The 144,179-nt window shown below is 36.1% G+C and overlaps 2 protein-coding genes across 4 annotated transcripts; one reads left to right on the top strand and one right to left on the bottom strand.

Moving 5' to 3' along the window:
* Positions 1 to 1,635: 1,635 nt before the first annotated feature.
* LOC135714681 (homeotic protein spalt-major-like) lies at positions 1,636 to 22,971 on the top strand. Of its 3 annotated transcripts, XM_065238063.1 has the most exons (5): positions 1,638 to 2,545; positions 16,196 to 17,120; positions 17,194 to 19,376; positions 19,459 to 19,598; positions 21,054 to 22,971. In XM_065238063.1, exons 1-5 carry the CDS (start codon positions 2,485 to 2,487, stop codon positions 21,537 to 21,539), a joined length of 3,795 nt encoding a protein of 1,264 aa, XP_065094135.1. In that variant the 5' UTR covers positions 1,638 to 2,484; the 3' UTR covers positions 21,540 to 22,971. The 3 variants fall into 3 exon arrangements, with proteins under 3 accessions (XP_065094137.1, XP_065094136.1, XP_065094135.1); XM_065238065.1 differs by lacking the exon at positions 19,459 to 19,598 and having other exon boundaries at positions 1,636 to 2,545; positions 21,054 to 21,175; XM_065238064.1 differs by lacking the exon at positions 21,054 to 22,971 and having other exon boundaries at positions 1,636 to 2,545; positions 19,440 to 19,570.
* Positions 22,972 to 67,649: 44,678 nt separating this feature from the next.
* LOC135714680 (uncharacterized) lies at positions 67,650 to 112,505 on the bottom strand. Its single transcript, XM_065238061.1, has 4 exons — positions 112,055 to 112,505; positions 81,336 to 81,373; positions 70,903 to 72,402; positions 67,650 to 70,814 (listed from the first exon to the last, which is right to left on the bottom strand). The coding sequence occupies exons 1-4, from the start codon at positions 112,503 to 112,505 to the stop codon at positions 67,650 to 67,652; spliced, it is 5,154 nt and encodes a 1,717-aa protein (XP_065094133.1).
* Between the last annotated feature and the right edge of the window lie 31,674 nt (positions 112,506 to 144,179).

Genomic DNA, 144,179 nt, shown 5'->3' with positions numbered 1-144,179 from the left:
AAATACTCCTTTTGAATTAAAAAAAAAAGTTTTTCGCACCCTTTTCCCTTTAATTTCCCTTATTGCATGCAAAATCAGTCAAATAATGAGGCTTTTTTAAACAATTTAATATACTACGAAGAAAAAGTTCAAACTATAAACTGATGTGAGATGAGTAACATTTAATACGTTTGAAAGTATGATATTCATCATGCATTTCAATTGTTTACCATGCGTTGAATGTCAGAGAAATAGCACAGAGAAGTAGTAACACATATTTAATTGAATTCGTCTATTTCATAAGGTATTTTATTGTCCACATGTATTGTTTTTCAAGCATTATTTCTAATCGTGAACAACTAATTAATGTTGGAAAACATCGTTGTCCAGTTTATATGCCAATAAATGAAGGTGTTTTTTTTTCTAACTATAGGAAAAAAAAAAACATATGAGATGAAACTTACAATGCAATGGTATTTATTGGACATCAATCCTATTTATTGTGCATCAAAGCGAAGGAGGAATAGTTCATATTATACAATCTTCAAATAAATCACTATTATTATCTCCTCCTAGCTGACGTACTACTGGTGTGTCATCTTTAAGCCATTTGTATTGTTTATCATATATTATTCATCATTATAAATTTTGTTGAATTAGAGCTCCATAAAAGTGAACTTTATTGATAGTATAAACAATAACATGTACGTTTATTCATACAAAACACAGTCAACCACACTTATTGCAACGGAACATATCAAAATAACACCACCAACCACCCCTTGAAAAGCCACTTCGATATCAGTCACCCCAATAACGCACACATTTTATACAGTTCACAAATACATAGTCAGACCTTGAAGGTCCTCCTTTTCCGATCTGTTTATTAATAATATAACGAAATTATCAAAATGACTCCACCTTTCTGTCATAATAATAAATTGTTTATGATATTTTTCCTTCTATCCCTCTTTCACGACGTTTCATACAATCGCACACACGGCCGCGTCAAGTATATGAAATTGGAATCCAAAACATAGTATTGGTGCACCTTCTCCGTCTTTGGATCTTCCTTACAAACCATCGCGGGCAATGTGTTGTCTTTTTCTGCCCAATGCCACCACATATCTATCCTTTCCAACATCAGGAGGCCACGGTATGTCCAATTCCTTGATTATATTTATGTTTATGCTTTATGAAAGATAGGCGAGCAAAAGAAGAACTACGAGGTTTCAATAAATATTATGATTCGTGTATGTTCTATCGCCGTGCACACCGTTGCAGAAGCACCACACTGAGTTCCAAGCCATGCAAACAGACAGACAGACAGATAGCTCGAGAGTTTTCCGAGCTCTGATGGTGTGTTGCGGAAAATACTTAGTTTCTGTTGCTGGTCGCATTCCGTTTGAGAGGGATTTCCTCGCTCTTCGTTGTGCATTCAGCATAGGTCCCACTACCATAGATGGGTGGTTGGTTATGTGTGGGAAAGTAAAATAGTATTGGTACATGTTCTTGTGTGTTACGATGGCTCGAGTGTGTCGAATCTGGTGGTGGGGATGATGCTAGAATAGGGTGGGGATGAAGCATATTCCGACACGAGATTCACGTTCAGGCTGGTGTTGGTTCAGTGGTCAGACCAGTCTCAGCGCTGTCGTCGTACAAGTAATTGGTTCCTTTGTCAATATTATGTGGAAGTTTGTTTAGTAATGTTTTGTAGTTTACGGAAACGCGATCTCTGCTACGAGGAGCCCAGTTAGCGTATTTTGTAGCGGGAGAGCGGTTTATGATACACGAGAGATTTTTCGCCCTCTTGTATCATAGAAGAAAAACAATACCAAGAGCGAGCAGAAAAAAAAAGCAAAGAGAATTGCTTTCTCGACCGAGATTTGATCCTCGAACGCAGTGTCAGAGTGAAGTGTAAAATTATTTGTGTTTTTATCGGCTCGTCCATCATACACACCCGGGTGTATGCTCGCGCGCTCTCTCTGTCTATCTAGCTCTATGTATCTCTCCGTCTCGAATTCAATCGATTTTGACTTATCGACCGAATGGCTCGCTTAGCATATAGTTTTAATCAGTAGTACCGCGTTGATTGTTGAATGATGCGGTCGAAAACCGCAAACGTAAGCGAGTGATTTTTTTACCAGCGTACAAAAAAAAAAACAATTATTCACCGAGCACACGGATGGCATTGGTAGTTTGCACTGGAACGTCAGCCAGAGTGACACGCTGAGAGTGATCCGAAGAGTTTCCAATGATAAATCATGAAAATATGTTGACAACAAATATTTGGATCCTCGTGTAGTGTTTGTAATGAAGAACCCCTTTAACCGATTACACGACGCATGCAATAGTGATAACCGTGGTAATCATAAACGAAACAAATTTGTGCAATATATCGTTTTAAACACACTACAAGTGATATACAAGTTCGTTGATAATGCTGACAAAGGTGATATATCGCTAAAATATCAACGTTTGTGTCAAACTGGACAGTGCTGAGAAATGATTCAGGTCGACTCTGTTGGATACTCAAGAGTGAAGGATGAATCAAATAATGATGAAGGTGAATACATTATAGTTCATAATTAATCATAAAATAATATCAACCAAGGAAGATAATTCAGCAAAATAATTGTTAATAAACATTACATAACAAATCTACAAGTTTGTGGCTTTGAGTCATACGTTCACAAGGATTCTAAAATGCCGTCGGCATTCGCCTCATGTGCACTGTGTCACAGGTTCATAAATTAATCGAACAGTTTTCAGTTTGTATCCGTTGCACGTGATTACGTTTAGTTCTGTTAAAATCTCAGTTTATGGAAATTGGAAATAGACAACATATTTGATATCGGTCTCGTTAGGTTCAACACCCTGACATGAGATTGCAATTAATTATCCGCCGCGGTTGGGTTCATTTTTCGCATGGCGGAATACCATCAATAAATCGATTTATATCATTTTCCAGTGGCTAATTTATTTTACAACACACAAATCAACTCGACAGAGACCAAATAGCTTTACTGTAACTGTGCACACTGACGCAGAAGAGTGATCAAACTGGCCTGGGGCCACGTGAAAACAAGTAAAAAGCAAGTTCGATTAAACAGCAGCGCATCTTGCTGCCGCACTTTTGCCGTTGTGTACACGCCTGTTTTTAATATAGATCAGCAACAATCAATTATATTTATAATACACAGAAAGTAAATAAATTTTTCCATTCGGATCAGTTTCCATACTACCGATCGAAAACGCAGAGCATTTGCCGGGTGGGGTTATATGGTTTCAATCACGACGATTCATTAGATTCGGTTAGTTGTTAATAGCCAGTTGTCGATGCAGTAGTTCAGCGTTATTTGGTTTAAATGGTAGCTTTTGGGTGAAATGCGTTTCTTTGAGCACTATATACATTCCTAAACATTTGTCTTTGATTTATTATTTATTCTCATGTGTTAAGCGGAAAAATGTATCACTACAGTCAAGATAATATTTATATGTATGTATGAAAGATAAGAAATGAGCGATCAGTACAACACAGCAAAACAAAAATCAAATTGAATTTTACAGCGAAGTCGATGCGCATCATAAACATCGTATAATTTAATATCCATTAGAAAAAGTTTATTTCGATCGAAAAATGTTTATATCAGACCAGATTTGCTAAAATTAGATAAAATTGAAAGCTGTGATGAATGAGATTTTACAAAACAATTAACATTTTTGTTTTTTTTTGTCATTTTTTGCAAAACTTGATTTTAGTGTAAACAAGTGTTTTCTGACAAAGAATTGTTAGATTGAGTAATAAAGTTAGCTAGATTTGGCAGAAAACTCATATTTTACAATTTTATATGTCATGATTGTTTACGTTGTATTATTTACGTTAAGGTTAAATAGTTTTTTTATCTGAGTATCTGTCTATTTTTGATGATTCTGATATTAAGATACACACTTAGAAAAAAAAAACTAATTGTACACGTGACGGTATTCATCCTTGACCTTAATAATACAACATAAACAAACATGTCATGTAAATATAGAGCTCTGCTTTTCGATCCGACAAATATATCATTCGAAGAAACGTACTCTTGATTTAAATGAATTTCAGGTCTTTTGTGCTTGAATTTTTTGTCTTATAGATCGTCTCATATGCAGAGCTGGTAAATATCACGGCCGTCATGTGACGATGAGAAAACAGGTCCTCTCACTATCACGAGACGAAACTACCTATCATTAGCTTTCTTGTCATTTTTCAATGATCAAGCACTCATGAAAATAATTCTTATGCGGTTTTGACATCAGCATTTCTAACTGATTTGGATGAACTTAAGCAAGCAACCGTATGTAATCGGTAGAGTGAATATATTATTAAGATTTCCTCGGTACATGTAACTTTAATAGCATTAAATGAGCTAGTAATTACGATGATCACAGCACTGTCACGTTCTGTCATGACAAAAAATTCGATGAGATTTTGAAGAAAATCTCTATCGTCGTTTCCTCATCCAATGATAGTAACAGAAGTATCTCTGTAAATATTGCGTGAGATCTTTCATAGAAAATGACATTTGCCAGCCCTGCTCATATGTGAGTACTGAAATGTTAACCTAAGTTTCTTTTTCCGAAATAAAGGTTGCACTTAAATGGGGCTTCAGAGGTTATACGTTCATAGTAGAATAATAGAAGTTTACCACATCTAGGGTGAAGGACATCTTCAGCAATAAGAAGACTATATTAAATAACGAATGTTGGCAGTGTTATCGATTAAAGTTCTTGAGAGACAAACAAAAAGTGCTTGTAATAGAGTCTCCTGAGATGTGTATGACCATATGGATGATTACAATTTATTGAATCACTATACGGTAAAATGCAAGTTTACTGCATGACGCTAAAATACAAGTTTACTGCAGCTTTTCAATAAATGATTTATTTTTCGCTTATTGAGAATGGTGCCACTTCGAATGGCAATGGCACATGTGTCTGTGACTTTTAAACCTTTAATAACACCAAACCTGTTGTTACAGGGGTACATTTTAACAATTTAATTTTTCTGGGGTGAAATTAGAAAACTTCTGTTTTTCTTTGATTTTTAACACCAGCTGCGTTATTTGAACATCGGAAAAAGGAAAATAAAACCACGTAAAAAAGGGTTGGATTTATATTAATTACAACTAACTTTGAATTTCAAGCATAATTACGCTAAAAACGTTATGATAACTATCTGTATACTTTGAAGGATCAATAATCAGAAGGTATGAATCCATCGACGGTGTTTCGTAGATTTTTTTTTTTTTTTTTTTTTTTTTTTTTTTTTTTTTTTTTTTTTTATTACAGTCACTTTAACACTCTTGGGTCATTCGTGACTTGTCCGGGGGTGAGATTTGAACTCGTGACTTTGGCGTGAGAGGTTTGGATGTTAACCACTACGCCGGGGTCGCCCCTGTTTCGTAGATGTAGAGATTTAAAATTGATTCATTAAGGAGCATGCATTAAGTACGCCACTCGAAATTTAGCGGAAATCATCCGCGGGGGGGGGGGGGCGAGGGGGGATCTCTTTCATTACGTTTTTCCTATAAATAATGCATTGCTTGTCACACATTTGTAAATCACCCCTATCCATTTAAAGCGTGTCATACGTAATGGATGCTACGTCAAAGCTTAGCTTAGCTTAATTTAAAATTGATTTTAGTTTTTTTTTTATTAAAGAGGCTATGACAAAAAATGCATGTTACAACAACTATTGAAATGAAAATAGTCATCAAGGTAGCGTTGAAAGTGTTGCAATAACGATTGACAAAAAAAAAATGCGCACATAAACAGCTTTTAATATTTATAACCATTTAAAATTTTGAGAGAAGATTTATTAGAAAGTACTGATTAAGTTAAAAAGTCTAGATTCAGGAAATAAAAAAGTTATCAACAATGATCCAATTTTGTCAGCTCCTCCACACAACAGAATTTTATCCTTCAATAATTTCACCTGAACGTAATTCCAACTTTTTCGCATTGATCTTCAAGGTTAATGTTGAAGGTATACTTTGGTGCAATGAGACCACCGAAAAAGCATATGGATTTCTTAGAACATTAGAAAATATTTTCAAAAAGGAGGCTAACAAAATCGGGTCATTACTGTAGTTGTGGAAAAAAATGCAACATTGTTGTAAATTATTTTAATCTTGTTAAATTTTTTCATGGATTATGGAACTTTAAAGTATGTATTATCTCTGTTTTTGCTGTTCTTGAAAGAGTTGAATTTTCATGCAGGGTTTAGAGTTTTTATTAAAAAAAGTCGAAATGTTGAAGTGTCATTTCTGACTAACTGCATAATATTCTTTAATGTAATATACGTCTAGAAAATTTGGGTAGGCCCCGTAAATAAATAGCAATAATGACTGACGAATTTCCATGACAAACCGATGATATTTTTAAAGAGGCTATTTGGTTCGGTTGAATGCAACTCGGGATACAACATCGCTCATTTCATTATAAAAATTACACGATTCTTCACTGAAAATTTCCAGTTATTTGGTATCAGTTACAGTTATTTATGGGTGTGCACTTTTTCGGGGACAATCTTTAGCATAGTTTCTAATTATCTTATCTTCCGTCATTCCTCATATATGTTTGCGTTGTAACTCATATTATTCCTCATTATCGCTCACTTAATTTCTCAGTTGAACTCTTTTACTGTCATGAATTGAGAACCTTTCATTAATTTACCATTGAATTTAGATTGAGACAATTTCCTATTTGAAAAGAACCTTAAAACATTTGGAAACTGTGTCCGCCTTTTTCAACCAACTGCCTTTATACACACTTAGAAAAATCATGTAAATTTAGGTGCTCTAAGAGTGACATATACGAGCGTCATTTTTGACATACATTTGAGTCATAACAGACGCAAATTATAGCTCAATCAAACGTACTTTTCGTCGAGCAACGAATTTTTCAGTCTCGGAGCACTTAATATTACATGACATGTTTGTTTACGTCTCATCCTTTATGTCAAAGACGGATTCCGTCACGTGTAAAATTAGTTATTTCTAAGTGTGTAGCGACTACGCTGTAGCATGACAGCTCCAGAGGAAGCAGAAGATGAACATGGTGTGCTTCATGATCACCTATCGAAGGTCTATTTGACAAACTTGGCTAAAATATATTATAGCAGGGAATTGATCACTTTGTCAAGCAGTTTTGGCGTGATTTCACAAAACTGGACCAACTAATTTCAATTTTTTTTATGAAACGCACAAATGTTGGCTACTTTTCTCGAGGCTCTAAAAGAAAAATCTCAAAATAATGTTTTATTTCAAAGTTCGAGTGGTAGTAAACGTCATTTTAGCTGCTCGAATGAAGTGGTTAATTGGATAAATCAGATTATCCAATGAAATGCATTTTTTTCATCCAACTAATGATACCTACCTCATATGCAGAACAAATTTCACGTATTTTTTAGCGTTCAAAATGAATCATCTTCAGAACCGTTTATGAAGACCACAGTGAAGTATTTTTCATATTGCAATATAATAAATAAATCTAAAATATAAAGTAATTTGAGCAGACAATAATACTGACAAACCATCGTTCAGGCATGAAGCATGTACGAAAGTAGACAGGAGACCCCACGGCTGAAAGGGGAGGATTTATTTTGGAGAAAAATGTCCAATTTAGGAACAATGAACATTTTATCGCTAACATAAATGAGCTAGATAGGAGCAATAATGTAAGGCTATGTATTTAACTTCTTCAAAATCTTCCATTTATAAAAATATTTGATATCTTTCGGAAAATTTATCAGTTTTAAGTGTTGTGAGCTTCATGAAGTCGGATTTTTGGTTTATACTATTTTTTTATAAATGTATTAAATAGCTCAAAATTTGATGAGGTCAATTTCTGAAAAAAAATCCAAAGAGAACATTACAAAAAAGTCATGTAAAATTCGGTGCCCTGAGACCGATACATGCACGCGGTCATTTTGACATAAGAATAAGTTGCAATAATCAAGAAATTAAATTCAATGAATCGCACTTTATATCGAGTTGCGTTTGTTTCGGTTTAGGAACACTTAATTTTACATGACATGTTTCATTTGCGTCAAAGCTGGATTACGTCTCATGTAAAAAATAGCTACACATTAAGACTAACATGTACGAGCGTTAATTTTGACATAACATTGAGTCATAATAGACACGAAATTCAGCTCAATCAAACGTACTTTTTGTCAAGTAACGAACTTTTCAGTCTCGGAGCACTTAATTTACATTACATGTTTGTTTACGTCTCATCCTTTATGCCAAAGATGGAATCCGTCACGTGTAACATTAGGTATTCCTAAGTGTGTATTAATAAGTGTGAGGGTTAGATTAGTATTTGTGAAAAATTTACAAAACTGATTCAATAAAATGTGTTATTGGTCGTCCGGTTAGAAGCGTCGCCCGTTGTTCAGGCGAATTGTATGTACAACGGAGTAAGGGTTCGATTCCCGTTCTAGCCAGTGGAACTTATCGTAAAAAGGAATTTCTTTACTAATGTGCTATCTGTTGTGTAGAGATGAACTAGCCTAAAAATTTCTTAAAAAAAGAATAAAAAAAAACAATGCTATCTGTTGTCTAGTGAGGTCAGTGGTCGTCAGTCTGTATGATCTTTGGTTGAAGACGACGTGAATTGTCTTTTTTTTTATTTTAGAGATGAATTTAAAAAAAATCTTTTTTATTTATTGTTATTTAAACGTAAGATTTTCGATCGACCCATCATTTCATGAGCCGGGTACCAACGGCTTTACTTCCTGCGGATAGAAATCTGGCCTGCTGGGTGAATACATTTTAATTGCTTTATACAGTGAGATCTTGATTTAGACAACACGACACTAAGGTCTATAATCGAAAAATACACAACTCTGTCTAATCCAATTCAAGGTGGAGGCGAACCAGCCCAAGGCTGAAAGCCTCCCTAATAAAGATAAATAATAAATAATAATAATCCAATTCAATGTTTCCTATTTGTGTAAGCATTCGGAATGTCAAAGGAAGGATTTAAAAGATACTGAGTTAACTATTTGCAGTACTCCAGCATCACTTGGCACTATAGATAAATTAATTACTCAAATCACTCCAGAGGTTCGTCATAAATAATTTCATTAAGAGAGCTTTGAGTGGGTTGGTTTATTTCCTTTAAATTAAACCGTACGTAATTTTTTACACGCAGCACGTAATTTTTTACAGTATTTTATGTTACGTTTGCTTTAAAATGCCATTAACAACATTTTTCGTACACACATCGATACAGCTGAAACACCTGGGTGGATGTAATATTCGTGTTAATTCAAACGATTCATATTTTTTTACTTCTCAATGATGATACACTCCAACTAAAAAATATATTAATTTTGTAGAATCAAGTATTCAAACGATTTTTCAACTTTTTTATGTCTTTTTTTTTCGACTCATGTTTGCAACTTCAGAAAACTAGCAATTAAGTTTTAATAATTTTGATTCTTCCTTATCTTATAACTTTATGCATTTCTCTAGCAGTTTTCATTCAATTCTAATTGAATATACACATTTATAATACGAAAGACAAAGTTCGGTATGAGTGGTCGACAAACAACTTAAGATATTTTGCTCTTATTTAGTTATATGACAAGTGTAAAGGATAAGGGCTTCCACATATATCTGAAGTGGTCATCGATTTCTTGCGAATAAAAGCTCAATCTCATTCCTCTACCTGATAGTGTTATTAGTTTTCGATGTTGAGCTTTTATTCGCGAGAAATCAATTAGTGACTTGTTTGTTTTCAAATGAAATTATGCCCAAAACTCAAATCACTGGAAATGTGTGTTCAGGGTTCCATGGAAATAATGAAAAATAATCTCACTTGTTTACAGTAAAAAAACGCATACTTGATATATAGATTATATATATTGTTTGTGCTTTGATAATGCTTACGAACTTTCTATCAAGTGTACATTCGTTTTACTACCACTGACAAATTGTTACTCTAACTATGTAATTAGGGGAGCCGCCTTCTGTGCCTCTCGGAGATGAACCAGCCTCCGGTTGAAAATAAAATAGATAAATAAATAAAGGATATCAATCAATCATGTTGGTAATGTTTGCACTACCTACATGGTTAAGTATCCTGAATTAATTCCATCCTGGTGGCTGCTGGCCTCATGTCAAATTCCTATCAACTTACTTGATTTCCTTGTTGGGTCTGCTTCTGTTGTCGTTGACCGAAACGAAGCGTTTTTCGTATGAAATCGTCATCCCAGGTAATTTGAAAAAAAAGAGCACGGAAATGTACAATATTTATGTCTACAATTCCACCATGACAATGTTTAATAACAGTTCTACCACAGACAAACTGACATAACGCATTGAATATTTCTCACTGTAAAACATCGTCGCTAAAACATTACCACCATCTGTTGAGTACAATGTGGTGGGTAGTACGCTGAACAGATGGCGGTAGTGTGTAAACGTAACGTCAAACTCAAGGGAAATGACTATGCGCGCCACAGGTGGTGGAACTAGCAACTACGATACGTTTAAATTGACCGTTAAATGCTTGTTCGATGAACAACTTGCGACAGTTATGTCTGTTTGTCTGTGGTTCTACCATTAAGGATTGATGAATAACGGAAAGCAAACTAATTATTTCTGAAGATTGGCATAATGTGGTGGATAGTGTACGTACTCACGATTTACATCTACTGGTCGTTTGAAATGCAAAAAAGATAAAAAAAATTGTCCATGTGTTAACAAATAGTCCTCACTCATATTTAATAATTTTTTACACGGATTTCTCACCAAATCCTAGCTATTTAAGATTCTTAAATTATTGCATGGCGTAAATTAATGTATCTCTAAAAATTATCGCCTCAAATCCTAATGTTTGTACACCATTCGAAAGGAAAACGTCAGCACTTTCAGTCGACATATTTAAAATCTTTGGCGACCATATTGAAATAAGCAGACATATTAGATTTTTTCGAATCCGATTTAAAAAATTAGCACGCCATTTGAAAGCTGATACTTTTTACTATAATATACATATACAATGATGATAAAAAAAAATTCATCGTAAGGAACCAAAAGAAAAAAGAATGAAGAGGTAATATGATCCCATAAAATTAGTGATGATAATTTTTTCTTTTCTTCTGTTTCCTTATGAAAAATGAAGTGCTCTATCCTAATTTGATATGATGCTTAAGAAAAAAACTCTCGTTTTTGAAAGCGTGCTTTGTTTAAATTGGTATGCAAACGTTTACTAAAAGAAGGCAATGAGAATTTCCATTTATAAGATTCAATTAAAAAAAATCAAAATGAGCTTTAAAAAATGTCAATAAAAAATCAAAAAGTGACTAATAAATAGTTGAAAAAGTGCAAATAAAACCATTGCCATTTTTTTAGGTTTTATTGGCAGTTTAAATTTTTAATTGATCTCTTTTAAATATTTTAGTGCTCATTTTGATTCTTAGTGGCACTTTTTTTAGTGCTTATTTTGATGTGTCTATTGCAAGTTTTAGATTTTTTATTGGAAATTCTTAAATTATTTATGGAATATCCAAAAAAATTTATTACTCAACCATATGATTTCTATTGTTACTTTTGAATTTTCTGTTGCATCTTTTAATTTTTAGCGCCGAAACATGTATTTTCCATGGCAACTTTTTTCTTTTGCTACTTTCCACTAGTTTTTTTTTGCTCATTTTCAATAATTTATTGCTCATGAGCATGCAGGTTTATTGACAATTATGACAATTTTATGTTCAAGGTGTGAATTATTTTAGTATGGTTCATATTTTTGGAGTATGCAAACATTAGGATTTTAAGGAAGAATTTTTAGACATATATTGATCCAAACCATACAAAAAACGATATTTTCCTTAAACGATTCGAGCCTATAGTTATCATAGTCAGCATACCGTAGAATGATTTTTCTATGTTCATAACTAGACCTATCCAATATGTATGAAAGAAATGGCTTTTATGAACCTAGAACACAAAGAGGCCGATTTCAGTGAGAATTACTCAGGAGATAAAGATTTTTTCTAGATATATATTGTAACTGCCGATTTTTTTATTTATTTAAATTGGAACCAGTTCCATCCCAATGTGAAACTGAACTTTTTGTCAGTGCGAATCTCATCCTGAGGTAGCTTTTAAAAACAAGCGTCAGTAAATAGGCAGACCCGATATTGATTACCGATGCAGGTTGGAGCTGAATCGAAAACCAATTCGGCACTAGTCTACATTGAGTATCATTGTGATGTAGAAGAAAATTTTCAATAAAAAAATTATGATTCGAGACTAGGCAATAAGTTTTAGTCGGGAAGCATATAGTCTAGAATAAATTAAAAATAAATAGTATGCCTGCTTATGACAAATTAAAAATTTATATATTAATTAAGGCAAAGATTATTTTATTCTGTTCGGATTTTTTTTAAAGTAATAACACTACCTTTTGTTCTGACGTATATAGGGTGACAACATGGCAAATTAATGATTATATGATTAAATACCTCTAGCACTCCTAATTAGTAGTGAGACTTCTTATTATTTGCTTATCCAGCTAAGCACAACCCGCACATTACCTTTTTTTCTTCAAACAAAATGGAATGTTTTTACAATGAATGTTCTCTTATTCACTTTCCTTTCTATGTGTTCACTTTGATTAGATAAAGAGGAACACATTCTTTTTATTTTATTTAAAAAAAAAAATAAATTTGATATGTAATTGTATAATAAAAATAGGTTCAAATATTCATACCATGCTTTCTTGTAGAGTAAGTATTGAAGAAGTGAAGCAAAGAATTGTATATTTGACTATGGTTTTCCAATTACAATTTTTATAATCATAACGGAAATTTTAACTGGATTAACATTTCTTGGTGCATTTGTTGCTGCCTTCAACAACACTTTATTTTTGAACATAATAGGAAAATTTGATCACTAAATTGTAGAAATTCAAATAGAAAATTGATAAAGTGAATCAATCATCGTAGTTGGGACCTTACAATTCTGAACGCTAGAATTCACATTAATTGAATTCGAAACCCACTAAAAACCATTGTAGGACAATCTAGTTAACTAATATCTAGAGTTCAGAATCATGAGGACCTACCCAGCTATATAAACAGCTCACGTTGACAGTTTGTGTTTGGATTTAGACCTTAATAATCATCAAAAGATCGATCATTTCCATTCATTTGTATTTTCTTTTTTTTTGGAGATGAACTAGCCAAAAGGCTAAAAAATTTCCTTAATAAAGGTTAAAAAAAATTGTATTTTCTCAATGTTGATGAATGAATCTTACATTTTCAGATTGCAAATTATGACTTCCGGTTCACATATGGTTGCGATTTATTATAAAATACGCCACTTTTATAAATTATCGAAACTTTCGAATATGTGTATATAAGGCTCCCAATGAAAACGGTCATCTTGAATTCTCCGTAGTGGTCCATATACCGTAATCATTATTTGTGCTCAATTGTTATCTAGTGTTATCTCGAAAAAAAAAATGTTTTTTTAAACAAAATGTACTTTTTTTAATAGTGGTTTGCTATATCGAGCATTTATGAATTAGTTTGGTCTATGCTAACCAAATACAATACATTGGAAACGTGTGGCAAGCACAATGATGATACTCTAGACCCTAGAGAAATAGTTTCGCAGATACACTGTGTTGAGCACTTTAAAATATGCCATGGATGAAAGCAGCCAAATCAAACTCAATAAAATGCAATTTTGCAGTCTGTGACTCTTTGAAAAGAATAAGTTTTAAATATAACATATAAAATAAGTGAGCACTGGAAAAAATGTGGTAAAATAAAAGCTTTTCTGGGCATTGTCAATATAAACTTCTATAGATCGAATAAAAGTCTTGATGTTCCTAAGCGAAAATATGACATGAAACATCTAAATGAAGGATATTCACACCATGGCCAATTGTGACACTCTATACTCGATGAATTTACTCAGACATTGTTGGTATGACATTTGTTTGTTTGTCTGGGGCCACCAAATTAATAAATCAGGCAATTTCCAACAGTAATGAGTACGTTTATTATTCTGCTAAAAATTAACCCGTTTCATGCGGTGGATCTTGTGAATAAATTTGGAAACTTTTTTGTGTGCTTTTCGTGGAGGTACCCCATAGCACATCACTCACCGTCATCGCAAATGGTAGTTAAAGTCAACAGGAGTCAACAATTGAATGCATAATTTTGTCATTTTTATCGAGGTTAATTCTCCGACACATAGCAATAAAATTCATGCCTAGTAGTTATCAGCTTCTTTTACATTGCCCATTCTTAAATATGGATTTGCTTATCTCGATTTAAAAAATGCATTTCAATTCATACTAATGAAAAATATGATTACCCCGAAAACTGGAGTCCATTTTGATTTTTTTTTTCACCTAACACTACTGATGCCGAAAACCAGAAAGGCAACCATCGATCGATGTTCGACATTCCATTTTAGTTGAGTTCCTCTTTTCTCGGTTCATATTCGTTATCATCTTCTTGCCAGACGAGTTGCTCCTTTTTCTGAACGAAATCACTGACTGCAATTACCAGTTCACTCGTAAGTTTCTTCGGAAATTTGTGCCGAACGTGGAGCTTGTTGTCCAACTAAAGGTCGCATCTTCGCAGCATCGCCCAATCAAGTTCCTGTCTCATCTTCCGTCGCTTTGCTTTCATCTCCTTATGCTTCTTCGGGTCGTCCTATGTAAGAATCACACGCATTTCTTAGCATGCGAATTTATTCAAGCGGCTCTTAAATTAAGCTTATAAGTTTCACACAAACACAAGCCAAAATGGATTCAGCTGTGGTGATGCTTAGGCTGCGTTGGTTGCGCGTCTGCCAAAGTCTTTGAGAGTTGCTGTTAATTTATACACGTCATCACTTGCAGAAAACCAGTTTTTCCTGCACACGTTCGCATCTCCTGCCAACTGCCGCTACCTATCTTTATATGCATAATATCAATGCGGAATGCTCTTCGAGAGCACGGGTCACCCATTTCGAAAGATATTTGAGTCATATATTTAGACGATGGTACGATTATGATGCCACAATAATAAAATCATATGCATATCATACAAACACAGTAATAAAAGTCTTTATCTCTATTTTGTGTTGGTTTATTGTAAGATTACAATTTTATTGATGGAGTTGTCCATTTCAGAGGATGCTATCAAGAACAGATAATTAATAGTGTGGCTACACCAGTCTTATATGCTATAAGAGAGGCACACAATAGGAACAAATAACTATGATTGGTACACCCACTCGAATTGAGATAGTTTTTATTACTATGTTTTGAAACTCCATTATTTTTAACAATTGTCAATCCCAAATTATTTTAGTTTTAAGATCAAATGTGCGTTAACAAATGCACCCAGCTCATGCTTCTAAAAAAACAAATGCAAAACTTTATGATAGTGTTGAATTACTATCGTACATACATTTGCACAATTACATGAAATGTGTGGATAGATCTGATTCATGATAGGAAGAGCCGAGTAGGAGGAAGGGGTTCTTATTTAAGCTCCAAGCTGCTGGGACCGGCTATACGTTTCGATCATATAATGGTAGACTTAACCGAACGCTGATTTGAAACCGAGTACACGTCGAAACTGAAGAGATAAAGGTTTAAAGGAGATTTAACACGACTTCACCTTGCCCTGCAGGAAATCTGAGCAGGGGTTGTGTGAGGCGAGAAAAATGCAATATAAATGCAGAATAAGGCATTGCACAAAATCTTAAAGCATAGCATTCAAGTATAACGTGTATGCTCCTCAACACTCATGTCGATTGGGCACAGTCTAGATGAAAGGAGAACATAAATCCAAAATGATTTTATAATAAATATTTCCATACACTCTCGATGGTGGACATGTTGCCGATCGAAGACCGAGTTTTTAATGCTTTCATAAACAATCTTGGGGCTTCAGTGACCGTTATTGTGATAATCAGTTGATGTGCTTGAACAGTTACTTCTTTTTGAATTTATCCTTGCTGAAAATATTAAAAGGCATAGGGTATGCATTCCTATTTTCAGTTAATGTTTGTTTTCTTCATTATGTCTGTTTATTTTCTTCATTGAAGACCATTTGGAAGTTTTGGAATCAACATCATTACCTTTTGCACTTTACATATTCCAGATTAGCTCAAATCGTATCTCTTTTGTCTCTTTCTATCCCATGCAGATATGAAGGAGAATGGTTGTAACGATAAAGAAAACAAAATCCATAGGCCGTCGGTAAAATCATTATCTAAAATGTCGGACGAGTTTACCGAGCAGGACAGTATCAAGCGGGACAGGTTGAATGATCATCATCTTTCTACGAGACATCAACAACGTGATCGCGATGAGATTGCGCATAACGAGGATCATTTAAGTGACGAAGAGAACAATGACGACGACAACAACAGTCGCACTGAAGACAGTGATAGAAATAAAAGAAACGATTTTCAAGACCGCAGCACATCACCGCATGGTTCTTTGGACGAATCTCCGGCGGCTAATGTTGCTGGATCTACGGCGGCTGCTGTTGCTCTTGCGGCCGCCACAGCAGCAGCGCATGCTGCAGCTGCGAAAAGTCCTATGGCCAACGCAAGTTCAGCTTCACCAAACGAATTTAATCCTTCGACATTTTTTCCACCACCTGGACAAATGTCGATACAAGCCTTTCAAAATGCAATTGCTCAATTCACTGCCAATGCGTTGGCCAACAATATGGACAATGATACGGTAGTGAAAAATCTTGCTATTCTTCAGTCTGCACTTTTCACACTACAACAGCAACAGTTTTTACAATTTCAACTGATACAACACCTTCAGTCTCAGTTAGTGAAAAAACAAGCAGTGAAAGATGATGCGTCGAATGATTCTGGAAGTTCTTCGATTATGTATCATAGCCATAACAACAACAACATCAACCATAGTAAAAGAAATGAACCCCAGGATCTTCGCAAGCAAGATCGACTTGAAGAAGATGATGAAGTTGAAGAGGAAGGTGTTGAAGATGCATACAGTAAAAGCTTCCAGATGGCTAATATAATGGCTGCTGCAGCAGCCGCGAGCGTTGAGAATCGCCCAATAATACATCCTGTTCCTGAAGAAGAACTAAGGTAAGTTACAAATGATTCGCTTTAGGACAGAACATAATATGACCTAAATTGTCTTCCTCATTTGTCGCGTCAGGAAACCGAAAGCTTCTGAACCATTCGTGGAGAAGCGACCACCTTTAGAACCACCTATAATGTTACCTTCATCAACGGCAGCATCTAGCATTGGTTCCACCTCCACCACTACACTTTCGACTACTGCTCGAGGTGTCGCAACATCTGAGAGGGATGAGATTTTACCATATCAAGATTCAAATTTCTCTTCTCTGGCAGCGAGCATAATAACTGATCATGCACCATCGACTATGTTTGAACCAAATTCTCTAGCTATGCTAGAGAAGAAAGCCCAAGAAGTCCTTAATTCTGCCTCGCAAGGCATCCTGTCCAATAATTTGCTGGATGAGCTAGCTTTCGCTAATGATAAATCATCTCCAAATGGTCGAAACGATGCTGCATTGTTTAAACATCGCTGTAGGTATTGTGGTAAAATATTTGGGTCTGATTCGTCACTGCAAATCCATATTCGATCACATACCGGAGAACGACCGTACAAATGTAATGTATGTGGAAGCCGTTTCACTACAAAAGGAAACCTCAAAGTCCACTTTCAGCGACATTCTGACAAGTACCCGCACATACCAATGAATCCAAATCCGGTGCCGGAACATTTGGATAAGTATTTCCCCCCATTAATTCCACAAGAGGCATTAAAAGAGCAGCAGCAGCAGCAGCAACAACAGCAATCGCAACCCCCTCCTGCATCTATTCCTCCACCAGGACCTCCTACACAGTTTTCAAGTTCATTTCAACCAAGAGGATTTTTTCCGGACTTCTACTTACCTCGGCCGCCATTGGATATATTTTCTAATCCTTTGAATGAACCTGCGCGAAACCCGGTTGATCTTTCGCAAGTCAAGAAACCAGTAGAGCCACCGAGAGAACCTACTCCTGAGATGAGACTTTCGCCAGAGGTGGTTATTCATGAGTCTCCTCATATCAAACAAGAACCTATGGAAGAATCATTGGACCTCTCAGACAAATCATCAAAAGTTGCCCAAAGAGAGGAAGAAAAGGAGGAAATAGAGCAGGAGAAGGAAGATAATACCAACACGAACAATAGCACCAGTGAAAAAGAGTTTCCACTGAAGTTGAAGAACAATTCAGTTGAAAACTTAGCTACCGTTCCCTCAGTATCTCCTCCATCAAGCTCATCATCCGGATCACTTTACCAAGATACGGTGCTTGATCCATCATTCTATTCAGCTCATATGCCTCGCCCAGACAGCAATGACAGCTCGTGGGAAAACTTTATTGAAATTTCCTCAGAAACATCGAAGTTACAAGAGCTGGTTGATAATATAGATAGCAAAACCACCGAACCAAATCAATGTTTGGTATGTAAAAAAGTACTCTCCTGCCGAAGTGCACTTCAAATGCATTATCGAGTTCACACTGGTGAACGACCATTCCGGTGTAAAATTTGTGGTCGATCGTTCACGACAAAGGGCAATTTAAAGACACATATGAGTGTTCATAGGATAAAACCTCCCATGAGAACCTTACACCAATGTCCCGTGTGTCATCAAAAATTCTCCAACATATTTGTCCTTCAGCAACATATCCGCTTACATACAGGGGAAATGACAGATCTTACACCTGATCAAATCAAAGCGGCAGAAATCAAAGAATACGAGGGGCCCGATATTCGAATGAATCCATTCGGAGTTAGGTTGAATGATTTTCCCCCGAGTAATCATAATAAACGAAGTTTGGAACATTCGGATGAGGAAAATGAACACGATGTGAATGAAGAAAAGACTCATAAAGTACCAATAAGCGAAAAATTAAAAATAAGGCCAGGCCTTACTTCGCCAGCCATGGAGAATCAGGTCGAAGATTTACGTGCAATGAATCTTCAACGATTATCGGTACGATCGCTGCCAAATGAAGAATTCTCTCGTGATTCTGCATCTGCCAGTCCCAATTCAACGGAGGCTAAGCGTTTAAGATCATCCAGTCCTATCGGTTCCGTCTCGTCAGTCATGTCCACAAGATCACCGATGTCTACGCCACCAACCTCCGGAGGAGAACAAATAGGAGCCGGTGCTGCTGGAAGAGCGGCAGCTGCAGTCGCTTTTCCGTATGGTCCACCGTTCCTAGGAATGCCTCAGTTTCCACCGTTCATTAGTAGACCACCGTTCCTTGGGAATGTACCGATAGTGCCACCTGGTTCGAATATGCCTCCATTCGGATTGTTCGGTGAGTGCCTTGTTTAAGAGTAGACTTTGCATATATTCTCAGAACATTAGATTTCTATTACAGAAAATTTGATTAATTGTAGGCGTACGTGGAAACACAACAACTTGTAATATTTGCTTTAAAACTTTCGCATGTAATTCCGCGCTTGAAATTCATTATCGAAGCCATACGAAGGAGCGCCCATTCAAATGCACAATCTGCGATCGAGGATTCTCTACAAAGGTAAAAATCTAATTGACTATTTCTCTCCCCCCCCCCCCCATTTCTTAATTTCTTCCCGTTTATGTTCACCTTCTGTTTCTAAAATAAATTGACCTTTCGTTCCAAATTTCAAACTTGATAAGTTCAGTTTTCAATCCGGAATATTTCTCTGTTTTTGTAGTGGCACAAAATCCTACAAAACATTTATGAATCCCATGTTGTGTGAAAAGCAGTAGAGAGACGTCTTTGACTGAGTGTGTTTTTTGTATGGCTCCTTAAAACTGATCAATTCTCATACCGGAAACGGTATTATAATTTCCTAATTTACTTGTTCCGACGAAACAAAAAATTAACTAATAGGGTTGATTTTTGATCAATGCAGTGTCTCTTTAACCTCCGGAAAGTGCTTTAAAGACAATCGCTGAATCGATATCATAAAAAAAAAATCATTCTTATGTCTTCAATAAAAAAAACTCCTCGTTGTATGTTCTCTTCATGAAGGCTTAAAGGATTTTTGTATTGCACTTGAAATGCATGGTGACATTTGGTAATACTAATTTTTACCTGGATGCGGATGCGGTTAACAATTTTAGTAAAGGAAAGAAAATATTGAATTTCTTGTGACAATAATAATGCGTTATGTGAGGATAAAAAGATGAGACACAAAATACAAATAAATCTACAAAACAGAACGCAACCAAAGCGAGTACAATACCAAATTTTCTGTTAAAAATAGATTCAAATCTACTCTCACCAATTGATATCGATATCATCCGCTTGCAGCTTAAATACATTATGCTTAGCCTTTATTTTCTTAGTTTTGATGCCGTTTTTTTTTGCTTAGTTTCTTTCTTACTTTCTTGCCCTTCGTTGAATCAACGTTATTCAAAATATGTACGCATCAATCGAACACAAAATAAATTAACAAAACTTTTTGGAGCTAACATGCATTTCATTACATCACATGTTTTCGTTTGTTATTTTGATTTTTTTAAACTGTAGCATGAGAATTGAGTTTTGTGAATCGATTGTTTTTGACACTGTAAACTGATTCGCCCGATCAACTAACGGTGAGAACAAATTAGAATTTGAAGAATGTGACGAAGCAAGGCAGTGAAAAAAAATATCGATTCGATGCACTAGAATAGATGAATAGAATGTGCCAAAAATCGTCACATTTTGAGTATCTATTTTCATAGCCGTGTGCTTTAATACTCTCTTATACTCTCACTAACTCAGTTTGACACTCGGGTGCGATTCGGTTGATGATATTATAGTGTTCTAATTTTAAAACTAACTTAAATGTCTTTTATTACATAATTGTGTCTCTGCTTCTTCATGCACAGCAACTAAATCTTTATATCTCACGTATCTCTCATGTTAACCAGAAACTATAGCACACTCGTATACTCAAACAGCAACGGAGGGGACAACTAATCGTTGAATGTTTCTTTTATTGTATTCTCTCGATTACAGGGAAATATGAAGCAGCACATGCTCACTCACAAGATCCGTGATATGTTTGGCAGCTCGGGAGGCAATTCCGGAGATGAGTCACGCACACAATCTCCACCGCAAGATCCTAATTCTAATTCTGGCGGTGGTACGACAGGGGGAGGATCGAACAACGCCGTCAATAATGGCAATAACCGATTTTCTCAGTCCTATTCTTCTGCTCCTATGGATATGACCGATGACTACACTTCATCAGGCGGGCGGAAAAGAGAACGTTCCAATTCTAGTAACTATGACAGTACTACGACACAATTCGTTAAACAGGAAAAAGATAATGCCATCGACGAGAATGGTTCCAATAGCGTACACTCGAATGCATCGGAGAATACATCCAACAATAACTACCAGGAATTTATCAACAAAGATGTGGACATCAAAAATTGGTGCCAAAAGCTGAAGGAAATGCCAGAAAATATTGCCGTGCCGCAAGTTGATAATCCTACATAGGAAAAAAGTGCAGAGCCCGATCCGGAAGTTCTTGTATAGCGGAAATAACTTGAATTTGCAATTGTGATATAAACATTGCATGGTGAATAGTTGGAATGTTCCATCTCACAAACTTTCATAGAAATTGAATTCTGGTTGTAACGCTATTGCCGCAAGATATTTCAAATCATAATTAAAATTGTGAAAGGCAGTACAGGAAAAGGAACTAGTAATCAAATGTGCGATCTCAGATACAATCCCTAACTTCGTTTTATTGATGAAGGAAACCGAATTTGTATTTTAGAAATGAAAGTGTCTATTTTTGTAAAAATTGTAACATATCATCTAAACTTTATATTCGCTGGTTGAACAACTGAAAGCATGATGTTGCATGTTTGAAAGTGAAAAGAAATCAATGCATACAAAATGCTACACTTCTATGGCATAAGGTTTGAAGAGTATTCGTGGATAGAAAAGAAAAAAACGCATAACGAGACAGAATTGCTAGTATCCTTGTACATATACTTCATAAAAAAACGAAGGTGAAACGAATCGTAAAAGAATGCTATGAACCAATGATATGGATCGATCGAATCCTAAAAAGAATAATCCACAGAGACTGTACAATCCGTGTTAAGTTGTCGTGATCTTAGATTCAAGAGAAGAACAAGTAAAAGACCGATAGGTAAGAAACAACTGAAAGTTTGTTTTTTGTTTAACTAATGCCTATTTTAATACCGAGAAAAAATAGGAAAATTGTTTTGTATAGAAATTATATCGTAGCTATCACCTGGGCTTAGCAGCTCTTTTAAAAGTACTGTATGTGAGTGTGTCACTGTATGTATGTACCTATAAACATAACATTGAAGTAATATATTATGCTTTATGAAAGTCTAAATCAAATATCTATTTAAAGTAAGTTATACAACAAACCTGAAAAGATATTTGTAAATGTATAGTTATCGAGAAAAGAATACAAATTGTAGTAAATTAGCGGTGACAAAGAAAAGAGAAGAAATAACATTCGGGCAGAATTTAGAACTTCGTGTTGACGAATGTATTAACACAACAAATCAAAGCCAGGCATACCATGTTTCATTTTAAGAAATCCGAAACAGTAATATTCTTCAATGACGATAGTACAGAGAAAAAAAGATTGTAAATAGCGTTAAGGTTAAACATACTTGAAAATGTCTTCATTTTCCCTCAATCCTAACCCCAACATCCTTGCTTAAGTTGATCCATTTTTGACTTTCTTTTATCACTACATTTGTGAATGTATATGTATACCAGGATCATAAAATTTAATTGAACAACTTTTTTGTGATAATTTATGTTATGAGGATTTATACTTTAGGTATTTATATTCTATTTTTACGATACTGTTTTTATTGAGAATTATGTACAGCAGCGGAAAACAAAATGACAAAATAATACACAACCAAGAAAAATATATTAGTGCAAAATCATTTCATCACACAAATTAATCCGAAATTATCCTATATAACTCTGAGCAATTGCCACAAATACTTAATCTATTTGAAGGTTGCCTCCAACCTCCAACCAGATAGTTTCGATTATTAAAGAGAGAGAAAAAAATGACCAGTCAATTGTAAACTCCTAAATCGGGTTAAGTGCATAGCTATATAATATACAATTAGTTATGATGTTCATACAATAGTACCGATAGTTCCAAAACGTGTCAATGATGAAAATTCAATTTAAAAGTTTACATTTTGTGAAGATGTATGTTGATATTTTAATGAATCAATTATGTACTCATTCTAAAAATCTGGAAGCATTAAAACAACTCATTTATATATAGCTGCAATTTTATTTGATTCAGACATTAGCAAATATCTCGTATTCTTCCTTGGCATTTGATGCTTCCAATGTTAGCGTTTTACCGGCTCTAAACTTTGTGATCTTTGAATCCCTTCCGCAGTTATTAATTATGAGCATTTCTTTTAACAACTACATGAAATTGTATATTGTTTGGCAAGCATAATGGTACGCTATGCCCAGGGAACATTCAGCTCGAAAGATTTCCTCGACCGGATAGGGAATCGAAACAATCAGATCATTCTTTAGGAAACATTTAGTCCATTCATACAAAACCTGAATTTATCCACTTGAGGAGAGATCAAACCCTTCATAATAATTTAAATTCTGTACAAAAGGCTCAAGTCCACATTCAAATAAACATCACACATCAGAAGACAATGTTTGAAAGATATACCACATTTTAGTACAATAATATTGCTTGATGTCTGATTGTTCTCCTTATATGCCAATGCGCCTTTGGCCATCAATGATAATCCATTTTCACGTTCGGAAGGGACCACTTCATCGGAAGCTCCCGAAACATGTAACGATGTGGCCAATCGAATTGTATTTGAATTTTGATGTGATTTGAGGTTTCGCATGAAGAGTTTTGACCTAAGTTAGAAACTGGCAACCTTCCCTGGGGCACCCAAAACACTTCTAAATGTGGCCAATGTGGTTCTAGAAACTCAGTATAATCATAATCGATCTTGTTTACATGCCCGGATGTCTCCGAAGGGTTGCAAGGCACTCATTATGAGTGCTATTGTTCTTGTCTATGAACTGTCATGTAAATTGGGGTTTATTAGTCTCATGGCTCATACACAATGGGCAATGATACGGCCCCGAACCTGTTGAGTGATTCCAAAAATATTCAATAGCGAAAAAATGGGATCATAGCACCTTTCATGTGGCGGTTGTTGCTTTCAATTGAATGCAGTGGTTACCCAGAAAAATATCCTACACTATTTCTTAAAAACTGAATTTATTCTCCTATGCTGAGATTACCCTTCTTACTAATTTGAAATCCAAGAATGGAGGATAAATCGCACAATATTTGAATGATAGGTCGGTTTTCACTGAATATTGAATAATAAGATTTAATGTGTTAATGTTGGGTTTTAGATTCATGGCAGATTCAGTCTAACCCGAGGGCATGCAGAACATGTTCAGGTGTTGCCCTTGGAATTCAATGTATCATCAATTATATTTTTTAAACGATAGGTGTAGATTCAACTCATTTTCTGGTTATTTGATCGGAAATACCCAGACCACTTCCAGTTTTGGTCAAAGAGGTGTTGGCCTTTCAATATGGCCAGAAGTGGCTTTCTTGGTTTATAGCTGCGCGTAAATTTAATAATTCCGAAATTTTGACGAAACTTTAAACAAATTCTGCTCAACTTTTATTTATTTTTTCGGTAGTAACCAATTGCAAACAAGCAAATAGTCTTTCTTAGAAAGAGATATATATATATATATATATATATATATATATATATATATATATGTATAGTTGATAGTTGATAGTTGATATATTGAGTAATATTTTACACAGGCTTCGATAACATCAAATTAATTTGCGACACGGAATCCATGATGTATGCCACGCACTTGATACACCAATGCACAGTGGGCGACTCCTAGCAAAAGCAAAACCTGGACAAATTTCTTAAATACAGTACTTGTTCGCTAACTGGGTTAAAAGCACAACCCAGTTAGTGACCTCCACTCGTTAATTGGGCTGGCTTGAGAAACGTCAAAAAACATTGAGAGGAACTTAAATGGATTGTTTGATCGACGTTAAAAACATTTCACATGTATTGAATTGAAATAGTGGAAAGTTTATTATTGTTGTTTTCACAGCATCTATACTAGCGAATTTAGAAAGGCTTAATGCATTCAAGTCTTGATTTCAGTGTGAAATGAAAATATTTTCAAATTTATTTATATTAACACTTAACATTTCATGTGTGAATCTTATGCTACACTCAAAAAATTCCACACTTCATCATCATGTGTCTCACACTTAATTTTGCGATTATTGTGAAACACATCCATTTCATATATGAGGCGGGTTGATAGGATAAAGTCACAACTCTTGTTTTCGATGTTTACCTTTCAGAGCAAGCAATTCACATTGCATTGAAATGCAAAACACTTTAAATCCATCTGTTTTGAACAGCAGTGTGATTCAATGTGCAATACACTTGAATAGATAGTGAAAGATTTTCAACATTTCAAAGTTTGAAACATTAGAAATTAACGTCTATGACACATTGAACCAAGGTGAAATACACTTAAAGTAAATGTGATTGTGCATTTAAAAAATCAAGTGTTTAAACACTTCGATCAAACGTGTGGAATTTTTTGAGTGCAGTTAAAAAGAAACCCAGTTAAAGAACGCCCAGTTAGCGAACAAAACAATTACCCTGAAAAAGACCAACAAGGGTTTCCGTCGGAAATGATGCCGGAAAATGTACCAAGAAAGAAGAAATCAAATCTATTTCGAGTGAAAAAATCATCCTTCTACATTTGTATTGTGATAATTTGTTTAAAAACCTACACGGCAAGAAAAAATACTCAAAATTAAGTTAAAAAAAACTCAACGTTGGGTTCTATCACTTGAGGTCCGCCGTTGAGTGAATCAAAAAAGCGGCGTTGGTTAAAATTTACTCAACTATGGAGTATTAATAAATGAACTCAATTATAAGTTTACTTTCATTGAGAATCGTCTTTACACGTGTTAAACAAATGAAAGAATCGCAAGGGCAGCAGGCAGGAGATGTATGTATCCGTAGGACGAATTTGGAATCAAGAAGTAGTTTTATATTTCTATCAAAACATAAACAATTTTTGATTCTATATCATATGCACCGATTATATGCAAAGACAAATTGATTTATAATTCTAATTATAAATTTTTTAAATCAAAAACCTAAATTCTCATCGAGTTTGCTGAAATACACAGAAGTTTATTAGGATATAAGAAACAACAATATGGCTTGACCAGCTAAATAAAAAAAAAAATGATAGTAAGAATAGGCTTCATAAGTGAGTCAATCAGTAACATGTAATTTTATTTATTAAAACAATAACAGGACCACCACCCAAATATAGTTGCAAAAGAGTTTAAGTATTACGGACAAAAATATTTCCGTTATCTTATGGGATTATTTGAAGGTCAAAATATAAAATTTAACCTTGAATTTGTCAAACTACTTATTTTACGAGAGTTAACTGCATTTCTACCGTTATTCCCCATACCTCAACTACCTAAACTGCCGTGTGATAACGAAGAGTCGCATTCGGCACTATGGCCAAATATTTTTGCATTTTCAAATTCAATTCATCAAATTAAGCACTTATTGACACCTCAGATAACCTATTCAGTAAAGGCACAGTATTACCATTCCGGGCATTCTTCTCTGCGCATTGAGTATCATAGTGTTTGCCACACAGTAAACAATACAATATTCATACATTGGTTGGCATTGAAATGCTCTCAATTAATAACTGTGGAAGAGCTTCAAGAACTCCGACAACTAACTTGAGAGCCGGCGAAAGCTCGTTTAAGAGCGACAAATACAGGCAGAAGAATATGACGCCAATAATATTGAATTTGAACCATTATTCGTCATAAGTAAGTTAGTCCTACGAACGCCATTTTGTTGAAAAATATTGATTTGAAATCTCGTTTTTGGCTGAAAAATGAAAACCAAAATGGTCGCGATTGAATTACCTACCCTACCCTTCGAGGGATTGTTGTATATTAGGGTACCATTGAAATTGGTCACCCTGAATTTCCAACACCGAACATTTTCAAAATGTTTATTGTCTCCAAAAAAACGCTGTGCAAAGTTTGGACTCAATCGGACATGATACAAACATGGTACAAAATCGTGAAAGAAAATTCAACTTCATGCCAACTCAGACCGTCTGTTTTTCCTGCATAGTCATTGTAAGTTAACCAAATTTTTAGTCACTGTATTATTTAATTGCCACATATTGTTCGAGCTACTTCAACCAAAAATAAATTTAAGTATCCTTTAAAAATTAAAGCACCGTTATTTCTAATTAATTTATATGTTATAATAACCATGACTCCTCGACTCCAACTCCTGCATTTAATAAATAAAACAAATATATTTTTACAATTTTTTGCTTTTTGGATGAAATTATTAAAAGTAATTATAACATTAAACATAAATTAACAACCCTATGGCAGCACGTATTCTAGTAATGGATGCACATAATATATCAGTATTGCTCTTGCGGAGAGTGAATATTTCTATTGTGAAATTTTTTTTAATGTGCATTCAGTGGGAACTTATGATTTTTGCGGGTGTTTTGAAGTTTTAAATATTAAAAAGACCACCTTATTGAAAAATAAATGAACCACCCTAGTGAACCATCATGTATTAGATGCTAGCTATGATATGTAAGTAGTTTGGAGATAGTTGTGAACAGTTTGAGAAGCCAGTTCATACTCCGGTCTATACTGCGCTCTGGCACGATCGATTTTGGAATCCAAATCTGTAGTATGGTGCCCATACGCGTTAATTTAGTCAGTGACATGTTCCGTTGAACCTATCACAATACTAAGATCCATGCAGAATGTTGGGACGCTGGAACAGAACAGCTATGTTCGTTGCAAAAATTATGACTGGAGAAGCTGACTTACCGGAACTACTGAGCTAATTAAAACTTTACGCTCCTGAACGTTCGCATCACCAACGAGATTTTTTTCTTTGTTGAATCATATCGGATAGGTTAACGAAGTCTACACCTTCTTTGATTTTAACACTGCTGTGAAAACATTTCAGGGAAGACTGAACTAAAGGTATTGATCACCCAACATGACACAATGGACGTTGTATCCTTAGTAAATACATGATAAATATTCCATTGATTTTAAGTTATAATGAAGATGCTACGTGTTTTTTGTTGTTTTTCTTTTTACTACTAACAATGCAGACTGCATCGCATGACTTTTTAATTTTGTTTATTATTTATTGGATGTACCGCTCACCGAGTGTGAAGCCTTTGAAATGTATTGTATTTTATTGTATTTTGGAAAGGTATGGGGTTTTTACGCCAATCCAAACGACTTTTCCCCATAATTTAATTATTTTCATTCAGACATAGAGTCAGACGAATAATAACAAATAAATAAATACAATACATGAATAAATAAATAAATCAAATCGTTAAAGTTAATTATTAAAAAAAAAAAAATCAATGATCTTTACCTTGCCTCCCCCACTCACGAACAAATTGTTAGTCCCAGAAAGTCTCATGCATTTTCAAGAAATTCTCATTCACGTTTCATGCATTTTCAAGCAATTTTCCATCAAACAAAATTTATTAAACCGAAATTTAATTCAAATCCTCCCTTTTTGAGTTATTTTTCGGTTTTCAAACAACTCAAACTTCAACAATTTTGTGCCATTGTTCGATTGAGCCCAAATTTTGCACAGGGTGTTTTTTCGAGGCAATAAACATTTTGTATATGGTCGATTTAAAAAAAATCAAAGGTCACTTTTTTCCATACATTAATTGGCACCCTACTGTATACATGTATTTCCAACATCCATCAACCCTGATGGATCCACCGGTCGTGATGAGTCTTTTTGTCTAAATCAACCGTATCATTAACTTTTCTACCTAAACGCTAACCACTAGAGAGGAAAAAGGATATCCGTTTTACCAAAGTCATCTCAGCCGAGCAGTGGAAATTAGAATTTTTGATTAAATTTTCCCTTTGCATGCATAATTTACGGTACCCCCGGCCGGCGTGCTCAGCAGAGCAGTATCAGCACCAAGGATTTTCTCAAAACTCATTCAACAAATTGCCGAGAAATTGAACTGCTGGTGTAGAAAGAGGCATCCACACATCCAGCCGATTTTGTATTTTCATAACAGCGGAAAAAGGGCACAATTTTCTGGGATCGTTTTTATACAATGGCAATCAACCGATAAAAGGTTCAGCAGGTAGCTGATTCAGTAATGACCATTGAAACATCTTGGAATGATAGAAGTGCTACTGTTTCACTACGATATGTCTTGAAATATGCGTTTGTTAACGGAGACAAGATTCGTCTAAAGCAATGAGGCTGTGGCGGAACGGTGCTTTTGATTGTTTCTAAGAATTATCAAAATTAATCTAACAAAGTGGTACTATTTCCTGGTTTTATACTGAACAACGATCGAAATTGATTTATATGTGGTATAGTAGTACAAATATTTGCTTATTGGACAGAACGTAAATAAGCTGAAAATTAAAAAAAAAATATGTTAAACGGAGAATTCATGTCTTATTGTTCCTCATAGGTTTGGAAGAATGAGAAACTGTTCATGAAATCGATATTTATATTCAAAATGACGTCTGATTAAAAGTCTCCAGAAATAACGCGCATAGTTATTTTATCATAGAAATTTTGAAACAAAAATCAAGATTCTTGATTTTACAATTTGTAATTTTTACATTTTTTTTATCAAACAGCTTATTGAAAAATTAAGGGAAATTTCCAAACTTGAAACTTAGAAATGGTCAAAAATCATAGAACAAAAACTTTCGGTATAATTTTTGAACTGATATTTATGGCACCAAATATTTATAATTTTTATGCGGAAAACAATTTCAAAAGCCTTTTAAATAAAATAAAAACCGAATCAATCCACCTATGGTGAAATCTGACCCATCATACTATTTTTTATCCCTTAATTTGTTTCAAATTCAAAATAAATTACATGTTGTTTTAACCTAGGTGCTCCAGTTACAACAGCATCTTACTAGCCTTAATTTTTTTTCCCTGGATTTGTTTTCCGTCGATCTTGTTTTCCGTGCTGAGCACCAATGCTACCGACGCCAGAGAGGCAGCTCCCACACCTGGACCCTACCTATCGACCCATCAACTCATGAACCGGGGACAATTCAGTATTTTAAACAGGTTGTCTATACCTGCAGAAACTAAAACTAAATCTTATCTAAGTATAAAGGGAATTATTCGTTGCAATTGAGGATTGCAACGATTTTTGCCTGAAATTTTTAATGATTTGTTTGGACATTTGTTCTTAAGTCTCAACATTCGAAATTTTATGTACCTCGGTAGTATCAACAATCACTATGAAACTAACGATTTTAAATTGACTCACTACTTGACTAGCCTATCGGTCCCAAGCAAACGTTTGTTTTGATTCGCTATGAAAGTTTAACAGATAAAATGAGGGGTTAATGGATTTTCCTATGTTTCGAGGGGTGAATCGATGAGCTTAGGACCGAAGAAAGTACCAGATCTGAGCCAAAAAAATGAGCACGTTTCTAAGGGGCCTTCTAGTCTTAGAGTTACCTCTATGGTAGTACTGTACCAGGGAGGCAACTTCAAAATCATCTTCAGAACTTTATTCTGAATCCTTTGAAGTGCTTTTTTCCCTGGGAGTGCAACAACTAGACCATATTGGCACAGCGTAAAGCATGGCCGGTCTAAAAACTTGTTTAAATATTAGAAGTTTATTCGTCAGGCAAAGTTTGGATTGCCTGATTGTGATCTTTAAAAGTTAATTTTTGGTCAAGTACTAATCCAAGATATTTCACTTGGGTTGACCAGGAAATTGGAACTCCGTTCATAGTGACTATGTGACTACTACTAGGTTTCAAAAAGGATGCTCTAGGCTTATGTGGAAATATTATAAGTTGAGTTTTGGAAGCGTTGGGAGTAATCTTCCATTTTTGTAAATAAGAAGAGAAAATATCTAAACTGCTGCAAATAACACGACTTTATAGAACACGACTTCTTCATTTAGCGGAAATGCCTGTGTCATCAGCGAACAAATATTTGTGGCAACCCTGAGGCAAATCCGAAAATTTTAGACAATATAGGCCCAAAAATGCTGCCCTCAGGAACTCCTGCTCTATCAATTAGTCGTTCAGATTAGGAATTTTGATAATTTACCTGCACCCATCATACTAATAAAAAATCCACCAAAAGTGCTTATATGATGTATTTTTTTAAATGCTTTATTAAGAAGATTTTTAGCCTATGGCTAGTTCATCTCCGGGGTTTTTTTTTCCTTAATTTGTTTTCCGTCGATCTAGTTTTCCGTGCTGAGCACCAATGCTACCGACGCCAGGAAGGCAGCTCCCACACCTGGACTCTACCTATCGACCCATCAACTCATGAACCGGGGACCAACGGCTTTACTTCCCTTTCGAAGGAAAGTGTGATCAGAGATGTTATGCCTTAGAACATCCCGGCGGCGCCGTCTGGGATTGAACCCAGGCCTGCTGGGGTGAGAGGCAATCACGCTTACCACTGTACCACCGGCGCCGCTATCTTCGGGGTTATATGATATGATTTAATAGATTAATTCTGATGTTACTTAAGGTATCACAGGATGGCTTTTGACTGGTCACTTTCCGGGGGTTCCTAAAAGATGGCCAGATGTGGACAGTAGGATCCAGGGTACTTCAAATGACCACCATTAAACTGGATTTTGAATTCTCATTTATTTTGAGGTGTCACATGATGGGTTTATTCATTCTGGACCGGCTTTGGTCTCATGGTTCTTATAAACCGGATCATGTTCCGGTCCAATTCGGAACGAGTTGACCGATTCATTATTCTTATGGGACTATGAAACCTTTCATTTGGTGGTTGTTACGTCCAATTCCGTTCAAGGGTTGCTAAGAAACACAAAATGTTTCGATACATGCACACACATAGCCACAAACAGACATTTTCCGATTTCGTCGATCTGCTTTGTATACACTAGGGCCTCCGAGCCACATAGAAAACCGACTTTAAGAAGGGTAAAAACTTCACTAACAAATATTGAATAGGAGCATTGTTTGTTATTTAACTGTTTAATATTTTCGTAAATTGTTTTTCCTAAATAACTTTTTTACGGTGTATGTTTTTCCAGGCTTATATTTTTATCTACAAATTTGTCTCAGGCGTCATTTCGATTAGAACCCGATTAAAAATTCCATGAAAGTTCAATGAATTTTACTGTCATTGTAACCATTTTTACTGTAAAAACATTTGCATTTTTGTCCACTAAATACAACAAAAACACACATAAATTCATGGTTAATAATAATACAAAACATATAAATACCGAAATGAAATATAAACTATAAAAGAGGGGTATCTTAACAGTAGACATTATTGTTTATGTTTAAGCATTGATTTGTTGAAAATTAAAATTCATGTTTTCTCCGGTACAACAGTTTTACAATAAATTTGAATGTACTTGAAAATAGAAAGTAAAATTTATTGTTATTTCGTTGATTTACAATTGTTATTTTTTTAATTGTTATTTGAAATTTTGAAGAAAAAACGAGATTCAAAATGGAAATGTTTTAGCACATATATGCCCATAACAAACAATTATGTAAAGTTTCGTGCATATCGGAGAAGGCCGTTCATGGAACTTTAAGATATGCAGTGTGCAGAACGAATATAAGAAATGTTGCAAAGCTCACGAAAAAACAGTTTGATAAGTACTTACACTTGTTTCGATCATTGTAGCTTAAACAAGACTTATCAAATCTTTATATAACAGTTTTTAATCATTCAATATCATTCAAATGTCATACAAAATATCTAGCAGCCAAAATTGTCTCCAACAATATTCAGGTTTATTCGATTATCATTTGCCGAACTGACGGAGTTGTGAATTTGCTCTTACTCAGTTTAGCAGCTGCCTTCAAGATATTTTTTTTTCAGTTAAACACATGTAATGATTTATTACAAGGTATGTAAAACAAAAAAAAAAAAAAACATAAATTTAAATTCAGATATCAAAACTTCTTTAGAATTATGTTTTTTTATCTAAACAATTGAAACTTTACCAAGTTTCTTTATATTTATGTGACAGTATATCACCAACAACTGTAAACATTACCCTACTCACACTCACAAGCGCAAAGGATAGAAGTTCCGTTTATCAATGAGATTCGAGAAGGCGATGGCTGTTTCATTTTTAGTTTTGATGGACAGTATTTTGGGTGGAAGCGAGACCATTTCCGAGCGCATGGCAGACGGTCGAAAAACATTTTCCTTCAGTTGTGAAAATGTAAGTGTAGGACAAATGTATATGTGTGCGATGGTAAATAGTGCGAAGGATAAAGAAAAAGGAAAAGGACCAAGAAAAACATTTTGTGGTTTTTATTTAATTTCAATTTCCAGCAGTCAGAATGATAAATATTACGGATGCTTATTCGTATATATAAATGGGTGCCTGGGAGTAGGATGATGTTACTTAGAGTGATTTTTTTCTGAGCTGTATTGGCGTTGCGGAGAAAATAAGATGGAGGGTAGAGTACTTTAGAAGTCCACTCGAAAGGATCAGTAAAGACCATACGATAAAAACCTACATCAATTCATTCCGTAAGTTGCAGTCATTTAATGTAAAAAATCGTAATATATTTCAAACTTTCTCGCTTTCATAAGAACATTGTTCAATTTATTGTTTTACACAAATTTACAAGTGGCTTTATGTTGCTTCCAATCATTGCCTGTTGTCCCGATGGGCAATTTCCCTACATCAAGTCCCCTCGTAGCATTCCATGATTTATGTTTCGTAATGGAAAATTAGCATCTTCGCAAAAGTTTCCCCTAGCGAGACGCCACCGAGACCATTCTCCGACACTCCCCAATTTTCCACACGAAGGAACGAGGATTGAACATTTTTCATCTTTACCGTACTTTGCCTCAATCATCGTCAGAAGCTCCAATTTGGGGCGGATGCGGATGAGAACAAATTCTACAGATATAAGATTTCTAAGGACGGTAAAGAAAAAAAAAAAACACTTCAAAAAGAAAAGGAAACTTCCTGCGGTTTGGACATGGCTCAGCGCCAGCAGTAATTTTGCGTTTCATAATTTTATTTGGATTAGCTTGATGAACTTCTTCTGGGTGAGAAATCAGAATGCTGTGGATTAATATTTAATTTACTTAACATAGCGTATCACGTTACAGCAATTCGTTCAAACTAGCAGTACATCGATCAGGGTATGAAAAAGCGTGCTATGAATATGCAAAGTGTAAATAATTGTAATTTTCCATTGCACCCTTCTTGGGATTCAATTTTTCATCAGATAGCTTAAATATGCTTTTCCGTTTGCGTACGGAGATAAAAATCTGATTCAAAACAAATATATGCAAAATGAAATTTTTCCATTAATAACTGTGGAGATTATTCTAATCCCTTTGTACGACTGAATGGAAGCGTCGGAAGCGCATAATAGGTCTATTGACTGTGAAATTGTACACCCGTTCTAATGCTTCCTCCGGCAGTTGTAAGACTTTTTGTGATGCACTTGTTTCGGCACGGGTGTTGTGAATTTTCTGCTGCATAGCTGGGAAGGGAGTATTAACCCTCCTGCCAAAGCAAGTGAGAATTATCAATAATCTAATTGGGGGAAGGGTGTCATCATCCCTTTATAATACCACCGTCTACCATTCATTGCTTCTACACGTTGAACACTAGTCCCTGTATGATAACTGGTGGCATGAGTAGTTACTTTTGACATTCTCCAGATTTTGATTGAGAGACCATTTGGATGAGCACATGATTGATGCCTGACAAGTGAAAAATATTAGTAACAATTATCAAACAAATTTCATCAAACAAAAATATCACCAGACTTTAAAATTTCACGACAGAATTGTATGAAAAATATATAGATTTTTTAATGTTTCACCACATGAACAGATTCCCTTAGCTCGGTCGGTGAAGGCGCAGCTACAAAGTAAGGCCATGCTGAGGTGACTGGGTTCGATTTCCGGTCCGGTCTAGGAATTTTTCGGGTTGGAAAATTTAAAAAAAATACGTATACCTATCCCAAGTAATATTGCAAGTTTTATCATGGTTTTATAGCATGCTACAAGTCTAATTCATAGGCTTCAGAACCCTCATAAAACCCTAATTGTTACTTGGGTATTGTAAACCTGGGCATAGAGTATGATTGTATTTGCCACACAATAATACTAATGCAAAAATGGTACTGGCTTTGAATGCCCTCAATTAACAACTTTAGAGGTTCTCAATAAAATTAAGTTGAGGGCCAGCGTAAGGTCACAGTAGGGACTATGTAAAACCAAGAAGATGATCCAATCATAATTCGGAGATGAATTTAATAAAGATTATAAAAAATCCATTTAATACGATTGGCAGCATCCAGTATAAGGACTAAGTATAAGTATAAGAATAGACTAAGTTACATCTTCCAAATTTTAGCTAACCATTATCTGTTATCATCAACAAAAAGATACCGCAAAATCACCCAAATAAACATCCATAGGATTAGAAGCATTAAAAATAGTCTGTTGACCTTTGTGATACAAATAGCACTTACATTATTGTAAAATTATTAAACATTCTTCGCTATAAAACCGCGGGTGATATAATCGGAGTGTGATAACATAGAAATCTCACTGTATGGAAACTCCATATGCATTCTTCTTTAGTATCACTGTGCTTCAGTGTTGCCTTATTTTTTTGATGTCAATCTGTATTTTCACCGTAAAAAAATCTTTTTAATCTGTATCTGGCTTACAAAATCTGTTAAAAAAATATGAATAATTTCGTAATGATGGTCTTAATGCGAATCTAAATCTTCCCTGATTCAAAGTTCATAGTTTCGTTCTTTTTCCTCTCATTTAAAGCTTATTGCTCATCGCATATTAGCTTATTGCGTGCTCTCAACTTAGTGTTCTATATGCACTTCCACAGTTATTAATTGAGAGCTTTTGATGTCTGTACCAATTTTGCATTAGTTTAATTGTGTGGCAAGAACAATCATACTCTATGCCCAGGGAAGCCGAGAAATTTTCCATCCCGAAAAATTCCTAGACCGGATCGTGAATCGATCCCAGCTACCATTATCATGGTCTTGTTTGTAGCTGCTCTTTTACCGACTGAGCTGAGGGAGTATGTCCAAAATAGAGAATCTTGAAAAATGAAGTCTGCTGTCTAAACAATTCTAGATAGTGCTGGAATTAGGGCCTAACAGCTTTTGTAAACAATGACTTCTATCGATGATTTCTAGAAATTCAAGGCTCGCCCACGCAAACCAACATCCTCATCAGGTAGGGAAAGACTTCCCCTATCCGATGGTTATATTGGTCTGCGTGGGCGTGCCTTGAGTTCCTAGAAGTAATAGATAGAAGTCATTGTTTACAAAAGCTGTTACGCCCTAATTCCAGCTATATCTAGAATTTATCTATTAAAAAAAAATCTCTAAATCCTAGAATTTTCTTGTATCTTATCTACAAGTCTTAAAAAAACAAGTCCCTGTAGCGAGAGACAACTCTGCTTCTGGATGATTTTTTTTAACACGTCAAATACGGTGCCTCAGGTAAAATGTGTAACGGCATACTTGCAATGTTTGAAAAATCATAGCTCAGCCATTTATTGACGAATTAAAAAAATTGAAATGAAACTACATACTTTCAAGAATTATTCGTTATCAATAGATTAAAAATCGATCGCCTAATTCTAGAGCAATGATTTTTACACATTTTACGGGAGGAATTATGTTCAGAATGATAATGAAGTAACAATCACATTTCCCTAGAATTTGATTTGTTTTATGTTCGAGGTAACGAAAATCTATATCTGGTAATTTGATTTTTTTATCCCATAGATTCTTCAGTTAATTTTAACGTTTGATCTTTCATTTTCTTAAATTCTTCCAATCAACCCAGATTTCAACTTTATTTAAACATTTGGAAGACTAAAGGGGTATTGAATCCGCTTGTTTTTGATCGAACCCATAAGGGTCCTCAGTATTTGTTGTCACTGTATTCGGATAGTTCGGATAGTTCGGATATCTGGATATCCATCTGTATTTCTCAATGTGCACTCTCTGTTTTATCAACTGTCGTGCATTTTGTCATAATATAAAACTTTTATTTGGAAGTTTAGTCAGATTGCCGACTGTCAAAATATTCAGCTAACTTTTTGAGACACCAACTATAAGCAATCAGTTTGTGGGTTGCTAAAATGGTTTGTTCACCGATTCATCAAAACCAAAAATTGAATGAACCATGGTTAATTAAACAAAATGAAAAAGAAACTAATATTCTCTCGATCGAGAGATCAGAAATCTGACCATCAGAAGCCCTTTCAAAATCATCGAAGATCCCAATAAAATAATATTTACGTAGTGAAAAATGCGATTTGGGTTTGGCGTTCTAAGAGTGAATTCAAGCTGCTCAAAAAGAAGAAACAATAGTTGGAATCAATAAAAAACAAAGAATGAATATAATTTTGCACTTATAAGAAAAATCTGCAAAATCCGTATTTTTTTTCGGAAAATCTGTAATCAGTATATACAGATATCTGTATCAAAATATTGAAAAAAACTTGTATGATTACAGATAAATTTGTATATGCGGCATCACTGATGCGTTTGCTACTCAATATACAAATGCATTTAATGATAGCTCCCAACTAATAACATTGAAAATGTTCCAAAGAACACTAAGTTGAGAGTAAGCGTATGCTCGTGTAAGAACGTCAAATCCAGGAAGAAGAACACGCAAACCAAACGACAAATGCATCAAATGGTATAGATTTCTGGTTTCTGTAGTTTGACTGTAGGTATTTTGATATGTATTAACGAAAAATGATACTACTTTTACAACACACTAAGGTTGCACCCACTCCCTTTGCTATAAAATATGTTTTTTTTTAGGAATTGTGGAATCACCGGATGTTGTTATGATATGTATACTTGTATATTACAAGAATAAGTTGAAACAGTGGCGTTCCCTGGTGGAGCCGTGGGGGTAGTCCACACGGGTGTCACCCTTAAGGTGGAGACATCCAATGTGGTTAAAATTTTAAATTCATTTTAAACTTTATTTTGCAAAAATAGCGCTGTTTCTTTTGACTTTCTGGATTATTTTCCAAATCCTTTTTTGAAAAAAACGTTTGATATAAGAAAATTAGCCTCTAATACTTTGAAGTAAGGGAAGATTTTCGGTGACCTTGAAATTGTGTGAATTTTGAAAAATTTAGTACTGTCCATGGGACGTTATATCATTGTATATTAATAAATAATTCTATGAATTTATACATAGCTCAATTTCACTGCTGTTCACTTGTTTCCATTTAGGATTTTGAGTTTAGTGGTCTAAACGATAAACGATTTGAGAAAATGTTCTACGCTTCCCCTTTTGAATATCATTCTGTGACGAGCATGCAAAGCCGTGAAGCTTTGTCCTTCATAACCATCTAGTTGAGAATAATTGCTATTAATTTCGATATGGATTCATGCAGCAGGAAGAAAATGTGTCCAGATGTTAAAGTGGTTTACGAGTTAATCTTCATTTGCCCATGACCGTTCTCTTCATTCAGTTCACGGTATCACGACCGGTTCAGAAAATATTGACTCCCTCCTGTGCAGTTGTGGCCACACGGAAACATTGAGAAACGCACATCATCCGATTGACCCAGCACTGAAGTTTTCCATCTTTGCTCACACCATATGCTTGGAAAACTGGCCATATTAGTCAATTTCATAAATGGTGCCAAAGGTTAACAAAAAGGGTGTGGTATGTGAGATTCAATGTGATTTCATAAGTTATTTAGCAAGATGGGGGATTGTTGGGAATCAAAAAGCTTTGGAACACGTGACATTGAACCGGTACATTATTGAAGTCGCTTTTTTAACGAAAGTAGCAATAAGATTTGATAAAGTATACAGGAAACGGAATGTTATTTTGAAGAAGACGAAGAAAAAAAGTGTGTATGTTATTGCACACTAGGGTGCTTCATTCTGAAAAAAGTGATGAATTTCTGATGGGCCACCCTCCAGTTCGATTCATAGCCCCAAAATATGAACCTGTGCAAAAATTGGTAAAGATTGATGAAGGTTTAGAGGTCGCGCCAATGATTTGAAATTTGTATGGGAATTACTATGGAAGAATTTAAAAAATCGCTTATATCGCTATAACTTTGCTTCTACTTGTCCAAATGTCGAAAAAATTTAGTATGTTATTGCTATGGCAATAAACAAAAAGCCTACAGTTGCTACGCTCAGTTTTGCAGCGTATCAAGAATTATAAAAATGTGAAAAATGGCAAAATAGGGTAAATTGACAGATGAATATGTACAAGGCAACAACGCCAATTTCATCGCAACAACAACAGGCTTGTTGATCATTGTCATGACAACCACATATTTTTTTTTTTCAACGTTTGGACAACTACAACCAAAGTTAGAGCAATGTAAACGAAAATCAATAATTTCCCATACTAATTCACCAAAATCTCCATACAAAATCCAAATCATTGGCGCGACCTCTAAACCTTCATCAATCTTTACCATTTTTTGCACAGGTTCATATTTTGGGGCTATGAATCGAACTGGAGGGTGGCCTATCAAAAATTCATCACTTTTTTCAAAATGAAACACCCTATTGCACACCCTCGAAATGGAAACTTCGGTGCTAAATCCTGTTATCAAAACAATAAATTTTTCACATAAATAAAAATCCTCAGCAAGAATAAAAACCAATCCTAGAAAGAAAAATTGCCATAAAAATCTCATCTGTATGGATAAAGTGTAATATCTTGAGCAGTAGATGGGCCGAAACGGCAACGAGGGAAAAGCGAATAAAAACAATAAAATTTAGAAAAAAAGTTTACTGGTTTGCTCCGATTGTTTTCTCCGTTTTTACCCTCTGCACACGAGTAGGTCCTTTTCGGGATTGGGTGGTTTGCGTTTTCATTGCGCTCTAAGGATAACCGGTGGCTCAACGTGTGTTTTTGTCTCTGCCCAGAATTCATGACTAAGATATAAATATAGCAGTAGCAAAATGAAAACGTGGACCTGCAGAAAAGGAAAAAATGGAAAACATAACCCAATAGAAAGAGAGCTGAACGGAGAAGTCATTTTTTGTATTTACGTCCCATTTCCGCCCACCCAGAATTTCTCATAAAATAAGACTAAGATAACCCCAGCAGCATGAGAAGTTATGCGATGCTACTTGGTTCTCATTGGGTTGGCTGCTGGAGGGTTCGGGACAGGACCAGCTAACAGAAAAATAGGAATGGGTAGCATTTTTATTTCTGCGCTTTTCGGATTCACGGTAGAAAGTGAAAGAGAAAGAATAAATGTTCTTTGTTACTCTCGTGATACCTCTCCTCCCTCTCCTCCAAAGAAAAGAAGCTGGGGAGATCCACTCCAACAACCCGCAATATTTTCTTTTCCGAGTTTTTCACTTTTTTTTGTCAAGGCATTTTTTTTTATCAAATTGAGATATATTTTTTATTCTATAAAATAGGGTGAATGTTTTATTTTATTCTTTACTTATGCAAATTTCCAGATATATTTCAGGACTATCGTTTTCGGTTCTTATCTTAAAGTTCGTTCTGCTTTCATCAAGTTCGTATCGCTTTAACAGCGAACTCTCTGCAACCGTATCTAACTAGCAAAATACTCAGCATTTCAGCAGTCCAATGTATCAGTTCCCACTGATGAATGAATAATAATTATTGATTCGAAACAGATCAAAGGAAACAGAAGCTCATTGAATTATCAATATCTGTGAAATGAATCAGACATGCGGTGGCATCTTTCAAAATCTGTCTCACGAACAAAGACCGACTACCAGATTGTGCGGCCATGCACGGTTTGGCAGCTCGCCTGCCACTCTGTCTGGGCCTGTCGACATCTTTCGTGCAAACAATCTGGAACACCACATAGCGTGGTTTCCCGTCAAGGTCCCAAAACGAAGATCATACTGAAGCAAAATAAAAATAATAATATGAAAAAAAAAATCATCACGTCCAATCCAAATCTGGCAATACACATATATTCATTCGTCTTTAAAGCTTTCAAAATTCTTCGAACACCTGAGAATTTTTTAAATTATAAATTTATAAATACAGTGTAAATAAATTGAAACAAAAACAAAAACTATACATCCGAAAGGGCGGCAAAAAGGTGAGAGATTGAAGAGAAAATCGGCAGATTTCTCACCTTGCCTGCAGGCAAACGCGCGCATAAAAAGCCGAAAAAGACAAACACAAGCCGCCGTCAACAGACGAAATTCTCTTTATAACGAGAGACACGGAAATATGATCAAAAATATAAATAAATAAAATATTGAAAGTACACATTTCAACGTATAGCTGGTTGGCGTGCTTTGGAAGAATGGGACAATATATTTCTTCTTTGCGGTTGCTCTTCCAAATGCTGCAACTGAGCTTATTTGGACATTTGGCCAGTTCTGGGCCGTTCGTGATAGGATTGCTTGGTAGTGAAAGAAGGCAATTTTTATGAATTTACATGTTTCATGAGAGAACCACTCAAATCATTATTAGTAAATAATTTTTCGTTTATTTGTTTCCATTAACGACGGATTCTTCAGCAGTCTGGCAAATTCATACCCGGATACTTTTTTTTTTTTTTAATTCTTTATTAAAGAGATTTTTAGCCTTAGGCTAGTTCATCTCTATACCCGGAAACAATCATACCTGAAATGATTGACAAATAAAAAATGTTTACGGTTGGTTTTGGCAGGTTAAGCTTTGAACCGTAGTGAGCATGGTGCTTACCCAGCTCCCATTGAATAACACGGTGTATTGATTTTTTTTATTATAGTTACTAGCAAGGATGAGATTCGAACTCGTGACTGCCCAAGTAACGATTTTACTTCAATGAATGCAATAGGCTTGTAGAATGCTATAAACCTCTACAAAGCTAGCAATGCTAGTTTGGTTTGACGGTACTTTGGAAGGGTATGAATTTAACCACTACATCGGGGCCTTACCACAGAACAGATAGGTAACATGGGAATCAGAAACGGAGGCATTTAAATTTCAATTGGTAGTGACACCATCCCTCTCCAACTGGGGAGTTTAGTAAAGAGAGATGATCAACCCTATTTGTACCTTCCTTAAAGTTGTCCTTCCTCGGTTTCTACCCTCTATATACAATTTTCACACTGCCGTACTCTAATGGATCTATCAACTCTATACTTTCATCTCTCATCTATCATTTAAAATGATCACGTTAAGTCTCTTAGCATCTTTAACTATGTAAAATCTTTTCAATTCTCCAGATCAGGGGGTCACAATATCAGTTTTAATCGACAAAATCGATGCGATGAAGAGACGCACTTAAGCTACTTTACTTTTTTGTGTTGAAATCGAGCAGTTTTGCATCATTCTAGCACCTAAATCAGCGTCTAAAAACAAATTGTCAATCATTTCTTTCTTTTTCTCTTTCATTGATTAGTTAGTTTTTCATGAAACACATCACCAACCTGTCAAGATGTATATGAAAGAAAATGAAAATATATATTTAAATCATTTTGCAAATGTAAACACTTGAAGCTTACATATATTTTGTTTAATTTATTTTCCTTATCTAAAAAAAGTTAACGAGCACGGGACATAAGACTTCTTAAATAAATTGAAAGAGTAGATGACAGAGTGTCGGTGAATGAAATTGAAAAGCAAATTGAGTCTTCGTTTCAACTCGAAAATCGACGTTACTTCCATTGAAAGGAAGTGAGCAAAACAAGACGAGCGCCTGTTCTTTGCTTCTTTTCATTTTCGTTTGGCGTTGCTAGACTAGACAGGCGTCATTTAAATGGTGCGTTTAACACGTTGACTGGAAGAAGAAAAACCTCGACCTCATTTTAGAGCATCGAATGTGAAGATTCCTGTGTTTTTTTTTTAATTCCAGAGTTCATTAGGTAAAAATCAGTCACATTAGTTTTAGTTAGTCCATAAGACCTCTATTTCAATTCCCGGAACATGTACGGAGTTCCCAGAACAGGTACAGATGTGGAGAATGTAGGCACTTAATATGGCTCCCACTGAACATGTTTCTGAATTCTCATTTGATTTAAGGTGTCCTAGGTTTTGGTTCAAGTCAGAAAATGACCACTTCCTCAAGGCACCAGAACCATGACGGGATGTAGCCGTAATCCTGCCTATCATTGAACTTGTTTTCGAATTCTCATGTGATTTAAGGCGTCGCATTATGGGTTTTGGCCGAAACTGATCACTGCCCCGTGGGAACCCGGTCATATCCGGGTGTGGGTCCTGGGTGCTCACTGGACGTCTGCTGTAATCGTTTCAATGAGGTTTCGAATATGTTAAATTTTGGCGTGACTAAAAATTAAGAGATATTATATAAGTTATTTTGTCTGTATAAAGGGGATTTATACATTAATTTCTTGCAAACGATTTTTCCAATAGAAAGAGATAACAAATTAGTTACTCCAGCAAAAACATGTGCCATCAAAATTTCCAAAAGTGTCAAAGGCAAATCATTTGCGAGAAATCAATATATTCATAGCTCATGTAAAAACTGATGTTTTAAGGGTTTTAAATCCAGTATAAAACGAGAACCAGTAGAGATAGAATATTATAGAACTTTATAGAACATTGCACTGGTCTATCTCAAATAACTAAAACGTTGATATTTTGAACTTATTAACCCTACTGACCACCCTAATTTCACCTACATCAAAAGATTGACCAAGAATATAGACAAACTTTCACTAAGGCACAATTTAGCAAATTCTAATTCCATCAGAATTCAAAAACAAGGTCAGTGTCAGCCAAACCCAATACTTATAACCACATTGACTACTTTCTGACTAGGATCAAAACCCATCAGGCGGCATATAGAATTCCTTCAGAATTCGAGATCAGGATCCTGATCAACATCAAGTGTCTATGACTACATTGGTCATATCCGGATCCACACCTGGGTGATTGGCCAGTTTCAAACTGAAGTGAAAACCCATAATGCGGCACATAATCTTTCATGAGAATTCTAAAATAAGCTCATTGTTTGTCACATTCAGAACCAACACCTGAACATGTTCCAACTGGGAAGTTGATCGCATTTTGATTTCGTAAGAAGGGTCAGATCTCACCATAGGTGGATAAATTTAGTTTTTATTTGAAACACTCACTGTTCGTGGCATTTATCGAACATAATTTTTTTTTGATTCTTTATTTAAGTTCATCTCTTCAAACATAATATTGGGCCCATATATACAATGAATTTCGAAGGAAAGCATTATTTGCCAATTTTATATTAGCCTCCAAAAATGTCCATTTGTCCAGTTGACGCATTGTTCTAAGACAAATTGAAGAACGGGAAATTTTTATCAATGGGGCCAAATCTTTAGATCAATTGGCCAATATTAGAGCCATTTCCCCTATAATACTTTAAAACTTACACATTATAAAAAAATTAGATAATCAACAATAAATATATTAAGCATCATTGCTGAAGAGACAAAATTCTACCTCTGATGGTTTATGGCGTAAACTTTACATGTTGTATTGGCTGTTGAGAATTTGAGCACCCTTGAAAATTCTTTTTATTTTTATTTTAGTACATTGAGCCATTTATTCAAGGAACTTTCATAGCATAAAACGGTGTATAGTTCCTAAGCCACCAAGGTGATATATATTTCTGATATAAAATTATAAATGAGTCCGTTTCCTTGATCCCTGTTAAGAGAAGTTGAAAGTGAATTTAAGGATAATCAAGTGGTAGTGGAATTAAATTGAACTTATCAATCCTTGCCTTTTTCGTTATTTGAAACTAGTATGAAACACGAACCGGTAGAGACACAAAATTTAGTTATTCAAATACAACAGTAAAAATGAAAATATTTCCAAATACGTCACTAAACATAAACTTATGGTTAGCCGCAATTTTTGTTTTCCTGAATTCGGCTTTGTGATTAATTTTCAATGACATAAGGTAAATTAGAAAATTTCAATTCTATTCGTAACGTTGGTGCATAAGATTACAAATAATAAAAATATACACTACTTATTTACTGTTTCTTTTTTATCTTATTTATTTTTTAATCAAAGCATGGACATTTAGACAATACATGTTTAAGATAAAATTCTCCACATTACAATTGATTGATTACAAATACATACATAAGTAAAAGTTAGCAGGGCCGTATTTTAAAATGCGATTAATTTCATTGTTTTGCTAAACTGTTTAAAAAAAGTAAATGGATTCGAATGTCTTTAAAATGTTATAATTAATTAATTAATTATGGTCGCCACTGGTGTGTTCCTCTTCTTATATCCAAGGCTTATCAACTTTCGCAGCATTTCAATGACTTTCCTCAAGGCAAGTGATTATTGACAGTATTGATTTTAAAGTCACTCCTAATTTACGCTCAATAAAAGCCGTAAGTATAAAAAACACGAGACGCTCTGACTCGACACACGTGCACTTCTGCAATTTGATTGTAAATAAATGATCATATAATATATATTCAAATATATGAAAAATGTTATAAGAGTAGGAAATTAGAACGGGCAATTGTCTCTCGTTTCATTCAACATCGAAGCTTCATTAGGTGGTTATATTCATTTAAAATTGTATCTCTAGTCTTAGCACAACATGACGATAATTCTGTGTAGGCTATAAGGCTACACGTTTAATTTTGGTTTTTGCTACCTTCGTCATGTTGAAACAGACATAATGATTATAATTTTGGAAGCGCATCCCGTTGTATCACTGGAAATCGCTGCTTGTATTTTGTCCTTAGGATGTGTCTTCATTCACATGCTTCTTCTTCAAAATTGAACCCCAGAATAATCATAGGCGCTTTAATAACGAACTACAGTCCCTTCAGCAAGGTGTGTGTTTTCAATGATGCATCTTCCGCTGCGGATTATTTTGCATTTCGGTTTACCAAGATTTATATAATTACATATCGCGCTGAAATGCGGCTCAATGTTTTGTCTGCCGTGATATGATAATGATTTTATAATAAATATTTTAGTTGTAGAAACAACGCAGCTTGATATGAAAACAATCTTCTGGATGCAGCATTTTTTGTTCGTCATTGAGCGCATTGGAAGCTCATCCAGACAATGTCCGCCTGAGGCAGATTTAATGTCTTGAAAATATTGTGAGACAATTATTATTTAGCCGGTACATCCACAGATCAGACATGGAGAAATTATATCACATCCTGTACAGCTACCCATTTTATGCAAATCTAGTGAAATGCAAAAGTTATAATTATGGTGCCTGTCGGAAATAAGCAAATGCAAAACTTTGTTTCGAATGCAGACGTAATAAAGAATGGATGCTGCTAATTTTAATTTCATGCTTCTTGGTTACAGAGCGAACTTTTGAATGCATTAATTTCTACGAAGAAAGGATAAATTTGCTTCACTTCTGAGAAACGTGAAAACTTTTCCATTTTGTTTCATTCTGCTACAGGGAAATAGCTTTTTCTAGTAATTATATAGGAACGCACTTGGCAATATTAGCACTCATCATAAAAATTCAAGCACCGTGAGAGAATAATGAAACGGTCGGTAGTCTTCATAGTACACCATTTTCTTGCATTCAACTTCAAAGAGGAGAGTAAATAAAATTTCAAAATATTCCCGCAGTCGGTTGTCTCCATCGCTTGTCCAAGGTTTGTACGATAGATTTAATTGCCTGATTTTAACGTTACCTAATAATACTATCGATGAAGCTAGCTCACATCCATTAGAAATAATCATCTTATCAAGGCGTTTTCGGTGTGTTTTTACTTCTCTTGTTTTATATCACTATTCCCAGGCTCGCTCCAACAAGACCTTACGAGCCGCAAACTCTGCCGATTTCGATAATTGTCATTTTCTCATCCCATCTATTCAGCGATTTCTTTTGTAGTTAAAAATAATACCTCTGATATAATAGTTAATTGATTCCTTCTCCAAATCCACCTTGAGGAAGATTGAAAAGTCGTAAAATTTGTAACAAGTGTCAATCGAAAAAGAGTTTGTCGGTTTCGGCTTCCTCTGGTAATTAAATGTATCCAACTAATGTGAGAACGATGGAAAGAAACATTTCGTAAGCAAACCAATATTCAAATACAGGGAAAAATAGTTAAAATTGAAATTGGTAAATTTTTGGTGTCCATTAACATCCAATTGCTAGTGGGAATTTTGTCGTTAAGATGCTTTGAATCACCACACACTTGCGTTGTGTCTCATATAATTGTAGTTTGCTGTATCCATTGATTGTTTGATTTTAAAAATGGTGGAAAATAAATTTCGAAACTTTCCCACACATTTCCTTTCTATAATCGTATACAAACAAAGGTGGGATTTTTTTTTACAGATTAATGGTATCACCCCTATCAATGTTCCTAAAACAGGTTTAATTAAACTAAATCCGCCCAACAACATATTTTTCGGAATCTTAAAATCATTAGATGTTATGATTATATTTTATATTTTTCATATGCATACATTAAAACCTCTCCTTGAACTTATAAATAAAAAATTTCATCATAACATCTAATGTTTTCATTATTCCGAAAATCATTTTATCAGGCAGAATGTGCTTGCCCAAACTGAAATAACGATGACTATGTTTTGGACATAGTTATTTGCTTATTTTATTTGTTTACAAGAGGAGAATATTGCATGCATCCCAGCTCGGAGTATACAATTTTCCATAGGGCGCGAATGTCAACTATAGCAGGCAGTTTAATTGAATTAATAGCGCCAAATTTGGCACATACTCAGGAAGTGTAAATCATGCTCAGTTTGGTACCCTCGCTACGCAAATGTGAATACTGTGGAATCCTGTTGTTTTGCCATTTTTTAAATGGTTATTTCACTTTTATAGACCAATTTTTCTTTGAATAACGATAAATAACTGATAAAGTCATATTTTCAGACACAGTACAGAAGTACATTAATACTTCGTTTTTTGTTAGCTCACGTTCATGTCAAACCATGATTTGTTTTCCGTCGATCTTGTTTTCCGTACTGAGTACCAATGCTACCGACGCTAGGGAGGCAGCTCTCACACCTGGACTTTACCTATCGACCCATCAACTCATGGACCGGGGACCAACGGCATTACTGCTCTTCCGAAGGAAGGCGTGATCAGAAATTTTATGCTTCAGAAATCCCGGCTACGCCGACTGGGATTGAACCCAGGCCCTTTGGGTGAGAGGCAGTCACGCTTACCACTACATCACCGGCGCCGCTTTAAAGCCAACTTTTCGTACCCAAATTTGTCACCCCCGGATTTGGCAACATAGAATTTTTTATTATAAAACTTTCTGAAACGTTTCATAATTGCAATGTTTTGATTACGTCCAAAGTTTTACAATCATTTTCCGTTAAAATATTAAACAGAGCTTGCTATTTTTAAGGGGCCTCTGGTGGTTTTATCAGTTCACTGACAGAACCCCAAGGGTGCAAAGTGCAAGGCGATGTTGTGAACAAGCATACTTCTTGGCAACTGGACAGGATTGTTGTGTCACCCTTGTGGTTCTATCAGCTAAGGGAAGGCACATTATTGCGATGAGTTTGATGTCCAGGCTATTTTTTTTGGATTGGACATTTTCTCGGCTACCGGCAAAGAGTATTATTGAAAGTAGTGAAAAAGTAGTGTAAATTTATGTTGCTATGATGCACATAAATGGAGTGTCACATATCATACAAGTTTACATTATAGATCGCGTAAATGTATGAGACATCTCATGAGATATTTAATAAATTGTATGCAATCGTCCATCTTCGTAAGCAACATTTCTTAAATGCTGCTGGTTTACTTGAAATGGAAGTTTACATGCATGATGCATCGATGTTTACATCACCACCAAAATTCAGAATTTTTCTGGGAGTAGGAAAAGCTCGTGGGAGAGTGTCAAATCCTGGTAGTAGAAGAAAAATGTGTTAAGTGCAGTGCACAAGCGAATTGAAGACGATGGAGGCGTGTTACCAAAATCAGACCACGCTGTACACAATGTCGTCAACTTGCACAGGAATGTTAAATTTTTAGAACACAACAGAGGAAAAATTTAGAACACAACAGAGGAATCAGGGCAACTTTGTTTTAGTTTTTATCTCTTCCAAATAAGGTTTTGAGTCTCTTTTCTTTTTTTTTATTTACATTATTGTTTGACTCGTGTTTTGATTATAAATAATTGTTTGTTTGAAAGTATTTTGTTGTACAAATCATGGACTTCAATGCTGTTATATTGCCAAGATGATTATTTGGGTATTTATTATAGTTGTTCACAATGTTGTATACTTTCTTAATTTGTGTCCGGTATATTTCTTCTTCCTCCTCCTCGTATTTTGAGCTTATTTGCTTATCGCATATTAGCTTATTGCGTGCTCTCATTTTAGTGTTCTTGATGCACTTCCACAGTTATTAATTGAGAGCTTTCGATGCCTGTACCATTTTTGCATTAGTATAATTGTGTGGCAAGTACAATCATACGCTATGCCTGGGTAGTCGAGAAATTTTCAAACCCGAAAAATTCATAGACCAGACGGGGAATCGAACCCAGCCAACTCCAGCATGGTCTTGCTTTGCAGATGTGCCATTACCGACTGAGCTAAGGGAGGGCCAGTATATTTACTGTTGTCAATATTGAAATAATCTGCACTGAAATTACCCTTATTTTATTATATTTTAAGAATTATTTCGTACCCATACATGCACGACAGTAATACGGTTCACCGGAATGATTAAATGTTTACATTATCCTTTTAATTTCCTCACCACTCATTCTCGTCTTGCTCTCGTCTGTGGTAACGATCTATCAAAGAAGAGACACCCCCGTAAATTGATACGAAAATAAGAGTATCATTTTCCTCCACAACGTGCGATACACAGTTAATATTTTCCATCGGATTATTTCACACTAGTCAAACAATAAATCTCCTTTCATCTTGTCATCCATACTCGTCCAGCTCCCTCCTAAAGGATCACCCGCCAACGCAAGTGTTTCCCTTTTATAAATTTTCAAATAATTACGTTCCCCATACCAAGTTTTATTTAGCCTGCAATGCTCAATAACTTGTTTATAATTTCACACTTAATTCATTTGACAGATGTCATTTTTACGATTTTTTATTGCTTTACCCATCTACACAAGCGCATCACTAGGAAGGACTCTGTGTTCCCCGATGATGCTTGTGTCTGCTTGGTCTGAAAATCTAGATACGTCCACGTTTCAATATGTGTCTCCCTGGAATGAGAAGCATGCTTCGTAAACGGACAAAAAATAATATGGTAAATGGGTGGAAGTCAGTCACCGGAACGTAATCGTCATGTAACCGACCTGTGATGCGTTATCGGATCTCTTCGTCTCGGTATTCCTCGCTTCAATATCGTATTGAATGTTGGTGTACACGGGTACCGGTTGGGAAGTGTGGTAATGTCTCCTTCCTAAAGCCTTCCCGCTTCACTTTCCCGAAAAAAGGATGTTTGATGAGAAGAGTATATTTATACACAATAGAAATGAAACACTGTGACAAAATAGAGTAAACATTAATAAAGGACGAAGGATAAATTTGAAAAGATATATTTACTTTTTTTTCTCCAGCACGCAATTCAAACGAAAATAGAATCGCAAAGAGCATAACAGAATTAAAGAGACGGAGCAGGAGCGACAAAAAGCGATTTTCCCATTTTATGTCCCATGGGGTGAACTCTGTTTTCGGGGTGTATTACTACAAATATATTTTCAATTATCATTCCTCTGTGTACCCATGGAACAGAGTATAGTATAGTATTTGTATCCATGTTTATTGATATAAATTTGTGATAAAATATGTATGAAACTAATGTGTTTTAGGTAGATTGCCCAATAAAGCCAGCACTCGGGTCACTCGATAGCACACACGCACTCACATATTGTAGCACCAGTGCAAAATTGGATGATTGTCGAATCTACAGCTATGTTATGTTGTGCTGGTGGAATTGAGTGCCGAAAAGAGAAAACAAAATCATATAATTGCTGAATAAATCATGACAGAAATTGATTGCTAGCCGTGGATAGAAGGGAAACAGATGTCCATTAGAGAGGTCACAGTTTATCTAATTTGCAATCCAAAGAACCTTTCATCTTTTTCCAGTAAGGTTATCCATTTGGCGGAAACCAGCAATGAATAGAATGCGAAAACGGTGCAACTTTGTACTAGTGAAAAGGTCAAAACAGGTGTATTGAATGAGTATTGAGTTATTTCAGCTGCTGAGTTAATTTCCGTCGTATGTAAAAATATTAAATAGGGGAAATGGATATAATGTCGGCCTAAATACCCCTAATTTGGGCCTTACATAAATTCAGCAATCGACTTTTCAATAGCGTCCAAAAATATATCCATTAGTACCGTTCCAATGACGCGTTTAACAAGATAAAATTGATAACTAGCAGATTTTTAGTGATGAGCCATTATCTTAGATTTAGATAGGCCAAAATTAGAGGCATTTCCCCTGTGTACAAAAATTATTAATGGTTGCACATATTTAAAATCATCAGACATGCTCAATCAACTGCACATTACGCAACATCATTGGCATTTCAGCTGCGTGGAATAGAGCACACAAATTATGGCTACTATTTCATAATGCAAAGTATCTTAGAGTGTTTCATAAAAAAAAAAGTGACCTAACAAATGCATCGACCCTATTTGATATTGAATTTTGAAGTTTTTAAAAATGATAAACGCTATGATATAGAACGATGAAAGTTGTAAGTTGTGTAAAACTATCAAATCTGTAAGTCCTGAAGACCTAATCCGTCTTCCTTTAAGTACAACCAAATGCTGAGATCAGATATTATCTTACGATTTTTACAATTATAAACTTAATTTGGTGGTTTAATTTTTTATTATTTTTTTACTTGAATTAGGAGTTTTAGGGACATAATGAGCACCTTGTTGAGTACTGAATTAGGCATACAAAAAAAATTAGCCAATAGCCCTCAGTACTGTATGAAATGTTTTGGGGTTTCATGTTAAAAATATGATTTACAAGTTAACAGTCGATGTATGGGGCACAATGAGAACCTTACTAAATAGTATATTTAATATCGTTAGAGCTGCATAAATTCACCAGGAGCACGTAGCGAAAGTTCCGGTTTCCGTTAATGGAATCCACACGGGAAAAAAAGAGTTCCCATATTCGTGAACCACAGCCGTGAACCATAGTTCACGGTGTACATTTGAGAAAATTTTGTTCTGGATAGTTGGCCGTGATTTTTAGTTCACGGTCCGTTCCCGTTTTCGGGAACGGATTTTTTTCCGAGCATGCAACCTTATTCGGATTTTCGGACCCGTTTGATAGCGGCCATGGCCGCTTTTAAAGCCGTTTCCGACATATTCTGCCTTCCGGATTTTCATGTGTATCAGCATCACGACCATAGGTAAAAACGTAATTGACAAGCCAGCAGAGAGGAATTTTAGGTTAGATGATGCAATAGAGTATGTTTATTTTGCACCTGCTCATTTCGCGCCTAATCAACTAAAAAAAAGTCAAAACGCATTCTTACCAATAAAAGTGACATGGGTGTTACATCTGAGCGCATATGTAGAATGAATGTTCCATTTAAAAAATAACAGATAAACTCATTGAAACGGTTGTGGACGCTTATTTATAATTATTTCATCATCTGAGAGTCAAGTTTTATTTTGAAATATATTTGCACATTTTAAATAGGTAACAAATAGGTTGACTCCAAAAGTGTTTTGTATTTCATGTTGAGTTAAATATTGCATAGTTTAATTAAAATTGAGGGAGCTCATTCCACCCCGTTTGCTCAATATGCCGCTAATTCCCCTATACAAGTATTTATACAAATTAATGCACTTGGTGTGCTTTTATGTAAGAATAATTGTTTTAGTTTTGTAAGGTATTCCGTTATTTAAATTAATTAAATTGTATGAGTTTCTATTTTACCTACTCTTCAGTTTAATTGAACATACTTCATTAACTATATTTGTTATCAAGATTAATGGCATGAGTCTTTTAGCATGAAATTAATCTAAAATGTGAACCTGCATCTGAACATGACACTGTTTTAAAAATAATCCTGTTTTCAACTGTTGATGTTATTGAATGCATTCCACGGTTTTCAAGCTGTTACACACATAGTTTTTAAACATAAAACACTGGACAGAAGTTTGAAAAGATCCAATTCGTGAGATGAGAGCTGCGTGAGATAAGCCAATGGATTATTTTCTACTAGAAAGCTGTGGCTACAATCCTTCTTGTTATCAAGTCAACCATGATAATACTTGATTGAAATTGAGTAGCGCTTCTATGAGTATTGCACACTTCCCCAGAGCCAGAGGGTTGGCAAATAGGCACAGCACTTTGGATCTTTTAGTTTTGGCCACACCAATTTTGGTTAAAATCGGAGAGGGTCGATGTATTTTCTCGGTCACTTGAGATAGGTTGACAATCATACGTAATCATTACAGTTTGATTTATAATCCGATAGTAAACTTAAGCCTATGTAAATAAAGGTTAGGATTGATAAAGCTGAAAATTGTTCAAAGATTATATGGGTGTTTTCAAATTTCGTCAATATCACTCTAACTTTGGTTTTAGCTGTCCAAATGCGGTCAAAAGTGAAAATGTAATTGCTATAACAATGTTCAGTCCGTATTATGGTCAGCTGGATAGCAAATTAAAAGGGGTTTGATGGTTTAATATGTGCCTGACAACAGCAACAGTTTAATTACAGACTAGCTGCAGAACAAATAGCAATTAAATAAATAAATTATTATTTCCATGCAATTTCGTATAATTGTTCGCTAGGGGCAATGAACTTAGTTTGGTAAAAGTGCTGCTTGATCAATTTTAATCTCACAAATAATTAATATTTATTTATTTATTTATTTATTCGTCGTCAATCAAATGTAGACCAGTTTAAGTTAAATCAAATTTAAGTCGATGTTTGGCTGGAAAATGGATTTCAGCAAAGTTTGAACTGTTAAAGTCTCCAACAAGAATAGCTATAGAACTCAGAGCAATGTGTAAAAAGATTTGAAGACATGAACGGAAAGTTTGGTTTTCCCATATTTTGGGAGACTTAGCAGGTCCCGATTCGAAACTGTTTAAGCACTTTGGAGCTAAAATTTCTAGTCTAGAATATGTCTGCCATGTGGTATCTTTTGATACATAGTAGTTTTGAGCGTGATTACCTCTCACCCCAGCAGGCCTGGGTTCAATCCCAGTCGGCGCTGCCGGGATGTTCTTGAGGCATAACATCTCTGATCACGCCTTCCTTCGGAAGGGAAGTAAAGCCGTTGGTCCCGGTTCATGAGTTTTATGGGTCGATAGATAGGGTTCAGGCGTAGGAGCTGTCTCCCTGGTGTCAGTAGCATTGGTGCTCAGCACGGAAAACAAGATCGACGGAAAACAAAATCAAGGAAAAAAATGTATTTCAGAAACATAGTTTTTTTCCTTAATATTTTTTCCGTCGATCTTGTTTTCCGTGCTGAGCACCAATGCTCAGGCAGCTCCCACACCTGAACCCTACCTATCGACCCATCAACTCATGAACCGGGTACCAACGGCTTTACTTCCCAGATCAGAGATACTTAGAACATCCCGGCGGCGCCGACTGGGATTGAAACCAGACCTGCTGGTTGGGGTGAGAGGTAATCACGTTTACCACTACACCACCGATGCCGCTAGATACATAGTTATAGTATTAGGACAGACAAACAGACATAACTCTCGCAAGTTGTTCATCGAACAAGCATTTAACGGACAATTTAAAAGTATCGTAGTTGGTAGTACCACCACCTGTGGCGCTCATAGTCAATTACCTTGCGTTTGACGTTTACACACTACCGCCATCTGTTCTGCGTAGTACCCACCACAGTGTACTCAACAGATGGCGGTAATGTTTTAGCGACGATGTTTTACAGTGAGAAATATTCAATATGTTATGTCTGTTTGTCTGTGGTATTAGATTGTGTTTGTATCTTCAATAAAGAGACTTGCAGCTGAAGAATATCCAAAACACATTATAAGTTGCCGTAGGTACAGCTTATACATGCAAAAATTGACTTGAGCAATTTATGTTTGTCTGTATAAGTTTAAGTTTGTATAAGTATAAGGGGCGGATTTTTGACCTACATGGTATTTTTGAGTTAATTTAGGATTGTTTTAATTAATTATCGAGTAGCAACTATGAAATGGACGGTCTTTTTTAGATTTTTGTTTATACATTATTTTTCTGATTCCTTAGTTTTAAAAGCATTTTAAAATTCGTTGCTGCTAAAATATTTTTTTTAGCTATAAATTTTTCTAATGATGATTATATCGAAGATCACATTTATTATATTTTGTATTAAGGTTCAATTTACTTTGATGCTTTTTCGAAAAATTCAAGAGCAGTTTTTGTCGACGTATTAGTTCAGATTGCAAAATGCTCGCACTATTCGATTCCTTTTGCTATTCGACACAAAATGACGCGAGCTTTTAGCAATCTGAAATAATCCGTCGAAAAAAACTGCTTTTGAATTTTTCGAAAATGCATGAAAGTAAATTGAACCTTAAAAAAGGCGTTTGATGCAGAAAGCGTTACGTGTGTACAAATGTACCATGATGGATTCATTGAAACCATTAATTAACTATGACTAACGGTGTGGTAAGGGAGCATCCATCAAGCACTCTTCTCTTTTGTCACGATTTTCCTATACCTGATATATTGTTTGTCACAGATTTCTAAATGTCCCTTCCCCCCTTAGAGCGTGACGTACTTAATAGATCGCACCATACTAAAAATGCGAATCTTATCTTCATGATTTTGAGAATAATGTTTTCACCATGTTGAGTATACTTAATTGATAAACAAATTAATAACGATGAGTTGTCAAACAGCTTCATAGAGAACATAAATCAATTTTACCGTGGCTATAAATCTATTTCTGATTTCCCACCTAATCAACATTTCGAAGCAACGAATCGGATCGGTTTCATTTGACTCCCACCGAACACCCGTGACAAGACACAAATGTGAACTGAATGTTTCGGCACGAATCGAACTGTAAAGAGGGTTGAAATAAAATATCGTTCCTCATAAAACGCGACATGTAGACTCAAATGAGGAAAATTAGTTGATGATGGCTTTTGATGAAAACAATAATCCACACATCCCCGGCTCACGTTTGAAACGGGTAAGCGCTAAAAGTCAAACGAGTCATGATGACATTTTCCTTCTTACCTCGTAACGTATATGTATGTAGAACCCCTCAGTCAATGAGGCAAGAAGAGGAAACACAATAAGCATAAAAAATTTCTCCGATGAAAGAGAAGTCACTCCTTTCCGTCCTTCCAACTGAAGAAAAGAAAAATAAGTAACAAGCACAACTGTGCCGCTGTTTAGTAAACACTGCGTCTAATCTAATCGATTATTATTATGACTTTCTTAATTTACATCTTTTCAAGCCGAAAAGATCAACAACAATAATAACCCTTCTCCCGTTCTTGTTGCTGCGACCAATCTTGTCCTATGGGAGGATTTGAGCCGTCGCGCGCGCTTAACCATTTGTTTTCACTTATGTTGGCCTCCGAGAGGCCACGATCCCCGCAGACAGCAGAAACAAGCCAGAAAGAGACATTTGCGACACTCACTATCTTTATCTGTCAGTAATATAATAGTTTTGTCAGCCGATCTTTACAAAATGTCATCGCAGTTATACGTTCGGAAGCGTGTTTAGTGTCATATGTGACAGCTGAAATACATCAATCATAACACCAACTACATGGCGCGACCGAAGGAGCAGTAGACACCATGAAACGAGCTAAGAGCATACCCATAATAAAATAGGAAAAATGGAAACATTAACACGTTGATGAGATTGCGGGGCGCTTTTGAAACTATACAGTAGAAACGATGATGGAACTATGAAATTAGTAACTAAAGTGATGCTCGCAACCGACCACCGTGTTACGGACTGTCACTCATTGTTCTTTTGATGCTCGTATATAATTGCCACGGGCATATTCAGTTTAATCGTACCAGCTGCGGTTGCACAGAGTTAATAGTACCATGGTGTTGTCTTTGTCATATCAAAAGTTCTACATAGTTATTTGATAGAGTACTGGTTTCGCAAAAAATAGCTTGCTTTTACATCTTTATTTGACATTGTTAATTTCTGGAAGCATCTGGAAAATAATCGATTTTCAAAAAAATCAAATATTATTTTAATGTGTTCAAATTTTTATTTTACCTTCATTTTCGCTTTCGACGCTAGAAAATGAAGGTAAAATAGCGTTTTGTAATATTGAGAAAAATTATCACGTCTCAAATGCGTTAGACACGTTGCCGTCATCATCAGACCAGGAAGGAGAAGAAGAAATTTTTCTCCATTAGCGGTAACAGCAGGAGGAACATCCATAATCCCGACCAAGCCGCACGAGACGACGCGAGTGGCGCACGCACTTTAAGTAGAAAATTTATAAATATAAATGCCATAGCAGACAATGGGAACATATGTGAGTGTGGTTATATTGTTTACTATTTTTGATTTAGTAACACAACAGACGCTCACATATCATCGTTTCACGCACCGTGTGTCGCTCGTGTTATAAGTAGCATAGAACATAATCATATGGAGTTTCCTTCGCTGTCGTTTGGGGGAAAATTAAAGCAACATGACTCGAAACAGTACATACGAGACATTGTCTACCACTCTCTGGCTTCCACACTGGGGTCGCTGATAGGTCAAATCGTTTGCCTTCTCTTGGCATCATCACCGTCACATCGTAACTGTTTTGAGCTTTTATTTCAAAAGTTCAAAGTAAATTTTTCATCTATCATTAGTGAAGGTTAAACGAGTGTTCATCTTCTACAAAATCCCCCAAGATAACATAAAACACACGGGATAAGATAAGAACGAACCCGATTAAATGAGTAAAGTAACTGCCTTTTTGAAAAACACACGCACGCATGAACCGAGTTTCATTAGACTGGAAAATTACCAGAGAAATAAATTGAAAAGACCCTCCTGCGGTGCACATGTTTTCACGTGATTTGAATCGAAACCTTTACACCACGAACTAAATAGGATGATTTTTAGAGTTCAAATTACGAAATTATCTGACAAATACAGGCGATAAAATAAGATTTCAGAAATCAACCAAGCATGTTAATGCGCTATTTTCTCATGTTTACAAGTCAAAGAAAAAGCACTTATTACTGCCGCCCAGTATGGCAGTGGAGAGTCATGCGTACACATTGTGAGTAAATTTTATATCGTGTTATGAAGGGATGTCACCCGTCAAAGAAACGAGTTGTATCAGTTGGTGATCACGATAATTGCAGGAAATATTTTTACACCTAAATTTGCTCAAAAAAAAAAGAGTGTAAAAAGAACAAAAGAAAATCGTAAATAGCCGGGCTCAGAAACAATAACTTAATACCATCTAGATAACGAGTTGACATGCTAATGGCGCTTGGATATTTGTTGCGTGCTCGGGTGTTTGTTTTGTGAATAGTAGTGGCAATCAATTAAAGGCAATTTATCATCTTTCTTTGGTTGAACATTCATTTTTTGATCTTTTTGTCTCTTTGGCTATTATGTCCCATTCTGCAACTTAATGCATATCCCAAGTTTAGTGTCATATTCCCTTTTTTCGTAGATGGTGTGGCTTGCACCAAATGTACCCTCCTTCATATATGTTAAGTCTGAACCGAATATATAAGTTTAAAAATCATTTTAATCTGACTTCAATTGTTAATTTTTAGCGATATCAACCATGTCAATTTTGTTGCACTGTTATTTGAGTACATATGCTAGGAAACCTAATAAGCATCCACAAACGCATCTATGATCCGAGCGGAGAATTCCCTCTCTCACTTTTCTCTTTAATGACACAACAGCTGTTCCGACTACAATACAATAAATTGTGTCTATTTTTGGGTCACGAGTAGTATTTATTTTCACTTTCCTTTCTCACAAGGAAATTATTATTGCTTTTTAATTTTAATTATTTTTAGGTAAACCGTAATTCCAGTTTTTATTTTCACATTTGTCGTGGCTGCATAAGGCTTTGGCAGTACAATCGAAATACATATCTTAGTTCAAAGTATCTTCTTTCTTCAAATTTCTATCTGAGGAGTTTTATCTATGAATGAGGAATTCCTACAATTTTCCAAATGATGCGTTACCGGCATATATTTGTATTAGTATTGATTCCCCAGCTGAGAACGAAAGTGGAAAATCCAAAAACGATAGAGATAATCGTCGGAAAACTATTCCATCTGAGTTTTTCGTTCACACTTTACGGCTTGTTTGGATTTGAATTCGTGAATGGAAATTTCAGCACCCTGATTGAAAGACAAGCTGGGAAAGAAAAACGTGGTCGCGTGTGTTTCTGTTTTTATTGCCTTCTGACGGATTATCCAGAACAAAATTTCTATGGGATCATCAGTAGGCGAACGAGAGGTTTGGATGTCAAATTGAGAGTGGCCTCGCGGGTCGTGTGACGGCGTTGATGCTAACGGGAAAGCAATGGATTTCCGCTGTAATAACAAAAACGTTTTGGTTTCTGGAATGCAAAAGAATAAAACGCCGATCAGAATTGTATAGAAGGTATAGACATGCATTTCTAGCAACTTTCAATAATTTAATATATATGTTTAAGACTATATTTTTGAATTTTGAATTAAGATTGATGTTTTTGATATTTCGGAAGGCACAGTATAGTTAAAAATACTCGTTTAACCACTAATGACATAATCATGAAATTGATAAAAAAAATGTTTTTTTTTTATTAAGAAAACGAACATTGTACTATGCGATTTATATTTTGTAGTTTCTCTACTCCAACACCCAAGGCCTGTACCCGTAAACAATTTTTTTTTTTTTTAATTCTTTATTTAAGAGATTTTTAGCCTTAGGCTAGTTCATCTCTATCCCGTAAACAAATGTGACACTCAAAATGTCATAGCAAACAATATTTGTTATAGGTATTTAAATGAATCGTGCTCTACTGTTTCATTTAACAAACACACAGAAATTATTTTATTAGGGCTAGTAATTTTTTACTAGGTTTTCAAACAACTGGAAAAATCAGTAAAATTGAAAATATCCGTCACACGTAGTGAAATGAACAATGTTAGCGTATTTTAGATTTTATCATCAAACAATGTAAAAATAACACTATCTGTAAACTTTTGTATTTTTTTTTTGTAGTTTACTGGCTTTTTTAGCTGTTTGAAATCTCAGTAAAAAACTACGGAACAGGGAGGCCATGATTGTTGAGGACAATAAGAGGTGGTCAAGACAAACAGATAAGAGAGCCCAGTGCTATCGGAGTTAATCGGACATCATGGCTGATAAAAAACATCAAAAACAATAATCCTACTAACTGAAGAGAAATTGTAATATTTTTTTATGTTTTTTACTCTTAAACCACTATACAAAGCAAGCAAAGCAATATACTTTATACCTGTCTTCCGAAAAGTTGTGTATTTTGAAAATACTGAAATCATTCTAGAAATACAAAAACACAAATCTCATGCTTGATATTATTCGTCTATCAGTTTTGTTTTGCAAAATCCAGCTGCGGAAACGATAAGTTTTTCAGTTCATAAATTAATTCCTTTATTTTTTTATGTTATGAATGTTTTTAGTGTTATTTTCGCACTATTTGTTGGAAAATAACAAAACATATGCATGCCATCATTTGATATATGACCGGATCTTATAAGTTTTGAGATGGAATTAAGTTTTGGAGTTGTGAGTGTGAGTGCGTGAAAATGTATAAGATTTGTTTGCAAATTTACACGTGAGCTTATTCATTCAGAAGTGCTCAATGAATAAGATTTGAGAATTATTTTCCGAACACTGGTAAATATTATGATACAAAAAAGTCAAAAATAAACCTTAAACATCTAAAATATATATATCAGGTGCTCCTATCGAAAATTCAAGTATATCTTGCAAGGATTAAGGTAAAAGCAGTTGGTGTCTTCAGCAAAGTTTCTTAAAATTCATAGTTCTACATTATAATTTGTTTTGGAGTGAACTAACCAATCTGCCAAAGAACCGCTCATGTTTTAAAGAGAGGGAGACGAACCAGCCCAGGGCTGAAAGTCTCCTTAATAAAGATGTAAAAAAATGTTTTAAAGATTTAAAGAACACCAAAATAGGGAAACACCTTTCTATCATTTCAGTTAGGTTACTGCTTTTTATTGTTTGATCCAATTAAAGTGATTTGGTTGGTTGGTTGTTTTTAATCTTAGAGACCTTTAGACCTTTTGTCTTTTTCAACCTTTTGAGCATTGGACATTTGCTCATTTTAATTTCATTAGAACTTTTGTACATTCGACCTTATGTCCATTTCGACCATTAGTCCATTTTGACCTGTTGTTCACTTGGACCTATTGTCCATTCGACAAGTTTAGTTTGAATTTTCGTTCATTCAACCTTTTGTCCTTCGATTTTTTTCCTACTGCTCACATTTCAGTAGATGCAAAACAATATTTAAGGAAAGTTTTCACCTAGGAACTAAAACTTCAATAATGTTGAAAAAAGGTTTTGAACGTATTTTTTTCTGTACTGAGTGACGCTTTAGTAGTTATCATCGCGTGACGCATGACCTTAAATGTGATTATGTAACAATAAAAAAAAATATACATGCTATTAATTTTGAAAAAAAAAAAATAACTCAAAAATTGAGTCTGTAAAAATAGGTCCAAATTTTGGGTTTGTATATATTTGGAAGTGGTTGATTGATTGAGTTTGTTGAAAGCTAAAGCCAGTAAGAAAAGCGTAATTGGCTGGAAAAAAGTATTGAAGTGATTGCTATAAGATAGAAACTTTTTTTTTCAATAATTACATTTGGAAATATATATATATATATTACAAACCATGTTTCAAACATGAAAACATAAGTTGATTTGATAACGAATAATATAGTTGCTGGTGCACTAGAAAAAAATACCGACAAACTTACTCTTTGTTATCTTATGAACTAATTAGATTGTATCCAAATTTTATGTTCAAACTTTTAACTATTTTATTCTGTTTGGTATGTCTGGGCTTGTAAACCATTAAATAAATAAAATACCAATAGTAATACTAATACTTGAATTCAATTGCAATTAATTTTAGCTTTTTTATGTATGTGATGTAGCTTTTGCACCATTTTCCTGTTAATTTTATTTTTGCTAATATTGTAAAGTTTATACTTTACACATTTGTGTGCAAAATAAAAACTGTTGATCAAATATAAATTGTTTTCGTGTTTTTTTTTTAGTTTAAAGCGCAGAGCAAACGACAATTTTGTAAAAGATTGTTTTTTTTTTTTGTTCAATATTATGTATTTTTTGCTTTAGCCTAAAGGTTTTTAAGCGCTTAGTTTTAAATCATTTTGAGCAGTAACATAATTCATGACGTCTCCGAAAACTTAATTTTTTCTTATACACCACATCATATTAGTCCATAAAGCAAAACACTAATCAGTTATTCTGGTACCTTATCTTAGTGTAAACCATTTTGGATTCTCGAAGGATAGCGCACACCGTCATCATATAGTTACTGCAGAACATACCACAAACCGAAGGAAATGTCATAATTTCATATGCGCTATGTAAACAGATCATATGTCGTCCCTGTCGCGCTTCTACAACTCAGGTATATTCTCCAACCACAAGTTGTCTCTTTTCTTCCCTGCGATCCTTTCCCAAATACCCTGCGTGCGTCGTCTGTGTATGGCTGCGAGACAAATGGAAGGATGGGGAAAGGAATCGCGCGCTAACAATTTTCATCATATTCAATAAAAATCTTCCTTTCCTCGGGTAGTTTACAGACGCATGCGCGAAAATGTGATTTATATTTTCATATATGCTCCTCATGGCTACAAGCTTTTTCTCACTGAGCAGCACCTTCGTGACTTCTTCGCCTACACCTTCTAGATACATGGTGCAGAATAAGAAGGTGAAAAATATTATATCTATGTACTTGTCTTATACCAAATATTAATAAAGGATTTGACGTTCTAGACTCGTGGGATGGGAAAGGAAGAAGAAAAAATAGATTTTACTGGTAACTGAAATCTCTATACCATGCTGGGGCTCGCATCTGCCATCAAGGTACAACCCATTGTACATACAGTCCAGCATTTATCGTTTCACCTTGGTAGGACAGAGCAGGTGAAAAGGACCATAGAACCATAGTAAGGGGCAGTGATGCACACACAGCTCTGGTAACAGAAATGCTCAAGATAAAATCCTGTTACACCGGCACCAGCAAATAAAACCATGGTAGCACTTGCGAGAATTTGCACCAGAAATAGGAAGTGTATATGCGGTCATAGTTTGTGTGGGTGAATTTTCATCTTCTCGCTTATGTACGAAGCATAAAATATGATATGATATAATAGTTTAGACACGCCTCTGAATGCAATATTACATAAATATAACATCTGAAATAAAAATATTAAAAAAAAAGTATTGTGGAGAACGATAAGCACCAGGGAAGGAATAGGAGAAGATATATTGCATTAAAATGCGATAGCAAAGACGGAATACTCGGGCTATTATGAGATAAACAGCATTGCCAGGAAGGATCCTCTAGTAAAAGAAAGAATAATGTTATTGTTTTATGTATACTTGTGAGATCAGGCAATGAAAACATTTAATGGACGTTAGAAAATTGTGATCAAATATATCACCTTTTCCTGACACATTTAAAATAATTACAAGTTTGCAATTACTTCACTAAGTACCCGTAGATCTGCTACAATTTATGCGATAAACTACTAAGTACCATCATGTACCGAATACCGATCGGTCCGATAATCCAGACATTTAATTTATTTTTAAATATTTCGACAACTTTGCAACTAATGCGTTATGATTCAGAACGATAATAAATACCAGATAATATTTACGTGAAATTTTGAGCATATTTACAAATAAACTATATTAAAAGGTAACTAAACTAAAGGTAACTAAACTATATTAAAAGGCGTCAGAAAAGGTAACTATTGTATTATATAAACATTACGAGGGATGTTGCAGTACTTTAAGAGAGGCTTAAACAAAATATATTTGACTCCCGGTTTGGTCTAGGAATTTTTTGGGTTGGACAATTTCTTGACATACCTGGGCATAAAGTATAATTGTACGTGCTAGGTACTCAATTATTCTAATGCAAAAATGGTACACAGCAAAAAATTAGTTTTAATATCACATCAAAATGGATGCATTTCAATCGTGTCGAAAATATGGTGTAATATTACTTGCCAAAAAGGACAAAATTATCATTAATACAGTGCATGAACTGACAGTACGCTGCTTTTACTGCGTTTGTTTATTTTTGTGGCCATAAAAATTACATGAGATTTTCGACATGATTAAAGTTCATCCTCTTGGATGTAATATTAAAATTTATTTTCTGCTGTATAGAGGCTTGAGAGCACGTAATAAACTAATATGCGATAAGCAATACCCAACTAACAATTTTAGCTGCAGATAAGCTTATACAGCCAAAATTTGCCTTATGCAGCTAATTTTTGCTTGTATAAGCTGGTCGGCAGCTAAAATTGTTTGTTGGGCAAGCTTCAAATACGAAGAAGAAGAGACAATGTTTAAACAATTAATTTCGTATTCCCTTAGGTGTGCACACATAATTTTTCGTTGATTGTTAGTGTAGTATATTTCAAGAACAAATGTGAAAAGGGCATACACGCTTTCTGTAAACAAACCTTCTTATGTCCTTTCATATGACACCCACGCAAACCATCAACATCACCCGGTAGGGGAAACTTTCCCCTTCTAGATAATGTTGGTTTGTTGGCTTGCGTGGGCGACCCTCGGTGGGCGAGAAAATGGCCTACAAAAGTTTGTTTTCAAAAAGCTTGTATGCCCGTTTCACATGTGGCTCTTGATTTTATATTGACCAGTGATAATCAACTATTCAAAGTGTCCGGAATAAGGACTAAGTAATCATGCAAATAGAATATTTGATAATATAAAAAAATAGAGAAGAGTTGGTAATTCCCAATTAATTTCACTACCTTAATTTCTTATTCTTGACAGATACGCGTATTTCATCTACAATGTGCAGAATTTTTCAGTTTCTTGTATTAATACTCGACTAATACAAGACACCGAAGCAGTATCCACATTGTAGCCGAAATACGGGTATCTGTCATTACGTTCATGAGAAAAAAGAATACATACGAGTGTAGCACTAAAATAGTGATGCATTCGTACATATTGTTTATTTGATAAGGCTCAATCGAATTAACTTTACAGAGCCGATGATTCTTGTTCACAATACAATACATCTTAAAACTATAGTCAAAAGGTACAACACAATAAACATTTTATCTTGCGCTATCCAATAAGCCTCCTCCATCAGAACGGGAGCCGCTTCCAGTAGCTTCATTGTATGACAGTATCGCGAACCGGGGATAGAGCGCTTCCATTTCAATGGACGTAAAACATGGTCAGCACTCACACACTCATCACGAAACGATTGCTTTCCAAAATCGACAAAGCATCGACCGAAAGAACTGCTGATGAAGAACAATGAGAATGTCCACACAATGGTTGTTGCCGAGTAAACAAACGATCGCGTGACACAAATCGAGCGCGGCCTGCTTCTGTCGACAGCCGAGTGAACACTATCATGCAAATTCTTTCTTTGTTTCATCGAATTGTAAGTCGAGTGAGTGGAATTTCAAACCGCATGGAATAACCCCTTTACGCCCCGTAACGTGGGTAGATCACCTTTTCGAGGTACGTTACGGGATGTAAGATCTACCACTGATTCCTAGTCTTGGCTACTTCAAACTAGGGGATGTTTCAGTAATCAAAGGAACACATCTTAGTCCTTGTTACTTTTCATGACTTGTTGATAATGATAAGTCCTGAAACAAGAAAAAAAGAAGTTAGTTAGTCTTCTATTCGTTGTTCCATGGTTTGAAGTGGTTAAGACTAGGGTTCTGATGCATGGTCATTATCGGTGTCATTCCATAATTTTGTTGCTAAGAAATCCAATTTTGACTGACAAAGGGGCGCGCATTTGGAGGGTGTTCCAACTCCGAAGGGTATAAATAGCGGGACCTTCTATTTTGAATCGATTCCTTGCGATGAAGACAAGAATGACAACTGTATCAAAACCGTATACTTTATCATTTCTCAATAGTGATGGAGTAATACGACATGCACTAAACTAAGGACACAGGATATACTACAATAGATCAAATTATTGGTCGCAGTAGTGTTATGTCCCGAACAGAGGAAAAAAAAACCCTTTACGGTAGACCTTCAATTACCTAGTACAACAACGACTGTGAATGGAATCGTCATGTTCATTAATAAACCACGAGCGAGGGTTTCGTAAGGAACGAAAGGTTTCATAGTTTTAACGTATGTTCAAAAGATTTGTGTAGGCTGTGCTTTGAAACTTTGCGATATGCAATACGAATGATTCGCACTAAACATGAAAAAAAAGTTTTAAGATTCAGTATTCACATCGTGACAAGTAAACTGCCACTCATGGCAACCCAAGAAGACGAAAATCTCAAATCAATGGCATGTTGTAATATAGTTAGAAATGTTTAACGAATTACGAATCAATAAATAATATAGTTTTTCTAAGAACTTGTGAATACTCGATAATCACCAAGGAATCACCGAGGGCTAATCACACGGAAGCACGTCTTACCGTCTCAGAAGCTGCAAGTGGACTGTGCAGAGACAATGGCGGTACCAACGATGCCTGGTCGAGTGCTAAGTCGCTGTGGACGGAAATCACTCACACAATCATATTCATCTAGCTAAGAGGCGAACAGGGCGATGCGCTGGATGATTTCGCCCGAGTTTAGCACATGTTACACTACAGTATTTATGCACCACACATCTTCCTTCCTCTCAAAAAAAATACGCTTGTGGTTTATAGACTCTCTCTTCTTTTCCAATAAAGCAACGACGAATCTTCCTCAAACAATTCATTCAAATTAAAATATATATATATTTGAGTTACCTTTTATTTAGATGGTTCGAAAGCGAGTTCGAAAGTATTATTACAACAAACATTATAATTTCTAGCTTTAAAGTGTCGTGAGTTGGTTCGATAACAATTATCTAATTAGCCAATGTCATCTTTTTATTCTACCGGCATTAGAGCAACAATCAGTCAATAATTTTAAATCTTCAATTGTGTAATATAGTAAAAAAGTAATTTATATATATATATATATATATCATCTCGAGGGTCATCAATTCCGCGATTATGCTCACCTTTTTTACAAAAACCTTGCCCAATCATTTACTTCTGAATATTTTTTACACTGGGGTTTGAATTTGACAGATCGATTGAAAGATTCGAAAAGAACACAAAAATTGCACTTGCAAGACAAACAAAACAGCCAGCTGTTTCTGTGGAAGGAACGTTTTTCCTCGAAAATTCTGGAAAAGGTATGAAAGAAATCAAATTATTTTCCCTAATGGATATCTATAATTTTAGCGAAATAAGTTTTTACCACATCTGGAGATTAGTACCGCGTCGACCGAAGATCCTCCCGCACCGAACGGACATAATCGTTGAGGTAGTTGGGTACTTTCCTGTTTCGGGCGTCCCGTACCGGTATTCTTGTACTATCAGTTGGTTTACCGATGGTCCCATTTGCTGTTTCATCTACAGGCTTATTCGTCTTATCAACTCCAGTATCGTTCGCGAACTTGCTCGTTTCAGTTTCGTGTGCGGAACTGTCGTCACGCCATTGGTGTACTCTTTTGGTTTGTGATACGTGCCGTTTTAGTACTACTCCATCCCCGTCATCGAGCACCAGGCTGCCGTTTTTCTCATGTACGACGGTGTACTTCTTAGGAAGAAAACGAGTCTCTCCTTTTGCACGATTGTGCCGTTCCACTATCACCGTGTGGCCCGGCTTCACTCTACATGGTTTTGCTCCGCGTCTTGCGTCTTCGCGAGATTTTCCCAACAGTTTAGATTGCCGATCGGTACTTTCAAGAAGCTTCTCATCATACGACGCTTTCTCATGCTGCAGTAGCGGTAGTCCTCGTTTGATCTTGCGGCCCAGCATGACTTCCTCCGGTGGCACTTTGGTTACGCTGTGATTTGCTGCATTATGAGCATTGATCGCTTCCCGTAGCTCGTTAACGAAGTTGGTTTTGTTTGTAGAAGCTGTGGCCATTGCCTTGTTGACCACCTTCATGTAGGATTCTACCACCCCATTTTGCTGCGGGAACAACGGGGTTGAAAAAATCGTGGTTATTCCTCGCTGAGCGCAATACTGTTTGTATTCTACGCCATTGAATGGCGGACCATTATCTGATTTGATGATCTTAGGGTAGCCCTCCCTCTCGAAAACCTCTTCAAGTATCTTTTTCGTGGATTCGAAAGAGGTTGATTTTACTGGCTTTGCTATGAGATACCTGGATCTGTATTCAACGATTAGGAGTATCGAAATGCCACCAAACTTGACGTAGGGGCCATTGAAATCGATGGCTAGTGTTTCCCACACTGCGTTTGGCACAAATACTCGTTCCATCGGTGTCGTCGTCTCCGGTTTTCCACTAATGGCACATGTTTTGCAGGACTCCACCCAATGTTGGACATCCTTCGAAATGCCAGGCCACCAAACACGCTGTCTGATAATACTTTTCATTTTAGCAGTTGTTGGATGACCTTCGTGGGCTACTTGTAGAGCTCTTTTGCGGAGTTTTTCCGGCATTACGGCACATCCGGTTTTGACTATTATTCCGTTCCGAATGGTCAAGTCATGCTTCACCGCCTCATACTTTCGCAAATCGATCGACCATTCTCCCGTCTGTAAGGCATGCATTACCTTTTTAAGCGTCTCATCGTGTTCTGTACGTTCCCTGACGTCGTGCTCAGTTAGGAATTCCATGGTATTTGCCTCTAGACATCCGATTTCCCAGGGACTTACGTCCTCTTCGAAGGGAGCGTCGTCGCCACAATATAGTCTTGATGAACTATCAGCTATATTCTCACGGCCTCGTACGTAATCGACGTCATAACTGTATGGACTCAATCGAAGCGCCCAGCCATCAGCGCGAGTAAGGGCTCGTTTTGAATCCTCTCGTGACCGGTTCAGAATAAACGCCACTCCTTGGGCGTCAGTGCGCAATGTAAAATGTCTACCGAGGAGGTAGTACGAAAATTGTTCTACTGCCCAAACTGCACCTAACGCTTCACGTTGGTTTTGGGCGTACTTCCTCTCGGTAGGGGTCAATGCCTTTGAAGCGAAGCTGATTATTCGTGGATGACGAGTATCACTCTCCTGTACTAGCACCGCCCCCAGAGCTACCGGCGATGCATCGGTGTAAAGGATTGTTCTGTCGGTTTCGGAAAAATAACCGAGAGCCTTGGTGCATTCCATGATTCGCTGCTTTATGATGTTAAACGCTTTTCTTTGTTCTGGGCCCCACGACCAAATTTTTCCTGTAGTTGCTGCCCACAAAGGACTGGAAATATCGGCGAAGTTTGGTACGTACGGGCTGATGAACGACGCCAGACCAAGGAAGCTTCGAAGCTCGGATAGGGTAGCTGGCTCCCTGAAATTCTGAATGCTTTTGATTTTCTCCTCATCGATGTGGAAGCCTTCTTCATCTAGTTCGTGTCCTAGGAACTTGATTTTTGGCTTGTCGTACTCACATTTGTCTTTATTGAGCGTTAGGTTATTTTCTTTCAAAATAAACAGGACCTTTGCAACGTATTTTCGAAGATCTTCCAGTGAACTAGCGAAAATCAAGATGTCGTCAATATAGACAATAATGTTTTCAACATCTTTCAGTATCCTCACCATTTCGCGTTGGAATATTTCAGGAGCACAGTTTACTCCAAACATAAGCCTTGTAAATCTGTACATCCCGTCCTCGGTCAAAAAGGTCGTTAAGTCTCTCGATTCATCTGACAAGGTTAGATGGTAAAAAGCGTTCTTCAGATCCAGTTTTGAAAAATACTTCGCCCCGTGTAGTCGCACTTTCATTTCTTGTATAAGGGGAAGCCGGAAGTATTCTCTACTTATCGCTCGGTTAGGGGCGCGCATGTTTACTACCAAGCGGAAATCGTTTTTCCCTTTTGAAACTGCGGACATTCCACTAATCCAGTTGGGTGCTGAAGTAACTTTCTCAATGATCCCACGTGTTTCCATTTCAAGAAGTCGGCGCTTTGCCCCTTCTCTGTACGCAGCTGGCACGTTGTAATATGCGTTCTTTACTGGTGTAATCGTGTTGTCTACGTTGAACTTGACTGTTACGCCTGGCATCGTCGGGAATTCCTTCACGTCTTCTGTTATTTCGCAAATATTGATTTGCAGTAGCCTTAAATCGCTAGCTGTCGATCGACCAAGAAGCGATCGGAGTCCCTTACGGATGACATGGAAAATCGCTGTAATGGGAGGGCTGCTACTATTTGGTACAACTATCTCAGCTCTAAACGTCCGTTCCACTGACAGCGGTTCTTTTGACCCGTATGCGAGAATTCCCTTATTCTTTTTGTTAACCATTTCCAGTTTTGCCTTGCCGGATTCAAAGTCGCGCTCTATGCGGTCCCAATCATTTCCGCATACGACGTTGACGTCAGCACCGGAGTCAATAAGAAAAGAAATCAAACTGGCTGACCCCAAACTGCAGTTAATCAAAACGTCTTCTAAGGATAATGCATTGATATGCTAGAAAGAACAAAACACATGGTGATCATCAATAAGTATATTATCACATTGATTATTTAAAAGTTATGCATTTTTATTCTTTCAGTACCTGTTTGTCATCTTCACGTCCGTCATCATGGTCACTTGATACGTCCTCTCGCTTAAAACGGACTGCATTGACACGTCTGCTTCTGCAAGCTGCTGCGAAGTGCCCTAGCTTGCCACAATTGAGGCACTTCTTATCGAGTGCAGGGCATCGACCGTTCCTATGGAATGAAAGGTTGCACCGCGAACAGCGGGACCGTCGTCCTTGAGCATAATCGATCTGACGGCGTTTGGCAGGTGGATCACTCGTGGAGTTATCCAGATTCCTGCGTTTCTGGTTGCTACTGTTCGTTTTATTCTGGTGTTTTATTTGAAATACATGGTCGTTTGCAGGTTGTGTTGTCTCAGCCTCATATGCCTCGTCACGGGTAGCTGCCTGCACGATGAAATTCGTTTCGTGTCCGTACGTTCTGGATGCTTTGACTAATGCTTTGTTCCGTAGACCTTTAAGCAGCTGCGCTCTCACAAATCGGTCCTGGTCGTCATTGCTGTAACCACATAGCCTGACCTTGCACATTAGACGTGCATGAAATGCGACGGCGGATTCATTCCTTTCTTGTATCATGGACGAGAACGCTTCGTGTTCCGCCGCTGTGTCTGTCATTGATCGGAAGTAAGCATGGATGTTAGCAGCAAACGTCTTATAACAGTTCACGTCTGTCAGACATGGGCGTAATTTTGCTGCTCGGACTATCTCTTGTAGATCGGGGCCCATTGAAAGAAACAAAAGCTGTGTTCTTTTCACGGGGTCATCGACATTACTCAGCGATGCGGCAATCTCAAAATTTTCTATATATCTATTCCATTCCTCCCACATCTTATTCGCCGGAATACCGGAGGGGAATGGTTGGATGTTGTCCCATCTTATTGCAGATGAATTTCTCTCACCCGTGCTGGGAGCATCAATAGGCACACTCCAATTCGGTTCGGTTTCCCGGTGTGATGAGGATGGGCGGTTGTATGTTTGCAAGGATTGTATGGTTGAAGCCATGCACTCGAGAACTTTTTCAATTCGATCCATCCGGTCGTTCGGAATTTCTCCTCCGAGGTTCTTCGTGAGTGACGTTGGACACATATCAGCTTGACCATCTTTCGAATTCGCCTTTCCATTAGTTGGTCCGGTACACGGTTCGGTAAGGGATTGATCCGGACACGATGGATGTATGGGTTCATTTTCAGAGCCAGTGCCATCAGCTTCGTCACCAGAACCACTGCTATTGGTATCGTTGCTTGCAGATTTATCGCTGTAGGATTCACTACCGTCGGAGTCACTACCGTCAGAATCGCATTCCGTGTCCACGTCACTGATTGCATGGTTATGGTCAACTGCCTCGTGCTCTGCATTAATTCCTTCCGATTGCGCTTTAACGGGAGATTTGGGATTTACATCACAGTCTTCCTGTTCCGTTTGCTCGACGGTTCGCACGTATTTCCCATTCATGGTGCTACGTTGTCTGGTTGTGCAATTCGCTTTCGCTTTGCTTCGTATTGCTGCACTATAAACCTGTAACAAACACATGCAAAGCATTAGCTAGATTTCGAATGCTCCGTTGTCTTATTAATAACGGGGATATTATGATTTTTTTTATGTTTTCCATTCGATTTAGCGGCGACGTCCTGACCCGCACTATCAACATCCGTTTATCAGTGAAAGGTCGCCTTAGCGGTTGTCCCAACACGCTCGAGGTTGTTTCAAGATTCGATCATAGCGGTTGTCCCAACTCGCTTTCTTGTTTCTATCCAGAGCAAACACGTTTTCTATATTAGAATACAGTCACTTTTATTACGGATGTCCCATTCCGCATTGCAATCTTTGAAAGTTCTACGTAACACATAACCATAACTTTCAATAATTAGTTTTGTTCTATACGCCTCGGTGATTCCTCTTTAACACATTTTTCCATGGTCCTTAATTTGATGTTGCTCCTATTTGAGCAACTCCTGGCAGGATCGCCATTGTGAATACTCGATAATCACCAAGGAATCACCGAGGGCTAATCACACGGAAGCACGTCTTACCGTCTCAGAAGCTGCAAGTGGACTGTGCAGAGACAATGGCGGTACCAACGATGCCTGGTCGAGTGCTAAGTCGCTGTGGACGGAAATCACTCACACAATCATATTCATCTAGCTAAGAGGCGAACAGGGCGATGCGCTGGATGATTTCGCCCGAGTTTAGCACATGTTACACTACAGTATTTATGCACCACACAGAACTGATACTCAACGCTTTTTTACATGCCAGAATACCATAGTTTGTCATTTAAAAGGTCTTCTAAAACCAATCTAACTCTTTGAGGTGTTTTTTTTTCTAAAAATTGAACGGTCACATTTCGTTATTTTGGTATTTATTTGATATTTTACAAAATATTTCGATACCTGAATAATATCAAAACAAGGTTTTATACCACAAGCATACCAAAATAAGATTCTTCATTCCTTTATTTAACGTCGGTCTCTGTTCCGCAATCTAGTGCCAATCACCGACGGACATCGATTGCCATCTATTGTCGACAATTGAATGTGCAGGAAGGCAGCTTCCACACCTGCGTAGGATATCGCACCCATTCAACACACATAGGCCGGGACCAACGGCTTTACTTCCCTTCCGAAGGAAGACGTGACCAGAGATTTTTATGCCTCAGAAAAATCCCACCGACCTCGGCTGGGATTGAACCCAGTCCCATTGGTGTGTTAGAAAGCAATCACGCCTACCACTACACCACTGGCGCCGGCTACCAAAACAAGATATCATACCACATTACGATATTCATATGTTATCGGTTCTTGCACGGATAGCAGAATAATGTATTAGTCCGTCTATAGCACAAATCAGCAAAACGGGAAAGTTTTGAGTCGTCTATTTTCGTGTAATGGGATAACAAATTTCCGATACAACATTGTTGAGTTCATCCAGTATTATTAAAATAAAGGTGAAATTTTGACAAAAACGTTATAGAATTAGGACTAAATGTGTTAAGAAACTATGATTAGGGCCACATTATGTCTGTTGATAAAAAAAAAAGATTGATGCAAAAATTATTTTAATTTTTATGTTCGACATCTATTTGATATTTTGTATGGAGCGGTGTGACTTTAAATGAAAATATAGTTTGCATCAACCTAATTTTTTTTCCGTGCTGAGCACCAATGCTACCGATGCCAGGGAGGCAGCTCCTACATCTGGTCCCTACATATCGACCCATCAACTCAAGAACCGGGGACCAACGGCTTTACTTCCCGTTATCCCGGCATGATCAGAGATATTATGCCTCAGAACGTCCCGGCGGTGCCGACTGGGATTGAACCCAGGCCTGCTGGGGTGAGAGGTAATCACGCTTACTATTACACCACCGGCGCCGCTATATCAACCTAAATAAAAAAATACTATAAATCGTGATAAGTTCTGCGACATTTAATGAAATGCTACAAATATTGTATGCAACCATCCATCTTAGTTAGCAATGTTTGTGGGTTGCGTGAATTGGAATACAATTTTACACGCATGGATGTTTACATCACTATTTAGTAAAATCCAGATTTTGAACAAAATTCTTTGTGATCAAATATGTTTGACACAGTGTAGTTTTTTTGTATTGTGTTTGTATTCTGTTATTTAAAAAAGTTGATGAGATATCATACATAGATTTGAGAGGGTTTAAGTAATTCGTTTCCTTATCTGAAGTTTTGATTTTGTTAGGATTGTCACTGAACTGTTCGATAAGTTCATATAAATGTCTGTAATCTATTGCACAAAGTTTTTATTTTTCAAACTTTTTCAGGGAGATACATATTGGATATGCTAGTTCATCTCTGAAGCGCAAAGCTAGCTAATATTATATTTGGCGTATATTTACACTATATTTTGAATAAATCGGCAATATTGTAAACAAACTTGTTCATCATTTATGCGAAGTTAAGCTCAACAATAAAACTGAAGGTGACAATTCAAATTTTTCTACATTTTTTTCTATGTAGAATTTTTGAGGTAAATTTTCAAGACCATAAAAAAAATTTCAAAATTCAGAACCTTTTAAATTTTTTGAGATAACAAGCATAGACAAGTATTCACAGTAGTATTCGAGTATTAGTACAAAACACTAAAGAAGTCTGCACATTGTAGACGAAATACGCGTATATGTCAAGGATAAGCAAATAAGGTAGTGGAATTAAATGGAAATTACGAATCTTTCTCTTTCTCTTTAAATATAGACAAATTTTTCGATATTCTGGACTTAGTGAAAATTTATAAATCCCGATTACTTTCCAGTTGTTTCACAATCTACCCAACGTTTAAAATTGTGTACCATAATAACGCCACTTGTCTTGACTGGTCCTAATTAGAGTCCTAATAGAATAGGGGAAATAAATCAAACATGATTAAAAAAGCTCATCTCAACATAACAATAAAATATTTATGTCCTTCCATTCTATTTCCTGTTGAATTTATTGCCCTTCGTTTCCCAAAATATTTTAACTACGCTTTTTGCAGGCGAAATGGAAAAATTGTGGGATCCCATTCTTTTCCCAGCAACGCAACAATGCTTGACTGTGTTAGGATCTCATTGCTCTCCAATGACGGTAAATGAAAGCCTTTTGAACAGTGGGGAGACACACGGACGTGTACATGAGAGCCATTCCTCACCACCTAAACCAACCAACCACCCGATCTGATTCCACTGTACCGCATTTTAGTCCGCTAGCCCTATCTCAACTTGGTCGGAAGATGAAAGCGTGTGAGGTAAAATTTCTTTTTATCCTCCTATTCAGCCCGGACTGACAGAATGCTTTCTCATACTGCCCAGCATTCAGCTCGGTCTCCTTCGTCCTCGCACGCGTTAGCGTACAATCGCACAGAAAATGACCAACAAAAAATTAAGATTTGCTACATCACCCGCCATCACATCTTTCCGCCAGCGCCAGAGAAATGACCATGAGCAGCTGGAAAAAGGTCCCTTCAACCATTTTGCGCCCATTCGCACAGGTTCTCATTCCCATCCCAAAGGCACCCCCTGGTATCCTTGGTAACCGGACCTGGACTGGACTGGACACAAACTGCTCGAAGCTTGGAGAACTGGACATTGGAGTACGGAGAAAGGAAACGAATAGCTTCTGAACTCAATTGGTACATAGCGAAATCTGCGAGGAAGGCAATATATATCCATATAGTTGCACAATACACACCTAAACAGAAATACAACATCATCTTCGCAGTTGAGAGCAATGAGAGAAAGAGAAAATATGTAACAAGAGAGAGTAGGAGAGGTTATAACTATTGATAAATTTGATACATTCTTCTGCTAGGGAGCGTAGGTGTGTGCGAATATGAACAAGGACGATGTAGCGCAAAAGCTGGCGGGAAGAAGTTTATGACGATGGTCAGCGAAATTTCCTGTGTGTGTATTCAGTGGGAGAATTCTGCAGGGTGTGATCTTCTTGGGTTAACTGTGGGGTGATATGATGTGATTTAACCCTCACTTATGGTATCGGGTGGCACGAGTATGGGAGTTCTAGCGTCGTGCAGAAGAAGGGTGCTTCGTACACATATATGAATATTTTTATTACTTTTATTGTGGTCTTCATATAAGCTTTGCAAGTAAGCGGGTGTTTCTTTTGTTATGGAGCCTTTTGGAGTCCTTATATACGTGAAGTGTACCCATCGATGCAGATGAGATCGATTTTTGAGGGGTCGGTAGTACGATGAATATGGGATCTTGCATCCTATATAAGCAATTCCAAAGAGTTAATCCGTTAGGTGGGCAATAAATATTTTATTTGTTTGAAATCTTGATTTAGCCAGCATCGTTGGTTAGATAAGTTATTGTGCGTCAGAAAAGTTGCAGAGCAATTCTACTTTATTGAATAGTCTAAAGAATCGAAATCAATTAAATTCGATATACTCGGCAAGCTGACTGTACACTATTGAAGAAAATTATTATATGAAATAATTTATAATAACCGAAAGCATTTAACTTGACATGTTGGAAAAATCATCCGCAGTGGATCCAACGATCAAAGCAATAAAAACTATATACTCGATTGTAGCATGCCTTGGAATGATGTTAAATTTATTTTGATTGATTTAAATAAATTCAGAACACAAATAAAACGAAAATGTACCAACACAAATTAATGTTTTATTTTTTTTATTTTTTATAAAAACAAAAATAAATTTAATTGAAAGAGATTAAATGAAATTCGCTCGTGCACATATTTCCATTTTGCCATTGAATCGTTTTGTGCTGGATCCATCAATATGTAATCTACACGAACATGATGCACACAAAACAATTGTACGCATTTTTAGGGAGCGAGCGACGGTATGCTGCGTACATACATACATGTCGTATGTTTCGAGCAAACACAGAAACAATTTATGACACATATACAACGATGCCAGTCCAAACCGTAGTAGATTTTTCATCTATCATTCAACATGTTGATGTTGAAATAGACACTTGTGTAAAATTGAAATGCAATGCACTCTCTCCAATATCACCAGGGATCAGTATGTAGTAACGAGTAGAAGAACATACTAAAAGCATCCCGATGCACAAATGAAATGGACATATCTAAACACGGTAGTAGAAGTTTTTCAGCTTAATTTTACGAACTCATACTAAAAGATGACACCGTTAAATTAACATAATCCGAACCAACGTAGGACTTTTAACCCTATTTAAGCTAGAAGGCCCAGGAAAGCAAGCATGTATTTAGCTTTTACTACGATGAAAGATAATGCTCACATGGTGTAATGAAGAAACACAATTTTATTTTTGATAAAATAACTCTAAAATTTTGTATGTTAAATAGGTCCAAAAAAGTTCAGAGAGGTGTGCTATTTCTACGCGTGTTTAAAAATTATTGAAATCTTGATCAAATATTCAATATTTATCTGTATAGTATAGTATTAGTATAGTAGTATAGTATTAGTATAGTAGTTTAGTGCTTTTGACAGGGAGGGATATTAATCTTCCATTGATATTTAGACCATTTGGAATCAAGCGTCGTATTTTAAAAGGGCTTATGTATTTTCATGAGAACTATGTTTGAAAACAACCTATCTTAAAAACTCCGCTGGCATGTGTGGATTTTTAGCGGCGCCGGTGGTGTAGTTTTAAGCGTGATTGTCTCTCACCCCAAAAGACGTGGGTTCAATCTCAGTCGGCGCCGCCGGGATTTCTGAGGTATAACATCTATGATCACGCCTTCCTTCGAAAGGAATGAAAGCCGTTGGTACCTGGTCCATGAGTTGATGGGTCGATATGAAGGGTCCAGGTGTGGGCGCTGCCTTCCTGGCGTCGGTTGCATTGGTACTCAGTACGGAAAACAAGATCGACGCAAAACAAATAAAGGGAAAAAAAAATGTGTGGATGTAGATAGGGTAGAGAACTACTTCGGCCTAATCACCCATTTTGGGCCTATCGAGCAGAAAACTTCAAATAAATCCATGATTTCAGAGTTAACAAGTCAATTATGCGTTTGGTACGATACTTTGGTTAATAAGCTACGGAACGAAGTCAATGAGAACGCGTGATATAAAGGTTTGCACCCATTATTCCCAAAAACAAAAGAAGCGCTCCGACCGAATCAATTTTTATCTTCATCCGATATGCCGAAGTGAATTCATTGGCGTTTCAATGGCGGTTCAATGCGTTAGGCCGAGTTTAGAATCCGTAGGCCAAGTTTGGCGTCAAGAAGCAGTGTTAGACTTTTGACAATATCTCAACGATTGGTTTCTCTTTATCAAATCTTACAGTACATACGGAGAGGTAAATAAATTTGGAAGCCATCAGTAATAATACCATTCCGTTTGATGCTAAACTGCGCTAGATTATCAGGCCGAAAATGGGGTACCCTACAATACTGTTGTGTTTTCTTCATCTGATACTGTGTATCAAAGCAGAAGCCATACACGATGAGTGAGGAGATGAAAGTGTGAAGATCATTCTCGAATTAGATTTTGGATATATGCAGGTTTGATATTCTACACGGTATTGTATTCTTATATTCTACATATTTTCATATAAACATAAAAAATCACTGGGTAGGAATGGGTCCATCGCCTGATTGAAGCGATTAGGATGGGAAGAGTGGAATTGCCAACTCCCTGTTGTTAACATTTTGAACCACCTCGGGTTGAATCATTTTTATCACTGGAAGGAGATTTTTCTTGCTCCCGTGGATCACGCATAAGTGTCTCTGCTTACGAGTCCACCCTCCGTTTATGGACCTTCATACAATGGTAGATTTAATACCACCAGGTATTGTACTTGATCTAGTCATACAAGGTGGACAGTCCACTGTCTAATGGCTGTGCCATGCAACAATGAGTGGTATCCTTTACATACATACATACATACATACGGAGGATTGATATGTTACAAGTCAATAGCCAAATACTTCGGTTCCGTTAAGGTACCCGTTGCAAATTTGATAATGCGTCCGCTTACTTAATGGGAGATTGTGGGTCCTACCGGTTACCGGATTTTTTTTTCGCAGAATGTTTGTCAAGTCACACTTCCATATCGCCATTCATCATGGGTGAGTGACTTCAGTATCTTCTTCCAATATTTCAAAAACTATTGAACTAGTACATTGAAAAAATGTTTTTTTTTAGATTTATTAAAAACTTTAATACAATTAAAAAAAAAATAAATTTTGTTTTATTCTTTTCCCCAAAAAAAATAATTATAATGGTGCAAAATTTATTAACAGATTTCGTAGAAGACCAAATTTTCAAAGATTTTTTTTCAGGTTTTTTTAATTAAAAAGATCCATTCTTCCAATAATTTGGATTTGAGTTTTAGTTTAATGGATCTATTAAATATTAATTATTTCAAACAGTTTTTTTTTTACGTTTTTAAATCAATTGTTTACTAGTCCTCTAGTCTAATAGACACCTTTTCGGTACAATCAATAGTTTGTGAGATACGTTTTTTCTAACATAGTGTCCATGGAAATACATATGCACTTTTAAAATGAAACCCCTGAGTCGAAATGGTCTTAATAGCTATGGAATATTCATATTCCCTCCTGTTGATAGCAAAAAATAAATAATTTAAATCTGAAATATTCTCGTCTAATTTGAGCTTTTTCAGGAAGGTTTCATGTGGAACTCCTCTACTTTCTAATAAAGTTTAATGAAATTTTTAACCATCACCGGATCATCATTATTCATCCCCATGAATTGATAATTCTTTAAATCAAATAATACATACAAAATAATGCATACAGTAAAATGTGGTCAATCACATTGATTATTATTTGAGTGTGCATACAATTGTATGCTTTTCACAAAATAAAGCCTTAGATCTAAGTTATCAATGATAAAAACATGCTCATAAAAATATAGAAAAAGAATTATTTTATGTGCTATCCCGTCGAAAAAGCAAATATGACTAGCATTAGCATAACAGCATTAACAATGAAATCTCTATCACACAAACCACATGAAAAATAATTAAATCTCGATCCTTCCAAAACCAGACTTTAACCCAAATGTTTAACGTTGTGATGGTCTTAAGAGTTTCATTGCTTTTCCACTCAGGACACAAACTTCAGTCGTTATTAGTAGAATGTTACTATGTATGTACCTTTGATACACTTCCACAGTTGAAGGCTATCCATGTCAACCAAGGAATGAATTTGTATATTGTGTTGCAAGCACAATGGAACTCGTAAACATTTCTGACCCAAAAGATGTTATAGAACGCACCGTAACCGAAACCGTCACATCATGCATGGTAATACCGTGTCTTAACTGACTAGGCTATGATATACAAATATATATATATATATATCTATCGCTAAAATGTACTGTACGATATCAAAGAAATGCTTTGCACCTCTTGCACCTCAAGAAATAGACCAGGATTCATATCTCATCTTTTAAACTGCCTGTAAGGTGAGCAGTACTTCTCCCATTATACAATTAAAAAAGGTCTTCAAATTCAGTTCAAACGATTTGTCGTGGGTTGAAGCGTGAAACATTCACGGAATCTATTTCCTCTTTTTACCTTCCCAAATGACTGGCAAAACTACCGCATTCCACAACTATACATTCCTATTTTTTTCCTGCATTTCGGAATTTTTCCAGGCAAACCTCAATTCCACGATTCCATTACGGTGGGTAACGCAAGTAGCCAGAGAAAATTCGTCACAGTTACGAATATAAACGAAAATTAATAAAAAGCTTTAACCTAATGCGATAAATTACACATTTTTAATCTCCAGTTTGCATTGTCTAAACACATGCCTAGCCCCTTCCAGTTTTTTCTTGAATGGGCGGCAGCCTGATGGCTTACTAGTTTTATTCGGTGGGTCTATTATATTGTATAAAAAAAAACGCTTGGCACCTGTAACCCTCCCACTTCGTGCCTAATAATAGTGAGAACGATATTCATTCAGTAAAAGGCTGCGTCTTTACTCACCCACCTTTCTCTCACCTTTCATGCGTCGAGTTTGGATGTTTTCTGTGAAAGAAATGAAAAGAAACGGTTATGTTTTTGGTTTTATGAATGAGTTGTTGGATAATCATTTAATTTTTTCTTCTTTCTCTTTCACTCTGCTAGAAAGCATTGCGTTCCCAGTGGTACTTGGCAAGAGAGCGGGATATGTATAGAAAATTTAGAAATTCGTCCCGCTGTTACGTTCGATTCGGCGTTTTTCCTTCATCTTTTTGATCATTCTCCCTTCGTGATCAGCGCTTTGATCCGTTATTGGGGTCGGACTTGATCTAGTTTAGCAGTTTCTCTCGAGAATAGCGACTATATCAACGCGATCGACGAAAAAGTTTTTTGAAAGGGTAAGCACTAACAATCCCTGCCCACCGGATCTCGTGCGAAACGAATCAGCAGTTGATCTCAAAGTTGATTCTCGATTGGAAAGTGCAAACAATTGTGGATCAGGCATGGTGAAATTATAATTGATCGTTAAGATAGAGCACTTTCATTAACTTTACAACAAATCATCTTTCCAAATAGTGAGTAAATATACATTTGTACAGGCTTTGCACCTGTGTAAGCATTGATTCAAATCAGTTCTATCTTTAGTCGTCAAGAAACTAACAACCATACGTTAATAATTGGTAGCAGGCTTAATGCGTATTTTTCAATTTATTTCACTTCCTGTCCATTATAATATGGTTTCATTCAATAAATTTTACTATATGTATACAAATCAATTTTTTGCCGCATTTGGATTTTCCCTGCTTTACCCACTCCCGTTCGAATTGTTTCGAGTCGAGTTCACTTTAGATTTGTTGAAAACGTTTTTGACCAACAACCAAATAAAATCAGCTGGAGGTCTGCTAGACAAACCTGGTGGGCTAGTCATACTGGTCACTGGCTGTGATGAATTCGGTGGATCAAATCAAGCTTGCCGTAGACATTTTAAAGGAGGCAAATGTCGAAGAAAAAATACATATCTCTCTCATGCAATTAGTTATGAAGGGGAAACTGAACCTCGATTATTTCTACCAGTCATCTCAGCGTAGGTTTATATCCATTTGTGACGATTTTTCTAACAGCAGCAGTGATTGCGAGTTGATATGCAGAGGGTGTATGGTAAACGGACAAAAGAAAAAATAAATCAGAAAAACTTCCCACATTCAGGTGAATGGTTAAGCACAAATCGGACTGAAACGGATCATTTGAGAGGAATGGAAAGAAAAGTAATTTTTCCAATCGTCAGAAACAGAGGATTGTTAGCAATAATTGTGCGGCGTGAATGAGCCGTGGTTTGAGTTTCATTTCCGCTTATGAAATTAATGGAAAGGGAGTCTGTTAAATGTGAAGCGTAAAGGGGCGCATATTTCCCCCCTAATCGATAGAATAGAGGGTGAAACTGTGTATATCCGGCCGAATGTACGGAATAAGGAATATTTTATTTTGCACGATGCTATCATTACTGATCTGGAGGAGCATTCAGGGTGATTTGACTGGCATAGTAATTGAGGAGTTGTAGCACAAATCCAAGGAGAGCAACACGAAAAGGAAATAAAATATAATTAAGGAAAATGCGGGTGATTTACGATAAGACACTCGGATAGATAATATCGTAATTATTTACCGAGAAATTGGAGTATTTGCCGTTAGAAGCAGGAGAAGCTGGAGCCAAGAGGTACCGTACAAATGAGTGTTATTAAATTTGTATCAGCATAATGATAAGTGCACCTGAAATATTCCCATTGCAATATTTCACCCAGACAGTTGAGATTAATCATCATTTGCATCTTTGATGAGTTTCTCTATTTCATGTAATGTGTTCAACGCTATCACACCATAAAAAACTCTGTTTGCAAATCCATACATGTATTCAATAGTTCAATCAAATTATAGTTTCACTAACGTTTACACTAATTTCAATTATGCTACCCGCGATTATTTCATTACGTCAGTTTTATCCGTAAAATTGACTGTCTCTAAGGATCTTCACCCTCCCGCTGGAAGGAATAAAAAACAGGTTTATTATTAATATCCATACACTTCACACTGTACGGCATTACTTAGTCACTCACTTTATCAAACACAGATTTGGGCTGCCAGAATAAACACCATGTCACAAGTTTAAAAACTGCAGGGAAAAGTCATGGTGTAGGATGAGGGGTACAATCCCTCAGGGTATACATAATTCACACATTTATTTTTTATGCTGTTTCTAGTTGCTTTCCAAGAGATGCCCGTTTCATCTGCAACACTGAAGTTAGGGTAAAGTGCTTTGGTCGTACTGCTTTCTGTTGCTTGGACCGTGGAGAAATCTGTCAAATTAATAAAACATATTCTCTAGCATTCTACGCATTGTGCTTGTATTCGGAAGTGTTTCCTAACAATATACTATTTGTTTATTATGTTCTATTTTGCGTCATAAAAACGCTACTGGTCTATCTTTCACGGGGAAATCGGCAGAGAGTGACAACATAAATCACATCTGTCGTGCTGGATGCACAGGAGCGTTGCAAAATAGTTGACTCGCCCGGGGTAAATTACCATTATCATTCTAATTGTGTACCATTCCAGTCGATCTCCCTCCGGGTGTGCTCATTCGCTTTTTTGTCATTTTCTGGCTAATAAAATTATGACATTTGTAAAACGTGTAGAATTTGAGACAAACAAGCGGTTCAATTTTCATCATCAATTTAAAAATTAAATAGAGACAGCCGGATGGCACAACGAAGGGGATCTAAGCAAACGTATCGACACATGTAAGAGGGAATTTTATTTGTCTGCAGTCTAACTTAATGCATTTCTTCGAGTAAGCAGCAGAGGAAGAAGAAAGACAGAGGGCGCCAATATAATAATTTTATGATGCTTTATCTCACAGGTTATTCTTCATAGCGCCATATAAATTAAATTTTTATCAGTCTAATACGTTGACAATGGCGCCTCCGTAAAAAAAGGTAACCTTATTTATCATTATCATAATTTAGGCTGCCAGCCACAGCCAGTCACTTGTGTACCTTATGTGGTTTAACATTTAGTTCGTTTATTTTTGGGTTGCATGTTAGTTTGGCCTACCTGCGCGATTTTATGCGTCATCCGTAACAACGAAGAAGGATAAGAAAGGATGGAAGTTGGAATGGAAAACCAAATAATTTATGGGAATCCTTGCTGCAGTATCCTTTTAGAAACTTATCCACTTGTAGGAATTATTGTATCCTTTCTGTTCAGGCATTTGCCTAGATCTATGCTGATATTTAAAGCCTAAATAAACGATCTGAAGCTGTGAGTAATAAAATTGGATGTCAGAATTTATATGTCGGTCGATTCAACACAATGATTTTTTTTTTTGTATTTATTTAAGACATTTTACATCCATAGATGCATTCATGTCTGTAACACACAATGATGATCTTTTTTTTAGAATAGAGAACAATAAGTCGTCCTAATGGACAAGTGCATCAAAGATGACAATTAATAAATTATGAATTCCGGTTTTTGTTTGTTTTGTTTTGTTTTGTACATCAATTGAAGCATTAAAAAAGTCCCTCTCTATTTCTGATATCGAAAAAGTCCCTCGTAAAGTTGTGTTGAAAATTATTATTTAACCGTCGCCAACGCCTCATAAAATGTCCTGGCAAGCGCACTCAATCCATCACACACTGTCACCGTCCAACTCAAATAAATCGTCACAATAATCATTAATTTAATGTATGAATCTTTAATCAACGCCAGTAAATGGTACTTGAGCGACTGTTGAGAGTGCTCTCGACTTTCATAAGCGCTACTGGGAGCAACAGAGAAGCAACCAAATTGTGTAAAGTGAATGTATGTGTCTCGAAGGAGTTGAGTGAATTTCCCGGAACGGAGGGGATCTGGATCGAACATGAGGTGCGACAAAACGATGATACAAGTGCACTTGAAGTGTTCCTCGTTGCGTTTGGCTGTAACCTGTTAGGTATGTGGGGTTACCTCACGCTGAGTCTGTTGGTGGTACAATAAACTTCTGTTTTGTTAACCACACCACCCCATAACTGTGCCCTAGCGTTATTCGGAATTGTGAGTTGAACAATTGAATTCAATTCATCAGTGCAGTTTTTTTTACACACTCATCCACTTTACAGCCACTGCCTGGTGAAATATTAAGGTTTATTTTTATATTTCCGTACAGAAGACCAACTCATTTGTTCTAATGTTTCATCCCTCTTTGCAACCCTCATTCCAAATATAATATTTCAATGAAAAATGCAGACAGGAGCAACATACGGTGAAAAGAAAAACAACATTTTGGCTTTCTTCCGCTGCGCACGTGGCAAATTACCGAGACTCCCTTCATCCATAAGCAGTCGCTGTATGTGGACCAAAAGAGGAAGGATCTTTTAATATTTATTGCCACTTGCTGGCTGTCATCGTTTGAAAATGTGACCGACTGTCAGCTAGGATTTTGTTTATGTTGTGTGCCATGTATGTTAATGTAAGAATTATGATCAAGCTATATTTATTCCGACTGGAATATAAAAATTACCCCACTATTGAAGACAAGCGACCCTAGACGAAGTCACTCAAATTGATGGTTTATTATTGATGTGTATAACGGAAATAATTTCAGCTGAATCTTAGACGCCAGAGGGGCGAAAGGAATATAGAAACTTAGTCATATAGCACTGCGCGGAAACTTCCGTGATCCATCCGTTCCGTTTTAGGGTGCATTCTGGGGTGTATAAAGTAAACAAGTAATAGATTCTAGGGTAATACGAATTATTGGAAGGAGTGAATATTTACCGGATATCCGGCGATTATACAAAGAAAATATTTTTTTTACATGCCGCGTGATAACCGTAGGGGAGAACAGTCTATAATGCACCCCTGGGGTAAAATGGGTTTTCATTGCTTTCCCTATTACAATTCTGGGATTTTTTGGGCAGAAATGTTAGTTTAAGTACTTCACGAACAAATAGGAGGAAGCTTTGAAAAACTGTTTGGGGCCATTTTATCCTTTTTTTTAACTCTTTATTTGTTCCAAATTCAAAATAAATTATATTTCATTTTAACCTTGTTGTTGTTATGTTACCGGTTTTGAGTTATGACCAAAAATCAAACGGCCCGGAAAATTATGGATCAATTTCAATCAGAGGATTGTTCCTAAATTTACATTGAGTAGGGTGGGGCGACCTTAGATGAAAAAAAAAAAAAAATTGCTCAAAACGCTAAGCATGTGAAATTAAACAGTCCCTCATTTAAGGTTTACAACTTTCTGTTACAGGACTTTGATGAGTTTTCAGTTTATTTCTCAGCAAGAACGATTTTTTTTTGAAAGAGTGGTGGGGGGGCATGTTTTTGCAAAATTATTGGGAAATTTTGAGAAATTTTGCCACTACGTATCTTTACATATCCATGATGGTATGAAGAACATAAAAAGTACATGTTGTCACAAATTGGCGATAAAAATATTTCTCTCAAAAATTATGTTTTTCGACAATAAATACAGTAGGTTCGCATTTTTTCAAGGATTTTATCAAAATCTACTCTATTTATATTTATGAATGGCTGAAAGTCTCGTTGATAAAGAAAACTAAACTAAACTAAACTATTTGTGAATGATTATATATGTTTGCGACACGAATTGAACTTATTCCCCGCTGACTCGAACTTTTGCCTCACTATAGGTAATTTCAGTTTTCTGATGATATATCAAAAGTCTGACGCTTCCAAAATTATCTTGAAGAAAAACGCAATAGTGCACTGAAGTAAAATTATCGCTTGTTGTATTTGTAAGTGGGTACAAACATTATTATTTATCATCGCCAAACACACTTTTGCCAATAATTCTTCGAAAACACCAGCAATTTTTGTGATTTTTTATGAAAAGTCTATTATCTTAGCAATCCATACAAAGTATGCACGGAAAAATGTTCTCCACGAACATTTCCCGGTTGAGGAAAATTACAATGGAAAACAGGGAACTACTCTTATACTAGACCCTCTCTAGTTCATGAGATATACAATTGCAAAGTACGTGATGTCCGGGAAAATCCCAATACTTAAACTGAGCTTTATGAGTTTTGATTCGCCATACATAATCAATTAGGGTAGATGTACCAGTCATGGCTAAACGTTCATATAATGGTGTGTTCCACCATGTGAAAATTCCGTAATTGAATCACATCATATTAAGAACGTATAGTCATAACTGGTAAATCAATCATAAGTTAAAAAAACAGTTACCGTGTGGGACTTAACTCCATACAGAATCTGTATATTAAAATGTATACGTTTTGAATGAGGTACACGGATTTCGAATCGATCTTTTGTAGACGGATTTCGGTTGAATGCTAACTCCAAGTCATACTTACAATTACATACATACAATATAGTATCTTTACATCATCACCAACAAGTAGAATATGATGTTCTTAAGATGTTCAAATCAAATCCATCATTGCGAACACAATTTGTCACTCAAATCCTTCAATGTTATCCTCGTTCGGGAAAAAAAAACTAGGCTACGCGTGTGAGTTCGTGGGTAAACATATTAAGGAAACAGCGAATGCCAATATCATAATCCCGGAAGGAAAAGCCTAGATCGACAAATCTGCCTAATAAAACACCCTGCAGTGAGTGTTATACGTATGTACACATGCCAAGCAAACGAGGGTGACGCACCACATTTCTTCAAATGATGACACGCCAGAAGCAACACGCTCGTAAATCATAAAATGATATTTATTTTTATATGTGTGTATATGGTGTCGCCTGTCTGTACTCCAATTGTCCCTTCTCAGCTACTCAGCAGGAAGGATGCTTCGGAGAGAATGAAATCACTTTGATGTAATTTTTATCCTGTGTGATTTCTTGTGTACAAACTGATTTCTCGTGTAGTATTTTGCTAGAATTTTGAGCACTGCTGCTCACGGGCAGTCACCATTCTGAGGTATCCTTTTCTCAGTTGTATGCTTTTTATACGCTCCAGGAAGGAGAAGACTTTGTCAAACAGACACAGAGTGGCAAACGACAAAGAGATGTGTCACGTAGGACACAGTCGAAGAGCATATACGTATAACGTATCACATTCAATATTTATACATTCAACCCAAATCTATATCAAATTTAAAAATAAAATAAAATAACTCGAAGGAGTATATATGTCTCGCCACATTCTAACGAAACAAAAGCAGAGCTTGGAGGAAATCTGGAATCAAGACTATGGGAAAAGAATTGGCTTTGGGGACACCAAAAGTGGATTGAAAGGAATGGGTTTTGTGTGATTTGATTTGAATAATATACCATCGAAATATAACATGGAACGTCCATAAAGATTTTAAATATGTCACGCATGATATAAATTGATTGACATAAAATATTGATCTTCTAGTGCAATGCGTGGCAGTTGGGTGAACTGAAATATGTGCGAAAAAGAGGGCACACTGTCGGGTGATGGTATCGTTTTACAATTCAATTTCCTGAAGCAGCAATAAGGAGAGGGGTGGTGGATTGAAGTAGAAGGTTTCTAATGCAAAAGGTTATGTGCATACGTGCGCACAACTGATGGTGATTACCAAACGTATAGAACCGGGCAACGGCGCCACACATTGATTTATTTGAATTGCCTCATAAATATCGAATACTTGCTAGCAATGATAAACACATGGACAGTGTGGAGCAAGGCCAAGATGAAAGATGTTTTGAATTGAAACTGAGTGATGATTAAGGGAATGTTCAGTCTGTAGTCACATTACACCACACCATATCGATTGAATGATAAAATTGATTACACAGCAAAAGCTGAAAGTATATGCTATGCGGTGATGTTGGAGCCTCCCATAGGTGTAGTCGGTAAAGGTGCAGCTATAATGCAAGACCATGTTGGAGGCAGCTGGGTTTGATTCCCGGTCTGGTCTAGGTATTTTCGAGATGAACAATGTTTTGACTTCACTGAGTATTATTGTACTTACAATAATACAAATGCAAAAATGGTACAGGCTTAGAAAGCGCCCAATCAACAACCGTGGAAGTCCTAAAAAAGACTAAGTTTAGAGCTCGCGTGAATTCGCAGTGAGGACGTAATAAAGCCAAAGAAACCTTCATTAATCATTACCATTTTTTGCACAGATTAATATTTTGGGGTTATGAATCAAACCCCAAAATTTTATAGAGTTTCGGAAGACAGCAGTTTATTGTTCCATCCGACGTTATATTAAGCTAAGCTAAGTTATATTAAAGAAAAAACAATAATTTAACTGATGCTCATTAAAACGCGTCAATCAAGTACTTCTGCTTGATTGAAAGTTTAAATATATTATCAGGGCATAGATTAGCATAGATAATTTATTCGGGCGGGGCTTATTGTGTGTGAAAATAGCTTCGGAATGCTTGGGTTTTTTTTTTAAATTGGCTATTGGATCGACGGTAGATCTGTTACCTTCTAACTCCCGCATTCAAGCTTCTTGCAATCCTGAGACATGATTGCAAAGAGATTCTATTCATAATGCCACTGCAAGACAGTAGGAGTTGGATTGTAAATACATACAAATAGATACATACATACTCTTATGTACTTACTGACTTTAGTAAAATCTTTGATTGAGTTGAAATTCCATTGTTACTTTTCAAGGCTTTATTTACCTACTATCTCGGTTTACTTGCTCTCAACTAAGTGCTCTTTGTAAGTACTTCCATTGTTATTAATTGAGAACTTTCTATGCAAACCAGTGCATGAATGTTCATATTGTGTGACAAGCACTCCAGAAAAGTCCAGGAAAGCCTGAGAAATTTCCAATTCAAAAGATATTCGAGATCGGAACGGGAATCAGACAGGTCACCTCCGGTTCAGTAACGTGCCTAAAATGACTGGACTATGGAAGGCCTCCATTATTGATTAGCTCATCAATAATGATAACAATTTAATATTGGACAGAAGTATAATATCAATGTAGTATTAAAATTATTATATCAAGTGTTTCTGTCTTTCAACCAAGTGAAATTACTATCGTTATTGAATGCGAATCATGCACGAAAGCCATTACCCTTGGTAGCTATTATTGCATGTCTAGTTCATGACCCCCAGAGCAGCAGTTCATCATTTTCTTCTTCCATACATGAGAATCTCCCACCAGACTTAACATGAACCTGACAAATCAACGCTGAAATTTTTATGCTAAGCCATATTAACTTCTATTAAATATCTCGTCAGATTGCTTTGCCTTTGTTTCTGGAAGGAAAACTTCGTCTGCGGTTCAACCATGTATAACCTCCCCCATGAGCCTTACATAAATTTACCGATCCCTCTTACTCACTTACCATGGCAAGGTTTTGAAACTTTTACACCAACTTTTTCGAGAATCTCAACAAACAAATCACAAAACCGACAGGAAGAAAGAAGGAACAAGAGAAAGAATCTATTTCCACATCCCCGATCGGGTGACACATTCGTCCCAGGAGTCTGTGTTTGCATAACATATCGTCTGTCTCCTGAAAATTATCACATATACGTTCTCGAGAGTAACGTGAAGCAGACGGTGGTGAATGATTTCCCCTTGAAAAAGCCACTTCATGCTCATATCATATCGATCACAAAAAATATCAAATTCTAGGTTCAAAACTATTATTATTTTATTTAAAAAAATGTATGCATCGTTCTAAAATGCAGTCCATTGGTCCAACACTTCACTGCATAAACTGGATACACCAGACGATTTCTCAATAATTTATTGAGCGATGACATATCTACCGTGTATCGGTCTCATCGGCACGAATCCACCTTCTAGTTAACAATGAACGTAAGCGAGTTTGTGTGTGTCACGATTTACTGCCCCATGAACATGCTATTATTAATGAAAACGTTTATATATTTGATCAGCAATAAATTATGCAGATTTTTTTCTTTCATTTTGCACTGCATTTTTCTTTAATGGCGTGCTGATGCACATAAGCATACGAACAAGATCGCCCAAGAGCTAAAATGGAATCGGAAAAAATTTCATTTTTTTCTGATCCACATTTGGTGATCACATTTTTTTCCTGCTGTCTGCGGAAGGCAATTTTTCGGTTTCGTCCTTCTGAGCTACTTCCTTGAAACATTAAGTTTTAATGAGAGTGCTCATTAAATTAATATCTGATAAGAATTACACTCTTCGAAGCTAAACATAAATAAGTTATGCAGCTTTACCGCCAAAAAGAAGGGACAGGTCAATCGAAATTTTAGGATACCACAAATTAATCAAAATCTGACAAGATTTAATCCTTCTTACGCATTGAAACTCTAATGGTGGTAAGCTCCAACCAGTATTATCCTCTTATTAAATCCTGATCATGAAAGTCCGGTTGATTTGACGTCGACATCAGAGTTAATCAATTTCTCCTAAATAGAGATAATAATAATAAGAGTTAATCAACCCGACTCTAAGCAATCATTTTGCAGATCATCCAAATAGGAACGACATTAAAAGTTAATCCGAGTTGGAGCTTACCGCCATAATAGCACTCCCAATGATCATGTTTAAACGTCTAATCAATTACTATGTACAGCAGTATGTAACTAAAAACACTTTTTGCACTGTTGGCCAATGTCGAGGTTTTAACTAATATTACTATCCGGATGAATTTTCCAAAATATTCTTCAAATATTGGTCAATTGGACATGGGTATTAAATTTTATGAAACATGTTGAGTTTCACGTTGAGCGAGTTCCAAAGTCAATAGGTTTTTAATTATTTTTCCGTGTTGTACTTTGTAAAACGGTGAGAGTACTGAAAGGTCAATAAAGCTCTAAATTTAGGTCGTTCGAGGTAAGGTTGGGTTATTAATATACGTCTCTTAGACCAATCGATACCCTGGAATTCGATGCTTACTTATGTAAAAAATTGCATTAAAGGAGTTTGTTTTCCCTTGGACGATTACAGTTGTAGGAAGTGAAGAAAGTGTGAGTTTTCTAACCCATAGTGTAATAAAACTTAATCTAGTTTCGTAAAAAAGAAAAAAAAACAATAAATTAGCTAACCGTCCTCGATACCGACAGTGACCAAAGTTGTCCACTTCATGGCCTTCCGTTGGACCGATGAACATGGATTTGACACTGACTGACTCCAAGTTGGCTCGCGCGTCTGGAACCCCACACTCACTACTGCTACAACGATGAATGGAATCAGGGCCTAAAATATTGTCGATTATGAAAAACAGGAGACGAACAATCAGAATTAAAAAAATTGAAGCATTATAAATCTTGAGAATTGTATGGAATGTCTTTGAAAGTGATGGTTCAGTGGAAGAGGTTGGAAGCTGAAAACAGTTCGATTTGAGCAGCATTGTCAGCCGAACGGCAGAATGTTGACTTCACCTCAGGAGTGTCGGTGGGAATGTCCCGCTTCGAGGCGGGAAAACTGACACAGAGTGAGTAAAATGTGACTAAGAATGAGCATAGTAGTGTTTTGTTTTATGTATTTCCGAACGGAGGACGACGCAGTGGAACGAAATGGTTATGGTTCGTGGTAGCGACACAAAAGGAATGGGATACGAAAAATTCGCACAAAACCTTCATCTCGTTTGCAAGTGATATATTTCTCGCCTTTCGGTATTAAAAGGTATGTTTTTTGGAAACTGAATGTTGAGTCTGGTTGGAACCTTAACATGACTCAATGAAAAATCAAAATCTTTGAGAGACATATTTTTTTAAACTTTCCATTTCCCGAGACGAGTAGATTATATTCTAAAAAAAAAATATATTACGGAGGATTACAATACTGTTGCCAGCTTAACGATCTATGCTGGAAACATTGATCAGAAAGCTGACAAAATTTATAGCAGTTGAAACAAAGGGCATATAAAAATGCGAATGATTTGGAATTTATTTCATATTTTGTCGTCATCGTTTTGCTTTCATATTTCAGATCCATTTGCAGAGCGTTGTGCTTGAATAGGAATCTCGTTAAAATTTCCCATCTTTGTCGAAAGCGACTGCGAGTGCTGCGGAGAAAGGATGGAATATTTTCCACGCAGTTTACGGTCAAAAAACAAACGCGCGAGAAAAATACCCCTCCCGTCAGACCAGCATGCAGATCGTTTGCCATTTGACTTTTACCGGTGGCGATGAATGCCCTTCAAGAGGAGTGATATGCACGTAAAAAGATGATTTGTAGCACAGTAAGAACAAAAGGTGAAAACAACACGACATACGGCCTCGTAGCGACCTCGCTACCAGGTTTATGTCCACCCTGCAGGGCGGCCAGGCTCCCTCAGAAGTAACAATCCGATTTCGATTCGCGCCCTGCAGAGTCTGATCGATGATTAACTTCCTTTTAAGGAATTTATTCAAAATCAAGTTTACACAAGTGTGCGATGACAATTTGAAATATGAAAGCGAGAGTTCTTCGCTGAGATCATTCGTCGTACTCACAGGTAGAAAAGAAGAGCGGCTCAAAACAAACAAAAGCGATTGAGCTTCTAGAGTTTCATATTTTACTCACCTCTGTGGGCTTCCTGCCGCCGTTTTCCAGCCTGTGTCTGTACCGATTGCATCCTTCGCGCTTCGCGTTCCAATATGTGATGTTTCTTTCCTCTTTCCTTTCTTTCATTTTTGAATATTTTAAAGGTCTAATTAAGTTTTGTTTTCGTGAGAAGCAGGGAGTATATGTCCCCACGAAATGTTTACCTTCTCGCAATCGTCGTCACCGGCGGTATTTTTACTGTGTCTTTTGAATTCTCGTGAGTTCTGTATGGCTGATTTTGTCAGTCTTCACATTTCGGTCCCGTTCTGGTGGTAGGTACACGGCCAATATTGTTTGGGGGACCACTGAGAATTGAGTGGGCTTTATCGACATCGCGACTATTAATTCTCGTAAACAGAGTCGTTTGTTAAGTGAGCGAGCAGGAGTGAACGAGAGAGGTAGAAAGGCATGATTTGTAGCTAATGGCCTCCGCTTTTTCTGAACTTATAATATTCATAATCAATTAAAATTTTAAATTTTACTGTTTGTGTTAAAAGTATCAACGGTGAAAAGTATTGGAATTGTATTGGTATATTCATTTTCAAATATACCTAGTTTATACATTAAATATTAACTCTTTACCCTGGTTATTTTCACCCCACTGGAAATTTATGCGGATCCTCAGATAGCCAGTCAGTAAAGGCACGGTATTACCAAGCCGAAAGGGGCGGGTTCAATTTCCGGTCTGGTCTATAACATTTTTCGGGTTGCACCCAATCGAAAAGTAAGATTCTATTACAGATTTGCATACAAAGTATGCAGAGTTTATAATGTTTGAACACCTTATAAGATGCTGGGTATTGTTCGGTTACTGGCTTTTTTCACGTGAGTGTGGTGAGTTCATAATATAAACGATACTACAAACATGTTCGATCATGCAGCTATAAGTGAATAACCAGTGTGCTAACAAATCAAAAAATGAAAATGATATGGAAGAAAATTTCTAATTATCGTGCAGCTTGAAAATTGACAAGAGCGAGAGCTAGAGGAAAATATACGTCGACGCTTCTGGAATTCGCACCTAGCCCGAACATTGACCATGGTAAGATTTGGCGAGTTCATTCCAGTTGATTTTTTTTATTGATTCCCGATGGCTATCTGTCGGGATGGCATCGATTGCGCGTGATCTGTTGTTTAATTGAAACATGATTTGGTTTGAGGGATTGCATACATGTCGAGATCGCGATCGAACCCGCAGCCTTGGGATTTGACACATCATATTTTAAAGTGTTGTCGTGTGCAACAAGCTGTTATGGCAGCTCGGGTTGGGTTTGTTTTCGACTGTCATCTCAGTTGAGTGTTTGTAGGACATAAAGGTGAAAGTCAGATGTGAAGGGGGGACACTTGAGTGCCGACTGATGAAGATATATCAACATGATGTTGTGTGATTTATTTTTGAGCCTTGGTCAGGTCCTATCGATGGTTATGATGTGAAAGAGTGGTGGTCCAGCGTGTTCTGATGGAGAGGAAACCTTCCTTGCTTTGATTTTTGAAATGTCATAATTGTCATAATGTCAACCACTTTGCGTGGCGGTCACCGTCATTATCAGTACTAGGACAATCTATATCGAGATAGAACTCGTTGAAGCAGTGTGAAAAAAAACTGCATTTATCGGTAAGGTATGACGTATACTTGATGCGGGATATCATTCCATTTGAATGGTTTCATGTCGCCGAGCATAAGTGGTCGTAGTTGGTGATGTAATGTAATGTAAACAGCAAAAACTTTGTAAATTTACATGCTGCACATTGATTTTCTGGCCTTAGTTTTAATATACAGCAAAATATATTAATTTTATATGAAAGTATTCAACAATGCATTCATTTGCATTGGATTTTACATGTATGTGAGTGTTTTACATAGAAGTCAAAATTTCAATTGAAATTGATTTAATTTTCAACGAACTGTGATATAAATTTACATGAACGTGTGAATTTCAGTTTAAATTAATTGAATTTTAGAACCAGTTGGTAGCTGAAAATTACAAAATATTTTTATCTGCACAGCTAAAAAAAAGTAGTGTAAATTTCCGCTACTATGATGCACATAAATGAAGAGTCATATATCATACAAGTTTAGATTATAGATCGTGTAAATTTATGAGACATGTCATGCAATATTCCATATATTGTACGCAACTGCCCACTTTTGTTTGCAACATTTCTTGCAAGCTGCTAGTTTACGTGAAATGGAAGTTTACATGTATGAATGTTTGCATGCATGGATGTTTACATTGCCAGTAAAATTCAGAATTTTTTGGTGTGTGTGTAATATAAGGGGCACAGTTGCCTGGTTCAACCGTATTTGCTTACTGAGCAGACGGCCATGGGTTTTGGGATCGCGTCATTGGCTCATCGGGGGATTATTCGTTTTTACAAAACGATTCAATTCATCGAACAATAATTCATTATATTTATCAAAACTACGATCGCATCACTTATGACCTTAGTAGAGACGCAGAGGTCCCCAAAACAACAAAGGCCACTTTAATATTCCTTTTCTCTCCCCCTGATTGCAAAGACGTGACCGGCGCCGTTTATTGATTTGTCTAACTGTCTGACAGCACTTGCTTTCATGGAATAAGCGCCTCGCTTACCTACACAGTTCGAAAAGTAGTGTAAATTTCTGTTCAATATGATGCACACAAATGGAGCATCATATATCATTTAAGTTTACATTATATATCATGTAAAGTTCTAGCACAATTCATGCAATGTAGCAAATATTGTATACAAAAGCCCATCTTTGTAAACAACATTGTTTACAAGTTGCTCGGTTGTGTGAAATTAAATTTAAGTTTACGTGAATGAATGTTTACATCACAATTAAAATTCAGAATTTTTATCTGTGTAGCAGATAATGTTTAGGTCAAATTTCCTGAACTTGAAGCTACAGGGCAAGCAAACCAATCTAATTCACTTCCAAGATAATCTTCAAGCATTCATGGTGACCAAAAATGAAAAACTAGCACCGAGAGGTTAGTATTAGCGATTTAACGGACGATCTGGATTCGGATCTTAAATCAGAAATTATTGCTCATCTAGACTCACTGGATATGCAATCCTTTTTCTTCCTCGTTGGATGTGACTACAGGATAATACAGGATGAATATTAGGACCAATGATTCCTAATCTTGTGATTTGATCCATATCTGGTGTACCATGTAAGAGTTGTATTCCAAAGCCGCATTGCAGGCATTGAAGATAATTGTCCCGTTTGCATCTACGTATCTCTGCGAGGAGTGCCCATTAAGTATAAATACGTTAGGCATACGGACGTTAGGCATAATGGATGTTAGCCATAAAGTCATTAGGGATAATGGACGTTAGGCATAATATACGTTAGGTATAATGGACGTTAGGCATAAAATACCTTGCTGCTGTGCAACTCTAGAAACCTGTTTCTAGCATGGTAAACAATGCTTAAATTAGGCTAAGCGTTGAATAAAATATGATACAAGTTAAACAAACATAGTTTATTTAATAAACATAGTTTGGAATCCGTTATTTATCACATCATAAGTGACGTAACTACATATTTACTTTGATCCAAGATTAGTAGCGATAGCGGTTAAGTAATCTGGCAATAAAAACTCAGCATAGTTTTGAACTACACACTTAGAAAAGTTCATGTAAATTTAGGTGCTCTGAGAGTGACATATACGAGCGTCAATTTTGACATAAAGTTGAGTCATAACAAATGCGAAATATAGCTCAATCAAACGTACTTTTCGTCGAGCAATGAACTTTTCAGTCTCGAAGCACTTAATATTACATGACATGTTTGTTTACGTCTCATCTTTTATGTCAAAGATGGATTCCGTCACGTGTAAAACTAGTTATTTCTAAGTGTGTATATCTTATAATTACTATAAGCCTACACCGAAACAATTAGCAATATCACGCTCCTTTTTCCCCCACGGCCTGGGACAACCTGTACGACAAATTTCTGTTACTATGTGATGAACTAGCCTACGGCTAAAAATCACGCTAATAAAGAGAAAAAACAAATTTCTGTTACTCCTCAGATAAGGACCAATTTGAATGGTAGTTTAGAAGGGTTTTTTCGAACCGAATAACGGGAGCACGAATATTGAGCCGTCCAAAGATGGTTGTGCAAACGATGCGTTACAGTTGCGAGAGTTGCGCAACTCTAAATCAATTGTATGCAATTAAGCTGTTCGAGTTCGTTTCATTTAGCTAGTTTTCCGAATCAGTCCATTTGGTTTTATGATTTTATTTTATTCAAATGAATTTAATATAAAGGAACTATTGAAAGTAAATCAGACCATCAATCAAATATTTCATTTAATTTAATAGAACTCAAGTTAAAGAAATCGATGAAAATAGATAAGAACAAATTATCAAACAAAAATACTTAAAAAAAAGGGCTACTGTTATGTTACTGTACAGTGTCGTCCGTCGTTTAGACGTATTGTTTGTACCACGGAGTGAAGGTTCGATTCCAGCTCCTGCAAATGGAACTTCTCATAAAAAAAATGCACAAGCTGACAACCAACAGCACCCAACACGTCCTACTGTTGTTGGTCTAGTGTTAAGTATTCAGCTTGTGTAACTTATATGGCTGAAGACGATGTCGATTGCCCTTTAAATGCATGTGTTGGTTGGTATAGAAAGCTCTCAATTAGTAACTGTGCGAGTACTTCAATGAACTCCAGACACAAGCTCGCGCAAAAGTGTCAAAGCCAAGAAAAAGAAGTAGTAGAACTTTATGCCTATCATCGACTCAGTTTTCTTTGAGCACTTCCACAGTTGTTAATTAAGAACTTGACATTGGCATTTAGGTATTCGTTTATTGTGTGGCAAGATTAATAGATATATCACCGAATGGCCGATTCTATACTTTACTCTTTTCTGAGGTACGAAAATAGACCTAATCATCCTATGTCGGGAATCGAACCCACCGCCAACAGTGAAGTATGCCACTATTTTACTGATTAAGCTATCGGCGGGCCCATTGACGTCATATTTGTATCGCATATTGATTTCAAATTCATCACCACCTCCATCGATGTAGCTAAATTGGTGAGCAACCCCTATATAACTGAATTACTTTTTCGGAGTGTACAGAGTCTCACTGTAAATGATACCTTCTTATTCATCTCAGGCAGCCAACAAAAATTGGACACGTTCCTCTCACCTTCAAATCCATATATATTTTTTCATTCTCACTGTTTTTTCCTTACCATATCATCGACACGATAGTCATCAGTTTTGTTATTCCCACATCGATGACAGTGCGAAGATGCGAATTTGTATACCATATGCATAATACATTCAGAATATTTTTAATAATTTATAATATTTTATTGAATTAGCTATAATGTTTTCAGCACACATAATTTGAATATTTATCAGATGGTAGGTGTTTTTATAGCTTCCTGTGTCGTTTTCGGCCAACTTTTGCTCTCTCTTGAAACATATCTCATTTCTCAAACTAGAATCATTAAACTGTTCTCGTTTGTTTCTTTCATCATATTCTTGACCGCCTTGACACTGCTACTTTCCCATTTATCTCCTTGTGACCGATGAATAACTAGGGGCTCCCATCACACAGCGTGTCGGCAGCCAACATCGCACAAACAGGAAGACCTGACGAATAAAAATGATAGCGTTGTATTTGGACATGGTTACCGCGCTATCGTGTTTTGGCTGCTGGATGCTAACTTCATATTTCAGCTCACCTGCCGCGATCCGTAATGCTACTGTTTGTTTGAATTGGCTCGCCGAATGGAGCGTTGATGAGTTTCTATTAGGACGACGCTCACCCAGTTGGGGGTCAGTCAGTCAGATGTGACTCGAGTGAAATGATGATTAGCTAAATGTGTCAAAATGCAATCTCAAATCATATAAGTTGCCGTCGGGAGAGTGATACTTGTTTCCCCACTCCTCTTTTGGCTATATTATGCCACTGGGGCTATTGGAAGCCTATTGGGGTTGGATCCAGTTCCGAAACCGAACTTTGATATAATAATAATAATAATAATAATAATAATAATAATAATAATAATAATAATAATAATAATAATAATAATAATAATAATAATAATAATAATAATAATAATATATAGGTATATAATATAATAGATACTAAAAACAACAATCAAAATCATGAATTTATTTCCAATATTCGATTTAAACAAATTCAATAAAACTTCAACTTATTCTTCCACATGAATTAACCATAGATCAACATATTATGTCGAATACCAGACAAATCTCCTCTTTCTCTATACTCTGCAGTATTGATAAAAACAAACATCGCGTTGCAGTACCAAATCCGAAAAAGTTGATCAACCATCCACATTCGCCCACCAACGTAAATATTTACAAGCTAAAAGCAACAACTGGCAGTCCATGATAAAATCCAGATCATATTTTAATAAAAAATTACACCTTGATTTAAGGCATAACCACCGCGAACAATTAAATTTATCATTTGTTATAATAATTCCAGACGCTAACGTGCCCATACATATTTATTTTCAATAGCGCTAAACTCGAAGAGAAATAGCCGTACGCGCTTCTACCGAGAAAAGTCAGCAGTGTTCCATTCCTGGTTTCGGACTCTCCATCGTCCGTACATTTCTACACATTTCATCAATTGCAAACCCCGTTGTTGCTTGCAGCATCCCGAAAGGTGAAACGCTTGAGGCATGGATATTTATTTTAATCCACATCTCCGACAGAAGTTAAAATCGGAATTCGAAAAATCGATCGGTGGTTAATTTCTGTTCAGCAGCAATTCTTGATTCCCCTGCTCAATCATGGTTACAGCTTGGAGTACAAGTAGATTGACCAGCCGAAAATGCCACGTTTATATAAAATCTATTCGAATTCAACCCTGATTCTGGTGCCGTACTGTATGTGTATGCTGCATATAAAAAAGATTAAAGACTAATTAAAAAGAAGGAATACCCAAGTCTGAATGATGATCTGGTAAGGTTGAGGACCGGAGGAGCAGTGAGACGGCCGAAAGGAATCGAAATTCGACAGAGAACAGAATAATCGTGCATAGCACTACACGGCTTAAGAACGACGATTTTTTTTTTCGTGTAGTGGTTCAACAAGCTGAGGTAGAAGCGTAACATTAATCTCGGGGAAAAATTGTTTGAAATTTAGAAATTTGAAATTCAATTAAACTAAATTCATTACGTCAAATAAATTCGGTAGCCAAAATAAAAATCAAATAAATAACACTGAATACGGGCAAGATGTTCGATTGTATATGTATACCGTACTCCACTGGATGAAACTAGCAAGCTCGAAGAGTGAGAAAAAAAATGCCGGGAAAAATTAAATTTATCCCATAAAGGCCTCCATTGGTGAGCAGGGATGCAAGGATGAGGTAAATGTAATTTCCATGCCTTTGTTTATTATTTTTAGCAGGGTTTGTTGAAATAATTGAACACTTCGTATAATGCTGGGATATTTCGCAAAGTCGTAATAAATTTCATCAATTTGCGATAAATTTAAAGTAAATAACACGGGTGAGAATACATATGCGAATAGTTTGAAAAGTAAGCATGAATAATTCTTCTATGATAACGATGGCATGATGACCAGCTGGATCAAAATTAACGGAACTGGTACAAGTACCGGAAAACGAAGCTAAGTTGATTTGTGGGGTGTATTTGAGCACTGATACTTTTTATTATTTTTCTTCAAGTACAGAATGCATCCTAATTCTGCAACACTTTGCATAAATATGTCCTAGAGCAACATGTTAAAAGGGCCTATGTACCAAATGTAATCAATGACTTTAAACGCCCAATTCCAACTATACCAACATCAGTATCTGGTAGAGGAAGTTTGCTCTATCATATGGTGTAGTTAGATTGCGTAGACGTTGTGTAGTTCGTGAATAACGACGTTTAAAGATATTGTTACATTTGTTCACATGTTGCTCGAGAATCTGATCTTTTTGAACATAAATTAAGAGCTACTCGATAAGATTTTGTTTAACTCTCTTTAAAATAATGTTACATCAATTGATTCGCTATGGGTGTTAACACAACCCATATTATTTAAATAGGTAAATGTTATTATCAAAAATAAATTCAGCATAACAAAATTAGGTCAATCAATCAAATTAGTTAATTTTATGCAATGTCAGGATTGCTTATTATTACTTATTTTAAAATTCGTAGATTGTCATACTTTTAGAACCACCATACAAGTGAGCATAAACAGTATAAGTAAATTTTAAAATCAGCATTAAAAAATTACCTTAACATGATTTTGTGATATTCGGCCAAGCAGTATTTTTAATTTAGAACAAACGGTTAAATTTTGTCCAACGTTTCGATGTCGATTAGCATCTCCTTCAGGGAAACTGTTATATTTTTTTTTAAATTAGTGAGATTTTCATACTTACAAATTATTTTTGTTCTTCGTCTAACGGCTTTTCTAAGCGTTTAATTGGTTGTTGTCGTAAATGTATACATTTCTGTTTTCTGGATATGGATATTAGGGGATATTATGGCTTTAGATTATTATTATTATTTTTGGATTTAATAGAATGTTCTTACGTTTTTTTTGTGGGTATGGATTTAAATTCGAATTTAAACAATTTAAGAAAAAGTTTGAGGTTTTTTCCACGGTGCATTCACGAAAAAGTAGTGATTATCCTCTACTAGTGGTCCGTTGTGCTTCTCAACTCTAACTCTTTTTTGGGACCAATAATCAGGAGAAAAGGTCTAATATGATGCAAACAAAATGAGTTTGGAATTTACTGGGATATCCGTTAGGCTTCTCAAAGGAGTCCATAGGACCCAAAGCTTCCCATGATGAACGGGGAGATTTTCTTAATAATAACCTCCTCCACTTTGAACTGCCTTACCCTCTGGTTAAGCATTTTCAGAATGCTCGAAGCAAAACTCTTGCATATACCTCTCTTCCGACCACTTGGTAGCAGCATGCGCAAGATAGGTACTCGACTACTATGGAGCAAATTCGCTGCTCTTTATGCATGGCTCAGAGAGAATTGACCATTCCCAACACAGAACAAGTGGAGGCGAACCAGCCTAAGGCTGAAAGCCTCCTTAATAAAGCTAAATAATAATAATAACACAGAACAATGCATGTGGTTCCTATGACCATTCCTGAGATCCGAAAATATTTTTTCGTGTTTCTGTACCTGCAAGTGGATCTACGGTAATATATTTGAGGGGAGATATTTGTTATTTCAAGAAATACTAATTTTAAAATTGTGGTTTTCATCACTTATATGAAGAACTGACTTTCTTCAGCACATAATCAAATAGGTTCTTATTCCTGAGATCCGAGGGAATGACACTGATGAAGACTGCACATTGTAGTCGAAATACGTATTTGTCATGGATACCAAAATTAATTAAGTGGAATTTAATGGAAGATAACCTTTTTAGCTGTTTTTATGTTTATTTGTGGTATTAATTATTTATATGAAGAACTGACCGTAACCAAAACTAAACCATGCAAGTAAGATCATTCGAGGTGAAATAACAATGATCTCATCCCAACATTTTTTAAAAATTGTAGTTTCTATTATTTATATGGAGATTTGACCTCTTCGAACAGAACCATACTATTTCTGAGATCCGGAAATACATTTCCAAATTAATATCTATGGGCCAACCTCAATTATTTTTGAGATGAAATATTATTGATGGCAGTGCTAGTACATTAAAAAAAATAAACAGGTTTAAAGTATTTATTGAAGTTTGGATCAGGTCACCAGGAACTTGGAAAAAAATAGTTATGGATTTGAAAGTAGTTGATGGAACTTTGTAGAAGTTAAGACGCAAAGGTAAACTAATTTTGTAGATGTTCAAGGAACATTAGAGGAATTTGTCCGCCCCTCTGTACTGTACTTAGTACATTTCCTATTCACCATTCTAATTAAATCTTACATGAATGGTCTTTTCCGAGTCGTGAACAGATTCTTGTCAACAATTGATGTGTTTGATGCGTCACATCATATGAATCCATCTGTAAATATGGTTCAGAACTGATTCTGAGGAACTGATACGAGATCCGCAAACGGTAATATAACTTTCGACGAAACCTGAGATAAGCATTGTTTGCTTGTCTAATGAACTCATGATCGTTATATCTTCCAACTTGATTAGGATATATTATGATCTCCAATCTGAGATGAAGAATGAGATTAGCTAAATTCGCTTTCTTGACACAAATAAAATTGAACCATATACAATCAGCAAATAAATATCAAATTAATGGCCAAATAAATAAATTTGGTCAACCACAAACAGTGTAATATGTCATCAAATATCTCGAAAAAATAGCTGGTCGAATAACCATTTTGTAGTATTTGGTCAAATATTTGCCAAATATCAGACAAGTGTAAGGCTAACAAATATGACAAATAGCAATATTTAGCAAAACATAACGAGTCAAATATTTGACGTGTGGGCAAACAGTGCTATATCAGCTTTATGGTAAAAGCCTAGGATTTGTTCGCTTGAATTTGTTTTAATTTATGGTTAAGATATCTAACAACCTATTAAATTAATTGTAAAAATTCTTTTCACGATCAATTGTTTGGTTGATAATCATATACACTCAGGTCTTTTTTACACGGGGGATACGTACCGTGTAAAAAAAAAACCGTGTAAAAAAAACCTACGAGATTTTGATTTTTCACATGCTTAAATGTTTTTAAAAAATCAGATTTTGATGCCCTTTGTAATTATAGCATGCTATGGTCCATATAGACATATTTTAAAAATTTCTGTATTTACACCAAAAATTGTGATTTTTTTTTCTAAGTATGCCATTCGATTACCTATAGCTTGAAACGGATAATGTGATTGGAATCAAGTCAATATGTTGTATCGTTGTCGAGAAATCGTTAAAAACGTACCGTGTAAATCGCGAAAAACCGTGTAAAAATAACCGTGTAAAAAAAAAACCGCGTAAAAAAAACCGTGTAAAAAAGACTTCAGTGTATATTTTTTTATTTGAATGGAATAATTTAACAATACAATTTATGGGTATTCAATTATGGTGTATTAAAAATATTTGATAGTGGCGCCGGTGGTGTAGTGGTAAGCAAGATTGCTTCTCTCCACAACAGACCTTGGATCAATCCCAGTTGGCGCCGACGAGATTTTCTGAGGCATAAAATCCTTGATCACGCCTTCCTTCTCAAGGGAAGTAAAACCGTTGGTCCCTGGTCTGGGAGCTGCCTTTCTGGCGTCGGTAGTATTGGAAAACAGGATCTATGGAAAACAAATCAAGGAAAAAAAAACAATATTTGTTATTCGGGAATCGCAATAATACTCTATGTCAAGGGAAGTCGAGAAAATGCCCAGCCCAAAAGATTTCCGTGACCTGACCGGGAATCGAACCCGCCACCTCCGGCTTGGTAATAACGTACCTTTACTGACTAGACAGTCTGAGGCCCCAACGTAACTTTCTAACGTATAATTTGATTCAATGCTACAATTACATACATACATTTATTTTAATGCTCACATGAATATTAATGAACATATTATTAAAAAAATCATAAATATACTGCCTCGGAGTCGGAGACATGGACGAAGTCGAAGAGTCGAACTTGGAATATTTTGCACCAACTCCGTAGTCCTGGGATGACATATGCTGGAAGTGCTTAAGAACAAGATTGATAGAAGGCACACATGACAGCAAGACAAATCAGCCATGACAACGGCCATTCGTGGATTCTATCAAGTTTGTCTTTAATGAACATTAAATTGAAGAGAAACCTTTAGTTCCAAGTGGGATGAATTAATTCAAAAGAAGTGTACCATTTTCTGTTAGGATAGTTTAAAATAATAATTCGTTCTTATTTATAGAACTTAGTTTTCCATAAATAATAATAAAATATCATTAACACGTTAATAGTTTAAACAAACCCGAAGTTGGTCAGTGGTCGAGTTTGAAAAATCATTAATAGTTATTATTTCGTCGTATGTACACAGTACAAACAGTGAATAAGTACTCATCCCAATCTTTTTAGTTCCCTCTCAACCACACTTATCTCAAGAGCACCATACCTTCAAATTGAATGTTTTCCCACAGCATCATCGTTCACAGCAAGCAGAGAACTCTGACATATAGCAATCATATTTTATTTCATTACCATCCACAAGTTTTATCTTCCTCGAACAGCGGTTGTAGCATGAAAATAACTTAGGGTACATACATTTGCCGTATTTTCTGAGTATCTGTTTAATATTCTTGCATGTTTTATTGACTCTATCTTTGTTTTAATTATTCTGATATAAAATTTTGGAAGAGAAGATATATTAAAAAATTGAGTAATTAAATTATAATGCTGCTATATAAAAACAGTATTATCGTCGTTTCAGTCTACACATGCCTGCTGTCGGATGCTGCTGAATTACCTGCTGGACCAATAATAAAATGAGGACGGTATAGTGGTATTGCGAGTGACTTTGTTAAAAAGAATTTTCGATAATTAACTTCAAGTAGACATACACTAACTCAAGAAGGAGAAAATATTCGTGAGTGTATGCATCACACAGCCGCTGAAAAATGAACTTCCATAAGCAAACGCAACTGGTGGGTATCGTCAGTAGGGAAGCGAAAACTTAATGATGGCATATCAGTCACTTGTGAGCTGCGGCAATTGGAATAAGAAGTCCAAAACCGACTTTGTTTTCAATTATGGATGATAAAATGTCGGCCATCAACAGGAATCACGGGGAAATAAATAAATTTATATATGTACTGTAGGAACACTCCTCATAACGAGCATCTTGAGATGTAGTATGGTTCTTGTTTCTCCATCCATTGACTCATTTTGGCCCTGTTTTGCTCGTTTCCGTAATGGTCGAGGCCGTAGCAAATCACGGCGGTGTTCCGAAGCTAAATGATACCGAAAATGTGTGTTTTATTTGATTTATTTTTATTGTTATTTTTATTTCATTAGCCAAGTTTGATTTCCAACTGGGCTTCATAGATTCACATACGTACGCTTGAAAAGTTAAAAACGATCTTCTTACAACGGGGATGAATACCTTTATGATCTCCTTGAATACACACAAAGTCACTGCTTGATTCAGCAGCTACGGAAATAAAAGAGACAACGAAGACCTAAAGCGTTATGATATATTGGAATCAATAATGATGAGAATGAACTGACATTCAAAAGAAGTTTTTATGTGATTCTTTTTGTTTCACGACCCAAGAAGAACCCCGCAGAATGACGGAAAGAGCATTCCACTCTGTGTTCAGGTGTACGATTACTGATGTTTACTTTTTGTTTTTAAGTTGAAAAGCAATAAATAAAATTTCAGATAATCATTAAAAAATAATTTTAATTTAATTTTTATTTGATTATGTCTTGGAAATCAAACAAAGACGACGCAATTAAACCGAGAAGGCTCATCAGGGTGTGTGGTAGGAAAGAAGACGATGATTGAAAGGCTTTTGCGCGGTTTGATTTGTTTGAAATCTGAGAAACGTATGAAGCAAACATAAATTGGTAAGATAACCATCTATGGCTCTATCGTATCGACCCTGAAGCAGTCAGAGAATTTTTTTCTGTAGCAAGTTGTTGTGGCCGAACAATTTATAGTTTAGTGTATCATGAGAATGCATGGATCGATGGTGTTTGATTGAAAACATGTTTTATAGTATGACAAACTGTATGTTAACATTGGTGTGTGTGTGTGTGTGTGTGTGTGTGTGTGTGTGTGTGTGTGTGTGTGTGTGTGTGTGTGTGTTTTTTTTTTTGAATCACCTGATGAAAATCTAATATCTTTTACATGCAATGTAAGATTGGATTGATTATTTACATCATCTGATTATATTTTATGCAACAAATGTAATGACAGTTCCTGCAATAAACTGCAGCGTCAAGTAAGTTTTCCAGAATGCATATGATTTTTTAGACGCAATGCAGTTGGGGAAGCAAACTTTGTTCGCAAAATAAACTAATATAAAAATTACGCAATTAGTTTAAAAACTTCCGGCTACCATTTTTTCCTCTGTTCGGAACCTTACACCACTGCGACCAGTAATTTGATATATTGTAGTATATCCCGTGTCCTTAGTTTAGTTCATGTCGTATTACTCCATCACTATTGAGAAATGATGAAGTATTCGGTTTTGATACAGTTGTCATTCTTGCCTTCATCGTAAGGAATCGATTCTAATTGAAAGGTCCCGCTATTTATACCCTTCGGAGTGCTCCCCATGTAAACCCCATTGCTCGAAACTATTTATCAAGGATGGTAACTAGTGTTCCGTCTGAGCGGCTATTCTTCAAAACTGGTGAAACCACACAGAATCGATATCGATTTGGGATCCCTCTCGGATGAGTTTTGGGATATCTGAATTAAGTATTTTCCGTACCATCCGGACCATCTAATCGTTTTGTTTCATTTGTTAATCTTTCGTTTTTTTAATCGTTTATTTAATAATAATAAAAAGAATATTATAACCCGTTAAATCACTTACCTAATCAAGAATCCTGAGCAAATACTTCCACATATCAAATGAAATCAATACCGTCATTAAAACTATATTCTCACGTAGACCATCCGTTAAAGAGTTCAATCCGCGGTACACCGTAAAGACCGTAAAGCATGAAGGTGGTAGCATCATGGTTTGGGGCTGTTTTTCTTGGTATGGAGTAGGTCCCATTTTCCGTATTAATCTATCATGACCAGATTTGAATACAAAGAAATCATGGAGGAGGTTATGCAGAAGAGAACATGCCTCTTATATGGCATTTTCAGCAAGACAACGATCTGAAACACACTTCTAAGTTTGTAAAGGAATGGTTTCGTGCAAACAAAGTGTCGGTTATTTTATGGCCTAGCCAATCTCTTGACATCAAACCCAGCAAAAATGTATGGGACGAGCTTAAAAGAAAGTTATCTGGTCAAGCATTTTCAAATAAGGATCAACTATGGACCACAGTTCAATCATACCAAAGGAAACTTTTCAGTGCTTGGTTGAGTCAATGCCAAGAAATATGAACAAGGTTCTACTTAACAATGGAGGGCACAGCGGTTACTAAGCGTCATTAGTCTGATAAAACTTGTACAGTTATTTTCAAGCTTTCTATACTATATTTTTATGCAACACACTTATTTCACTAACCAGGCATATTTTCTTTATGATTCTAATGAGTGTGTCATTTAATGTTTTATCTTTGAGTTTTCTCGTGCAATTACTTAATTTTTATTACACTATCAAATGCTTAACTTTAAAGTCAAATAAAATGAAGTTTAATGAAAACAACCAAAAATTTTGCATTTATGTTGACTACACCTATTTTAATGACCAGCAATCATGTATGTTACACTCACAACATTCACTGCGTACGTACTACACAATTTATTTCATCTAATTGTTTTGTTTGATATGTTAATCTTTCGTTTTTTTAATCGTTTATTTAATAATAATAAAAAGAATATTATAACCTGTTAAATCACTTACCTAATCAAGAATCCTGAGCAAATACTTCCACATATCAAATGAAATCAATACCGTCATTAAAACTATATTCTCACGTAGACCATCCGTCACGTAAACACCTAACACCACTGCGACCAGTAATTTGATATATTGTAGTATATCCCGTGTCCTTAGTTTAGTTCATGTCGTATTACTCCATCACTATTGAGAAATGATGAAGTATTCGGTTTTGATACAGTTGTCATTCTTGCGTAAGGAATCGATTCTAATTGAAAGGTCCCGCTATTTATACCCTTCGGAGTGCTCCCCATGTAAACCCCATTGCTCGAAACTATTTATCAAGGATGGTAACTAGTGTTCCGTCTGAGCGGCTATTCTTCAAAACTGGTGAAACCACACAGAATCGATATCGATTTGGGATCCCTCTCGGATGAGTTTTGGGATATCTGAATTAAGTATTTTCCGTACTTACCTGCTTTTACACCCCGACCATCTAATTGTTTTGTTTGATATGTTAATCTTTCGTTTTTTTAATCGTTTTTTTAATAATAATAAAAAGAATATTATAACCTGTTAAATCACTTACCTAATCAAGAATCCTGAGCAAATACTTCCACATATCAAATGAAATCAATACCGTCATTAAAACTATATTCTCACGTAGACCATCCGTTAAAGAGTTCAATCCGCGGTACACGGTAAAGACCGTAAAGCATGGAGGTGGTAGCATCATGGTTTGGGGCTGTTTTTCTTGGTATGGAGTAGGTCCCATTTTCCGTATTAATCTATCATGACCAGATTTGAATACAAAGAAATCATGGAGGAGGTTATGCAGAAGAGAACATGCCTCTTATATGGCATTTTCAGCAAGACAACGATCTGAAACACACTTCTAAGTTTGTAAAGGAATGGTTTCGTGCAAACAAAGTGTCGGTTATTTTATGGCCTAGCCAATCTCTTGACATCAAACCCAGCAAAAATTTATGGGACGAGCTTAAAAGAAAGTTATCTGGTCAAGCATTTTCAAATAAGGATCAACTATGGACCACAGTTCAATCATACCAAAGGAAACTTTTCAGTGCTTGGTTGAGTCAATGCCAAGAAATATGAACAAGGTTCTACTTAACAATGGAGGGCACAGCGGTTACTAAGCGTCATTAGTCTGATAAAACTTGTACAGTTATTTTCAAGCTTTCTATACTATATTTTTATGCAACACACTTATTTCACTAACCAGGCATATTTTCTTTATGATTCTAATGAGTGTGTCATTTAATGTTTTATCTTTGAGTTTTCTCGTGCAATTACTTAATTTTTATTACACTATCAAATGCTTAACTTTAAAGTCAAATAAAATGAAGTTTAATGAAAACAACCAAAAATTTTGCATTTATGTTGACTACACCTATTTTAATGACCAGCAATCATGTATGTTACACTCACAACATTCACTGCGTACGTACTACACAATTTATTTCTAAATTATATCAATCATCACACTAAATGACTATTATAGGTGAAATGTCATAAAAAGCTTACCAATAATAAGTACAATTGATTGAATTTATTTTCTCGCTTCTTTCAAATGATTCTTATGTCATTTGGGCCGCTTGCATGTGTCGGTCTCAGGGCACGGAAATTTACATGCCTTTTTGGTAGTGTGCGTGACATGACCAATTAAACTATAGGAAAGGGAAACTTATATGCTTTCCAACAATATGGGAATATCAGAAATCGTTTTTAATTACCGGAGTTAAGTAAAGAATGGTGCATGCTTACATATTTTGATTATGTAAAAAAAAAAAAATACAAAAACTAAAACATCGTGAAAAAATACATATCTAACATATGGAACACACTTATTTCATATTAAACCACGACGTCGACGTCGACTACTATCAGCCATGAATAAACTAACCCTTGTTACTTTAATGGTCTACAATACTTACGGTCTTTAATAGTCAATAGTTAAGAGAGGACGTCATATAATAAACATGATTTCATTGGATGACTGCGCTAATGCTCTCAATTTCACTTCGAAGCAGAAACGCAGGCATTTTATTATGGAAAGTTGCTCATACTAAATTATTCAGATAAATATGTATACATTCACAGAAGAATTGTGAACAGAAATGCTGTCCGGGTGTATGATAAATCCAATATAACATTGGAGTAGGAATATAATCGTAACACAGCACGAACCATACGCTGAAACGAAAGAGGTACCTTACATAAATACTCATCATAGCATTTCAAGAATAAGCCGCTGTGTCTGGCATTATCCTGGTGTACACGATGGCACTCGTTCCTCGTCTCCCACTACAAAAGTACGACCACACAGATAAGATAGAATTACCCTTACTCCAATGTGTGTCATCCCCATTCCTGGGAATGGGAGCCACGTTCCGATTTCATTCGTCGAGTACCATCCACCAGTATGCTATAAACATTCATCTATTTTGTTATCGTGGTACCCCCACCAAATGCTGTCCTCAATAAGCACGGTGGTAAAAGGTAGAATAACTCCCTCTTCAGATGATTTGGAATGGGTCTTAAACTCATATATACACATATGAAAGGATATACGAATACAACCAGAAGACCTGATAGAACGGCAACGATTTATTCCCTATATATTAATATCAATATATGAAAAGGAATCTTCATCAACGGCAGCTCCGTGCAGTACAGGAAAAAAAAATCAATAAAATATACAACCATTTTATTTTCCACCCACAGATAAAATAAATTTAGCTTAATAATTTATTCAAATCATACACCCTTGCTCACTCACTCGCAGCAATAGCAGAGTAAAATGTTCGTTCAGTAGCAGCTTGGGGCGCATTGTGACGAGGAGCGAAAAACGGTTGAGCATAAAATACCATCATCAAGAGCGATTGCGTTTCGTTGCGGTGGCAGTGCCGGGCTGCTTTCAATCGAACGATTCCATCCGCTTGGTACAAACCGTGTCCTTGTGTGAGCACCCGGTCGAGGCGCTTATGACGGTTTCTCCATCCGTTCATCCGCAGATTGCAAGTGGTTGTCGCTGGGTTGCGGGTGAATGGGTGGTTGGCTGGCTGTCTATCGACTTCAAACACAACTCTCGCAAATGATGACGATTGTGGGTGGTGTGGAAATAAGGGCGAGAAAAGGTAACTGGCTTTGATACATGCGGTTGCGACCGAGCGAATAGCAAGGGGAGCTAACAGCGGATCATTCCCTGTTTGCTTCCATCCGCATCCCATCGTTTTTGTGACGTAAAAAGAAGATTCCATTTCATCGAGGGTAGAGCAACTCAGATAGCCAATAATGTTACAGGGATGATATGATACAATTTATTAAATATTTGACCGCATGCGTATTACGGATGTCCATCATGGCATCTTTTCCAGGACAAAAATCATCATGAAATCTTTTGCTGTGTACCACAACTGAAACTTAATAGGGGAAATGGCTCTAATGTTGGCCTATGGATCTAAGATTGGGCCCATCGCTAAAAATCTGCTATTTTTCAATTTTATCTAGGTGAACGCGTCATTGGGACGGTACTAATGGATATTTTTGGTCGCTATTGAAAATTAAGTCGATTGCTGAATTTATATATGGGTCGAAATTAGGGGCATTTAGGCCGACATCACATCCATTTTCCGTACTTATCCTTCTCTAAGGATATAAAGAAAAGATTTTGAGGTTTCCTATCTTTCAGGAAATTCCCATACACAGTTAAAAATTATGAAAATTAACAGTGATTCGATTTGAAATGCAATTGAATAAATGCTAACGTAATGCAACATCGCAGATAATTTTCAATCATATAAGACGCAAATAATAATTACATTACATCCAATTTAGTATTGGATCTATTTTTATACAGTTTTACCTTAATGGCTTAGCGGTGCCAGTGGTGTAGTGGTAAGCGTGATTGCCTCTCATCCTAGCAGGCCTGGGTTCAATCTCAGTCGGCGCCACCATCGCTAAAAATCTGCTATTTTTCAATTTTATCTAGGTGAACGCGTCATTGGGACGGTACTAATGGATATTTTTGGTCGCTATTGAAAATTAAGTCGATTGCTGAATTTATATATGCGTCGAAATTAGGGGCATTTAGGCCGACATCACATCCATTTTCCGTACTTATCCTTCTCTAAGGATATAAAGAAAAGATTTTGAGGTTTCCTATCTTTCAGGAAATTCCCATACACAGTTAAAAATTATGAAAATTAACAGTGATTCGATTTGAAATGCAATTGAATAAATGCTAACGTAATGCAACATCGCAGATAATTTTCAATCATATAAGACGCAAATAATAATTACATTACATCCAATTTAGTATTGGATCTATTTTTATACAGTTTTACCTTAATGGCTTAGCGGTGCCAGTGGTGTAGTGGTAAGCCTGATTGCCTCTCATCCTAGCAGGCCTGGGTTCAATCTCAGTCGGCGCCACCAGGATGTTCTGAGGCATAACATCTCTGATCTCTGATCAGGGAAGTAAAACCGTTGGTCCCCGGTTCATTAGTTGATGGGTCGATAGGTAGGGTCCAGGTGTGGGAGCTGCCTCCCTGGCGTCGGTAGTATTGGTGCTCAGCACGGAAAACAAGATCGACGGAAAACAAATCAAGGAAAAAAAAACCTTGATGGTTTAAATTTAAATGAAACACCATGTAATTTAATACAGCACATTCATTAAGATCATTAAAATTTTACATGTTATTAACGTGATAAACAGGACACCGTTTTTCACAGAAGTGTTGTTGTGAATCTTATTGGAAACAAAGTTAGTGAATAAATTTTAACAATGAAAAGTGCCCTATACCTTGTATTAATTCCAAATAATTCGAAAAAGCAGAATCTCAAAATAATTTTATTTCTTACCTTTAAGCACCATAATCAGCATAACATTACATGGAGATTTAATTTTACAGAAAAGACATGTAAATTTAATGGTGACAAATATCAACATGTAATTTTAAAATCTCATGTAAAAATAAATTATTTATCATGCGGTCTTTTTGTTACATCCAATCAGACAGAAAATTACACGTTTCGTTCGTACTGTGTAAATTGATCTTACTATGTCAACGGAAGCCGTGCCTAGGAGAGTAGTATGGGCATTCAACATATTGATATATGGGCTTGAATCTATGATTACATAATCCACCAACTGGTGAATTCTTAACTCAAAAAAATCATAGCAAGACATGATATATTTTTTGTATTACTTTTTACGTGATGAGCCTGATCCCACATTTTGTGTTCAAAATAATGTTTTGAAAATATAATATTCTAGGGTGGATCAAGAGATAAACTAGCCATATGGCTAAAAATCTCTATGATAAAAAAAAATCTAGGGTCGATCTAGAATTTATAACCTGGTTTTTTTTAAAGTTGAAAACAATAAAGGCATATTTTAAAATACAGAATTGCCAAAGCAGGAACAATGTAAACACACTTAGATATATTTCATAGTTACCGGAGGCGAACCAGCCCAAGGCTGAAAATCTCCTTAATAAAGAAAACCTAACCATATTTCATAGCAATTAAGGCTGGTTACACAGATAAAAATTCTGATTTTATTTTTAATGTAAACATTAAATCACGTAGATTTGTATTTCATTTCACGCAACCGAGCAACTTGCAAACAATGTTTTTTTACAAAGATGGGCTGTTGTGTACAATATTTGCTACAATGTATGAAATGTGTCAGAACTTTAAATGATATATAATGAAAACGTATGTGTGCATTTATGTGCATCATATAGAACAGAAATTTACACTGCTTTTTCAAATTATAGTTACTGTAGTAGCTGGAGCACCTAGCTTAAAAAATTAAATGTTTTTAATTTGAATTTGGAACAAATAAAGAGCCTAAAAACAAATAATTTAAAGAGAGCATCCTTTTCTGTTTTGTTGTCTAGGTTTATCCCGATTAAAATCGATGGCCTAGCATGGCTCCTAAATATGCTCGAGAAAATAATCAATGCACACAGAAGCAAGTACAAACTTGAAGAAAATGTGGTATGTGATCCAGATATTTTGAATGTTCTTGAAAAACTCTTTCAGACAGTACAAACCTTATATTGACGTTAAGAATGCTGCCATTGAAATTAAATTTTCTTATTTTTTTAACTTCTTGGAAGATGGATGTGTCATGGTTTGGTAAAAAATGTCCAGTTTTTAAACGAGTTTTCGTTTTCACCGTTTATTTAATTCTAGTAGGATTTTCTTGGAAAGAAAATAATTCAAGAAAAAAAAATAGTGGTTCTTACACTGGATATTTGTGTTTGCAATGAGAAAACCATAGATTTTATGTTTGAAAAACGTCAGTTTATTTTCCGGAAATATAGTCTTACTTATTGCCATACTCTGTATAGTCTTTTGTAGGAGTACCTACAGAGCGACTGTCCACAAACTACCCAAGTTACCATAGGCACGTTATTTCGCCTTTTTGGCTATATATAGCTGAACAACGGATATACTAGTATTTGTAAGTTCTGATGAGGCCCGTATATAGCCAAAGAGGCGAAATAACGTGCCTATGGTTACTTGGGTAGGAAGACAGTTTTCAGAAATTTGCTAAAACCTAGTTCTCCATGAATATATAGCCGGGAACCTCTCGTCGCACCGACTCACGAGGCAGATGAAAGTCTAACACCGATTAAATTCTGTAGAACAGCCTCTGTAGATCGATTAAAGCACACGGATCAGTGGTAATCAGAATGGTTACAAACAGCAGCACCATATTCTAAAGTACTAGGGAACAGTATATAGCGATCACTAAATCAGTCAATCTGCTGTTGTAGAAAAAGGCAAACATTTGAATCTTGAGTAAAAATTTAAAATCATTAATATAAGACAACGAGGTTCACAATGTTTTACGACACGAAAAACATGTCAAACTATTTATTGCAGCTCAAAATGATAAAATCAAATCTTTTGCTGTGTATTCATCGTGAACGCACGTACAATTAATACACATTAAAGGCCCTATCAAAAACCGACGCGTGACATCATTCAGCATCATTTGGAATACCCAATCCTTATCTCATAATAACAAAACGCCTTTCATTTCTGTTCTCGCCCTTATAATACCATCTATTACCAATATTTAACTTTCGCACCACCAGAGCTGTAACTATGGCCATCGGCAGTATTTTGACGTCCACCATACACACCCCCTTTCAACAGCATCATTACACTATCACTGAGTAAACAAAAATCTGCCAGTACAAAAGATAACATAAATTTATGATTAGAAAATTATTATGCTGCACGTGGCATTAATCACAGATCTTGCATTATGCTGTCGACGCCCTTGCCATCGTCTGCTACTGTTGCCAATACCGACCGTTCGATGTTCGTTTTGTAAGGACTTTTTATTCGACATTCCCGGAAAGCAAGCATAGTGGAATAATATTGTGTTAAACTAAATGCTTACATATGTCACAGTCACGTGATTATCATATTAAAAATAAATAAAAGGCTTTCGTTCACTGCTCACACCCTTACTATTTTCATGCAGTGCGAAAAATATTACAGTATCCTCCCATAACGAGGACTGCTTCAAAATGACAACAGAAGAAAGTAGGGGTGACATTTTTTTCCAGGCAGAAGAAGTCTTCTTGCAGTATTGAAGAAATTATGAAATGCGTACTTTGGATTGCAGGAATTTTTTTAATGTAAAATTTCTCATTTGAATTTAAATCTTCGAAAATAACAAATGACAGAGCAAAATAAGCTAGCACATTAATGCAATCCTCATCCTCATATCATATGGGTATCAACACGAAATAAAACCTTGACGCGTGCCAAGCGTCATCCTCAGACACAATATTTAGGAACGAAATCTAAACACAGTGCTCCTCATTATCGAAACCGTTCGGAATAAATCCGATGTGATCCTCGTATTGCAACACGGAATCGATTGCAATGAGATCAGAGATTTTTTTTCGTCCCTAGTAAAACCATCGACAAACGAATGCCTCTTAATCCGGAAGGGAGCGTGTGGCTTACACGTTATGTGTTAAATTGTCACATTGTCTTTTCTTGAATGCAGAGATTAATATCAATTTCAGTATTGCCCGAAATTTACGACACCGTGATAAAAATATTCATCTGTAATGGTGGGTAAAATTTTCTTATCTCATGAAATTTACATCTTTCTGGCGGTAGAACCCAAATCCCTGGAAATATTTTAAATTCCACTGCCGTCGCCGAAGGTATGACAGCACAAGTCTTCAGCTTTTCTTCCGGTAGGGAAGATAGGGGGAGTTATTTGCATATTTAAGGTCGCTCCTCACGTCCCGGGGGAAGAAAAAGTCGTCTCTATGGTCCTTACCTTGGAATGTTAAACCAACATTTTGACACAACACATTAAACATCATAAATGTCACCTTTATAAAATATGCAAACACGGTGCAATGAAAGGAAAACCGTCATCTTGGGGGCACCTCTACCAGGGAAACGAAGTGAGATATAATTTCTTTTAATTTTCTTCGGCAGAGAAATGTCACAGCCGTGAAATGGAAAATGTTCGTCCTCATTCCACAGGACCGGAAAAGATTTTCGACTTACAGGCGGATGAACGTTGTACTAACCTATTCAATTCGACGTGAAGTAATCTTATTTGATGCATATAATCTTTTTTGTCTGTTATGAATTTCAATAAGTTTCGTTCTTTTGATAAAAAATTTAAACGTGTTGCAAATACTCAAACTGAAGCATAAACGATTGACGTAGGTGGAGGAAACAGAGAACTTGTATTTTCTCCCCTTCCCTGAGTTGCGAATAGAAGGAGGATATGCGGATAATGAGACTTTCCAACATAGCGCTTTGCTGAAGCCATCGTTGTAGCAGAAAATATATAAAAGCAAGAGAAAGAAATCGATTAGGGATGAAAATCTATTTGATTAATTTATTTTCCTGATGTGAAAATTAAATTTAGAATTTATGTGTAGCAGTTTTGTGAATTGATATTAATTCTTCGTTCACTGTACACCGCCGTGCCATGGAATAATGTCACCGGATGATGGTGTTTTTGGTGCCATCCACCCAGTGGGGGTGATTGGATGAAACCGAAAAGCTGTGCCACCCACTGATGTGGAAAATTTCTGCTGTACTGTGTTGCTTTTTCTCTTGCTTATTTGCCGAGATGTAAATGGGTGGGTACAGGAAATGCTGCTCCTATTTGGCTTTTACGACGATAAACTCCTGCGGGTGGTACGGCGACGCTTCTCCAATATATCAATATATTGAATATAATTGAAATTTCATTAACATTTCTTCTCTCCACCATGACAATCGAAATACATGGATCGCAAGGGGATCCCATGTTTTTACGTTGATTTTAAATTATGTCAAGCGCTTATTGGAAACGGTTGTAAACTATAAATCTGAAACGAAAGTCTTCGGTATGTTTGATCCAACTGCAATGAGCATAACACTGACGTGGATAGTAAGATATAAAGTTGTTTAAACAGCTTATAAAAAACTCATATATCTTTTATGATATCCAGGGAGAACGAACTGTCAAGACCCTCAAGTCACTTATTATCTAATTATAAATTGAGGAAATTATTGAAAAAGTTTGAACAAGAAAAAAACAAAAATTCATGTTTCTTGTTCTTAATAAAAAAAATCCGTGCTTGCGCGGAACACTTGGCCTAACTTCTTCTACCTGACTTTGACGCACTTGAACGAGCTTTCACCTGTTCTCAACTTAGTGTTCTTGTTAATAACTTTTAACACAGAATTCAAATCAATTTGTGGTTTTTTCTGCATAGTTAATGCAGTTTAAGTCTCAGTTATATAAAATACTGTACAATGTATGAATTCCTGTTCCTGTTCTTTTCTCACACATTTTCCCATCCAATGTTTAATCTCCCTAAAATTTAGATCGGAAGGAGGCAAACCAGCCCAAGGCTGAAAACCTCCTTAATAAAGAAAACCTAGCAAAATAGATAAAATTTAGCACTGCAGCTAGGGGCCTCAATATAGATCGAAAGAGGAATGGAGAACAATGAGTTGTGATCCACAATACAAACTTGAATCAGCCTAGAGAGTATTTTTCAACCTACAGGCGTCCAAACGTCATTCAACTAATTGGTGGTTTAGCAAGTGAATTGCTAAGTGACCGACATATTTATTTGATTTGTTTGATATGCAGTTTTCACATGTTGTGGGTTTTGCAGACAGTACGGTACATCCAAAAGGGGGATAAAATAGGCAGTCGGAGTTGAATGAAAGGTACTTATTTCGCCGGAAAAAAACAATACTAAGGGTTTGATCATGTACTCCTTACCTTTTTTTTCATGACAATCGAAGCATTAAGTGATTTGCTAAAACTATCAAGAGGAACAAAAATAAGCAAAAAATGTGATGCCATCCTCTAAATGCATTCTGATTAAATTTGCAAGCAAGTGTTGTAAACTGTTATAATTAATACTGATTTAGATAATGTTAGTCTTCCGCAATAAATTAACAACAAATATTATTAGAATTAAAATAAAATTGTCAAATTGCAAACATTTTAAAAACATACGAAAATAAATACTTAGAACACACTTATTTTCGCCATAAGCATCAAACTCCTTAGGGTACCCGATTTACCCCTACCACTACTAATAACCATTTATGTTTCAAATCCTGGCAGAAAATATTTATTGACAGTCTATTTTTTTTTAAACATAATGATGGTCCATTCATAAAATAAAAAAAAAATCCTAGAGTACATAAGGTGTAAGCCTGATAAAACGAAGATTCATTGGATTCGAAAATTACCCCAAAATAACCTTCCTTATTTTGTAGTTCATTTTTATAAGCTGCAAAGGCATGATTTTATTTTTGACGGGGAAGGTCATGTTTTTTTCATGTAACTGGATTCACGATAACTTACATGCTACTTGGAGTGTTTTGTAATTCAAAGCTTGAATTCATTTTTCACGTGATAATGTTAGATTGTATTTTTTTATACTGAAAAAATAAACTTCCTTAATTAGGTTAAAATTATATGAACAGTTTTTCACAGAACAAAACATTCACACCTATTCACGTGCACCGGCGTTGTAATTTGTATGACGCACTGCAATATGCACGTAATTTGTATGATAAGCGTATCCTTTCAGATTGCTTCCATCGGATACATTGTAGATGCTCTACAAGTACTGCCGTGACAAAAAAAAGCAATGAATTTTCCTTGAAAACAAACACAATTCCAATAGGCTTCCATCATGCATAAATTAACTTTGTGCATAATTAATTACAAGCATATATTAATTGATATAATTAGTCACGATTTATGGCAAACATTTTATTACAGATACACCGATAATATCGTTGCCTCCTTGTCATTCACGGACAGTACTGGTTAATTCTTTCTCGCTTACCATCGTCTTCCCCTCGGTCCACGGTGCTTGTTCCGCTATCTTTGCGTACGTGTATGCACCACACAAAGTTTTGAGTCCGTAGAGTCTATGCAAAAGTTGAAGCAGAAAAAAAAAATCAGACAAACAAGGTAGATTTATCGAAGTAGCGCGAATAGCAACGAAGTCCTCCGTTGTGTGCATTTAACATTTTATTTCAGCCGTTTTATCAGTTCATATCAGGCCAATTTCACAAACGGCGTCGTCGTGCTGGAAGAGTTTAGCCATCAGATTGCAAACGTTCAACTTTAACTACACATAGCAACCGAAAGTAGCTACAGCACAACGCACGTGAAGAAGAAGCAGCAAGAGGAAAAACCAGATAATGTAATGCACATATTTGCGCAATATCATTGACTTACCATCTAAATATTTTTGTCTAAATACGAATTAGCTACAAATCTGTTTTCTGTTTAATTATCATAAAATTCGAATTCACCGTACATAAGTAGCCGCTGGTGAAGATGGAAGACATGCACACCGGTGGTTAAGGCAAAGTAAGTTTATCAATTTTGATCGATGTTCGCCGTGAGCAGCATTTTTTTCTTACCTGAACAGCTCCGGTGTCTCTTGCTTCGTTGGTTGACTTGACACGTATCATTGCTGAATGATCAACTACGATTCTTCTGTAAATATTTCTTGGTTGCTCTAATTTTTCCCATGCTTCAAGCAGGTGTACATAATTCAGCAACATTCTCAGTTCCATTTCCAATTTGTGTTCGAATGTAAACACTGTGAATAATAGAAAAAATCTGCCAATCCCATGTTCCATGAATGGACTGGATCCGGTCGGCCTGAATATCACTTGACAGATAAATTTACATATCAATACTATGAAATGAAAATTGATTTAATAGCTTATTATTATTAATTTTATTTCCCAACAGCACCAATGACTGTGCCGGTTTGCGAGGCATGGCAAAAGTGCAAAAATGCCAGTCAGGGCAAGCAATCCACACAAAAAGCCACGCCAACCAAGAGCGAGTAAACAACATCGTTCCGGAGTGCAAAGCAACAAGCGATGGAATACGTCGAAAAATTAAAATGGTGTAAATAATAATAACCGTTTTAATCAATCGATTTATATTTTATGTATGTGCGCGCCTGAGAGAATCGTATTATATGTTCATTCATAATTGCAGGAAGTTGTAATAAAGAATGCAATTTTCGAGTGCACGAGTTGCTCTGGACGGCTTTGTTCGCCAATGGCAATGCCAAGCATAGCGTGGAAACAGAGTTGAATCAGGAGAAGAGACGGATGGAGGAACAAAGGGTGATTCGTTGTTGCCCATCCCTAAAGTGACGTTTGACGTATGGCATGGGTTGTCTTGATTTGCAGTTGAAACAATTTGAATTAAACAGATCAAGTATGTCTACACGCAGATCGAATAATGGGATCTGGTGGATATGGTTGTTAGTAAAAACCGTTCATTTTAAAAAGTGGACACTTCACGACTTTTTTATGATTCTTGTACTTTAGATTTCCCACGATTTTTCCAAGCGTTTTTGACATGTATGTTTTTTATTAACGTCTATAACATTATTTAACTGCAGTATGAAGCTTTAGAGGCCTTCATTTAGATGAAAACATCCCCAAACGCAATGTGGGTATTGGAAAGTTTGACAGATGTTAAAAACTGATGACATGTCGTCATTTTTTTCCTCTGTTCGGGACCTAACACCACTGCGACCAGTAATTTGATCTATTGTAGTATATCCCGTGTCCTTAGTTTAGGACATGTCGTATTACTCCATCACTATTGAGAAATGATAAAGTATTCGATTTTTTTACAGCTGTCATTCTTGCATTTATCGCAAGGATCCGACTCTAATTGAAAGGTCCCGCTATTTATACCCTTCGGAGTGTTGACAAACTTTCCAAAGGCACGCCTTTTTGTAAGTCAAAATTGGTTTTCTTAGCAATTATAGAATGACACCGATAATGACCATGGAACAGAACCATAGTCTTAACCACTATAAATTAGGGAACAACGAATAGAAGATTAGGAATCACATAGGTGAATTTCATTTAATTCATTTTCAATTTGTTTCAAGATCATCCTCGGTCCAGGCAACCCGAGGACTTATCACTATCAACAAGACATAAAAAGTAACAAGGACTAAGATGTGTTCCTTTGATTACTGAAAAATCCTGGAATCGGTGGTAGATCTTACATCCCGTAACGTACCACGAAAAGGTAATCTACCCACTTTACGGGGTGAATCACACTAAATGGTAGTAACTTTTTTACCATGTGAGCAAATAACAGCGAACAACCCATAATAACTTATATTTCAAACGCGTAATTTGTATAAAGGTGCTTTATTCCGAGGTTCAGTCAAGAGAACAGCATGTTCTCAAATAAATTGAAAAGTTGCATAATGCAACGTTTTGCTAATTTTTACTTATTTTTTTTTTTCCTTCTTTGTTCACTTTGATGGAATTTCAAAGAGTGAAAGAAATTATTGTTTTTGATGCGTTTGAAAGATGTGAAGTTACATGTGCTTTTGAGGATGTAGATGAGCCGTTTTCAACAAGGATTAAAGAATCTGCACTGATTCCAATTTATTTGGTATCATGTTTCAAAAGTTACAGCTATGTATGTGTGATACACATGTTACTGGGTGTTTGGTACCTAAGTATGCAAGGTACTTTCTAATTCTACGTTCATCCTAGCCGCTTGTAGAGAATATTTGTCTCGGTAATAAAAACCGATACTTAAAAAGCTGCATAGTATAGCAGTGCATACGCATATATCTTCAATCAGCTACTAACAGCAAGCAGTGTGAGTCTTTATCTGGTGAAATTGTTTGAAGGACAGTGATTCAGTGCTGAAATACAAAGTTTCGTTTTATTAATGTAAGCTTGCTATTCAATATATATTTAATACTGTTGGCAAACATACATCGTGTAATTTCTTCTAGATGTTCTTTTTCAGCGTTCACCAGTACAAGGATATGGATAACCGGTTCGTTATGACCAAATCTATTCAACCCTTAAATGAAGATAACAAGTGTACACATAAGGATCTGCAAATTCTAACGGAAAGTACAAAGCAGAACTTGAAAACAATTGGATATTCCGGAGATTCAATGAATCCCAATTTACGCATTTACGGATCTTGTCTTCTACAACTTGATAGGCAATCTAAAATAGGTGAAGATTAAAACATCTAAAATAAGTAATTATGTGACAATAATCAAATTAAAAAAAAAATTTGCTTTATTGAATACATTTTTATTTATAAAATGAATAACCTAATAATGAAGTACTATATGCGAACGATATTACAATCATATTATATATGGTTCAGACGAGAACACACAAAGGTTATGAAGCACTTCCTATGATTTTTTTAGTCCAGCGTGGTTTTCATGTTAATACTAGCTAGCCGTACTCATTTGGCCTCAGCCAAAAAATAAAAATACACTTTTCCCATACGGCCTTTTATTAATAATTCATTATCTCGTTACTTATGCGTCTGATTGAAAAACTGTAAACTACAAGTTTCAAGGAAATTAATTGCATTTTACTATAAAAATATTCTCAAGATTAAAAACTCTCGAATAATATGCCAAAAAGAGAGAAATTTAAGCATTATGTGCGTTTTCGTTGTAAATTTAATGTATTTTATTATTGAAACTATTTTAACAATAACTGCAGGCAGTATTTTCAAAAATACTCCGTTTTCAAATTATCATTACTTTTTTAACGAAAACACACAATCAGTAGTTAACACGTTATCTGAGCTTCAATTATATACAGGTATATATTTTGTTTACAAATATGCAATTTGAGATATTTCAAGTTTTTTTTAAAGAAAATACACTTTATTTTAAAGTATATTTTTTTTTGAAAGGCATAGTACTGCTCCATAACTTTGCCAAGGACACCATTTTGATCAAACAATTCGTTCTCAAGATAGGTATTTTTGAATTAATGTGTATAATTTTTGCATAAGCCCTTTTCAAAAGTTCTTTGCGTACAATAATAAGGAACCAAATATGTAAAGTGGCATGTTGGGCAATAACAAACAATTGTGCAAAATTTCAACTTAATCGGTAAGATTTTTAGCGATGGGCCCAATCTTAGATCCATATGCCAAAATGAGAGCCATTTCCCTATGTCTTGAAAACAAATTGAAAAAAAAAATACTATTAGCTGATGTTACGTAAGCGGCGTCAGTGATGTAGTGGTAAGCGTAACTGCTTCTTATTCCAAAGGGCCTTGGTTCGATCCCATTCGGCACCGTCGGGATTTTCTGTGGGTCCTCGATACATGAGTTGATGGAATTTGGGTCGATAGGAAGGGCCCAGGTTTGGGAGCTGCCTTCCTGGCGTCGGTAGCGTTGGTACTCAGTACGGAAAACAAGATCGGCGGAAAAGAAAACAAGGAGAAAAAACGCTGGTATTACGCGAAGAATTAAAATATTGCTTTAATTTGGTTTTTGTCATTGTAAAATCTATGTTATCGCAGTGCTTATTGTATGTGTCCATCAGTTGGTTCAAGGGTCCAAATTCGGCATAATTCGTACTATGGTGGATTGTAGCAAATATATTTCTTTTTCGTAAATGGCCCAGCGCTGCCCTGGTATCTGGAGCATTCTAGTTCAATTTTATTCATCATTATGAATTTTAGCCCAGAATTAATGAGCATTATACAACATGCAGCTTGAAAAATGTTCATCAGCCATTTTAAAAAGCAAGCTTAGAAAGTTTGGGCAGGCCTGGCATAGATGGTATGTATAAATTTAAGGATGACAATTCTATTGAATCAATGCGATATGATACGATATCGTTTACAAATGAAATCATAGCAAACTTACGACGCTACATCGAGCTGTATAAGATGGCAGAGGAAATACAGTCCAAACTAACTTGTGGAGTGCATACAATAACTGCTTTTGAACGGGCTCTATTCTTTCTTCGTGTGTGATTAAAAAACGAAACCTTACATAAGCAATGTACAATGTTTTTATCGTTTACGGATCGTGAAAGTTATAGTAGTGTTATAGTGTTAATAAATGTGTTTAATGATCGGTGAAAGAAAACTTTGAGTCTAAGATAACACCTAGATCCCTGACTCTATCACACTTTTCTATATTCTGGTTTTCAGTTGTAATTGTTATATCGGGTATGTTTCGTTTTCTGCTAAAGGTAAGTTACATTTTTGAATTTAATTGTAGCAGGTTTTTGTGACACCAAGTATGAAATTTCTGTATTTCCTCTTTGAATGTGTTAATGCCTTCGGCATATTTTGACGTAGAACTACGTCTTTGTCGACTATACTGGGGTGCATATCAAAAAATATGTGTGATGAAATAGTGTTAGGTTTTGAACGCTTGTAATGTTGCCATTTATAGATGAAAATAAAATCCAAATACGCCAATGGATAGGATATTACACTACAAATCTGGTGAAATAAATATTTTTTTAAATTTTCAACAAAACACATTTGAAAACCAATTTCCAATGATAATTTTATCTCTGTTTTCATGAAACAAACGATTTTCCCTAACCCAGTCGTCATAATCGAGTACCATTTAGTTGTACATCGTTCTGCTTGAACCTGAAAAAATATAAAACAGCGCTGCTGTCGTGCTTTTGCTCATTACCGCTTCGGACGGCGTGGCAGTTGGTCCTGTAACAAGCAGGAGCAAGTCAGCGGCTAAAGGTGGACGGTGTGATCACCTTTCACAATCAGGAATGAGCCTTGGGTCCCGTTTCACTAAACCGAAACGCGGAAAAGTTATAAGTGCCAAACAAACCAAGGAAAAAATGTGAACCATAACCGAAATATTGAAATATTTGAAAATTTTAAGATAAAGTATAATAGTCAAAAATGCATGACAAACATCAATTTTGCGTGGTTCTACGTCATACTGCGGTCGTATATAGGACACAACCCTTTAATTTTTTTTATTTAAAAGAAATGTTAATGTATTTTTCCTTTATTTAACATCGGTCTCTGTTCCGCAATCTAGTGGCAATCACCGACGGACATTGATTGCCATCCACTGATGGCAATCGAATGTGCAGGTAGGCAGCTTCCACACCTGCGTTTGATATCGCACCCATTCAACACACATGGGCCGGGACCAACGGCTTTACTTTACTTTACGTGACCAGAGATTGGTATGCTTCAGAAAAATCCCACTGAACTCAGCTGAGATTGCTACCAGACCCATTGGGATGAGAAAGCAGTCACGTTTACCACTACATCACCGGCGAAGGCTAGTTTAATGTCTAGATTAAAACTTGCAATTTCTTTATAATGAAAGAGATGTCATTGCCGAATAGAATAAATAAAGGGTTTGTAGGTTTGGTTAGGTAGGTTTGGAAATTGCAACTATTGTATACCCCTACCACGATATGTGCTCCTGTCATCGTCGACTTGACGATCTCGAGGGGACACGGGTGGGGTAGGTGTTGCTACTGTACCTTTCGACCATTGACAGTAATTGATGGAATGCTCCCATCCAGAGTTATGTACTTTGACTATATGTTTTTAGTACTACTTCTACGTGAAGTCAACGATTTACATAGTTGAAGATGCTAATTTCAAATAACAGACTGTAGTGGTAATTTTTATACGATAGATGGAGTAGATGAAAGCATAGAGTTGATAGTTCCGTTAGGGTACACCCGTGTCCCCTCGAGATCGTCAAGTCGACGATGACAGGAGCACATATCGTGGTAGGGGTAAACAATAGTTGCAATTTCCAAACCTACGACTGGATGCCTTCCTTCAAATAACAATTGAAGTGCGGTAAAAGTCGGTAGAACTGTTTCAAACACACAGTTGGTACTTGAACGGGTCGGTTTTCATCTCTTTTTGCCAGTGGTGGCGGGGGGGGGGGACACCCCTCACCATCCCTCTCCAAAGGGGGAGTTTGGTAAAGAGAGATGAAAAAACCGATTTGTACCTTCCTTAAAAGTTGTCCTAGTTCGCTATTCTAATATTTATATACAATCTTCACACTGCCGTACTCTAACGGAACTATCAACTCTATGCTTTCATCTACTCCATCTATCGTATAAAAATTACCACTACAGTCTGTTATTTGAAATTAGCATCTTCAACTATGTAAATCGTTGACTTCACGTAGAAGTAATACTAAAAACATATAGTCAAAGTACTTTAGTAAGAAACTGACTTGGCACAAACCACTTCAAGTTTATATGGGAATTACTATGGGAAAACTAATGTTTTTGTTCATATGTATCTAACAATTCATCACAACTGTATGGTTTTAAAAATGATAGCAGTGATTGTAGCAAATTTCCTCAGCTACAACTTTATTGAAAACCACTTTTCAATCAAATGTAAGGAACAAAAGTTATTAATGATACAAGTCACTGATGTCTTATGATTATGCTCATTCAACTGTTCAGCAGGCAACATTGGTGTTTCTGGTGCGAAGAATAGATCACAAATATCATGGCTACTATGTCACCACGCTAACTTGAAAGTACCCATTAATGGTTGAAAAAGGCCCATTTTGAAGAAAAGTTGCTTAACTCATTAAATGAGTAAATTTTTTACCCATTAATGAGTATCTGTTACCCATTAATGAGTCATTGTTAATCATTAATGGGTAACAGATACTCATTAATGGGTAAAATTGTTTAATCATTAATGAGTTAAGCCACTTTTCTTCAAAATGGGTATTTTTTTACTCATTAATGAGTACTTTCAAGTTAGCGTGCACAGCAAAATACAGTGTTGCCCACAGTGCTGCTTGATCATGCCATAAGATTATCAATCTCTTAAACAATTAATAACAATTTAATTTGACATTTGGCTGAAAAACGATATTCCGCAAAGTTGTAGCTTAGAAAATTTCCCGTAAGAATAGTTATAGAAATTTTGGAAAAAGCAATATTAAAAATGGGTATAAGACAATGAACAAAAAGTTTGGTTTTCCCATAGTAATTTCCATATAAACTTCGAATAGTTTGTGCCAAGTCAGTTTCTTACCAAATGAGTTTAAATTTTGGGAGGCTAATCAGGACCTGATTTGAAACCGTTTGAGCACTGTGGAGCAAAAAGTCAAATCTCTTGGTGAACGAAATCAAACACCACTTCAACTCCATATTGTTTGCTAGCGAACTTAAAAGAATCATAGAAAAAACGTTGTCAGATGTATTACCTGCAAATACGAAGTTTAAACGAATAACTTAGATGAGTGGATATTTTTAATGGTGAATAAATATCAATAACTGAATAAATAAAACTTACCTTTTTTGGAACCTAAACGTTCCAATTACAAAGGTAAAAAAAGATTGAATTAAACAGAAACAAGAAAGATGGCAGCATTGCATATAGGCTTTTCCGCTCAGGGGTGTAAACAAAATGTCATACCATGTGGTCCGGCAGTGTGAATGTTTTGTCTACGAAATTCTTATACACGTGCATGTGTGGCATCACATTTGCTGTTGTATTGAAAAGTGAAAGAATACACAGCAAAAAATAAATTTTAGTATTACATCCAAGAGGATGCACTTCAGTCATGTCGAAAATCTCATGTAATTTTTAAGGCCACAAAAATAAACAAAAGCAGTGAAAGCAGCGTAATGCCAGTTCATACACTGTATTAATGATATTTTTGTCCTTTTAGGCAAGTAATATTACACCATATTTTTGACACGATTGAAGTGCATTCACTTTGATGTGATATCAAAATTAATTTTTTGCTGTGTAAAAGAGATGGTAGATTTTGCTCACCATACCAGTTGATATTTATGATGGACAGTGACGCACACTACCAATACTTTTAGAAAGTGATGATTTAGGAATACACGAAGAAGAAGAATCAATAGCAAATCGAGTGATGGTTAGTTGCCTCTTAAATAGAATCGTGGGTTTGTCAATTCCCTCAAACGCCTTGCTGAAATCTGTTTACAAAGACAGCAAAAAATAAATTTTAAAATTACATCCACGAGGATGCACTTCAATCATGTCGAAAATCTCTTGTATTTTATATGGCCACAAACATAAACAAATGCAGTGAAAGCAGCGTAATTTCAGTTCATGCTCTGTATTAATGATAATTTTGTTCTTTTTGGCAAGTAATATTACACCATATTTTGACACGATTGAAGTGCATCCTCTTTGATGTGATATCAAAATTATTTTTTTGCTGTGAAACTTCTACATAATTTCCGTTATCCATTGCATTCAAGGAATAATCAATTGATTTGTGCAAATTCGTAGTTGTTGAACAGTAGTTATTATGTTTTTAATTTGAATTACTTAATACAATTGCCTCGAAAAGTTTCGAGATGCAAGAGATAATGGTTATACCACGATAATAACGTATATCAGATTTTTTACGTAGCGGCGCCAGTGGTGTAGTGGTAAGCGTGACTACCTCTCAAAATTTTCTGAGGCATAAAATCTCTGCGGAAGGGAAGTAAAGCCGTTGGTCCCCCGTCTATGAGTTGATGGATCGATAGTTAGGGTCCAGGTGTGGGAGCTGATTCCCTTGCGTCAGTAGCATAGGTACTCAGTACGGAAAACAGATCGACGGGATACAAATGAAAAGGAAAAAAATAATATTACTTAGCAGAAATTCACATGAAATTCGACGCACTTCGACGTGTAATTTTTAACAAAGTTTGATTAAATTCTTGCTGATTTATGCGATATTACGCCTGAATATGAACGAATTATCGTTTAATTTTATGCCAAATCCAACCCTAACTATGTATACGCTATAACTCATAGAAAATTACATGATTTTTCTCGAACAGTGAAGTGAAGATTTCAATCCCATTTAAATGAACCTTTCCGAAAAAGAATAAACCAAATTTGACGCTTCAATATCAGATTCCCTATAAATACCTTGACGTTGATGATTACACCGGTTTCGATTACAAGGAACATGAAATCGTTTGTTCTTAGCGATTGCTGGTAACATTTTGCTACTTCCAACCTCCCACAATCATCCTTCCAGCAGGCTACTAGCCAAAGCGCATGTATCTATTACCAAAGGTTCAATCAAACCGTTTGACTTTACGTAATCCTTGATTGATTGATTGGTTTATTAAAACTTCAGGTTGCTGTAGAATGATTTTCACTTTGCACCGTGATGCCTGTTGGAGAGAACAATAGCAATCTCATAGTCAAGGTATCAGGGCATAGTATGGCGAGGCTTTTCATACGAGATGATTTTTTTTTTATCAGCTGCAATAAACCTGCTCGCCAAAGTGTAGCTATTTGAAAGCAATTTCAATTCTCTTTTCCCCGCATATCTAAAATTCGGTGTAAAAGATAATCAATACCTATGTTGTCTATCAAGGTACTAGTGATATCGCAAAATCGTCCAGTAAAGCCAAGGCACCGAGACTGATGAGATGCAACCAGCAGGATGTCAGATCAAAAATTTAAAAAAAAACCTCGTTTTATAATACACTGGCACCGAACCAAACGTTAGTCTAGCTTAGCATGGATTTGCCATCAGTGCCGCATGCTGGCACTGTTCGTATCCTGCTGTTTACTACTGTGTCAAATTAAAACTAATTTGCTGATTAATTTATAAAACAAATCCTCTCCAACCGTCAGTGTCGCACCACACGGAGTGAAACGAGAAGGAAAAAAAAAAATATCACCGTTTATTGAAAAATGTAAATCACATTAGTTGACAAGCGGTGCCAATTCTGGACGCACGTCGATAAGAACCTGAGGAAGGGGCCAATAGCTCAACAAGTACGTACGTCTGATATGCAACAGTTTGAAACGAGTGCTGGACGTTGGAGAATTAAAATTTCCTATCCTCATGGTTAGTTGCTGGTAGTGTCTGAAATCAAGCTTCCATTTCCGCCAGCATCGGACCCAAAAGTACTGGTCAGTTTTCTTATTGTGTTACAAGTAGTCATTATTTTTTATGGCTGGTGTATATTCAGTTGCATATGTTTATTCATTGTTGTGCTGATTAACAATCCTCGAGATGCTCTTTGTTTATTTAAACAAATTTCATGTTTTTTCGACCACCATCTTGTGAGGTAAACGAGCAAGACCACTGAAATAAATTCCTTAAATCCTTAACCTTAGTTTCATTATTCTGCAGCCTTATCTCAGGATTTTTAATGCGGATTTTGGATTTACCCGGTTTCGTAATGTCACGTAAAAATTTAATTCCAGTGTATATCATATACAATTGTTTACCCAATGATGAGGGATGATAGTGCGCAAAAGACACCATAACGATTAACCCTTAGGAGCGTGAGATTTATTTATTGTTATTTTCTACACCGAGTTATTAAAACGGGTGTCACGCAAGTAACGGTTATACGTATACGCACTTTGCACTTGTAATCAATGTATGAAATGCACAATATTAGTTGAGATACATATGATTGAAAATGCACTTGATGGGGTTAATATAGGATACATATACCTTATATAGTAAGTATAAATGACTTAAGAATAGCTTACACCATGGAACTGCACTGCAAAATCACGTTCGATCATCAAATATAGAGACGCTTGGGACTGGTGCAGTTACTCTGCATGAATTAATTAATTAATTTATCTTTATTAGGGAGGCTTTCAGCTTGGGGCTGGTTCGCCTCCACGTCTCTGTATGAAATTATTTACGACCAATAGTGTCGAAGTGCAGCAATATACCTAATATTTAATGAATAAGTGCACCGGATACTGTTAAAGAGCCAGTTTATAGTCCCTAATAGTGTCCCGAGGTAAATATGTTGCATCTACGCAAATAAAATCATCAAAAATCAAATTTTATTTGGATTATCTGTAGCACTTTTGCCAAATCTGACAAAATTATCTTACAATAAATATTCATATTATTAGGGCAACATTTTTTACCTAATCGGTACTCTCAAGGGTGTGAACTTTTGATTTTAAAGATAAAGCAAACATTTTTTCGTTGATCATTTATCTTTCAACTTCAACAGACTAGAATTCGATATCATCACACCAGTTGAGCAACCAGTCAATCACTATTTGTCTAAAAATCTTGAAATTTGAATCCAATCAGCCCCAGGCCGTGTAGGTGATGAACTGGAACACACACCTAACAGACACTGTTTTGAATGGAGCAATGTGAACGAAAGAAGAGAAGAAAAGCACATCCAGATCTCATCCGAAATTCGGAATTATATTTTAAAAACCTATTAAAAATAGATATACATCACCATAAATCGTGCGTTCAACGATTTAACTATTGTTTTGACGTTCGAATCGTTTAGACTACGGCTCGTTAAATTCAATCTCGCACTCCGCACGAAATTTTGGTTCATGGCATTCATGGAAAAAAAAATATTTTAATAAACATGCTTGAAAATTTTAATTGTATAAACAATGGATCCCTAGCATCTGCTCTGCTCCGTAGACTATATAGTCTGCTGGAATAAACTGGCATGATGTGAGAAAATGGAAAACCCCAAAAATTATTACTATTGAAAATTATTGGAGTACATAAAATAGAGCCAACGGAGAAAAACTCAGACACTGGAGAAAAATGCCAACGATCAGATTTACGCGTGTATTTATTTACAGAAACAGTGTGAGCAGTTGTTATATTATCACTGCACAATAATGTAATAAGGAAATAAACATAACTTTGGTTTAAACGTAAACAAATCGATTCTAGCTATCGTTTGGTTACAAAATGTTTCAAGATTGTGAGGACGTTAGGTACAGCAGGAAAATCACAATCTGGTGGAAGCGCATCGCTTGATTTATGATCCAACAAACTGGTGTTATAGTTCATAAAGCTTTCATAAGCATGTCATTTTTCTTATTGGGGTTCTCCCTTGCTGCTGATGATGTTCCGTCGTGGTTGATTTCCATCATCCAGAAACCACAATGTATACACATGTCCGTGCCGCTTCTTCGAACCACATTCCCCTCCTACTACTCAAGTATATTCAGCTTGCTGTAATATGAGCTGATCAAGCAGGCAAACGGTAATAATGTCAATTACCGTGGAAAATTAATTTATTATTAATTTGTTTCATAAACACGAACGCGTGTCTACAATTACACCGGAAAATGTGGATAAAAAATGATCGCCCAACTGCTAGACTGCATACATGGGGAAGGGACCAATAAGGCAATTGAGTGCAAAACCCACCCTCGACGTGGAAACGGTGTAGTGGAATCGAAAAAAGTGTGGAATTTTTTCCAACTTTTCCACACAGCATAAGCGGAAATCGAGTAATGATGAGAGGTTAAAGTGTTTCGTTGCGGCTTGTTATGTTGGCTCTTGAGTTCCCTTCCTCAGGGTTGATGATAGTGAATAAATATTTAAGTTTATGAAATTACACTGAATTGACGTTGATTGCTGGCCAACGTTCGTGATTCCTTGATACCACACCGGTTGCGGTTGATGGTTGTTGAAAAAGTTGGAAAGTCATGCTCGCTGTTTATTATTTATGGGGTGTCGTGTATGATTTCAGGAGGGATTTTTCAGGTAACTAGGGAAGGCATTTAATTTGCATGTAATTTCATTTAAATTTGAGTACAGCTTTCATTGATTTGCCGATCCGGTTAAGACGTCGAAAATAATAGAATAAGCTCTTCTTTATTAAAATATGAAGAATTGTAAGAAGTGTATCGAAAAGTAATTTCAAACATTTGACACGTTGTTTCGCGACATTCAGCGTATAAGCATGATCTACTTTGTATACGTGTGATAAATGAGTAGATTCCTTCAGTCGTAAATATAATTTGACACTCTAAAAAAAATCTGCACTGTTGATGTATCGAAAAGAGTATAACCTCAAACTAAATTGCAAAAACATCAAAATAATTACAGCATTAGACCAAATTGGTTGGCGTGAGTATAAGTTGATTCAGGTACGAGCGTTGAGGTGGAAACAATCGGCATTATTTTCTGCCTCAAGTTATTTGCTGCTCTTCAATTTTTCCGCAAAAAGCGTATTGATGTATAGAAGTCTGTCAGGTTCTTTTCCTCTTTTTTGTTGAAGCTAAGTCACCTCTTTATGTCAAGTGGTATGTTAATATGAAAATAAAAACTGGAGATTGGGAAAAATTTCCATCTTCTAGGAATTTTCGATGTAAATTGAATTGAGGAGCTTGAATTAATATCATGATTTCAAGACATGGCTTTTGAACAATACATTTTAAGACATTTTTTAACTCGTTAAGCAAGAAATTGAAACTTGAATAGATGAGCCTCTTTTTATGAGAAAATCACATTTCAATTTATGTCAAGAATAGCATTTTATGGTATTTTTATGTTGCTCCTTTTTTTTTATTCTAACTATCTGGGATAATGGTTAGTTTTATCCATATATTTTTTCTATTTACTGAATATAACATGATCGTGTAGAAAGTGTTTTAAAGTTATTGGTTAAAGTTAATTGGATTGAGTATGGTTTAGTCTACTCAATATTGTAGTAATATTTTAAACCAAACCTACTTCATTGTGTTTCATGCACAAAAGTAAATGAATGTTTTGTTTGTACCGTAATAGATCAGCTATTGATGGTTCGTTACGGAGTAAAATGTACCTATAAACTCTAGTTATTGTGTTAAGTTTTGCACCTTGTTCATAGTGACAAAAAAAGTCACCGAAGATTATGAACTAGGAAGAAATGGGTTAGCCTTCTGCGTGAATTACTTATCTTCTATTCAACGTTCCTTAGTTTGAAATGGTTTAGACTAGAGTCCTAAGGTATAGAAAAAATCGGTTTCATTGTTTTTTTTTTTTTTTTTTTTTTTGTTATCAAGAAATCCGATTTTGATTGACTAAGGGGCGCACTTTAGGAGTATAGTATCACTCTTCGAAGGATATAAACAGCGAGGTCTTACAATTGGAAGCGGTTCGTTGCGATAAAGGCAATAATGACAATTCTAATAGAACCGATAATTAATAAATTATAATATATAGCTTATAAATAGAACTTCATACTTGCCGAAGAAATAATTGAGATTATGTTAAATATAAATTAGTTGTGACTTAAAACATGAGTCAACTTGATTAAATGAACATTCTTAAGTAAAGTCGCGAAACTATTATATTTTCCCAAACTAAGCATTTTAAATGGGCTTAAGAGTTTTTAGAAAACACTAACATTGGACCAAGAAGATAAAAAAAAAACGTCAGAGAGACATTCCCATTTAAAACTTCAGAAACATTATTTTTTTTAACTAGTTTGTTTATTTGGTAGACTCAATCGCGTTAGCTTTACGGAGCCGATAGTTCATTGTTCTTTGTTTGTAAAAAAATTCACTTAATTCTATGTCTAGTAGGAGTTGGGCCGAATACTCGCGGCTTACTCGAGGTTAGAGAGGTACATTGTAGGATCAGGGGAGGAGCTTGGGGGTAAGGTTTCATTGTCTCATCAGAGTGTTTTTTTTTCCTTTTGTTTTTTTTTTCCGTCGATCTTGTTTTCCGTGCTGAGCACCAATGCTACCGACGTGCCAGGAAGGCAGCTCCCACATCTGGACCCTACCTATCGACCCATCAACTCATGAACCGGGGACCAACGGCTTTACTTCCCATCCGAAGGAAGGCGTGATCAGAAATGTTATGCCTCAGAACATCCCGGCGGCGCCGACTGGGATTGAACCCAGGCCTTCTGGGGTGAGAGGTAATCACGCTTACCACTACACCACCGGCGCCGTTACATCAGAGTGTTGTCGCCAGTATGAATGGTAGTGCGATTCTAGTTTCGTCTGGAGTTCGACCGGCTATGGTGACCAGTGGGCGACGATGAGACTCATCGAGACGGGGGGACAAGACAAACAAAAACTATTAAAGAGAGACAAAAGACAAAGGAATTTAATTCTTATACTAGACATTTGAAGAAACACATAAGCCGACTGCATATAGCAGATATCGCGAGTTCCCAACACCTCTCTGATAGGAACATTAGAAACATTAATTGAGGTCACTTCAAATAACCCTAGTAGTTCCAATCGCAATTGTTCTACAACAAAATCGGAGCATTCCGTGGTACCGTTCGTTGACTTCAACAAAATAAGGTGGCAAAAACATGCACAAAAATTATTCGAAGCGTGCCTACTATGTGGACGATTAAAAGTAGGTCATAATGAATTTCTGATATCTCTTGGTAGCAAAAACTATTTGCCAAGGTCCTAATAAATTCAAGTTTGTTTTTATGGACAAATTAGCTCGCAAGCTAGGAGCAAACCAAAACTTACTGGTGACTGATTGGAAGATAATCACCCAATTCTACAAAATAAGAGTGTCTTTTATTTTGAGCTTTGAATATATGATCAACCAAATTTAAAGTTCATCGGTATAGTTTTTGGTCTATAAAGAGTGTAAAAATTTGAGTGAAACGCTTTTTTTTAGTACTTAGTTTCTCCTTCTAAAAACTACTCTTTCTGAAGAATAGTTTACGAAATGAGCTATCCATTTGTTATCCAAACATAGATTTATGCATATAAAATTATATTTTTGGTCGTTGGAAATTATATTATTTCGTGTTTTATGTCGTCCTGGGACACCAATCATATATCCTAGAGGTTTAATTTAAATCAATACAAAATGGGTGGTAACCAAAAATATTGCCAATCTTAGACTAAACTACTCCAGACAAGGTGGGAATGTGGCCGTGAAAAAAGAAGACCCGGGCCTTCAAAACATAAATTTGGTACCTCACGATAGTAAAATGTCATGTCTACAATTTCAAGATCAAAGATTTTTCATATCGGTTACGGATAATTGAAATCACCATCAACCAATCAACTTGTGTTGCAAAACCTAGTTTCAAGCACAACAAATTTGCAAACTGTCATTTAATTAGCCATTGCGACTTGGAGATGTCTCCTTGCAAATACCATGCAATGTGCTGTAACGAGCTGAATGAGTAATTAGAGTAATAATAACTAGATGCATTCCTTTTCCTTTTCTTATGGTATTGTCACAATTTTTCTGTGCTCGCATTGCACAGTGACATGGCTGGCACGCATCATAACTCCTTTACTAATCGAAGTTGAAGTGTTCGAAGGCAACTGGTGCACCTTTTAGCATTTGAAGCGCGTCGCATCGGCAACTTACTTACATGGTCGTTGGCCAGCTCACGCTCCGCGATGCGTATGGATATTTCTCCAGCTGGCAGTGACTCGAGAGATCACGTGCGAGCTAAAAACGGTGAAGCTGTTGAAAGCAATATGCCCCATCAAAAACGCATTATGCAGACTTAGGGAGCAAGCGTGAGGCCGATTATGATGATGCTGACGGTCACGAAGTTGGTGATGATGTTGCCGTGTGTGTAAATAAATGTGATGAATGTACGTATTTGATGCGAAACTGGCCATTCTGGGTGTTTAGCCATAAGTGATTTTCTAGCTAATAAAATGTGTTTTACATAATTTATGAACCCATATCAGGCAGTGTCATATGTTTTAAGATATGTGTCATAACAGTCATATTTGTACGCAGTAGCTACTGATATGGCTACCATCAGTAATATCGTTATATGCTCTAGCCCTGATGCCCTTCAAACAATACAAAGTTTGTCGAAAGTAAATTATAAATTTGTCTTCATTGGAAATGCAGATTTGCGAAGTCTTAAAAGGCATCCTATAGCGATATCGATAGTTATATTATTTTGAACGTATTTATCCATATTTTTCATATCATCATCTTTGTGCAAGGTTATTCTTAAAAATTTATTCTTTTCTTATTATGGAGCAAAAAGATGACTTATTGGAAGTTTTCGTTAATAAAACAGGAAGGAATGAATAACTAGATACCGGATAAATGTATTAAACTATTATACCCTTAATACCAAAGAGATACCGTTGAACGACACTGTACAGTACAATAACTGCTATGAATCGGATAAATTATTAGAAAAACTCACTATGCAAGCACTAACTAGTTGCGTCAACTTCCGTTCTGTTTCATAACAAAAACAATGCCGCCTTACTTTATCATTGAAATGGGACCCGCTTACAAACTGTCTAAAAAATTACAAAACAAAAGCAACAGAACAAGTTTATACGATCATTAATTCCACTCATAATTACAATCATAAAGAGCGAGGCAATGGCATATGAAATCATAACAAACGCATATATCTTTTCTCCCCGGTTCGGCATGGACACATGACATCGCGACGGCGCGAAACGAGGCATACAGAGGCAGAACACCTAAATGGTACACTCCACAACCTGTGCGTTGTCGGCACATTCAAGGTCCCATAAAATGAAAGCATGCGACTTTCAGCCAAACCACACAGCTCATTACTAGAGTCACTATAGCATCATCATAAGCGTAAAATTTTTCGCATAACATTATAAAGCAAAATATGATACCGTTTTCTCTCTTCCTTTTTGTTCGGCTTCAAACTCGGGGAATCGCGACAATGTGTTCCGCTGTTCATGCATATGGGTGAATCATGTACAAGCTAGCTTTTCATTCTGTTTCATTTTCGGTCACTTCTTTTATGCTTTTATGCTAGGTATGGGGCGGCGGTAATCGCTGCGGTGAAGAAGACAATTTATACGCTAGTTTGTAAAATCATATCCGTTTTTCACACGGCATCGATTACACCGGACTCCAACATTCTACGTTTCCACCCTTTTGTTATTGGCACACATCCGACCAGGTATAGGCCCCGAGGGGGGACATCCTGAGTTCCTGAATGCGTTGGTGTTTGTTCGGAATTCCGTGTCGGTGTCACATCGAGTGTGTAAAGTCCGGGGGTTTAAATTTTAAATGGATGAAATTAATATCGTTTGGAGATGTTTTGAATTTCGACTAAATAATTATGACGGTATTATCTGGCATGTGAGGCATACATTTAATTTATAACGGTGAGAGAGAGAGGAATGCTCAGGGGTGGAATGGTGTCGTTCCGGTGTGTCGGGACAAAAGAGAGGCAGAGCATAAGTATAAGTACATGCAATTTATAAAATGCTTTCGGTGTAAAATAATACTATGTTATAATATGTTTGTATTATCGTGGCTGCGATACGTACTGGGCCGTACGGGTAGTGTCAACATGAGTGAGGGAAAAAAACAAACCTGGATCGCCATCCAACGCGTAGGTATAATTTAATTAATGTGATGATATTAAATTGACATGAACACAGATATGATATGTGAGATCATCCTGCAATTGTTGCTTTATAAATGCTATCATTTATGCCGTTTTATTTCGAACAATGTTAAAAATACAGTTGAATACGTCTGATTTTTGGTAAAATATCTCTATGTCTTAGGTTTTTTTTTTTTCTTTATTAGAGAGATTTTTAGCCATAGGCTAGTTCATCTCTTAATATGTCTTAGGTGAATTGAAGCTTTGGTATCGCAAATCGTTTTCTTTTATTATTTCTTACCACCCTGCGGTTACTCGTAAAGTGAGCTAGAGAATTTTATTATTTCCATCATAAGAAATATGCATTAGATCTCATATTCGTAAAACTGGCGACCCGAGAGGGATTGATAGGTACAGTCACAAAATGGTATCACGTACACACTGGTCAGTAAGTTTGAAAAATCGTAAGACAAATGAGAGAGGGGAAAAACTTTGGCATTTTATTCGGTCGACGAGAGTTCTGCACAGCGCTAACGCTAGCAGTAGCTGCCAGAAGCAGACCATATCACTCCATACAGCAAAAGTATTTTTGTTTCATACATATAATAAAACGACATAAAATAAAAATAACCACCAACAGTCGTAAATGTAACAAGATTTTGTTTTACAGCTCCCCCGGGTATGCTTTTCCCATTTAGAACCTTTTCTCAGGATAGTTCACACTTTATGCGTATAAAGACATATCCTTTAAGTGTTGATTGTCTGACCGCTTTTACTGAAACTGTAGCATTGTTTACATAAATTTATTCTTTTTGGGGCACTGCATCCCAGAATATGAAATTTCATCTCACTGCTATCCATTCGAAGAGCCCTTGTTAAAATGGCTCAAATTCAAGCACAGTGAGCTATTGTAGCAATGTCCCAGCAAAACCAAGTTGCAAAGGTATTTTTCACATGTTCACTTGGTTTTCGCAGCGGTTGAATTTTTTTTGTAAATCTTGTTTTGGTTTTCCTATAGTTATCAAATGTTATTTTTCTTTTATGCCCGAACATGTACGTTCATGTAATCGTAACAATAAACTTGTTGGTCATTGTCATAGCAATTTTTTTCAGCATTTGAGCAACTAGAACCAATAGAGATACACGTGAAATTTTAAATTCTTCGACAGTAATTCTCATGTAAATTTCAAACCTTTGCGCGATCCCTCAACCATCATTAATATTTACAATTTTTTTCACAGTCTCATATTTTGGTGTTATGAATTAAATTGGAGGGTGGCCTATAAGAAATCTAATATATTTTTTATTCAAAATGTTGCACCCTAATATGACATCCAATCAGACGATGTATGTATTTTCTAGGATACAAAAATATGTTCCAGTTGTGTGGAATGTCTTTGCAACCAACACCCCAGCCTAGCGAAAGGATGAAGTCATTTTTTCTGTCTATCCCTTTCGTTGAAACGTTTTTGCTCTTCTTGTTCCTGGCTTGTTACGCTTCCACTAGAAAATATGCCTATTTTCAACTGACTGTTAAATAGAGCCCATCCACAGTTATTAAATTTATGAAATGCCTACAATTTGCATGACTTTGTATAATAGAAGATAATGCGCTAGGAAGTTGAGCTTGCAGCGTAGTGCGTTGACTGGCCGATTTAAGCATATGGCTACCATTTCGGCTAATCCCGATCTTATTTGCAACTTTTCTGACACAACGTCCTTGCCCCTTTTCAAAACAATTTTAATTACTATAACTTTCCTGGAGTTTTGCTTCCATCATGCCACCACTGCCGTAAATCATATAAACTATGATGCCCCTTTTGACTTTCGACGAAGCAAAAGGTTTGTGCAAAAAATAAACAAAGGAGTGAACATATCCCTGAATATTTTTCCGAGAAAGTCAATATTTCATTCTTCATTTGCGCAGTACCGTTCCTCAGCATATAATTTTTTTTTTTTGCAAATCGGTATCTTTATACGGGATATCGTTCACCAGTAAAAGATCCCTTTTGCCGTTTCCACTTTAGCCAGAAGCGGTTGTTTTGTGAGAAGATTCCTGTTACCTGTCATTCGAGAAGCACTCCGTGTAGACGGATATTTTTTCGATTGTTTCGTCTTTATTTCTCGGCAAAGGTTAATGAGCAGGAGGGAAACGGCATTTTTGGGGTTAGGATAATTAGTTAATGTACTACATAAATATTCCATTGTTGATTCAGACGCTTCTTTTCCATGGCGATGATTTATTAGAACACACCTTTCAAGAAATCGGTTGGAGACTGTATTATGGTCATGCCAAGGGTTGTTCGCACAGTAGGAGAAATATTCGCATAGCGAGGCAAGGTCATATACAAGTTTAATGGCTATGCAAGTTTTCAATGGTGCTGATGGTAAATAAAACAGGTGTGAACGTGAAGAATATTCAATAAACACTTATTTTCTCACTGACTCGTAGGCAGAAACATGGCCCCAATTGAAATGAATTTCTTTCCTCTTCAAATCGACTAAGAAAGTGTGATTTTTATAGAGGTAGTTTCCCTTAAACATACATAATATATGAGGAACAAATTGCAGACATAGCTCCATTGAGCATGTACGAAGAGAAGGTAGAAACGGAAAAGATAACTCAAATTAACTCTATATTAAATTGTTTTGTGTCTGTCCAGGTCCCCCTTCAGTAAAACATCCCACTTGAAATTTCTTTCATAAAAAGCAAGTGAAAAGATCAACTCCGTCAGACGAATGTTGAAATTACTACAATTTTACTATCAATTTCCAACATCTTGATTTTAATATAAGAATAGAAATTTTCTTGTCATGTCAAATCAAATTTGATTATGTTTAGAATTGCATAGAGATGCAGCGCTGTGAGCTTAAAACACTTCAGGCATCACAATCCAACCTAAGTCGGAAAGCGAATGGCGAATAATAAACGAATTTAGCACGAAATGTTCAACTTTCCTCATGATTCCAACTGATTTTGGTGGGAAAATTGTAGATTTCTGTTCCCTTGCATTCTCTTTCGGAAGGGAGGTGGGGGACATAGCGGTGGTCTTGCATCGTGTATCCCGCGCACTCTTCTTGATCTGCATTGGAGAAGTGATGTGGTCATTGGATGTCTGATCCATTGCATCCATGCATCCGTCCGTCCGTTTGTCCATCTATTCAGCCATGCTATGCTTCATTCATGGCAGCACAGATTACGAGAACCCAAATGACGGTGGTTCAAGAGTGCACGGGAAACACAATGACGGAGCAAGATGGAATTTCGCTCCTTGTCTGGCAAGCCAATCCATTGGTTGCTCGATCACATCAACGATGCCAAGATGGACAGTTTCGAGCACTCAAAGCGAGAAGTTTACTCGCGCATTTTGCTATTCATAATAATTATGGGAGATAGTAGGGTTAAACAGCACACTTCGGACAATGAGCCAACAAAAAAGCAGAATAATGTTTTGGAAATTATGTTCAAGGTACAGCACACATGTACTTAGTTACGATACAGCGCTACTTCGTCGTAATCGCCTATTTCCAGTTTATCGAGTAGAAAACATCAATAATATCAAAGATATCACCGTGCAAAAATCAATAATACATTTGATACAGTTCAACACAAACCCTATAAGTGCGCAAAGTATCAATATTAACACCCATGAAAGATTCCTAGCGAATCCAATTGCCCTGCCTGAATTAAAACTCGTATGGTGAATTTGAAATCAAGAAGCAAGGTTGTATTTAAAAAAATATAAACGAATTGTAGCGCTTTATCAAATTCAACGAATGGGGAAATAAATTAGTCGTGTAGGTCTACTATATACTATTAGAAAAATTCCATTGTTTTGTTTGAAAAACAGAGGTAAAGCGCGGGCTGTGCTTAGGCTGTGATCAAAAACCTTATAATATTTTGATTGTTATTTATATTCAATATCGAATTCATATTTTACGAAAAGTATGACTTGTAAACAAACATTTCATGTAAAATTATGGGCTACTACGCCCTTCTGTTGACAATTCATTGGGTTCTAGTATCAAGGGTTATCTTGCAATAAATAAAAGTGAGTTTGATTTCTAGCATTAACTCAGTGATGAAGTAAGCAATGGCTAAAATCACTCATGTAAAGTTAGAAAAATTCTAACATAAGCATAAACTTTAACCGAGTTGCACAAATTCGTTGATGATACAAGTGCCAGCTTATTGTACAAATGTTGTACGTTACCACGCACATACATCACAATGGAGACCCGTGTAGCACATTTCCGTCATGAAACGTTGCAGATACTTGTTTGTTTTTTTTTTTTAATTCTTTATTAAAGAGATTTTTAGCCTTAGGCTAGTTCATCTCTAAGATACTTGTTTATAACTGAAGTAAGTTGAACGAAAGTTTCTACACATCCGATTTATATCAAGCGTGCTACTAGGTGAGCTGTTCTCTTCTGTTTACGTCCTTACAACTGGTAATGATAGGGAGGAATGTTTGCTTGACA

The sequence above is a fragment of the Ochlerotatus camptorhynchus genome, unplaced genomic scaffold, assembly GCF_037179485.1.
Source record: "Ochlerotatus camptorhynchus isolate MF236.1 unplaced genomic scaffold, CSIRO-AGI_Acam_v1.1 ptg000692l, whole genome shotgun sequence".
Taxonomy (NCBI): Eukaryota; Metazoa; Arthropoda; class Insecta; order Diptera; family Culicidae; genus Ochlerotatus; species Ochlerotatus camptorhynchus.
Note: the sequence above shows the minus strand (reverse complement) of the source record. Positions and strands in the feature narration are given on the sequence as shown.

Bases quoted from the DNA above. Each gene is read 5' to 3' on its own strand.
- LOC135714681 (XM_065238063.1), top strand. From the start codon at position 2,485: ATGATTCAGGTCGACTCTGTTGGATACTCAAGAGTGAAGGATGAATCA. The intron at 2,546-16,195 runs GTGAATACATTA...TATCCCATGCAG, and splicing joins TGAATCAAATAATGATGAAG to ATATGAAGGAGAATGGTTGT. The intron at 19,377-19,458 runs GTGAGTGCCTTG...GATTAATTGTAG, and splicing joins GCCTCCATTCGGATTGTTCG to GCGTACGTGGAAACACAACA.
- LOC135714680 (XM_065238061.1), bottom strand. From the start codon at position 112,505: ATGGGATGCGGATGGAAGCAAACAGGGAATGATCCGCTGTTAGCTCCC. The intron at 72,403-81,335 runs GTGGGTGAGTAA...TGTTTGTTACAG, and splicing joins GCATGAAAGGTGAGAGAAAG to GTTTATAGTGCAGCAATACG. The intron at 70,815-70,902 runs GTACTGAAAGAA...TGTTCTTTCTAG, and splicing joins GACGTGAAGATGACAAACAG to CATATCAATGCATTATCCTT.